The sequence below is a fragment of the Gopherus flavomarginatus genome, chromosome 23 (genome assembly GCF_025201925.1).
Source record: "Gopherus flavomarginatus isolate rGopFla2 chromosome 23, rGopFla2.mat.asm, whole genome shotgun sequence".
NCBI classification, from domain to species: Eukaryota; Metazoa; Chordata; order Testudines; family Testudinidae; genus Gopherus; species Gopherus flavomarginatus.
Genome location: NC_066639.1, coordinates 15733922 through 15849844, shown reverse-complemented (window position 1 = coordinate 15849844; position 115923 = coordinate 15733922). Strand labels below are relative to the sequence as shown.

Sequence of the window (115923 nt, the reverse complement as noted above, 5' to 3'; positions counted from 1 at the left end):
CCATGGATGGGCTCTAGGGGAGTGGGGTTGTGGTCTTTGCCCCCCACTGGACTCAGAGGGGAGGAGAGGGGGCAGAGAAACAGGAGCAGAGGATTCCTGGGTTCTCTCCCCGGCTCTGGGAGGGGAGTTGGGGGGCTGGGGAGTCGGAGCAGGGGGGACTGTGAGCCAGGACTCCTGGTTCTCTCCTGGCTCTGGGAAGGGAGTGGGAGCTGTGGTGGAGGCAGGGGGGGGCGGGGAGCCAGGAACTCCCTGGGTTCCTCTCCCCGGTCAGAGGGGTCACTTTAACTCTTTCCTCCGGGGGAATTTGTGGGTGTTTGTAAAATTGTTGACGGTAGTTTGGGAATAAATACCAAAATCATTGAAACCTGGGCCCCCCCCCCCCCCTTTGGGAAATTACGCAGTGTTATTTTGACACACGAAAATCTGCAGAATTTTAAAGTATGTGCGTCAGATTTTTGCAAATGTTTTGCCCAGACGCCTCCCGTAGTAAATTACCAGCGAAGTGCTTTCCTAGAGAGGCCCATCCACCCACGAGCGACCCTTGCAATCGACCTGAGACAGGCTCCCTGTGGGCACCCCCCAGGCATCCCCTCCCTTCTCCCCCCCCCGGCTCACCCCGGCTTGTGGACGATCCTCCCTCAGGACTCTGACGGCGTCGTCGTTGCTCATGTTCTCAAAGTTATGTCGTTCACACTGTCGGAGAGATGCGACACAAGTGAGCCGACCCCTTTCCTAGGCAGGGGAGCAGCGGAGCCCGGACCCTTGGTTCATTCCCCGGCTCTGGGAGGGGATATGGGCTGGTGGGTCAGAGCTGGGGAATGTGACCAGGACTCCTGGGTTCTCTCTCCCCGTTTCTGGGAGGGGAGTGGGGCTGGTGGGTCAGAGCAGGGGGGCTGGATCCAGGACTCCTGGGGTTCACGTCCCCGGCTCTGGGAGGGGAGTGGGGGCTGGTTGGATTGGAGCAGTGGGGCTTGGAGCCAGGACTCCTGTTCTCTCCCGCTCTGGGAGGGGAGTGTGGGCTGGTGGGTTGGAGCAGGGGGGCTGGAGCCAGGACTCCTGGGTTTCGCTCGCCGGCTCTGGGAGGGGACTGGAGGCCGAATCTCGGCCGGGCCAGGGAGGGGTCTGTGCACGCCTGGCCCACCAGAGGACCCCGCATCTCGCAGTCACCGCTGCCCCCCCCGGCTACAGGAGGATCCGAGGGGGGGGGGGGCGCCCTTCAGCAGCATGTCCCCCGTCTCAATGCGCCCGTCAGCCGCCACCAAGCCGCCCCCCCCTTCATGATGGAGCCGCTGTAGATGCCCCCGTCCACCCTCTCGTTTGCTCTGGCCCCACGTGGGATGCCGAGGAAGTTGTACACTTCCTGCAGTGGGGGGGAAAAGGAGGGGGAGGCGGGGTCATCGGGGGCTTCGCTCCTCTGGAACCTTCCTTACCCCCTCCCCCCATCTTTATCCTCTACTTGGAATCTTCCAGTCTTCCCCCCTCCGCCAACTTGATCTTCCATTCTCGTCTTTTTCCTTCTTTCCCCACCCACTTTGGAAGCTTCCACTCTATCCCCCCCCATTTGACCCCCCCCTTTTGGAATGCTTCTATGTTTCTATCCATCCCCCCCACTGCACCGCTGGTTGGTACCTTTCCATTCCCCCCCCACCAGACTAGCTTCCCTCCTCCAAATCCGTCCTCCCTCTGCAGCTCCTCCCCCACTCTCTCCCTTCCATGCCTGGACTTCCAGAGTTCTCCCCCCCGCCCCCCCACCCCAGCCTGACCCACTGCCCCCCCTGCCGCCCCCGCCCCCCTTACCCAATGTTGAGGCGTGACAGTGATGATGTTTTGAGCGACATGGTAAGAGTCGGTGACGCTGCTGAAGGGAAGACGTCCTGGAACGGAATGGGGGAGTCAGTGGGGGCAGAGGCAACGCAGCCCCCCACCCAGCTCCCTCCTCCCTTGCAGGTGCCAGGTCCCTTAACCCGCTCCGTCCAGGCGCGGGGGGCGCTGCTTACGCCGTCTCCGGTGCCGTTTGAGAGGCGGGGAGGCGCTGCTCTGCTCCGTGGAGCTGCTGAACCCTGGGGGGGGGTGAAACGGAGGTTATGCTGGGGCTGCAGGGAAAAGACAACTTAGCCTTCGGGGGGGGAGAGGGTGGGGGAGGGACCTGTGCCCCTGCCCCCTCCCCCTCGGTGGCACATTCCTCCACCCCTTCCCTCCCAGCATCCTGGAACCCCACCCTGGGTTTGGGTCCCGTCCCTGGGGCCCTCTCACCCCCAGGGGTCCCCAAGTAATTTCTGTCCCGATCGTTCTTCCCCACACTGTGGGTTACCCAGCGCCTGGATTCTCTCCACCCATGGGACCCTATTCCATGTCCCCACACCAGCAGCACCTCCCTGTCCCCAATCCACCACCACAGGTCCCCCACCACCAACGCACCCGGCTAGGTTACCGTGCCCCTGTATCCCCCCTCCACCAGGGACCCAATTCCCTTCCTCCAACCAGGGGGACCCTGCTAGTTTTACCCTGGTTCCCCCAAAACTTAGAGGGGCCTCCCATGGGGTTTGCTCTGGATTCCATCCCACCACCAGGGATACCTGTGGGTTCATGCCCTTCATTGCCACTCCCCACCCTCCACCATGCTCGGTGTCGTCATATCTGATTCGCACAGGCTGTGGTTCGATCTCGCTGGTCAGCAGGGTGGACGAGCTCTCGTACCCGGCCGGTGTCTGTTCCAGCCGTGCTGCCCCAGTTGGCCGGTGCCGCCTGCGTGCGCGGGGGACAGGGTAAGGAAGTTGAGGTTGATGATTGCACACCCTTCCCAAAGCCGGGTAAAAACTCAGGAGTCCCCTGGCCCCAGCGCTCCCTGCTTTTTTAACACATCACCACCCCTACGCCCCTCACAGAGCGTGAGAAGAACCCAGGAGTCCCTGGCTCCAGCCCCGTCCTGCTTTTACCCCCCAGCCCCTACTCCCCTCCCAGCACCGCCGGGGAGAGAACCCAGGAGTCTGGCTCCCACCCCCCTGCTCTAACCCACCCAGCCCCCCACTCTCCCCTCCCCGAGCCAGTGGAGAGAACCCAAGAGTCCCTGGCTCTCCAGCCCCCTGCTCTAACCCACCAGCCCCCACACCCCTCCCAGAGCCTGGGAGAGAACCCAGGGTCCTGGCCCCGCCCCCCCTGCCTTTTACCCACCAGCCCCCACTCCCCTCCCAGAGCCGGGGAGAGAACCCGGAGTCCTGGCTCCCAGGCCCCCCCTGCTTTTACCACCAGCCCCACTCCCCTCCCAGACCTGGGGAGAGAACCCTAGGAGTCCCAGCTTGGTTCGAGGCCTCTCTCACCACCATGCTCCGTGCTCTCCCGCGCCGGGGTGGCCTCTCCCTCCGCAGTGACACGACTGGAACTCCGTCTTCCGTCTCGTGCTCCAGGTTCTCCCGCTGCCCGAGATGTTAGGGCTGCAAAACCTACCAGTTGGTTACTGTTTGGGTCCACAGCTAGCCCCCCTCCACCCGGGGAAGAATGGTCCCTTCCACTCCCCCACCTGTGGACTCTTTCCAAAGTCTCCACCCCTTTTTAGTCCCGTGGATTCTTCCAATGTGATCCAGGTCTAGGGATTAGCAGGATTGATGCTCACCACGCCGCACCCTCAGCCTGTACTGTCAGGTGGACCCTTCCACCTCCCCCTGTTTATTTGCTAGGTGGATTCTTCCACTCAGCCCAATGCAAAGGATATTCTCTCTCCATCCCCCGGATGGAAGGTGGACTTCTTCACCCCCTCAGTACTGCAGAGCATCCAGTGCACCGATTTATATCCCCCCCAAATATACTGGCAAGTGGCCTCGTTCCATCCCACCCTGCCCATGATGAGTGTGTCCCACCCAATACTGGCAGGTGGACGCTTCCACCTTGCCCTCAGTTTTCCTCCCCAAATACTGCAGAGATGGCTCGTCATCCTCAATGCAGAGGAATTTAAAAGCCCCCCCATACTGGCCGTGAAACTCTCCATCCCCAAAGCGAAGGATAAGCCCCCCAATCTGGCGGTGGACTCTTCCATCCAATGCAGAGGATTTTAAAATCTCTCCCCCCCCAAAGTTTAAAAAAAACCAAAAAGGTGGACTCTTCCACCTTATCAGTGCTCCCCCCCTTACTGGCAATTGGATTCTTCCACCCCCAAATGCAAGGATTGCACCCACATACTGGAGGTGGACCCTCCCCACCCCCCACCGCCGTACTCACATGGAAGGAGGGGGCCGGGAGTCCCCGATACCACTAGTCCTTCCACGGGCAGCGGGGGCAGGGGGGCGTCGGGGGCGAGGGCTCGTCCTTCTCTCCGCGGGAGTCGGCACCGGCTCGGGCTGGGGGGGTCTCCGACGATACCAGCTGGAAGGGGCTGGGGGGGAGCGAGACACAAGAATGCATGAGTTGCCTTGGACTGAACCATCCCATAGCCCCTGAGCCAGAAACACCCCTCCTCCTGAAATATCTGATCTGGGCATGGGAGGGACCATAGCAGGCTTGGGCAGGCCCATTGGTTTGATCCAGGACAGCAGGCGGGATTACCCGTGGTAGGATGGCCATGAGCCTGACCTGAGATATTGGGGAGGGGCGATATGGGATGGCCTATCCAGATGGTGGGGAAGGGGCGGGAGCCCATGCTAGATGGGCCCAATGGGTCCTGATCAGTAACAGGGGTTTCTAATGCCCCAATTGCAACTTCCTGTCTGAAAGAACGACCCACAGACTGTCATAAACCCAGGAGCGACCTCTCCGTTGAAACAAGGCCGCTTCGTCATTGTCCGTCTGAAATCTCCTCTTTGACCACCCTATTAGCGAGAGAAATGGACCAGAAATTAGCGCGTCCACGTGACCGGTGCACCCTCGCCCGGAGGGGGGGGGGGGGGGTTGCGGAGAGTATGCACCACCTCTCGGGTGGGACATGGAAACCAGATTAACAGTGACATCACACACAATTTAAGGCCGGGATGGTTCGGTTGAGGATCTCATTCCAGGCCTGTGGCACTCCAAGCTAGAGAGAATTACACTCATATCATGAGTAGCGGAAATTTTAGGAGACTGAATGGAATACTCGCCTGGCTGGAAATTCAGCCCGGACCTGTTGACTTCAATCCCTACAAAGATGTTCCAGAGGATCGTTAACATTCTGAGGGCCGTGGAAAACGCCTGCCCCCTTGAACCAAGATTTACCAATGCCTGACGGGTCTGACTATTTTAATCAGCCTATATGAGTATCCCTCAAATTCCAATTGCCAAGATGGGTCAGGGTTTTTAAAGCAGGAGGAAAGAAATTTTAGAATTTCTCAATGAACTGGAACGCAAACGAGACTTAAGTTCGCGTTTTTAATTTTTTTATCCTGTAAAAGAAATTTAGCACCTCTACGGGACCAGAAATATTTTTCCAACGGCGGTTCAATTCTGTGGTCTCGTTTGACTAGTATAACGATTGTCCTTTATAATCAAATGTCTGTATTTCAGCATTTTTAGTTACCCCAAATGTACACAAGAATGTTATTTATGGAGCACTAGCTATGGATAACTATTGTGTTGATTTATACTTTAAAATCTATGCCTATATTAAGAATCCAATCCATATACATATATTATTGTGATTTATTTATAACAAAATCCATGTCTGCTTATAAAATTTAAAATTATTAGTAACCACTATTTACAGCTATGCTTGGAAAGATTAATTTTTAATCGGTAAATGTCGGTAAAATCGATTTCACCATGGATGATACTCCAAATTTACAGAAGAATGATGTCTTGAGAACTCATTCACGTTTCATTTAAGGTTATTTACTCTGTCTCTTTGACACGTGATGTTGATCATTTGCGTTTTCGCGGTTATAAATATTTAACCTCGTTGAATCTAACACTTGCTGTCATTAAATTATACGGTCCGCCTGATAATTTCCCACAACTGTGAAAGTTTACATCCATTAACGGTAATAAAACGCAGATGTAAACCCCACGACTGTGCAAATGTACAATGATAAAAAAATGGACAACAATGCTTCAATCCATAATTTAGTGGTCCCCCACACGGTGCCCGCCGGGGCGCCTATGCACGCCCCGCGTACTGGCCAGCGGACAAGCATCCGCCGAAATGCCACCGAAAAGCAGCGCATTCAAGAGGTGCCGCCGCCAAATTGCTGCTGAAAAGCCGCTCGATGCTGCCACTTCTCGGCGGCATTTCAGCGGATGCTTGTCCGCCAGCCACGGCCCTCGGCGGGCTCGTCGTCCGGCCCCGCCACCCGGAAACTCACTCGTGATACTCAGATCGACAAACCTGAAAAATGCTTCAACCACCATTTTGCACAACTGTGAACATTTAAAAGTGATCCATCTACTGCTTAATTTCACACCGCTGGGACATTCCATAGTGGTAAGCATTAAAAACGCGTCAGCCCCCTAATTTTTCACATACTGTGAAACTTTTCAATGATACAAATGGGCGGGGGGGACTCTTTAAATAAACATGGACATTATCCATCAAAATGGATTTAAAAATTTCAAATTTTGCCACACCTATTTATACTGTATTGCCGTGTAAGTATATAGCTCACCGTCATATCATATGTATGTTCCTAAACCACAAGCCGTATTGCATTATTTGTCATTTACGACCAATTTTTATGCATTCCTGTTTATTACAACAAAGCGGTGTTGGATTCAGCCCCACACCTACATTAGTTTGTCACTCAAGACAGGTAAGTTACGATTCGTTTATCAAGAGGGGCCCTAACAAATTCATGATCATTTTGGTGAGTGTCACGGTCACCGGATTTTAAAAATCATCACTGTCAGGACTGCAGCTCGTTAAATCTGAAGCATCACGGTGTGGAACCGTAGGGGTCCCGACCAAAAAGGAGTTGTGAGGAGAGCGGGGTTGCAACGTTATTGTAGGTGGATACAGTGCTGCTACTCTTCCGCCCGCGCTGTTTCTGACGGCGGCCCTGCCTTCAGAGTTGGGTGGCTGGAGAGCAGCGGCTGCTGGTTGGGAGCCAGCTGTGAGGCAGAGCCGTCACCAGCAGCACGCAGAGGCGGGCGCATTCTGGTAACGCCACCCTTAACTTCTGCACTGCTGGCCCTCGGTCAGCAGCAGCCGCCGCTCTCGGCCGCCCAGCTCTGAGGGCAGCGCAGAAGTAAAGGTGGCAATACCCCCCCGCCACAAAAATAACCGTTATGACCCCGCCGTAACTCCCTTTTGGGTCAGGCCTCCCAATTTGAGAAACGCTGGTCTCCCCCCGTGAAATCTGTACTGCACAGGGTAAAAGCAACAAAGAACCGGATTTCACAGCGGAGACCAGATTGCACGGTGTCCCAGGACGGGTTTTTCGTGGATTTGGTTTATAAATCAGAGCCGAACCTGGAGATTTATAACCCCCTGCCGCTTAGTTATGACCCCTACCGACAAGATTCATGACAATTTTGAATTTCAATTAATCTGCGCTCGATTATTTAGCCTCGACTATTTATAAGTGACCAGTTATGCCACCATCAGGACAGAGACTTCTCGCTCCCAGCTCCGCTCCCCGGATGGCATTAGCGACAAAGCCGCCCTCTGGATATCTCCCGCACCGTACCTACACGGTGAGGGGAGGATCAGTTTTTTGGTTCAAGGCCCATTTCTTGGTCAAGGAGCAGTCACGGCCCAGGCTCAGGAAAATTGAAATATAATAGTCCACATCACAACAAGGGTCAAATAAATATGCAAACAATGATGTCGGGAGTCCGTCTCAGGGCGCCGGGCGGTCCAGATTGGCCCACTCGGTGTACTGCCCGCCCCCGGATGCCGGGGTTATTCGCCGAACAGGGTGGGGTGGGAGCGGCTGATGGAGGGGCTGGGGTCCCTGGATGCCTGGGTTCCCCAAGGGGGAGGGGATGAAGGAGGAGGCGAGGGTCCCCTGGACATCTGGGTTCCCGACAAAGTGGGTGGGGTATCACCGGGGGGGGGGAAGATCAGAGAGGGAGCAGGTCTCCCAGACGCCTTGGTCCCGTGGGGGCGGTCTCCAGACGCCTGGTTCCCAAGGGTGGGGAATGGGGGGCATGTCTGTTGGATGCCTGGGTTCCATGGAGGGCTGAAGAGGGGGCGGGTGCCCTGGAAACGCCTGGGTTCCCCAGGGGGGGTGAGAAGAGGGGTCCCCGGACGCCTGGGTTCCCCGGGGGGGGGATGAGCAGCGGGCGGGGTCCCCCGGACAGCTGGGTTCCCCGGGGGGTGATGAGCAGGGGCCGGTTCCTCCGGACGCCTGGGTCCCCCGGGGGGGGGATGAGCAGGGGGCGGGGTCCCCCAGACGCCTGGGTCCCCGGGGGGGGGGATGAGCAGGGGGCGGGTCCCTCGGAACTCCTGGGTCCCCCGGGGGGGATGAGCAAGGGGGCGGGGTCCCCCGGACACCTGGGTCCCCCGGGGGGTGGATGAGCAGGGGGCGGGGTCCTCCCGGACGCCTGGGTTTCCCGTGCGGGGGATGAGCAGGGTGGCGGGTCCCCCCCCGACGCCTGGGTTCCCGGGGGGTGGGGAATGAGCAGGGGGCGGGGTCCTCGGACGCCTATGTCCCCCGGGGGGGGATGAGCAGGGGCGGGGGTCCCCCGGCGGGGGATGAGCAGGGGCGGAGTCCCCGGACGCCTGGGTCCCCCGGGGTGGGATGAGCAGGGGGCGGGTCCCCCGGACGCTGGGTCCCCCGGCGGGGTATGAGCAGGGGGCGGGGTCCCCGGACGCCTGGGTTCCCCGGACCGCCTGGGTCCCCACCGAAGTCCTGGTCCATGCTCTTGAAGAAGTACTTGGCGCCGGGCGGCTCAGCGCCGCCTTGACGTGCACCAGCGTGATGCGCTCGGCGGGCACCGGATCTTCACCAGGTAGGGGGTCTCCTCCTCGTCCAGGTGTACTCAACTTGGTTCTCGCCCGCTCCCCCCGCCGCCATAGTACGGCCCGGCCCGGCCCGGCCCAGCGCGCCTGCGCCGCCGCGGGGCCGGACGGGAACGAATCAATCCCGCGGGGGGGAGCGAGAGCGCCCTCTGTCTGGGACTGTCTCGTCTCCACGCTACGCGGGCCGCTGTTGCGCGGCTGCGTCACGGCGCTGCGTGCGTGCGACGGGGCTCCGCTCCTCCTCCTAACCGTCACGTGACGGAGAGGGCTCGACGTCTGGGCGGGGCGGGCGGAGCGGTGGGTGCGCTTCCCGCGCGCGCCCCTCCCCCATCCGCAACGTGCACGCGTAGCGCCTGACGCAGCGTGCTGGCGTCACGGGGAACGGAGGGGGGGAGCGCTGGGGAAGGGGGGAGGGGCCAGAGGGGAAGGGTGGGGGAGGGGAGTTGAGGGGCGGGGCAGAGGGGAAAGGGGGAGGGGAAGAGGGGTACAGGGGGTCAGAAGGAAAGGTGGGGGGAGGGAGTTAGAGGAGGGAAAGTGGGGGGAGGGGAGTCCAGAAGGGAAGGGCAGGGGGGTCAGGGAAAGGGGAGGGGAGTAGAGGAGAGAAAGTGGGGTGGGGGAGGGGAGTTAGAGGGGGGAGGGGAGTCAGAAGGAGAGGGCAAGGGGGGGTCAGGGAAAGGGGAGGGGAGTAGAGGAGGGAAAGTGGGGTGGGGGAGGGGAGTTAGAGGGGGGAAAGTGGGGGGAGGGGAGTTAGAGGGGGAAGGGAGGCACAAGGAGAGGGCAAGGGGGGGTCAGGGAAAGGGGAGGGGAGCAGAGGAGGGAAAGTGGGGTGGGGGAGGGGAATCAGAGCAGGAGGGGGTACCGCGGGGTCAGAGGGGGAGGGTGGGGGAGCGGAGTTAGAGGGGGAGGGGAGGCAGAGGGGGGAGGGGTGGCACAGGGGGGAAAAGGGGGACAGGAGGCAGAGCAGGAGGGGGCACCGGATGGGTCAGAGGGAAAGGGATGGGGAGGGGAGCTGAGGGGGGGAGTCAGAGCGGGAGGGGGCACCGGGGTCAGAGGGAAGGGGAGGGGAAGGCAGAGGGTCATGGGGGAATGGGAGGCAGAGGGGGATGGAAGCAGAGGGGGAAAAGGGGGAAATGAGTCAGAGCAGGAGGGGGCACGCCGGGGGGTCAGAGGGAAGGGAGGGGAGGGGAGCTGAGGGGTAGAGTCAGAGTGGGAGGGGCACGGGGGGGCTGAGGGGGAAGGGAGTTGGGGGGAAGGGGGCGGCACAGGGGAAAGAGGGGGGACAGGAGTCAGAGCAGGAGGGGGCACCGGGGGTCAGAGGGAAAGGGGAGGGGAGGGTAGCTGAGGGGTAGAGTCAGAGTGGGAGGGGCACCGCGGGGTCAGAGGGGGAAGGGAGTTGGGGGGGAGGGGGCGGCACAGGGGAAAGAGGGGGGACAGGAGTCAGAGCAGGAGGGGGTACCGGGGTCAGAGGGAAAGGGGAGGGGAGGCAGAGGGGGAGAGGGCACAGGAGGGTCAGAGGGGGAGGGGAAGCAGAGGGAGAAAAGGGGGGACAGGAGTCAGAGCGGGAGGGGGCACCGGGGGGTCAGAGGGAAAGGGGAGGGGAGGGGAGTTGAGGGGGAGAGTCAGAGCGGGAGGGGGCACCGGGGGGGTCAGAGGGGGAGGGGAGTTGGGGGGGAGGGGGCAGCACAAGGGGAAGAGGGGGGACAGGAGTCAGAGCAGGAGGGGGCACCGGGGGTCAGAGGGAAAGGGGAGGGGAGGGGAGTTGAGGGGGAAAGTCAGAGCGGGAGGGGGCACCGGGGGGTCAGAGGGGGAGGGTGGGGGAGCGGAGTTAGAGGGGGAGGGGAGTTAGGGGGGAGGGGGCGGCACAGGGGGAAGAGGGGGCACCGGGGGGTCAGAGGGAAAGGGGAGGGGAGGCAGAGGAGGGAGGCACGGGGGGGAAGGGGGAAGCAGGGGGCCAGAGGGGGAGGCAGAGGAGGAAGAGGGGAGGGGGTCAGAAGGGGGAGGCAAAGGGAGGAAGTTAGGGAGAGGGAGGCAGAGGGGTGTCAGGGGAATCAGCGAGGGCTGGGGGGTAGGGAGGGGAGAGCAAGGGGAGCATCAGAGCGATGGGGAGTCAGGTTGGAAGTGGGGGAGGGGAGACGGAAGAGGTGGGGGGGCTAGGCAGGGGAGCGGGGGGGGTGCACTGGGGAGCCGCAGAGGCTAGACAGACACGAGACTCGTGACACCCCTGCTGCTTCCCCCTCCCCAGCTGCGGGCAGAGTTGGTCTCTCCCAGGTACTCCTACCACACCCCTTGTCCCGAGGGGAAACTGAGGCAGAGAGCGGCCACGTGGCTCGTCTGAGCTCCCCTAGTGGCCTCCCCAGCAGGAGGCGCTGGGGGGGGACCCAGTACCCCCCCCACACACAGCGCCCCCTGTCCATGGGGTCCAGCCTGATACACAGGAGCTTTGTGAGCTGTGACAAGCAGGTTGGTTGGGATGTTTACAGCAGGTCCTACACAAACCTCGACGCTGCCTTTCCCTGCTCCCGCTTCCCAGTCGAGGGCTCGCGTCTGGGCGACAACCGTGGCCAAAGCCCCAGCTCCCCCACCCCCCTTTGTGAGTGCCTGGGGGGCATCTGCTTCCACCCCCCTAGGGGCAACAAGGCCCCACGACACCCCCCCCAATAGAAAAGAGGGCAGCTCCATTCTGTACAAACGCAAAAGGGTCCACGTTATTTATTTACATTTAAGCTGCAAAATATTATTAAAACAAAGGGGGGGTTGGAACTGCACCCCCCAAAAAAGAAACACAGATTAAAGAACCATCTGGAGGGGGCGGGGGGGGGCTGAGATCTGGTCTCCTTTTTCGGGGTGGGGGAGGAGACACTGCAGCTATTAGGGGCAAGCAAGGTCTGGCGCCGCCCCCCCCCCACTCTTCAATCTGCACCCGTCTATTCAGAGACCCTCTCAGAGCACCCCCCTCCACTGCTCCTCGTCCGGCGAGGGCCCCCCAACTGCCGGCAGGGCCCCCCCTCGCCACTTGGGTGGGGGGCTGGCTGAGGGCGTCTTTCGAACCAACTGGCCCAGCCTCAAAACAGGTCCCTTAGTGGGAACTTGACCAACCCCCCCCTTTTTTTGTTGATTTGCCCCCCTCCTGCACCCCACTTCTGCCACCTACTTGGGGGGGCAGGAGTAAAGTCTCCATTTGAAAAAGGAAACCGGGGTTGGGGGAGGAAGGGGAAGATTTAAAAACAAAACACACAAAATAAACCCCTCCACTTTCCTTCTATATTTACAGCCAGGAAGGGGGGCCGGGGGGGAGCACCCCCAATTCCCCGCCCCATCTGCTGGGGCTGGAAAGAGCAGCCGCTCAGTTTCACTTCCCCATCCCCATCCGCCGGGGGCGGGGGCAATGTGAGCACACAGATGTGGGGGCGAATCTCCCCTCTGCTCGGGGCGATCCGGGGGTAGGGGAGGGGGAGAGTCCAGCTGGGTTCCAGCTCGGTGGCCGTGTGGGGCCCAGTCTCTAGGGCTCCCCCCCGCCCCGGGGGGCCGGCGCGGCGGCTTTGCGGGCCCCCTCTTTGCACTTCTGGCAGTAGAAGATGTCGGGGACGTTGGTCTTTTTGATCTTGGCGCAGGAGAGGTGGATCCAGGTGCCGCACTGGTTGCACTCGATCATGGGCCGCCCGGCGAAGGGCTTCTGGCAGTAGCAGGTGATCAGGTCCCACGAGTCGTCTCCTGGGGGGCAGAGACGAGCCGGGGGTCAAGGCCTGGCGGGGGGAGAGCTCGGGGGGCATCAGAGCTCCCCTAGCCCCGCCCCTCCCACCCCCATATGCCTAGCCTAGCCCCCATCGGCATCACAGCTCCCCCTGCCCCCGGGGCATGACGAACTCCAGCCCCAGGTGTCCGTCCCACTCCCCAATGTGGCTGGCACCCCCGGCTACCGCGCAGGGACCCCTCCCCTCCACCCCTGACGTGCCACAGCCTGACACGGCCCATTACAAAGCCAGGCCGGGAGCCGGGATTCCCGGCTTCTAGCCCCAGCTCTGGGAGGGACGTGGGGCCTGGAGCATCAGGTATCATCTGCCTGATGATGGGAGGGCTGAATACACCATTTTTTTTTTTCCTTTAACTACTCAAAAGACGGCGGCGGGCTTGGATTCGGGACCCCGGGGTTCAATTCCCAGCCCTGCCGCAGACCCCTGGCACAATCCGTGCCTCAGTTTCCCCAGCCAGCATCCAGTTAAAGAGTCTGAGCTCTTCAGCTGGTCTCTCGCGACGCGAACGGCCCCAAAATTTCAAGCCATTCGCGTCGTCTTGCCCTGTCTGCCCGTCCCTGGCCGGTTCGCTTCACCCCGCGCCCATTGGCTTGTGCGGGACGAGAACTTCTACACCGTCATCGAGAGTGGGGGCTGGTGGTTAGAGCAGGGGGGGCTGGGAGCCAGGACTCCTGGGTTCTCTCCCCACCTCTGGGAGGGAAGTGGGGGCTGGTGGGTCAGAGCAGGGGGGCTGGGAGCCAGGACTCCTGGGTTCTCTGCCCGGCTCTGGGAGGGGAGTGGGGGCTGGTGGGTTAGAGCAGGGGGGCTGGGAGGCAGGACTCCTGGGTTCTCTCCCTGGCTCTGCGAGGGCAGTGGGGCTGATGGGTTAGAACGGGGGGGGCTGGGAACCAGGACTCCTGGGTTCCATTCCCAGCACCACAGGGAGCAGAGGCAGAGCAAAGTTGTGGCCAGCCACCTCCCACCCTGTCCGTCACCATGCCTTCCCCTCCCGCCGTGCCAGCACGCCCCGCAGCGCCACCCCCCGCCGGCGCCTGGCCCCACGGGAGAACAGGCCCGGAGGCCCCGGCCCCCTCACCTGACTCGACCATGATATCCTCGTCCATGACCCGCATCTCCCCCTCGCTGGAGCTGCCGTCGCCGTCCTGGCTGGTCTCCGTGCTGCCGCACTCCTTGCCCTCCCCGCCCCCCAGTTTGGGCTCCGGGAAGCCGCCCTCGGGCAGCAGCTCCTCCGGGGACGGGGCCTCCTCCTCCCCGCCCCGGCCCAGCACCGCCGCCCCCCCAGCCCCCTCCTCCTCCGAGTCCGTCTCGCTCAGGGAGGCCTTGAGCTTCTCTCGGCTTTTTTCAACTTTCGTTTCTTGCTCTTTTTGATGCGCGAGCGTTTCTCGCCCGCCGAGTCCCCCCGGCCGCGCCGGGCCGCCTCGGGGGCCGCCCCCGCCCGCCGGCAGCGCTTCTCCTTCCTCTTGTCCCCCAGCGGGCCGGCCCGGGGCGCCGGCGGCTGCCGGCTGGCCGGATCTAGGTCGAAGAGGGAGTCCTTGAGCCTCATCTTCTCCAGCAGGGAGCTGTCCGCCTTGAGCCGGCGGAAGGCCTTCTTCTTGGAGGACTTGGCCTTCTTGACGAAGGTCTCGATGGTGTGGAGGTCCGAGTGGGTCGACTCCCAGCCGTCGCTGTCCGCCACGCTCTCCGGGCGCAGGGGGGAGCTGGAGCCCGAAGGGGTCCAGTCGTTCTCCTGGGTAGGGTGGGGGGATGCAGATTAGGGAGGGGGGCGGGCAAGGAGAAGCGGAGGCCAACCTATGGCATGGTCCCTGGGCCACCCGCCTAGCATGCCGGGGGCGAGCGTTGGGCGTCTTCCCAGCATGCACTGCAGCCCGGGTCAGGGGAGGGTGTTGCCCGCTCTCCCAGAATGCAATGGGCCTCAGGCTCCGCTCTTCCCAGCATGCACCATTCGTGCAGGGCTGCCGGAAAGACTACATGTCCCACCATGCAATGCTGCTGGCAAGCCCCGCCCATGCGGACATGTCCTCTAGGCAGCCAGGCTGACGACACTACAGCTCCCACAGTCCCCTGCTCCAGCCTCTTAGCTAAATGGCTGGGCTGCAAGGCATGCTGGGACATGTAGTTTTCTGAGGCCAGAAAACAAGGCAGGGGCCTATGGAAAAGCCTATGTATCCCAGAATCCTGTTCTCTGGGGGGGGGCTCCCAGAAGGGACTGCTGGGACATGTAGTAGATCATGATAGGACTGGAAATTGGAGTGCCCCTGGCACCGACCCATTTCCCACCCCAAGCCGGCGCCCCCTAGAGGGGACAGGCCCCTGGCCCATTCCCCGCCCCCCTGAGCCAGCCAGTCCCTGCCCTGGGGCCGGGTGGGAGCTGGCGCCCCCTAGAGGGGACAGGCCCCTGCCCCATTCCCTGCCCCCCTGAGCCAGCCAGTCCCTGCCCTGGGGCTGGATGGGAGCTGGCGCCCCCTAGAGGGGACAGGCCCCTGCCCCATTGCCCTGAGCCAGCCAGTCCCTGCCCTGGGGCCGGGTGGGAGCCGGCGCCCCCTAGAGGGGACAGGCCCCTGCCCCATTCCCTGCCCCCCCGAGCCAGCCAGTCCCTGCCCTGGGGCCGGGTGGGAGCTGGTGCCCCCTAGAGGGGACAGGCCCCTGCCCCATTCCCTGCCCCCCGAGCCAGCCAGTCCCTGCCCTGGGGCCAGGTGGGAGCCGGCGCCCCCCAGAGGGGACAGGCCCCTGCCCCATTCCCTGCCCCCCTGATCCAGCCAGTCCCCGCCCTGGGGCCAGAGGGGAGCCAGCGCCCTAGAGGGGACAGGTCCATGGGGGCTAAGCGAGTCGCTCACCTCCTTGGTGGATGGGATGTAGCCAGCATAGGCCAGGACAAAGCTGCAGAATTTGTTGAAGTCCTCAATAGTTCGCCGCCGCTTCTCGGGGGGCTGAAAACAGAGACACGTTAGGGGGAATGAAGCGCTACCCCCCTGCTCTTGCGTCCCAGGGGTTAATCACACCCCGAGATGCTAGTCACACAGCAAGGCCAAGCTGGGGAGAGAACCCAGGTGGCCTGGCTCCCAACCCCCCCAAACCCTTAAACACTAGATCTTGGGAGCCAGGCCTCCTGGGTTCTCTCCCCAGCTCTGGGAGGGGAGTGGGGGCTGGTGGGTTAGAGCAGCGGGGGCTGGGAGCCAGGACTCCTGGGTTCTCCCGCCCCGCCCCCGGCTCTGGGAGGGGTCCAGTGCCCGGGGCCAGGAGAGGCTGCAGCGGCCACATGTCCAAGTGTTTGTGATGGGACGTGGTTGCAACAGAATAGACCTTCCCAACCCCCAGGGCCACCCCACCCCCACCTAGGAGCCACACCTGAATTGGGAGGGGAAGGGGCCTCAGGCAAGGAGGGGGCCTCCGTCCCCCCACCCGCATGTGGGACCCCAGTGTGGGGGGCAGGGAAGTGCCCGGACTCACCTGCGTCTCCGCTTTGAGGTTCGGGGGTGGATCTGGAAAATAAATGGGGGGGCGGGTAAGTTTGGGGGGGTTTTCACCCCTTTCCCCCGCATCGGTCTGGGGTCAGCAGCCTTCCTTCCCTGCCCCTTTCGCCCCCTCTCAGACGCCCGCCCCCAATGTCTGGGATTCTACCACCCCACAGACTTGGGGGGCTGGGCCTTTATCCCCCGCCCCCCACACACACAACCCCCGGTGTCCTCACACTCCATTCCCCCCCACCACACACACCATGCAAGACCCTGCCCCCACAGCTCTCCTGGGGACAGACCCCACTCCTCCCCCCACCCTGGGACACCCCCACCTCAGCCCCCCTCCCCGGGACAGAGACACCCCCCCTCAAGATCCCCACCCGTCTCCCCAGCCCACCCCCAGGTCGAGACCTGGCTGGGGGGGGCCGGGGCCTGCAAAGAAGATGCCCCTGGGGAGAGGAACTACCCCTCCCCCGTCCCCAGCCAGGACCTCGGGGCGTGGCCTGGCTCCCTCCCCCCCCCCCGCGCCTCCCAGCCCCCCCACCCCTTCCACTGCCAGCTCCTCCCCCCGCTCAGCTGCCCCACCCTCACCGACAACTCCTCCCCTCCCCCCTGCCACCAACCAACCCCCCTCACTGCTCCCTAGCACCCCCCAGCCCCATCTCCCTGCTTCTGTACCCCCCCTCACAGCCCTGTCTCCCTGCCTCCCCCCCCACCAGCTCCCCGGCTTTCCACCCCCACCCCGGCTCAGCTCCATGGTTAATATTCCACCAAACACCCCCCCCTCCGGCTGCCGCCAGCCTCCCCCCACCCCCAGCGGCTCCTTCCCCCCACCCTCCTCTGCCCCTTCCCCTCTGGACAGCACCCCGTAGCTCCAACCCCCCCAGCTCTGGGGCACCCTCCCCATCCCCCAATCGCCCCCCTCTCCAGCCCCCCCCTACACACACTGAGTCTCCAGCTCCTGTCTCCGCCCCCCTCCCAGCAGAGGTTTTCGCCATGGTTTCCCTCTCGTGTTCCCCCCCTTCACCCCGGTTCCTCCAGCTTCGCCTTCCTGCCCCCCCCACATGACCTCCCCCCCGCTTCAAGCACCCCCCTTCTCCTCCTGCCAGCCCCCCAGCTTCTCCCTCCCCATATTCTGGCCCCCCAGCCCCCTGCTTCTTCTAGCCTCCCCCCACTCAGCTCCCTACAGCCCCCCAATCTCCCCCCCCCACGGCGATCAGCTCTCCCGCAGCTCCTCCGAGCCCCCCAACCGCGCGATCCTGCCCCCCAACACCGGTCTGACGCCTCTCCCCGCCCCCCCCGGGTCCTACCCCCTAAGTCCCGCCGCCGCCATGCTCCCCCGAGCCCCCACCCCCCTCCACCGCTGTGCACCCCCAACACACACACACGGCGCCTCAGCTCCCCCCGGCCCCCCCCAACCCCACCTTCGCAGGGCCAGTGTCCCCCCCACCCCAGCTGGCCTCTTGCCGCCCTCCCAGCTCCGGGCTCCCCCCAACTCTGCCCCCCGCCAGATCTCCTCCAGCTCCCCCTCCCCAGGGCCAGTCTCCCCCCCACACGCTGTGCCCCCCCAATCCCCCAGCCCCCTACTGTGCCCCTTGCGCCCCCCCTCCGCTCGCCTATTGCCGCCTCCCCAGCTCCGGGCTCCCCCCAACTCTGCCCCCCGCCAGATCTCCTCCAGCTCCCCCTCCCCAGGGCCAGTCTCCCCCCCCACACGCTGTGCCCCCCCAATCAACCAGATCTCCTCCGGCTCCAGATCTCCCGGCCCCCTACTGTGCCTCTTGCGCCCCTCCCCCCTTGACGCCTCCCCAGCTCCGGGCTTCCCCCCCCACACACACTGTGCCCCCCAGATCTCCTCCAGCTCCCCCTCGCCCCCCCAGCTCCCTGCCCTCCCTCCCCAAGGCACATCTCCAGATCCCCCCCCCCCACTCCCGGCTCTCCTCTCCCCCCTCAAGCTCTCGTCTTCCCCCCACACGCTGTGCCCCCCAGATCCTCCTCTTCCGGCTCCCCTCCCCAGGGCCAGTCTCCCCCCCCCGACTGTGCCCCCCAATCCCCCAGATCTCCTGCAGCTCCCGCCCCCCCTCCCCAGGGACAGTGCCCCTCCCACTCCCCCAGGAGCTGGTCTCCCCCCCACACATACACAGCTCCCTCCCCCAGGCACAGCCCCAGATCCCCCCCACTCCCAGCTCTCCTCTCCCCCCACACGCTGTTCCCCTCCAGCTCCCCCTCTCCCGGCCCCCCTACTGCGCCCCTTGCCCCCCAGCTCCCGCCCCCCCCGGCAGATCTCCAGATCCCCCCCCCCACTCCCGGCTCTCCTCTCCCCCCTCAAGCTCCAGTCTTCCCCCCACACGCTGTGCCCCCCAGATCCTCCTCTTCCGGCCCCCCTCCCCAGGGCCAATCTCCCCCCCCCGACTGTGCCCCCCAATCCCCCAGCTCCCGCCCCCTCTCCCCAGGGCCAGTGCCCCTCCCACTCCCCCAGGAGCTGGTCTCCCCCACACAGCCCCCCCCACTCCCAGCTCCCCCCTTTCTGCCCCCCAGCTCCGCCCCCCCCGGCCCCGCTGTCCCCCCAAGTCCCCCCCGGCTGTCCCCCCCCCCCGCACCTTCTGGGCTGGGCTCCGCCATGGCCTCGCCGCCCCGCGCGGGGCTCGCACCCCGGGCCGCTCTCTCCCTCCGTCCGGTGCCGCCCGACTCCGCTCCCCGCCCCGCCCGGCCGCCCCCTTGGCTCCCCCCCTCGCCGCACCCGGCGGCCCCGCCGCCGCGCTGCACCCCGGGAGATGGAGTCCGCGGCCCCGCTTCCCCCCGCCCGCACGCGGCCGGCCCAGGACTACAACTCCCAGCAGCCACCGCGCCGCGACGGCGCGCTTGCCCCTCCGCCCCTGCCGGGCACGCCGGGAGATGGAGTCCCCCCAGCCCCGGCTCGCGGCGCGACGACCTCACTTCCGGCGTTGGGCGGGACTTCCTGCCAGGAGGGTGCTGGGAGCTGTAGTCCTGCGGAGCCATGGCGCGGGTAGAAAGCGTCTGGTGGCTCTGACTCCGCGTTGATTGGCCAGAGGCACCCTGTCACCACCAAGGAGGCCCCGCCCACCCGCTCCCTAGAGAATTGCAGAGGGGGGACGCCTGGGTTCTCTCCTCGGCTCTGGGAGGGGAGTGGGGGCTGGGAGCCAGGACTCCTGGGTTCTCTCCCTGGCTCTGGGAGGGGAGTGGGGGCTGGTGGGTTAGAGCAGGGGGGGCTGGGAGCCAGGACTCCTGGGTTCTCTCCCTGGCTCTGGGAGGGGAGTGGGGGCTGGTGGGTTAGAGCAGGGGGGGCTGGGAGCCAGGACTCCTGGGTTCTCTCCCCGGCTCTGGGAGGGGAGTGGGGGCTGGTGGGTTAGAGCAGGGGGGGCTGGGAGCCAGGACTCCTGGGTTCTCTCCCCGGCTCTGGGAGGGGAGCGGGGGCTGGTGGTTAGAGCAGGGGGGGCTGGGAGCCAGGACTCCTGGGTTCTCTCCCCGGCTCTGGGAGGGGAGTGGGGGCTGGGAGCCAGGACTCCTGGGTTCTCTCCCCGGCTCTGGGAGGGGAGTGGGGGCTGGGAGCCAGGACTCCTGGGTTCTCTCCCTGGCTCTGGGAGGGGAGTGGGGGCTGGGAGCCAGAACTCCTGGGTTCTCTCCCCGGCTCTGGGAGGGGAGCGGGGGCTGGTGGTTAGAGCAGGGGGGGGGCTGGGAGCCAGGACTCCTGGGTTCTCTCCCCGGCTCTGGGAGGGGAGTGGGAGCTGGTGGGTTAGAGTAGGGGGGCTGGGAGCCAGGACTCCTGGGTTCTCTCCCTGGCTCTGGGAGGGGAGCGGGGGCTGGTGGTTAGAGCAGGGGAGGGCTGGGAGCCAGGACTCCTGGGTTCTCTCCCCGGCTCTGGGAGGGGAGTGGGAGCTGGTGAGTTAGAGCAGGGGGGGGCTGGGAGCCAGGACTCCTGGGTTCTCTCCCTGGCAGTGGGAGCTGGTGGGTTAGAGCAGGGGGGGGCTGGGAGCCAGGACTCCTGGGTTCTCTCCCTGGCTCTGGGAGGGGAGTGGGGGCTGGTGGGTCAGAGCCAGGACTCCTGGGTTCTCTCCCTGGCTCTGGGAGGGGAGTGGGGGCTGGTGGGTCAGAGCCAGGACTCCTGGGTTCTCTCCCTGGCTCTGGGAGGGGAGTGGGGGCTGGTGGGTCAGAGCGGGGGGGCTGGGAGCCCGGACTCCTGGGTTCTCTCCCCGGCTCTGGGAGGGGAGTGGGGGCTGGTGGGTTAGAGCGGGGGGGGCTGGGAGCCAGGACTCCTGGGTTCTCTCCCCGGCTCTGGGAGGGGAGTGGGGACTGGTGGGTTAGAGCAGGGGGGCTGGGAGCCAGGACTCCTGGATTCTCTCCCCGGCTCTGGGAGGGGAGTGGGGGCTGGTGGGTCAGAGCAGGGGGGGCCGGGAGCCAGGACTCCTGGGTTCTCTCCCCAGCTCTGGGAGGGGAGTGGGGGCTGGTGGGTCAGAGCAGGGGGGTTCTCTCCCCGGCTCTGGGAGGGGAGTGGGGGCTGGGAGCCAGGACTCCTGGATTCTCTCCCCGGCTCTGGGAGGGGAGTGGGGGCTGGTGGGTCAGAGCAGGGGGGGCCGGGAGCCAGGACTCCTGGGTTCTCTCCCTAGCTCTGGGAGGGGAGTGCGGGGGCGGGAGCTGGGAGCCAGGACCCCGATGCCTAAAGGACCGACCACAGCTCTTGCCTTTGACCCCTTCCAAGTGGGGACTGTCTCTCCCTGCCCCCCATGATCTCCCCCACAGCAGCCATCAGTTGGCCACCCTCCAGCTCACCCTGGTCCCCACTCAGTGTCATCCTCCCCCCAGCTCCGGCGGAAATAACACCCCACAAGGATCAGTGTTTTCCTTCTCATTTTATTATGCCCCCCCCTTTCGCGCCCCCCCCCCGCACACACACATTACAAGCGCTGACGGGGCCCCCTGGTGGCAGCTCGGGGCCCTGCTGGGTGACACAAGGAGCCAGCAATTTGGGGGGGGGGTGGATGCCCAAGGGGGGGAGTTGGAAAAACCCTTCATGGCAGGAAATCAGAGGTTAGCCAAGGACCCAGGTAGAGCAGGGAGGGGTGGTTACATGGGGAGGATTTAATTATGCAGATGGGGGGGTGACAGGGAGGGGTGCCCCCCCCATCCTCAGCCCGGGAGAAGAAAGGCTCTTATCAAGGAGATCAACCAACAAAAGGAGAAAGTGCAGGTCCCTTCGGGGAGGAGGGCGCCCCCCGGTGGCGGGGCGGAGCGGGGCGCCTCACATGCCATAGACGCTCTCGTCACTGTAGGCGATGTACAGGAAGAAGTCTTCCTCGTGGTGCTCCTGCCGGGTGGGGAGAGAAAAAGGGGGGGTCATTACTGGGAAGGGCACCCCCTGCCCCACAGCGCCCCCTAATGCAACCCTGGGGCCAGCCCTGCCTGCTATGGGAAAGCGCCCCCTGCTGAGCCCCCTACCCCACTCCCTGCCCCAAAGCATCCCCTAGCGCCTCCCTGGGGCCAGCCTTGCCTGCCAGGGGAGAGCACCCCCTGCTGAGCCCCCCGCTCCGCTCCCTGCCCCACAGCGCCCCCTAGTGCCACTCTGGGGCCAGCACTGCCTACCAGGGGAGAGCTCCCCTTGCTGCCCCTGCCCCACAGCGCCCCCTGGCGCCCTACCTGGTACAGCTGGCCCATGGTGGCGCTGGTCGGGGGGATGACGTTGTTGACAAAGAAGAACAAAGCGTCCTCGGCCCTTAGGTGGATTCGCTTCCGGATCAGGAAGTAGAACTGTCCGACTGGGGGAGAAGAAAGGGGGAGGGTCACGATACGAGGGGGGGCGCTTCCCCAATACCCTCCCACGACCCATACACTCCACATCCCCTACTCTCCTCCCCCCTCCAAGGGCCTTTCTGGGAATCCCGCCGCCCACGGCGCTATGAGGGGGGGCTGGAGTTGGGGGGATTTCCCCCATGGGGCACACCCTGGTTTATCCAGCTGTTGGAGAGGCTACCCAGCACCCCTCCTCTGCGCCCCCAGAAAACCCCACCTGTCCCTTTAAGAGACTATCCCAAATCCTCCCCCTTCATCTGCCCACCCCCACTGAGACCACCCCCTCCATCTGCTCCCCTCATTCTACCCCAAGAACCCCCTCCCCCTATATCCAGTCACAAGCCCCTCCCACCCCGCTGGATCTGCCCCCACCCCATGACTCTCCCAGCAGCACAGCGCCCCCTGGAGGGGGACCAGCACTGACCTGTGAGGTCTGACGGGACCAGGTATTTCTTCTTGTCCAGGTCTCCTATCCGGGCTTTGGGGGCTTTCTCCACAATCACCTGCGGGGGAGGGAGGAGACATGGGGGATCAGCTGGGTGCCCCCCCCAGCACTTGGGGGGGCTCAGAGTACAGCCCCATGGGGGTGGGGGTAGGGAGGAAAAGCTCAAACCAGGGAGCAGTGGGAGGGGCTGGGATGGATCTGCCCAGCAGTCCAACCTGACCACCCCCCAAAGCACACACACGCACAGTGGTCCGAACCGACCACCCCCACATACACACACACAGTGGTCCAAACCTACCACCCCCCCAGGGAAGGTCCCGGCAGCGGAAAGGCAGGGAAAGTCCCGACAGGGGGCAGGAGGAAGGCAGGGAAGGTCCCGGCAGGGCAAGGGAGGGGGCAGGGGGAGGGCAGGGAAGGTCCCGGCAGGGGAGGGCAGGGGGCAGGAGGAAGGCAGGGAAGGTCCCGGCAGGGCAGGGGAGGGGGCAGGAGGAAGGCAGGGACGGTCCTGGCAGGGGAGGGGAGGGGGCAGGAGGAAGGCAGGGACGGTCCCGGCAGGGGAGGGCAGGGGGAAGGCAGGGACGGTCCGGCAGTGGGAGGGCAGGGGGAAGGCAGGGACGGTCCCGGCAGTGGGAGGGCAGGGGGCAGGCAGGGACGGTCCCGGCAGTGGGAGGGCAGGGGGCAGGCAGGGAAGGCAGGGAAGGTCCCGGCAGGGGAGGGCAGGGGGCAGGCAGGGAAGGTCCCAGCAGGGGAGGGCAGGGAAGGTCCCGGGAGGGGAGGGCAGGAGGAAGGCAGGGAAGGTCCCAGCAGGGGAGGGGCAGGAGGAAGGCAGGGAAGGTCCCGGCAGCGGAGGGCAGGGGGAAGGCAGGGAAGGTCCCAGCAGGGGAGGGCAGGGGGCAGGAGGAAGGCAAGGAAGGTCCCGGCAGGGGAGGGCAAGGGGCAGGCAGGGAAGGTCCCGGGAGGGGAGGGCAAGGGGCAGGAGGAAGGCAGGGATGGTCCCGGCAGGAGAGGGCAGGGGGCAGGCAGGGAAGGTCCTGGCAGGGGAGGGCAGGGGGAAGGCAGGGAAGGTCCCAGCAGGGGAGGGCAGGGGGCAGGAGGAAGGCAGGGAAGGTCCCAGCAGGGGAGGGCAGGAGGAAGGCAGGGAAGGTCCCAGCAGGGGAGGGGAGGGGAAGCAGAGAAAGTCCCGGCAGGGGGCAGGAGGAAGGCAGGGAAGGTCCCGGCAGGAGAGGGCAGGGGGCAGGCAGGGAAGGTCCCGGCAGGGGAGGGCAGGGGGCAGGGGGCAGGCAGGGAAGGCCCCGGCAGGAGAGGGCAGGGGGCAGGCAGGGAAGGCCCCGGCAGGGGAGGGCAGGGGGCAGGCAGGGAAGGCCCCGGCAGGGGAGGGCAGGGGGCAGGCAGGGAAGGCCCCGGCAGGGGAGGGCAGGGGGCAGGCAGGGAAGGCCCCGGCAGGGGAGGGCAGGGGGCAGGAGGAAGGCAAGGAAGGTCCCGGGAGGGGAGGGCAAGGGGCAGGAGGAAGGCAGGGATGGTCCCGGCAGGAGAGGGCAGGGGGCAGGCAGGGATGGTCCCGGCAGGGGAGGGCAGGGGGAAGGCAGGGAAGGTCCCGGCAGGGGAGGGCAGGGGGCAGGAGGAAGGCAGGGAAGATCCCAGTAGGGGAGGGCAGGGGGCAGGCAGGGAAGGTCCCAGCAGGGGAGGGCAGGGGGCAGGCAGGGAAGGTCCTGGCAGGGGAGGGCAGGGGGCAGGCAAGGACGGTCCCGGCAGGGGAGGGCAGGGGGCAGGAGGAAGGCAGGGAAGGTCCCAGCAGGGGAGGTCCTGGCAGGGGAAAGGCAGAGATGGTCCGGCCGGGGGCAGGAGGAAGGCAGGGACGGTCCCGGCAGGAGGCAGGAGGAAGGCAGGGACGGTCCCGGCAGGGGGGAGCGGGAGGAAGGCAAGGAACGTCCCGGTAGGGGCGGGCAGGGGGCAAGAGGAAGGCAGGGAAGGTCCCAGCAGGGGAGGGGAGGGGGAAGGCACGGAAGGTCCCGGCAGGGGAGGGCAGGGGGAAGGCAGGGACGGTCCCGGCAGGGGAGGGCAGGGGGCAGGAGGAAGGCAGGGAAGGTCCCAGCAGGGGAGGTCCCGGCAGGGGAAAGGCAGGGACGCTCCGGCAGGGGGCAGGGGGAAGGCAGGGACGGTCCCGGCGGGGGGGGGGGTATTTCTGGGGAGGAGGGGGTATCCCAGTCCGTGGGCCATATGGGGGCGGGGAAGGGGTCTCTCAGAGGGTATTTCCGGGGGGTCCCAGTCCATGGAGGAAGGCAGGGAAGGTCCCGGCAGGGGAGGGCAGGAGGAAGGCAGGGAAGGTCCCGGCAGGGGAGGGGAGGGGGAAGGCAGGGAAGGTCCCGGCAGGGGAGGGGAGGGGGCTGGAAGAAGGCAGGGAAGGTCCCGGCAGGGGAGGGCAGGGGGAAGGCAGGGAAGGTCCCGGCAGGGGAGGGCAGGGGGAAGGCACGGAAGTCCCGGCAGGGGAGGGCAGGGGGCTGGAGGAAGGCAGGGAAGGTCCCGGCAGGGGAGGGCAGGGGGAAGGCAGGGAAGGTCCCGGCAGGGGAGGGCAGGGGGAAGGCACGGAAGGTCCCGGCAGGGGAGGGCAGGGGGCAGGAGGAAGGCAGGGAAGGTCCCGGCAGGGGAGGGCAGGGGGCAGGAGGAAGGCAGGGAAGGTCCCGGCAGGGGAGGGCAGGGGGCTGGAGGAAGGCAGGGAAGGTCCCGGCAGGGGAGGGCAGGGGGAAGGCAGGGAAGGTCCCGGCAGGGGAGGGCAGGGGGAAGGCAGGGAAGGTCCCGGCAGGGGAGGGCAGGGGGCAGGAGGAAGGCAGGGAAGGTCCCAGCAGGGGAGGTCCCGGCAGGGGAAAGGCAGGGACGGTCCGGCAGGGGGCAGGAGGAAGGCAAGGAAGGTCCCGACAGGGCAGGGGAGGGGGCAGGGGGAGGGCAGGGAAGGTCCCGGCAGGGGAGGGCAGGGGGCAGGAGGAAGGCAGGGAAGGTCCCGGCAGGGGAGGGGGCAGGAGGAAGGCAGGGAAGGTCCCGGCAGGGGAGGGCAAGGGGCAGGTGGAAGGCAGGGAAGGTCCCGGCAGGGGAGGGCAAGGGGCAGGAGGAAGGCAGGGAAGGTCCCGGCAGGGGAGGGCAAGGGGGAAGGCAGGGAGGGTCCTGGCAGGGGAGGGTAGGGGGAAGGCAGGGAAGGTCCCGGCAGGGGAAAGGCAGGGACGGTCCGGCAGGGGGCAGGAGGAAGGCAGGGAAGGTCCCAGCAGGGGAGGGCAGGGGGCAGGAGGAAGGCTGAGACGGTCCCAGCAGGGGAGGGCAGGGGGCAGGAGGAAGGCTGAGACGGTCCCAGCAGGGGAAGGCAGGGGGCAGGAGGAAGGCTGAGACGGTCCCGGCAGGGGAGGGCAGGGGGCAGGAGGAAGGCAGGGGTCCGGCAGGGGGCAGGAGGAAGGCAGGGAAGGTCCCAGCAGGGGAGGGCAGGGGGCAGGCAGGGAAGGTCCCAGCAGGGGAGGGCAGGGGGCAGGAGGAAGGCTGAGACGGTCCGGCAGGGGGCAGGAGGAAGGCAGGGAAGGTCCCAGCAGGGGAGGGCAGGGGGCAGGCAGGGAAGGTCCCAGCAGGGGAGGGCAGGGGGAGGGCAGGGAAGGTCCCGGCAGGGGGAGGGCAGGGGGCAGGAGGAAGGCTGAGACGGTCCGGCAGGGGGCAGGAGGAAGGCAGGGAAGGTCCCAGCAGGGGAGGGCAGGGAAGGTCCCGGCAGGGGGAGGGCAGGGAAGGGCGGGGGGAGGGCAGGGGAGGTCCCGGCCAGGGAGGGCAGGGGGCAGGCAAGGACGGTCCCAGTAGAGGAGGGCAGGGGGCAGGAGGAAGGCAGGGACGGTCCCGGCAGGGGAGGGCAGGGGGCAGGAGGAAGGCTGAGATGGTCCCGGCAGGGGAGGGCAGGGGGCAGGAGGAAGGCAGGGAAGGTCCCGGCAGGGGGCAGGGGGAGGGCAGGGAAGGTCCCGGCAGGGGGAGGGCAGGGGGCAGGCAAGGACGGTCCCAGCAGGGGAGGGCAGGGGGCAGGAGGAAGGCAGGGACGGTGCGGCAGGGGGCAGGAGGATGGCAGGGAGAAGGCAGGGATGGTCCCGGCAACGGAGGGCAGGGGGCAGGGGGCAGGCAGGGAAGGTCCCAGCAGGGGAGGGCAGGGGGCAAGAGGAAGGCAGGGAAGGTCCAAGCAGGGGAGGGCAGGAGGAAGGCAGGGAAGGTCCCGGCAGGGGAGGGCAGGGGGAAGACAGGGAAGGTCCCGACAGGGGAGGGCAGGGGGCAGGAGGCAGGCTGGGACGGTCCCGGCCGGGGGCAGGAGGAAGGCAGAGAAGGTCCCGGCAGGGGGAGGGCAGGGAAGGCGGGGGGGGTCAAGTGGGGCAATATGCCCCGGGCCCCACAGGGGCCCCCACGAGAGTTTTTCAGGGCCCCTGGAGCAGGGTCCTTCACTCGCTCTGGGGGCCCCAGAAGACTCTCATGGGGCCTGGGCCCCCGGAGCTTCTTCTGCTCCGGGTCTTCGGCAGCAATCCAGCAATGGGGACCCCCCACCGCAGGTCTTCGGGGCACTTTGGCAGTGGGTCCCGGAGCGGAAGGACTCCCACCGCCGAAGTACCACCAAAGAGTGGGCCCCCCCACTGCTGAAAACCCCAGGCCCCCTGAATCCTCTGGGCGGCCCTGCTCTCAAAGATTATTTCTGAGGGAGGGGGGTCCCAGTCTATGGGCCACACAGGGGTGGGGGGGTCTCTCATAGGGTATTTCTGGGGAGGAGAGAGTATCCCAGTCCGTGGGCCAAATGGGGGCGGGGAAGGGGTCTCTCAGAGGGTATTTCCGGGAGGTCCCAGTCCATGGGCCACAGGGGGTCAGGTCTCTCAACGGTTATTTCCGGGGGGTCCCAGTCCATGGGCCATACAGGAGCGGGAGGGGTCTCTCACAGGGTATTTCCGGGGGGTCCCAGTCCATAGGCCATACAGGGGCGGGGGAGGTCCCAGTCCAGGGGCTATTTGGGGGGAGGTCTCTCACAGGGTATTTCAGGTGCGGTCCCCGTCCATGGTCCCTACGGGTGCGAGGCTCTCACAGGGACTTTCTGGGGGGTGGGGTCCTAGTCCATGGGGGGGTCTCTCAGAGGGCATTTCCAGGGGGTCCCACTGCATGGGCCATATTGGGGGGGGGGATCCCAGTCCATCAGCCATACAGGGGCAGGTCTCTCACAGGGCATTTCTGAGTGAGTGCCAGTCCACGGGCTGTATGGGGTGTGTGTGTCTCTCTCTCATACGGTTTTTCGGGGGTGGGGGGTCCCAGTCTATGGGCTGCCAGGGGGCAGGTCAACATAAGAACATACGAAGGGCCCTAACTGGGTCAGCCCAAAGGTCCGTCTTCCGACCGTGGCCAAGGACAGGTGCCCCAGAGGGAGTGAACCTAACAGGGAACGATCCCATGATCTCTCCCCAACCCAAGGCTGGGGACCCCGGGCCCTTACCCCGCCTGGCTAATAGCCACTAATGGGCTTCGCCTCCATGAATTTATCCAGTTCTCTCTTAAACCCTGTTCTAGGCCTGGCCTTCACCACCTCCTCCGGCGAGGAGTTCCCCAGGTCCACCGTGCGCTGTGTGACGAAGGCCTTCCTTCTCTTCCTTTGAAACCCGCTGCCCGTTAATGTCACTTGGGGGCCCCTAGTTCTTGCATTATGGGCAGAAGTGAAGAACTTTTCCTTACTCCCTTTCTCCTCACCAGTCATGACTGGATAGACCCCTCTCGCATCCCCCCTTAGTCGCCCCTTTTCCAAGCGGAAAAGTCCCAGCCTCCTGAACCTCTCCTCATGTGGGACCGGTCCCAAACCCCCTCACAGGGTATTTCTGGGGGGTCCCAGTCCATGGGCCGTACAGGGGCAGGTCTCTCATAGGGTATTTCGGGGGGGGGGTCCTAGTCCATGGACCGTACGGGGGGCGGGTCTCTCACAGGGTATTTCAGGGGGGTCCCAGACCAGAGGCCGTACAGGGGCAGGTCTCTCACAGGGTATTTCAGGGGGGTCCCAGACCACAGGCTGTACAGGGGCAGGTCTCTCATAGGGTATTTCAGGGGGGTCCCAGACCAGAGGCCGTACAGGGGCAGGTCTCTCACAGGGTATTTCAGGGGGGTCCCAGACCACAGGCCGTACAGGGGCAGGTCTCTCACAGGGTATTTCAGGGGGGTCCCAGACCACAGGCCGTACAGGGGCAGGTCTCTCACAGGGTATTTCAGGGGGGTCCCAGACCAGAGGCCGTACAGGGGCAGGTCTCTCACAGGGTATTTCAGGGGGGTCCCAGACCACGGGCCGTTCAGGGGCAGGTCTCTCATAGGGTATGACAGGGGGGTCCCAGACCAGAGGCCGTACAGGGGCAGGTCTCTCACAGGGTATTTCAGGGGGGTCCCAGACCAGAGGCCGTACAGGGGCAGGTCTCTCACAGGGTATTTCAGGGGGGTCCCAGACCACAGGACGTACAGGGGCAGGTCTCTCACAGGGTATTTCAGGGGGGTCCCAGACCACAGGCCGTACAGGGGCAGGTCTCTCACAGGGTATTTCAGGGGGGTCCCAGACCAGAGGCCGTACAGGGGCAGGTCTCTCACAGGGTATTTCAGGGGGGTCCCAGACCAGAGGCCGTACAGGGGCAGGTCTCTCATAGGGTATTTCAGGGGGGGTCCCAGACCACGGGCCGTACAGGGGCGGGTCTCTCACAGGGTATTTCAGGGGGGTCCCAGACCAGAGGCCGTACAGGGGCGGGTCTCTCACAGGGTATTTCAGGGGGGTCCCAGACCACGGGCCGTACAGGGGCGGGTCTCTCACAGGGTATTTCAGGGGGGTCCCAGACCAGAGGCCGTACAGGGGCGGGTCTCTCACAGGGTATTTCAGGGGGGTCCCAGACCAGAGGCCGTACAGGGGCGGGTCTCTCACAGGGTATTTCAGGGGGGTCCCAGACCACAGGCCGTACAGGGGCGGGTCTCTCACAGGGTATTTCAGGGGGGTCCCAGACCACGGGCCGTACAGGGGCGGGTCTCTCACAGGGTATTTCAGGGGGGTCCCAGACCAGAGGCCGTACAGGGGCGGGTCTCTCACAGGGTATTTCAGGGGGGTCCCAGACCAGAGGCCGTACAGGGGCGGGTCTCTCACAGGGTATTTCAGGGGGGTCCCAGACCAGAGGCCGTACAGGGGCGGGTCTCTCACAGGGTATTTCAGGGGGGTCCCAGACCACAGGCCGTACAGGGGCAGGTCTCTCACAGGGTATTACAGGGGGGTCCCAGACCACGAGCCGTACAGGGGCAGGTCTCTCATAGGGTATTTCGGGGGGGTCCCAGACCACGGGCCGTACAGGGGCAGGTCTCTCACAGGGTATTTCAGGGGGGTCCCAGACCACAGGCCGTACAGGGGCGGGTCTCTCACAGGGTATTTCAGGGGGGTCCCAGACCAGAGGCCGTACAGGGGCGGGTCTCTCACAGGGTATTTCAGGGGGGTACCAGACCAGAGGCCGTACAGGGGCGGGTCTCTCACAGGGTATTTCAGGGGGGTCCCAGACCACAGGCCGTACAGGGGCGGGTCTCTCACAGGGTATTTCAGGGGGGTCCCAGACCACAGGCCGTACAGGGGCAGGTCTCTCACAGGGTATTACAGGGGGGTCCCAGACCACAGGCCGTACAGGGGCGGGTCTCTCACAGGGTATTTCAGGGGGGTCCCAGACCACAGGCCGTATAGGGGCGGGTCTCTCACAGGGTATTTCAGGGGGGTCCCAGACCAGAGGCCGTACAGGGGCGGGTCTCTCACAGGGTATTTCAGGGGGGTCCCAGACCACAGGCCGTACAGGGGCGGGTCTCTCATAGGGTATTTCAGGGGGGTCCCAGACCAGAGGCCGTACAGGGGCGGGTCTCTCACAGGGTATTTCAGGGGGGTCCCAGACCACAGGCCGTACAGGGGCGGGTCTCTCACAGGGTATTTCAGGGGGGTCCCAGACCAGAGGCCGTACAGGGGGCGGGTCTCTCACAGGGTATTTCAGGGGGGTCCCAGACCACAGGCCGTACAGGGGCGGGTCTCTCACAGGGTATTACAGGGGGGTCCCAGACCAGAGGCCGTACAGGGGCAGGTCTCTCACAGGGTATTTCAGGGGGGGTCCCAGACCACAGGCCGTATAGGGGCGGGTCTCTCACAGGGTATTTCAGGGGGGTCCCAGACCAGAGGCCGTACAGGGGCGGGTCTCTCACAGGGTATTTCAGGGGGGTCCCAGACCACAGGCCGTACAGGGGCGGGTCTCTCATAGGGTATTTCAGGGGGTCCCAGACCAGAGGCCGTTCAGGGGCAGGTCTCTCACAGGGTATTTCAGGGGGGTCCCAGACCACAGGCCGTACAGGGGCAGGTCTCTCACAGGGTATTTCAGGGGGGTCCCAGACCACAGGCCGTACAGGGGCAGGTCTCTCACAGGGTATTTCAGGGGGGTCCCAGACCAGAGGCCGTACAGGGGCAGGTCTCTCACAGGGTATTTCAGGGGGGGTCCCAGACCACAGGCCGTACAGGGGCAGGTCTCTCACAGGGTATTTCAGGGGGGACCCAGACCACAGGCCGTACAGGGGCGGGTCTCTCACAGGGTATTACAGGGGGGTCCCAGACCAGAGGTCGTACAGGGGCAGGTCTCTCACAGGGTATTTCAGGGGGGTCCCAGACCACAGGCCGTACAGGGGCAGGTCTCTCACAGGTTATTTCAGGGGGGTCCCAGACCACAGGCCGTACAGGGGCGGGTCTCTCACAGGGTATTTCAGGGGGGTCCCAGACCACAGGCCGTACAGGGGCGGGTCTCTCACAGGGTATTTCAGGGGGGTCCCAGACCAGAGGCCGTACAGGGGCGGGTCTCTCATAGGATATTTCAGGGGGGTCCCAGACCACAGGCCGTACAGGGGCGGGTCTCTCACAGGGTATTTCAGGGGGGTCCCAGACCAGAGGCCGTACAGGGGCGGGTCTCTCACAGGGTATTTCAGGGGGGTCCCAGACCACAGGCCGTACAGGGGCGGGTCTCTCACAGAGTATTTCAGGGGGGTCCCAGACCACAGGCCGTACAGGGGCAGGTCTCTCACAGGGTATTTCAGGGGGGTCCCAGACCACGGGCCGTACAGGGGCAGGTCTCTCACAGGGTATTTCAGGGGGGTCCCAGACCACGGGCCGTACAGGGGCAGGTCTCTCACAGGGTATTTCAGGGGGGTCCCAGACCAGAGGCCGTACAGGGGCAGGTCTCTCATAGGGTATTTCACGGGGGTCCCAGACCAGAGGCCGTACAGGGGCAAGTCTCTCACAGGGTATTTCAGGGGGGTCCCAGACCACAGGCCGTACAGGGGCAGGTCTCTCACAGGGTATTTCAGGGGAGTCCCAGACCACAGGACGTACAGGGGCAGGTCTCTCACAGGGTATTTCAGGGGGTCCCAGACCACGGGCCGTACAGGGGCAGGTCTCTCACAGGGTATTTCAGGGGGGTCCCAGACCAGAGGCCGTACAGGGGCAGGTCTCTCACAGGGTATTTCAGGGGGGTCCCAGACCACAGGCCGTACAGGGGCAGGTCTCTCCCAGGGTATTTCAGGGGGGTCCCAGTCCACAGGCCGTACAGGGGCAGGTCTCTCATAGGGTATTTCAGGGGGTCCCAGACCACGGGCCGTACAGGGGCGGGTCTCTCACAGGGTATTTCAGGGGGGTCCCAGACCACAGGCCGTACAGGGGCAGGTCTCTCACAGGGTATTTCAGGGGGGTCCCAGACCACAGGCCGTACAGGGGCGGGTCTCTCACAGGGTATTTCAGGGGGGTCCCAGACCAGAGGCCGTACAGGGGCGGGTCTCTCACAGGGTATTTCAGGGGGGTCCCAGACCAGAGGCCGTACAGGGGCGGGTCTCTCACAGGGTATTTCAGGGGGGTCCCAGACCACAGGCCGTACAGGGGCAGGTCTCTCATAGGGTATTTCAGGGGGTCCCAGACCACAGGCCGTACAGGGGCAGGTCTCTCACAGGGTATTTCAGGGGGGTCCCAGACCACAGGCCGTTCAGGGGCAGGTCTCTCATAGGGTATTTCAGGGGGTCCCAGACCACAGGCCGTACAGGGGCAGGTCTCTCATAGGGTATTTCAGGGGGTCCCAGACCACAGGCCGTACAGGGCGGGTCTCTCACAGGGTATTTCAGGGGGGTCCCAGACCACAGGCCGTACAGGGGCAGGTCTCTCACAGGGTATTTCAGGGGGGTCCCAGACCACAGGCCGTACAGGGGCAGGTCTCTCACAGGGTATTTCAGGGGGTCCCAGACCAGAGGCCGTACAGGGGCAGGTCTCTCATAGGGTATTTCAGGGGGGTCCCAGACCACAGGCCGTACAGGGGCAGGTCTCTCATAGGGTATTTCTGGGGGGTCCCAGACCACAGGCCGTACAGGGGCAGGTCTCTCACAGGGTATTTCTGGGGGGTCCCAGACCACAGGCCGTACAGGGGCAGGTCTCTCACAGGGTATTTCAGGGGGGTCCCAGACCACAGGCCGTACAGGGGCAGGTCTCTCATAGGGTATTTCAGGGGGTCCCAGACCACAGGCCGTACAGGGGCAGGTCTCTCATAGGGTATTTCTGGGGGGTCCCAGACCACAGGCCGTACAGGGGCAGGTCTCTCACAGGGTATTTCAGGGGGGTCCCAGACCACAGGCCGTACAGGGGCAGGTCTCTCACAGGGTATTTCAGGGGGGTCCCAGACCACAGGCCGTACAGGGGCAGGTCTCTCACAGGGTATTTCAGGGGGGTCCCAGACCACAGGACGTACAGGGGCAGGTCTCTCACAGGGTATTTCAGGGGGGTCCCAGACCACGGGCCGTACAGGGGCAGGTCTCTCACAGGGTATTTCAGGGGGGTCCCAGACCAGAGGCCGTACAGGGGCAGGTCTCTCACAGGGTATTTCAGGGGGGTCCCAGACCACAGGCCGTACAGGGGCAGGTCTCTCCCAGGGTATTTCAGGGGGGTCCCAGTCCACAGGCCGTACAGGGGCAGGTCTCTCATAGGGTATTTCAGGGGGTCCCAGACCACGGGCCGTACAGGGGCGGGTCTCTCACAGGGTATTTCAGGGGGGTCCCAGACCACAGGCCGTACAGGGGCGGGTCTCTCACAGGGTATTTCAGGGGGGGTCCCAGACCACAGGCCGTACAGGGGCGGGTCTCTCACAGGGTATTTCAGGGGGGTCCCAGACCAGAGGCCGTACAGGGGCGGGTCTCTCACAGGGTATTTCAGGGGGGTCCCAGACCACAGGCCGTACAGGGGCAGGTCTCTCATAGGGTATTTCAGGGGGGTCCCAGACCACAGGCCGTACAGGGGCAGGTCTCTCACAGGGTATTTCAGGGGGGTCCCAGACCACAGGCCGTACAGGGGCGGGTCTCTCACAGGGTATTTCAGGGGGGTCCCAGACCACAGGCCGTACAGGGGCAGGTCTCTCATAGGGTATTTCAGGGGGGTCCCAGACCACAGGCCGTACAGGGGCAGGTCTCTCACAGGGTATTTCAGGGGGTCCCAGACCACAGGCCGTACAGGGGCGGGTCTCTCATAGGGTATTTCAGGGGGGGTCCCAGACCACAGGCCGTACAGGGGCAGGTCTCTCATAGGGTATTTCAGGGGGGTCCCAGACCACAGGCCGTACAGGGGCAGGTCTCTCACAGGGTATTTCAGGGGGGTCCCAGACCACAGGCCGTACAGGGGCGGGTCTCTCACAGGGTATTTCAGGGGGGGTCCCAGACCACAGGCCGTACAGGGGCGGGTCTCTCACAGGGTATTTCAGGGGGGTCCCAGACCACAGGCCGTACAGGGGCAGGTCTCTCACAGGGTATTTCAGGGGGGTCCCAGACCACAGGCCGTACAGGGGCAGGTCTCTCACAGGGTATTTCAGGGGGGTCCCAGACCACAGGCCGTACAGGGGCGGGTCTCTCACAGGGTATTTCAGGGGGGTCCCAGACCACAGGCCGTACAGGGGCAGGTCTCTCATAGGGTATTTCAGGGGGGTCCCAGACCATAGGCCGTACAGGGGCGGGTCTCTCACAGGGTATTTCAGGGGGGGTCCCAGACCACAGGCCGTACAGGGGCAGGTCTCTCACAGGGTATTTCAGGGGGGTCCCAGACCAGAGGCCGTACAGGGGCGGGTCTCTCACAGGGTATTTCAGGGGGGTCCCAGACCACAGGCCGTACAGGGGCGGGTCTCTCACAGGGTATTTCAGGGGGGTCCCAGACCAGAGGCCGTACAGGGGCAGGTCTCTCACAGGGTATTTCAGGGGGGTCCCAGACCACAGGCCGTACAGGGGCAGGTCTCTCACAGGGTATTTCAGGGGGGTCCCAGACCACAGGCCGTACAGGGGCGGGTCTCTCATAGGGTATTTCGGGGGGTCCCAGACCACAGGCCGTACAGGGGCGGGTCTCTCACAGGGTATTTCAGGGGGTCCCAGGACCAGAGGCCGTACAGGGGCAGGTCTCTCACAGGGTATTTCAGGGGGGTCCCAGACCAGAGGCCGTACAGGGGCAGGTCTCTCACAGGGTATTTCAGGGGGGTCCCAGACCACAGGCCGTACAGGGGCAGGTCTCTCACAGGGTATTTCAGGGGGGCCCAGACCACGGGCCGTACAGGGGCAGGTCTCTCACAGGGTATCTCAGGGGGGTCCCAGACCAGAGGCCGTACAGGGGCGGGTCTCTCACAGGGTATTTCAGGGGGGTCCCAGACCACGGGCCGTACAGGGGCGGGTCTCTCACAGGGTATTTCAGGGGGGTCCCAGACCACGGGCCGTACAGGGGCGGGTCTCTCACAGGGTATTTCAGGGGGGTCCCAGACCACAGGCCGTACAGGGGCAGGTCTCTCACAGGGTATTTCACCGGGGTCCCAGACCACAGGCCGTACAGGGGCAGGTCTCTCACAGGGTATTTCAGGGGGGGTCCCAGACCAGAGGACGTACAGGGGCAGGTCTCTCACAGGTTATTTCAGGGGGGTCCCAGACCACGGGCCGTAGAGGGGCAGGTCTCTCACAGGGTATTTCAGGGGGGTCCCAGACCACGGGCCGTACAGGGGCAGGTCTCTCACGGGGTATTTCAGGGGGGTCCCAGACCACGGGCCGTACAGGGGCGGGTCTCTCACAGGGTATCTCAGGGGGGTCCCAGACCAGAGGCCGTACAGGGGCAGGTCTCTCACAGGGTATTTCAGGGGGGGTCCCAGACCAGAGGACGTACAGGGGCAGGTCTCTCACAGGGTATTTCAGGGGGGTCCCAGACCACAGGCCGTACAGGGGCAGGTCTCTCACAGGGTATTTCAGGGGGGTCCCAGACCACGGGCCGTAGAGGGGCAGGTCTCTCACAGGGTATTTCAGGGGGGTCCCAGACCACAGGCCGTACAGGGGCAGGTCTCTCACAGGGTATTTCAGGGGGGTCCCAGACCACAGGCCGTACAGGGGCAGGTCTCTCACAGGGTATTTCAGGGGGGGTCCCAGACCAGAGGCCGTACAGGGGCAGGGTCTCTCACAGGGTATTTCAGGGGGGTCCCAGACCAAGGCCGTACAGGGGCAGGTCTCTCACAGGGTATTTCAGGGGGTCCCCAGACCACAGGCCGTACAGGGGCGGGTCTCTCACAGGGTATTTCAGGGGGGTCCCAGACCACGGGCCGTACAGGGGCAGGTCTCTCACAGGGTATTTCAGGGGGGTCCCAGACCACAGGCCGTACAGGGGCAGGTCTCTCACAGGGGTATTTCAGGGGGGTCCCAGACCACGAGGCCGTACAGGGGCGGGTCTCTCACAGGGTATTTCAGGGGGGTCCCAGATCACAGGCGTACAGGGCGGGTCTCTCACAGGGTATTTCAGGGGGGTCCAGACCACAGGCCGTACAGGGGCAGGTCTCTCACAGGGTATTTCAGGGGGGTCCCAGACCAGAGGCCGTACAGGGGCAGGTCTCTCACAGGGTATTTCAGGGGGGTCCCAGACCAGAGGCCGTACAGGGGCAGGTCTCTCACAGGGTATTTCAGGGGGGTCCCAGACCAGAGGCCGTACAGGGGCAGGTCTCTCACAGGGTATTTCAGGGGGGTCCCAGACCAGAGGCCGTACAGGGGCAGGTCTCTCACAGGGTATTTCAGGGGGGTCCCAGACCAGAGGCCGTACAGGGGCAGGTCTCTCATAGGGTATTTCAGGGGGGTCCCAGACCACAGGCCGTACAGGGGCGGGTCTCTCACAGGGGTATTTCAGGGGGTCCCAGACAGAGGCCGTACAGGGGCAGGTCTCTCATAGGGTATTTCAGGGGGGGTCCCAGACCACGGGCCGTACAGGGGCGGGTCTCTCACAGGGTATTTCAGGGGGGTCCCAGACCAGAGGCCGTTACAGGGGCGGGTCTCTCACAGGGTATTTCAGGGGGGGTCCCAGACCACGGGCCGCACAGGGGCAGGTCTCTCATAGGGTATTTCAGGGGGGTCCCAGACCACGGGCCGTACAGGGGCGGGTCTCTCACAGGGTATTTCAGGGGGGTCCCAGACCAGAGGCCGTACAGGGGCAGGTCTCTCATAGGGTATTTCAGGGGGGTCCCAGACCACGGGCCGTACAGGGGCAGGTCTCTCACAGGGTATTTCAGGGGGGTCCCAGACCAGAGGCCGTACAGGGGCGGGTCTCTCACAGGGTATTTCAGGGGGGTCCCAGACCACGGGCCGTACAGGGGCGGGTCTCTCACAGGGTATTTCAGGGGGGTCCCAGACCAGAGGACGTACAGGGGCAGGTCTCTCATAGGGTATTTCAGGGGGGTCCCAGACCACAGGCTGTACAGGGGCAGGTCTCTCACAGGGTATTTCAGGGGGGTCCCAGACCACGGGCCGTACAGGGGCAGGTCTCTCACAGGGTATTTCAGGGGGGTCCCAGACCACAGGCCGTACAGGGGCAGGTCTCTCATAGGGTATTTCAGGGGGGTCCCAGACCACGGGCCGTACAGGGGCAGGTCTCTCACAGGGTATTTCAGGGGGGGTCCCAGACCACAGGCCGTACAGGGGCGGGTCTCTCATAGGGTATTTCAGGGGGTCCCAGACCATAGGCCGTACAGGGGCGGGTCTCTCACAGGGTATTTCAGGGGGTCCCAGACCATAGGCCGTACAGGGGCGGGTCTCTCACAGGGTATTTCAGGGGGGTCCCAGACCAGAGGCCGTACAGGGGCAGGTCTCTCATAGGGTATTTCAGGGGGGTCCCAGACCACGGGCCGTACAGGGGCAGGTCTCTCACAGGGTATTTCAGGGGGGTCCCAGACCACAGGCCGTACAGGGGCAGGTCTCTCACAGGGTATTTCAGGGGGGGTCCCAGACCACAGGCTGTACAGGGGCAGGTCTCTCACAGGGTATTTCAGGGGGTCCCAGACCAGAGGCCATACAGGGGCAGGTCTCTCATAGGGTATTTCAGGGGGGTCCCAGACCAGAGGCCGTACAGGGGCGGGTCTCTCCCAGGGTATTTCAGGGGGGTCCCAGACCACAGGCCGTACAGGGGCGGGTCTCTCACAGGGTATTTCAGGGGGGTCCCAGACCACAGGCCGTACAGGGGCAGGTCTCTCATAGGGTATTTCAGGGGGGTCCCAGACCACAGGGCCGTACAGGGGCAGGTCTCTCACAGGGTATTTCAGGGGGGTCCCAGACCACAGGCCGTACAGGGGCGGGTCTCTCACAGGGTATTTCAGGGGGGTCCCAGACCACAGGCCGTACAGGGGCGGGTCTCTCACAGGGTATTTCAGGGGGGTCCCAGACCACAGGCCGTACAGGGGCGGGTCTCTCACAGGGTATTTCAGGGGGGGTCCCAGACCAGAGGCCGTACAGGGGCAGGTCTCTCACAGGGTATTTCAGGGGGGGTCCCAGACCAGAGGCCGTACAGGGGCAGGTCTCTCACAGGGTATTTCAGGGGGGTCCCAGACCACGGGCCGTACAGGGGCGGGTCTCTCACAGGGTATTTCAGGGGGGTCCCGGACCACGGGCCGTACAGGGGCGGGTCTCTCACAGGGTATTTCAGGGGGGTCCCAGACCACGGGCCGTACAGGGGCGGGTCTCTCACAGGGTATTTCAGGGGGGTCCCAGACCACAGGCCGTACAGGGGCGGGTCTCTCATAGGGTATTTCAGGGGGTCCCAGACCATAGGCCGTACAGGGGCGGGTCTCTCACAGGGTATTTCATGGGGGTCCCAGACCACAGAGGCCGTACAGGGGCGGGTCTCTCACAGGGTATTTCAGGGGGGGTCCCAGACCACGGGCCGTACAGGGGCAGGTCTCTCACAGGGTATCTCAGGGGGGTCCCAGACCAGAGGCCGTACAGGGGCAGGTCTCTCACAGGGTATTTCAGGGGGGTCCCAGACCACAGGCCGTACAGGGGCAGGTCTCTCACAGGGTATTTCAGGGGGGTCCCAGACCACAGGCCGTACAGGGGCGGGTCTCTCACAGGGTATTTCAGGGGGGTCCCAGACCAGCAGGCCGTACAGGGGCGGGTCTCTCACAGGGTATTTCAGGGGGGTCCCAGACCAGAGGCCGTACAGGGGCGGGTCTCTCACAGGGTATTTCAGGGGGGTCCCAGACCACAGGCCGTACAGGGGCGGGTCTCTCACAGGGTATTTCAGGGGGGTCCCAGACCACGAGGCCGTACAGGGGCGGGTCTCTCACAGGGTATTTCAGGGGGGTCCCAGACCACAGGCCGTACAGGGGCAGGTCTCTCACAGGGTATTTCAGGGGGGTCCCAGACCACAGGCCGTACAGGGGCGGGTCTCTCACAGGGTATTTCAGGGGGGTCCCAGACCAAGAGGCCGTACAGGGGCAGGTCTCTCACAGGGTATTTTCAGGGGGGTCCCAGACCACAGGCCGTACAGGGGCGGGTCTCTCACAGGGTAATTTCAGGGGGGTCCCAGACCACAGGCCGTACAGGGGCAGGTCTCTCACAGGGTATTTCAGGGGGGCCCAGACCACAGGCCGTACAGGGGCAGGTCTCTCACAGGGTATTTCAGGGGGGTCCCAGACCAGAGGCCGTACAGGGGCGGGTCTCTCACAGGGTATCTCAGGGGGGTCCCAGACCACAGGCCGTACAGGGGCAGGTCTCTCACAGGGTATTTCAGGGGGGTCCCAGACCAGAGGCCGTACAGGGGCAGGTCTCTCACAGGGTATTTCAGGGGGGTCCCAGACCACAGGCCGTACAGGGGCGGGTCTCTCCAGGGTATTTCAGGGGGGTCCCAGACCATGAGGCCGTACAGGGGCAGGTCTCTCATAGGGTAATTTCAGGGGGGTCCCAGACCACAGGCCGTACAGGGGCGGTCTCTCACAGGGTATTTCAGGGGGGTCCCAGACCACGAGTGCCGTACAGGGGCGGGTCTCTCATAGGGTATTTCAGGGGGGGTCCCAGACCACAGGCCGTACAGGGGCAGGTCTCTCACAGGGTATTTCAGGGGGGTCCCAGACCACGAGGCCGTACAGGGGCGGGTCTCTCACAGGGTATTTCAGGGGGGTCCCAGACCACAGGCCGTACAGGGGCGGGTCTCTCACAGGGTATTTCAGGGGGGTCCCAGACCACAGGCCGTACAGGGGCGGGTCTCTCACAGGGTATTTCAGGGGGGTCCCAGACCACAGGCCGTACAGGGGCGGGTCTCTCACAGGGTATTTCAGGGGGGTCCCAGACCACAGGCCGTACAGGGGCAGGTCTCTCACAGGGTATTTCAGGGGGGTCCCAGACCACAGGCCGTACAGGGGCAGGGTCTCTCACAGGGTATTTCAGGGGGGTCCCAGACCACAGGCCGTACAGGGGCAGGTCTCTCACAGGGTATTTCAGGGGGGTCCCAGACCACAGGCCGTACAGGGGCGGGTCTCTCACAGGGTATTTCAGGGGGGTCCCAGACCACAGGCCGTACAGGGGCAGGGTCTCTCACAGGGTATTTCAGGGGGGTCCCAGACCACAGGCCGTACAGGGGCGGGTCTCTCACAGGGTATTTCAGGGGGGTCCCAGACCACAGGCCGTACAGGGGCGGGTCTCTCACAGGGTATTTCAGGGGGGTCCCAGACCAGAGGCCGTACAGGGGCGGGTCTCTCACAGGGTATTTCAGGGGGGGTCCCAGACCACAGGCCGTACAGGGGCGGGTCTCTCACAGGGTATTTCAGGGGGGTCCCAGACCACAGGCCGTACAGGGGCGGGTCTCTCACAGGGTATTTCAGGGGGGTCCCAGACCACAGGCCGTACAGGGGCGGGTCTCTCACAGGGTATTTCAGGGGGGTCCCAGACCACAGGCCGTACAGGGGCAGGTCTCTCATAGGGTATTTCAGGGGGGTCCCAGACCAGAGGCCGTACAGGGGCAGGTCTCTCACAGGGTATTTCAGGGGGGGTCCCAGACCACAGGCCGTACAGGGGCAGGTCTCTCACAGGGTATTTCAGGGGGGTCCCAGACCACAGGCCGTACAGGGGCAGGTCTCTCACAGGGTATTACAGGGGGTCCCAGACCACAGGCCGTACAGGGGCAGGTCTCTCACAGGGTATTTCAGGGGGGTCCCAGACCACAGGCCGTACAGGGGCGGGTCTCTCATAGGGTATTTCGGGGGGGTCCCAGACCAGAGGCCGTACAGGGGCAGGTCTCTCATAGGGTATTTCAGGGGGGTCCCAGACCACGGGCCGTACAGGGGCGGGTCTCTCACAGGGTATTTCAGGGGGGTCCCAGACCAGAGGCCGTACAGGGGCAGGTCTCTCACAGGGTATTACAGGGGGTCCCAGACCACAGGCCGTACAGGGGCAGGTCTCTCACAGGGTATTTCAGGGGGGTCCCAGACCAGAGGCCGTACAGGGGCAGGTCTCTCACAGGGTATTTCAGGGGGGTCCCAGACCACGGGCCGTACAGGGGCAGGTCTCTCACAGGGTATTTCAGGGGGGTCCCAGACCAGAGGCCGTACAGGGGCAGGTCTCTCACAGGGTATTTCAGGGGGGTCCCAGACCACAGGCCGTACAGGGGCAGGTCTCTCACAGGGTATTTCAGGGGGGTCCCAGACCAGAGGCCGTACAGAGGGGCAGGTCTCTCATAGGGTATTTCAGGGGGGTCCCAGACCACAGGGCCGTACAGGGGCCGGTCTCTCACAGGGTATTTCAGGGGGGGTCCCAGACCACAGGCCGTACAGGGGCAGGTCTCTCACAGGGTATTTCAGGGGGGGTCCCAGACCAGAGGACGTACAGGGGCGGGTCTCTCACAGGGTATTTCAGGGGGGTCCCAGACCACAGGCCGTACAGGGGCGGGTCTCTCACAGGGTATTTCAGGGGGGTCCCAGACCAGAGGCCGTACAGGGGCGGGTCTCTCACAGGGTATTTCAGGGGGGTCCCAGACCACAGGCCGTACAGGGGCGGGTCTCTCACAGGGTATTTCAGGGGGGTCCCAGACCAGAGGCCGTACAGGGGCGGGTCTCTCACAGGGTATTTCAGGGGGGTCCCAGACCACAGGCCGTACAGGGGCAGGTCTCTCACAGGGTATTTCAGGGGGGTCCCAGACCACAGGCCGTACAGGGGCGGGTCTCTCACAGGGTATTTCAGGGGGGTCCCAGACCACAGGCCGTACAGGGGCAGGTCTCTCACAGGGTATTTCAGGGGGGTCCCAGACCACAGGCCGTACAGGGGCGGGTCTCTCATAGGGTATTTCAGGGGGTCCCAGACCATAGGCCGTACAGGGGCAGGTCTCTCACAGGGTATTTCAGGGGGGTCCCAGACCACAGGCCGTACAGGGGCAGGTCTCTCACAGGGTATTTCAGGGGGTCCCAGACCATAGGCCGTACAGGGGCGGGTCTCTCACAGGGTATTACAGGGGGGTCCCAGACCACAGGCCGTACAGGGGCAGGTCTCTCACAGGGTATTTCAGGGGGGTCCCAGACCACAGGCCGTACAGGGGCAGGTCTCTCATAGGGTATTTCAGGGGGGTCCCAGACCACAGGCCGTACAGGGGCAGGTCTCTCACAGGGTATTTCAGGGGGGTCCCAGACCACAGGCCGTACAGGGGCAGGTCTCTCACTAGGGTATTTCAGGGGGGTCCCAGACCACAGGCCGTACAGGGGCAGGTCTCTCACAGGGTATTTACAGGGGGTCCCAGACCACAGGCCGTACAGGGGCGGGTCTCTCATAGGGTATTTCAGGGGGGTCCCAGACCACAGGCCGTACAGGGGCGGGTCTCTCACAGGGTATTTCAGGGGGGTCCCAGACCAGAGGCCGTACAGGGGCAGGTCTCTCACAGGGTATTTCAGGGGGGTCCCAGACCACGGGCCGTACAGGGGCGGGTCTCTCACAGGGTATTTCAGGGGGGTCCCAGACCAGAGGCCGTACAGGGGCAGGTCTCTCACAGGGTATTCAGGGGGGTCCCAGACCACAGGCCGTACAGGGGCAGGTCTCTCACAGGGTATTTCAGGGGGGTCCCAGACCAGAGGCCGTACAGGGGCAGGTCTCTCACAGGGTATTTCAGGGGGGTCCCAGACCAGAGGCCGTACAGGGGCAGGTCTCTCACAGGGTATTTCAGGGGGGGTCCCAGACCACGGGCCGTACAGGGGCAGGTCTCTCACAGGGTATTTCAGGGGGGTCCCAGACCAGAGGCCGTACAGGGGCAGGTCTCTCACAGGGTATTTCAGGGGGGTCCCAGACCACAGGCCGTACAGGGGCAGGTCTCTCACAGGGTATTTCAGGGGGGTCCCAGACCAGAGGCCGTACAGGGGCAGGTCTCTCATAGGGTATTTCAGGGGGGTCCCAGACCACGGGCCGTACAGGGGCGGGTCTCTCACAGGGTATTTCAGGGGGGTCCCAGACCACAGGCCGTACAGGGGCGGGTCTCTCACAGGGTATTTCAGGGGGGTCCCAGACCACAGGCCGTACAGGGGCGGGTCTCTCACAGGGTATTTCAGGGGGGTCCCAGACCACAGGCCGTACAGGGGCAGGTCTCTCACAGGGTATTTCAGGGGGGTCCCAGACCACAGGCCGTACAGGGGCAGGTCTCTCATAGGGTATTTCAGGGGGGTCCCAGACCACAGGCCGTACAGGGGCAGGTCTCTCATAGGGTATTTCTGGGGGGTCCCAGACCACAGGCCGTACAGGGGCAGGTCTCTCACAGGGTATTTCAGGGGGGTCCCAGACCACAGGCCGTACAGGGGCGGGTCTCTCACAGGGTATTTCAGGGGGTCCCAGACCACAGGCCGTACAGGGGCAGGTCTCTCTCAGGGTATTTCAGGGGGGTCCCAGACCACAGGCCGTACAGGGGCAGGTCTCTCACAGGGTATTTCAGGGGGGTCCCAGACCAGAGGCCGTACAGGGGCAGGTCTCTCACAGGGTATTTCAGGGGGGTCCCAGACCAGAGGCCGTACAGGGGCAGGTCTCTCACAGGGTATTTCAGGGGGGTCCCAGACCAGAGGCCGTACAGGGGCGGGTCTCTCATAGGGTATTTCAGGGGGGTCCCAGACCACAGGCCGTACAGGGGCAGGTCTCTCACAGGGTATTTCAGGGGGGTCCCAGACCACAGGCCGTACAGGGGCGGGTCTCTCACAGGGTATTCAGGGGGGTCCCAGACCAGAGGCCGTACAGGGGCGGGTCTCTCACAGGGTATTTCAGGGGGGTCCCAGACCACAGGCCGTACAGGGGCAGGGTCTCTCACAGGGTATTTCAGGGGGGTCCCAGACCACAGGCCGTACAGGGGCGGGTCTCTCACAGGGTATTTCAGGGGGGTCCCAGACCAGAGGCCGTACAGGGGCAGGTCTCTCACAGGGTATTTCAGGGGGGTCCCAGACCAGAGGCCGTACAGGGGCAGGTCTCTCATAGGGTATTTCAGGGGGTCCCAGACCACAGGCCGTACAGGGGCAGGTCTCTCACAGGGTATTTCAGGGGGGTCCCAGACCACAGGCCGTACAGGGGCAGGTCTCTCACAGGGTATTTCGTGGGGGGCCGGGCGGACCCGGGGGGAGCGGATCCGGGGGGGCCCTGGCGGACCCGGGGGGTATTGGGGGGGGCGGGTCTCTGACGGGGTATTTCGGGGGGGGGCCGGGCGGACCCGGGGGGGGCCGGGCGGACCCGGGGGGTATGCGGGGGGCGGGTCTCTCACCGGGACGCGATCCGGGTATTTCTTGCGGATCTTCTCGCCCTCGCAGCGGCGCCGCTCGAACGGCTGCTCCTCCTTGTACAGGAACTTCATGGCTGCGCGGTGCCTGCGCCGTTAGCGTAACCGCCGCCCGCCCTGCGCCGCTGGCGTAACCGCCGCCCGCCCGCCCTGCCTCGGCTCCCTGCGCCGTTAGCGTAACCGCCGCCCGCCCTGCGCCGCTGGCGTAACCGCCGCCCGCCCGCCCTGCCTCGGCTCCCTGCGCCGTTAGCGTAACCGCCGCCCGCCCTGCGCCGCTGGCGTAACCGCCGCCCGCCCGCCCTGCCTCGGCTCCCTGCGCCGTTAGCGTAACCGCCGCCCGCCCGCCCTGCCTCAGCGCCCTGCGCCGTTAGCGTAACCGCCGCCCGCCCTGCGCCGCTGGCGTAAGGGCCGCCCGCCCGCCCTCGGCTCCTTGCGCCGTTAGCGTAACCGCCGCCCGCCCTGCGCCGCTGGCGTAACTGCCGCCCGCCCGCCCTCTCTCGGCTCCCTGCGCCGTTAGCGTAACCGCCGCCCGCCCTGCCTCGGCTCCCTGCGCCGCTGGCGTAAGCAACGGCTGTAATGCGCCGCTGGCGTAACCGCCACCCGCCCACCCTGCCTCTGCTCCCTGCGCCGCTGGCGTAACCACCGCCCGCCCGCCCTCGGCTCCCTGCGCGGCTAGCGTAGCCGCCGCCCCCCCTGCGGCGTTAGCGTAACCGCCATCCCCCCGCCCTGCCTCGGCTCCCGGCGCCGCTGGCGTAAACAACGGCCGAAACGTGCCGCTGGCGTAAAGGCCACCCGCCCTGCGTCGGCTCCCTGCGCCGTTAGCGTAAACACCAGCTGCCCTGCGCCGACGACGTAACAGCCACTGCCCTGCGTCCTCCCTGCGCCGTTAGCGTAACCGCCGCCCGTCCTGCCTCAGCTCCCTGGCGCAACCCCCGCCACCGCCTACGCCGCTAGCGTAACTGCCGGCTTCTTTACGCCCTCGCAGCTACGCCCCTGGCGTAAAAGGGCCGATCTTCCACCCACCCCCGTGTTCCGGGGCTACGGAAAGGACGTAAGTCCCGCTTCCGCCTGACTCATGCCGGACTGGGCGGGGCTACGCTAATAGCGCAGGCCAGGCCTTTCCCCACGTCGCCGGAAACCGCACAGCCGCGATTCACAGAGCCCCACGTAGCGTACGGTGCGTCAGCTGCGTGGCAGTTTGACACCAAAACAAACTGCAGGGAGGGGCGGTGGGGAGGGGGCGTGTCCACTGTGGAAGGGGGCGTGGCCATTCGGGGAGCTGACCAAGAAATCAGCTGGCGGAAGGATACGGCCAGGGTGGAAGAACACGTGTCATGTGACTGACGTCACGATGGCCGCTTGGTCACGTGCCCGGCCGGAAGAAGATCCAGCCCGGAGGAGGCTGATACTCAGAGAGGTCCCGTGACCGAGCGAGGGGAGCGGAGGGAGAGACCAATGGGAGGAAGGGGCGGGGCGGACGGGGTGCGTGGCCAATGGAGAGGGAGGAACCATGGGGACTCAAGGGGGGTACAGTGAAAAAACCAAAAGGGAAATAGGGGGCAGAATGGTGGGTGAAACCATTGGGGCAGGAGTGGGAAGAGACTAAGGGAGAGGGTGGGGGGGAACAGCCTTGGTGGGGGATGGTCCAATACAGGTGAGGGAGGAGGGCATGGGAGCCAGGACTCCTGGGTTCTCTCCCCGGCTCTGGGAGGGGAGCGGGGGCTGGTGGGTCAGAGCAGGGGGGGCTGGGAGCCAGGACTCCTGGGTTCTCTCTGCAGCTCTGGGAGGGGAGTGGGGGCTGGTGGTTAGAGCAGGGGGGCTGGGAGCCAGGCCTGCTGGGGTCTCTCCCCAGCTCTGGGAGGGGAGTGGGGGTCAGAGCAGGGGAGGTTAGGAGCCAGGACTCCTGGTTTCCATCCCTTGGCTCTGTCACCAGCCTGCTTGGGCAAGTCCCTTCCCCTCTGTGCCTCTGTTTCTTCTGTCACACTCGGTCTAGACCCATCTCTTTGGGGAACGACCCATCTACCTGCGCACACAACACCCAGCGACAGTCTACGGTATCACTTGAAAAGCCATAATCTGCTGAGTATCACCGTCCTGTTCAACTGTGCTCCCCAACGCTGCTAAGCCGTGATGAGATTTTACTGCGTCTCTGGTACTGAAACACATTGCGAGTCAGGAGAGGACTGGCCCCAGGTGTTAGACAACCAGTCGCTAGGGCAGAGTCTGGGGGTTTCCCTCAGTTGTTTGCAACTCTGAACCGTTCGTCCCACGGAACGAAACATTTCAAAAGTTTACAACTGAACGTTAACTTAATACGGCTTGGAAACGTCGCTGCGTGTTTGCCTTTTTCCTCCCCTCGTCTCTGCTGCTGGCGGACTGCCGACTTCCGGTTCCAAAGGAGGCGTGTGGTTAACCGGGCGGCTTCTTAACAGGGCCGCCGGCCGCCCGCCCTGCCTCGGCTCGCTGCGCCGCTGGCGTAACCACCGCCCACCCTGCGCCGTTAGCGTAACCACCGCCCGCCCTGCCTCAGCTCGCTGCGCCGCTGGCGTAACCACCGCCCGCCCTGCGCCGTTAGCGTAACCGCCGCCCGCCCTGCCTCAGCTCGCTGCGCCGCTGGCGTAACCACCGCCCGCCCTGCCTCTGCTCCCTGCGCCGCTGGCGTAACCACCGCCCGCCCTGCCTCGGCTCCCTGCGCCGTTACCGTAAACACCGCCCGCCCTGCGCCGTTAGCGTAACCACCGCCCGCCCTGCCTCGGCTCCCTGCGCCGTTACCGTAACCACCGCCCGCCCTGCGCCGTTAGCGTAACCACCGCCCGCCGTGCCTCGGCTCGCTGCGCCGTTAGTGTAACCACCGCCCGCCCTGCGCCGTTAGCGTAACCACCGCCCGCCCTGCCTCGGCTCCCTGCGCCGCCGGCGTAACCACCGTCCGCCCTCCGCCGTTACCGTAACCACCGCCCGCCCTGCCTCGGTTCACTGCGCCGCTGGCGTAACCACCGCCCACCCTGCGCCGTTAGCGTAACCACCGCCCGCCCTGCCTCGGCTCCCTGCGCCGTTAGCGTAACCACCGCCCGCCCTGCCTCGGCTCGCTGCGCCGTTAGCGTAACCACCGCCCGCCCTGCGCCATTAGCGTAACCACCGCCCGCCCTGCCTCGGCTCCCTGCGCCGTTAGCGTAACCACCGCCCGCCCTGCCTCGGCTCCCTGCGCCGCCGGCGTAACAACCGTCCGCCCTGCGCCGTTAGCGTAACCGCCGCCCGCCCTGCCTCGGTTCCCTGCGCCGTTAGCGTAACCACCGCCCGCCCTGCCTCGGTTCCCTGCGCCGTTAGCGTAACCACCGCCCGCCCTGCCTCGGGTCCCTGCGCCGCTGGCGTAACCACCGCCCGCCCTGCGCCGTTAGCGTAACCACCGCCCGCCCTGCCTCGGGTCCCTGCGCCGCTGGCGTAACCACCGCCCGCCCTGCGCCGCTAGCGTAACCACCGCCCGCCCTGCCTCGGCTCGCTGCGCCGCTGGCGTAAACAACGGCCGAAATGCGCCGCTGGCGTAAAGGCCACCCGCCCTGCGTCGGCTCCCTGCGCCGTTAGCGTAAACACCAGCTGCCCTGCGCCGACGGCGTAACAGGCACCCGCCCTGCGGCCTCCCTGCGCCGTTAGCGTAACCGCCGCCCGTCCTGTCTCAGCTCCCTGCGCCGCTAGCGTAACCACCGCCAGGCCTGCGCCGATGGCGTAACGGCCGACCGCCCGACCTGCGTCAGCGCTCTGCGCCGCCGACGTAAGCACCACACGTCCTGCGCCGCTGGCGTAACCGACAGCCGCCCTGCGACACTGACGTAACCGCGGCCCGAACCGCCCCTCATTTCGGGCGCCACTGGCGCAACCGCCGCCACCACCTACGCCGCTAGCGTAACTGCCGGCTTCTTTACGCCCTCGCAGCTACGCCCCTGGCGTAAAGGGGCCGATCTTCCACCCACCCCCGTGTTCCGGGGCTACGAAAAGGACGTAAGTCCCACTTCCGGCTGACTCATGCCGGACTGGGCGGGGCTACGCTAATAGCGCAGGCCAGGCCTTTCCCCACGTCGCCGGAAACCGCACAGCCGCGATTCACAGAGCCCCACGTAGCGTACGGTGCGCCAGCTGCGTGGCACTTTGACAACAAAACAAAATAGTGCGGGCGGGGGGGGAGAGACGGAGCCGCGGCTAATAAGCGGGAGGGGCCAGGACTCCAGGGAGGGGGGGTGGGGAGGGGGCGTGACCACTGTGGAAGGGGGCGTGGCCATTCGGGGAGCTGACCAAGAAATCAGCTGGCGGAAGGATACGGCCACGGCGGAGGAACACGTGTCATGTGACTGACGTCACGCAGCCAGCTTGATCACGTGCCCGTCGGGAAGACGATCCGGCCCGGAGGAGGCTGATACTCAGAGAGAGGTCCCGTGACCGAGCGAGGGGAGAGACCAATGGGAGGAAGGGGCGGGGCGGACGGGGTGCGTGGCCAATGGGGAGGGAGGAACCATGTAAGGGGACCCAAGGGGGGGGTTATTGTGGAAGAAACCAAAAAGGAAATGGGGGGCCCCGACAGGTGGGTGAAACCATTGGGGCAGCAGTGGGAAGAGACCAAGGGAGAGGGGGTGGGGGGGGAACAGCCTTGAGTGGGGGAGGGTCCAATACAGGTGAGGGGGAGGGCCTGGGAGCCAGGACGCCTGGGTTCTCTTCCCAGCTCTGGGAGGGGAGTGGGGGCTGGTGGTTCGAGCAGGGGGGCTGGGAGCCAGGACTCCTGGGTTCTCTCCCCGGCTCTGGGAGGGGAGTGGGGTCTGGTGGTTAGAGCAGGGGGGCTGGGAGCCAGGACTCCTGGGTTCTCTCCCCGGCTCTGGGAGGGGAGTGGGGTCTGGTGGTTAGAGCAGGGGGGCTGGGAGCCAGGACTCCTGGGTTCTCTCCCCTGCTCTGGGAGGGGAGTGGGGGCTGGGAGCCAGGACTCCTGGGTTCTCTCCCCCCGCTCTGGGAGGGGAGTGGGGGCTGGTGGGTTAGAGCGGGGGGACTGGGAGCCAGGACTCCTGGGTTCTCTCCCCGGCTCTGGGAGGGGAGTGGGGTCTGGTGGTTAGAGCAGGGGGGCTGGGAGTCAGGACTCCTGGGTTCTCTCCCTGGCGCTGGGAGGGGAGAAGGGTCTGGTGGTTAGAGCAGGGTGGAGGGAGCTGGGGGACCATGTATCACGCACCTCGTTGCTGCGTGGGAAGGGGTTTACCCACAAAGCAGGGGTGGGGAGGGGGAGCGCAGACTGATGAGGGGAGGGGCTCCCCAAAGAGACCCCCCCTCCACCACCGCCATAGCCTATCTCAGCCCCGCCCAACCCCCCAGGCTCTGGCTTGCCCCTTTGAGTCCCAGGTCAGCTCCACCCACAGGGAAGTGAGTCACCACCAGGATGTCGAGTACCTCAGCTGCCCTGCCCCACACCCAGAAATGCCTGGCTTGAAACAGGCTCTGAGATGCGCCCACCTCTGGGGCAGGGCGGCCGGTTATCCAGGGACCTTTTGCCCTGCACTGAGATGCAGCCACCTCTGGGGCAGGGCGGCTGGTTACACAGGAACCCCTCGCCCAGCGCTGAGATGCAGCCACCTCTGGGGCGGGGCGGCCGGTTACCCAGGGACCCCTCCCCCAGTGCTGTATTCAGCATTCGAGGAACAGTACCACCCCCCTGCCCCACACATCTGCCACGAGACGCTCCCATGAGTCACTGCAGCCTGGGGGTGGCAGGGAGCAGCAGGAAGTGCCTGAAAACAGAACCTGGCCCTGACCCCACAGTTCCCCCCGCGCCAGGAACGTACCTGCGGATTGTGTGACCTCAGAGGGGTATTTTACACTTCCAATCAAAACAGATGGGCCGTGCCTCACAGCTGCCCCTCATGCCAGCCTGGGGCCAGCCCCACCTGCCCCCTGCTGAGCCCCCCACAGCGGCCCCTGGCTAAGACACCATCTTTCAAACCCACAGCACAGCAGGACCGTAGGTGCCCCCATCTCCCCCAGAACAGGAGACTGGGAGCCAGGACGCCTGGGTTCCATCCTGCCGCAGGTGGGGCTGATGGTGCAGCAGCATCAGCTGATCCTTCCACCCAGCTTCACCCCTCACAACAGGCCCCACCCTCAATCCCTCACTCCCCTACTGGCTGAGAACTGTAGCCAACCCAGGCCTCTGGCAACTGGGGAAACTGAGGCACAGAGGCCAAGTGGGAGACACATGGGCCCTGTTGCTTATGAACCAACTGGGCCCTGACCCCAGGCAGCCTCAGGCCTCCGGTGGCGGCTGCCCCAGCGCTCACATGCCTTCCCATCACCACCCCCTCAACCCCACGCCCCTCACAGAGCCAGGGAGAGAACCCAGGAGTCCTGGCTCCCAGCCCCCCCTGCTCTAACCCACCAGCCCCCACTCCCCTCCGAGAGCCACGGAGGGAACCCAGGAGTCCTGGATCCCAGCCCCACCCCTGCTCTGACCCAGCACTCCCCTCCCAGAGCCGGGGCCAGAATCGTTCCATCTCCCTGCAAGACTCCAGCTGTTGAACATGTGGAGCGGGCTGGGGGGGGGGGTAAAAACTCTCTGAACACAGCACCGGTTCTGGCCTTGCTTAGCGGCTATAATTTCCCACCCGGGTTTTCCTTCTCCTCCCGAGTCCGAGGAAAGAACCCAACAGAGAAGGGTCGTCCCTTGGGCACAGATCCGAGACCCAACACCTCCCCCGGGCAAAAAAAAAATCCAGCGGCTCCAATCCGGGGAGAAGTGGAGGAAGAACAGAACGAAAAAGGAAACGAAAAGAAAAAACGAGGTCTTTGTACAAGGCCGGAGGAGGGGGGGGCAGAGTCTTGTAAAACCAGACCACCCCCCCCGGCCTGATCGGACACGTCCATCCGCGCGCCGTGAAGCTGCACACCCCCTTTCTTTGTCCCGCTGCCGGATAAGCTCCGCCCGCCGAGTCAGTCCCCGCCCATTCTTGGCACAGGGCCGGGTGTGGGGGGGAGTAGGTTGGCGGGGAATTGGGGGGGGGCGGGTGGCCCGCCCCCCGCTCTTCTCCAGAGTTCAGGAATCGGTGGCAGAGTCCACGTGGTGGTGATGGTGGGAGCGGTGGGATCCGGCGGAGGTCAGGGGCCAACGCCTGAAGAAAGGAGGTGCTGACGTCACCAGAGGCGGTGCTGATGGAGGTTCCGGCTCAGCACCGACCGCACGTCCGCTGTGAACCTGGGGAGGGGAAGGGAAGCGTTAGGAGGGAACCCAGGAGTCCTGGCTCCCAGCCCCCTCTCCTAATTAACCAGACCCCTTTGAGCGAGGGACCCCTAGGTACCAGCACAGAGACTGTGCAGTTTCAAAGGATCCACCTTGCTGGATCACCACCTCATAATTGACCTGGGGAACTCCTCGCCACAGGACATCGCGACCGCCAAAAATGTAACGGGATCGGGAAAATAAAGTTCCTGGAGGGTGGATCAGTCAACAGCTAGTAACCCAGGCAGGTGGAGACGCGACTCAAGAGAGGAGGGCGCCCGGCAGGGTGGTGCCGCAAGGATTCGGGGCTCGGCCCCACACCTGAGCATCCTGCTCAGTCAGCCTGGGCTCTGTGGCCTGGGTCGGGGGGTCTGTCGGATACTGAGGCATCAGGGTCCAACCCTTCTGCCTGCGACCGCCTGGATCTCCAGCTCAGAACAGTGCAGGGTTTTAAGCGGAGCCAGGGAGAGAACCCAGGAGTCCTGGCTCCCAGACCCCCTGCTCTAACCACCAGCCCCCACTTCCCTCCTGGCGCTGGGAGGGAATCCAGGAGGCCTGGCTCCCAGCCCCCCGTCCCCTCCCTAGAGAACCCCGGCGTCCTGTCCCCCAGCTCCCGGCGGGTACCTCAGGGCGTCCAGCATGGGCAGCAGGTTGAGCAGGGCCGTGTCGCTGGGGTCGCTGAACCACGACTTGATGGGGATGGCGTTGTCTAGGAGAGAGGGACAGACGGACGCCTCTTAAAGGGGCGGCGCTGGCCAACTGGGGAAGGGGAGGTGTACATCCTCCCCCCCCCCCGCAGTACCACATACCCAGATGCTGCCCCACCTCCCGTACCCCAGCAGAACCCTGGGGGGGGGCATCTCTGTGGCTCATGATCCCTCCCCATCCATTTGGGGTGAGCCACTTCTCTTCAGTCAGGACATTAGAGCAATCAGGAGGCAGCTGGGGGTTAGAGCAGGGGGGGCTGAGAGCCAGGACTCCTGGGTTCTCTCCCCAGCTCTGGGAGGGGAGTGGGGGCTGGTGGGTCAGAGCAGGGGGGCTGGGAGCCAGGACTCCTGGGTTCTCTCCCCGGCTCTGGGAGGGGAGTGGGGGCTGGTGGGTCAGAGCAGGGGGGGCTGGGAGCCAGGACTCCTGGGTTCTCTCCCCGGCTCTGGAAGGGGAGTGGGGGCTGGTGGGTTAGAGCAGGGGGGGCTGGGAGCCAGGACTCCTGGGTTCTCTCCCCGGCTCTGGGAGGCGAGTGGGGGCTGGTGGGTTACAGCAGGGGGGGCTGGGAGCTAGGACTCCTGGGTTCTGTCCCAGCCCTGGGAGGAGAGTTGGGGCTAGCAGGCGGCATGGGGGGCTGGGAGCCAGGACTCCTGCGTTCTCTCCCGGCCCCAAGAGGGGCATGGGGGCTAGGGGGTAGTGCGGGGGGCTGGCTCGTACCTGGATGGCTCCGGTAGGCGCCCGGCGAGTTGTCCAGGATGACGACACTCGACAGGTCACTGTGCACCACCGACAAATCCTTGATGTAGCTGCCCAGCTCCAAAGTGCAGTGCTGGGGAGGGGGAGAGGCGGGGGCGTGGGGGGTGAGTGGCTACTAACCCCTAGGGTGCCTGCCCCCTAGTGCCCCAGCCCACACTCCTCCCCCCACCAGGGCCATGCTGGGAGATTAGGGGGACCGGGGGGAATGCAGGGGCACCCCAGGAGCCAACCAGCAGGCAACTGGCTGCTCCCGCCCACCAGCTGAAGCCACGCCCTCTTCTCCTTAGCTCTTCTAACCAAAGCCCCGCCCCAGCTCCCTGTAAGCTCCGCCCCATCCCCTGCTCCCCGAAAGCCCTGCCCCCAGACTCCCTATGCTCTGCCCCAGCCCCTTCACCCTGCTCCCCCTAGCCCCCACTGATTTCTCTAAGCTCCACCCCCAGTCCCCCTGCTCTCCAAAGCTACGCCCCCTACCCCATCTAAGCTCCACCCCCAGTCCCCCCTCTCCAAAGCCACGCCCCCAGCTCCACCTAAGCTCCACCCCATCTCTCCTCTGCTCTCCAAAGCCACGCCCCCAGCTCCACCTAAGCTCCACCCCATCCCTCCTCTGCTCTCCAAACCCACGCCCCCAGCTCCACCTAAGCTCCACCCCATCCCTCCTCTGCTCTCCAAACCCACGCCCCCAGCTCGACCTAAGCTCCACCTCATCCCTCCTCTGCTTTCCAAAGCCACGCCCCCAGGTCCACCTAAGCTCCACCCCATCCCTCCTCTCCAAAGCCACGCCCCCAGCCACACCTAAGCTCCACCCTCAGTTCCCCCCACTCTGCTCCCCAGACCCCGCCCCTCCGTCCCCATTGTCCCTCCCCTGCCATCTCCGCACCCCCCACTCACCTGCCGGTAATACCTTCTCTTGAGGATACTCCTGTTGTTGTCCAGCTTGTCGGCCACCGCGGAGCCGTAGATCTCCATGCTGGCCGTGAACACCACCAGCTCGTACCACTGGCTCACCTGGCATGGGGCGGGGGGGGTGAGGAAATCAGGGCAGGATGGAGACCTCCACCTCCTCCCAGCGGGGGGGTGGAGGGGCAGCCAGATACCCCCATGGGCCCCCGAGAGAGCAGGCAGGATGGCAGTGTCTTTGGGCACACATGCATAGTCATGGCAGTCCAGTTCTATGGAGGGCAGGGGGTCTAGTGGTTAGAACAGTGGGGGCTGGGAGCCAGGACTCCTGGGTTCTCTTCCCAGCTCTGGGAGAGCAGTGAGGACTGGTGGGTCAGAGCAGGCGGGGCTGGGAGCCAGGACTCCTGGGTTCCATCCCTTGGCTCTGTCACCAGCCTGCTTGGGTAAGTCCCTTCCCCTCTGTGCCTCTGTTTCTTCTGTCACACTCGGTCTAGACCCATCTCTTTGGGGAACGACCCATCTACCTGCGCACACAACACCCAGCGACAGTCTACGGTATCACTTGAAAAGCCATAATCTGCTGAGTATCACCGTCCTGTTCAACTGTGCTCCCCAACGCTGCCTAAGCCGTGATGAGATTTTACTGCGTCTCTGGTACTGAAACACATTGCGAGTCAGGAGAGGACTGGCCACAGGTGTTAGACACCCAGTCGCTACGGCAGAGTCTGGGGGTTTCCCTCAGTTGTTTGCAACTCTGAACCCTTCGTCCCACGGAACGAAACATTTCAAAAGTTTACAACTGAACGTTAACTTAATATAGCTTGGAAACTTCACTGCGTGTTTGCCTTTTTCCTCCCCTCGTCTCTGCTGCTGGCGGACTGCCGACTTCCGGTTCCAAATGAGGCGTGTGGGTAACCGGGTGGCGTCTTAACAGGGCCGCCGGCCGCCCGCCCTGCCTCGGCTCGCTGCGCCGCTGGCGTAACCACCGCCCACCCTGCGCCGTTAGCGTAACCACCGCCCGCCCTGCCTCAGCTCGCTGCGCCGCTGGCGTAACCACCGCCCGCCCTGCCTCGGCTCGCTGCGCCGCTGGCGTAACCAGCGCCCGCCCTGCCTCGGCTCGCTGCGCCGCTGGCGTAACCAGCGCCCGCCCTGCCTCGGCTCGCTGCGCCGCTGGCGTAACCACCGCCCGCCCTGCGCCATTAGCGTAACCACCGCCCGCCCTGCCTCGGCTCGCTGCGCCGCTGGCGTAACCACCGCCCGCCCTGCCTCGGCTCGCTGCGCCGCTGGCGTAACCACCGCCCGCCCTGCGCCGTTAGCGTAACCACCGCCAGCCCTGCCTCTGCTCGCTGCGCCGCTGGCGTAACCACCGCCCGCCCTGCCTCTGCTCGCTTGCGCCGTTGGCGTAACCACAGCCCGCCCTGCGCCGTTAGCGTAACCACCGCCCGCCCCTGCCTCGCTCGCTGCGCCGCATGGCGTAACCACCGCCCGCCCTGCCTCGGCTCGCTGCGCCGCTGGCGTAACCACCCGCCGCCCTGCCGTGCGTAACCCCGCCACCTGCCTCTGGCTCGCTGCGCCGCTGGCGTAACCACCGCCCGCCCTGCCTCTGCTCGCTGCGCCGTTGGCGTAACCACAGCCCGCCCTGCGCCGTTAGCGTAACCACCGCCCGCCCTGCCTCGGCTCGCTGCGCCGCTGGCGTAACCACCGCCCGCCCTGCCTCGGCTCGCTGCGCCGCTGGCGTAACCACCGCCCGCCCTGCGCCGTTAGCGTAACCACCGCCAGCCCTGCCTCTGCTCGCTGCGCCGCTGGCGTAACCACCGCCCGCCCTGCCTCTGCTCGCTGCGCCGTTGGCGTAACCACAGCCCGCCCTGCGCCGTTAGCGTAACCACCGCCCGCCCTGCCTCGGCTCGCTGCGCCGTTAGCGTAACCACCGCCCGCCCTGCCTCTCCTCCCTGCGCCGCTGGCGTAACCACCGCCCGCCCTGCGCCGTTAGCGTAACCACCGCCCGCCCTGCCTCGGCTCGCTGCGCCGCTGGCGTAACCACCGCCCGCCCTGCCTCGGCTCGCTGCGCCGCTGGCGTAACCACCGCAAGCCCTGCCTCGGCTCCCTGCGCCGTTAGCATAACCACCGCCCGCCCTGCCTCGGCTCTCTGCGCCGCTGGCGTAACCACCGCCCGCCCTGCGCCGTTAGCGTAACCACCGCCCGCCCTGCCTCGGCTCGCTGCGCCGTTAGCGTAACCACCGCCCGCCCGGCCTCGGCTCCCTGCGCCGCTGGCGTAACCACCGCCCGCCCGGCCTCGGCTCCCTGCGCCGCTGGCGTAACCACCGCCCGCCCGGCCTCGGCTCCCTGCGCCGCTGGCGTAACCACCGCCCGCCCGGCCTCGGCTCCCTGCGCCGTTGGCGTAACCACCGCCCGCCGTGCCTAGGCTCGCTGCGCCGCTGGCGTAACCACCGTCCGCCCTGCGCCGTTAGCGTAACCACCGCCCGCCCTGCGCCGTTAGCGTAACCACCGCCCGCCCTGCCTCGGCTCCCTGCGCCGTTAGCGTAACCACCGCCCCCCCTGCGCCGTTAGCGTAACCACCGCCCGCCCTGCCTCGGCTCCCTGCGCCGTTAGCGTAACCACCGCCCGCCCTGCGCCGACGGCGTAACAGCCACCCGCCCTGCGGCCTCCCTGCGCCGTTAGCGTAACCGCCGCCCGTCCTGCCTCAGCTCCCTGCGCCGCTAGCGTAACCACCACCAGGCCTGCGCCGCTGGCGTAACGGCCGCCCGCCCGCCCTACTTCGACTCCCTGCACCGCTGGCGTAAGGGCCCCCAGCCCGCCCTGCGTCGGCTCCCTGCGCCGCTAGCGTAACCAGCGCCAGCCCTGCGCCGCTGGCGTAACGGCCGCCCGCCCGGCCTGTCAGCGCCCTGCGCCGCCAACGTAAGCACCACACGTCCTGCGCCGCTGGCGTAACCGACAGCCGCCCTGCGCCACCGGCGTAACCGCTGCCCGAACCGCCCCTCATTTCGGGCGGCACTGGCGCAACCGCCGCCACCACCTACGCCGCTAGCGTAACTGCCGGCTTCTTTACGCCCTCGCAGCTACGCCCCTGACGTAAAGGGGCTGATCTTCCACCCACCCCCGTGTTCCGGGGCTACGGAAAGGACGTAAGTCCCACTTCCGCCTGACTCATGCCGGACTGGGCGGGGCTACGCTAATAGCGCAGGCCAGGCCTTTCCCCACGTCGCCGGAAACCGCACAGCCGCGATTCACAGAGCCCCACGTAGCGTACGGTGCGCCAGCTGCGTGGCAGTTTGACACCAAAACAAAATAGTGCGGGCGGGGGGGGAGAGACGGAGCCGCGGCTAATAAGCGGGAGGGGCCAGGACTCCAGGGAGGGGCGGTGGGGAGGGGGCGTGACCACTGTGGGAGGGGGCGTGGCCATTCGGGGAGCTGACCAAGAAATCAGCTGGCGGAAGGATACGGCCAGGGCGGAGGTTCACGTGTCATGTGACTGACGTCACGCAGCCGGTTTGATCACGTGCCCGTCGGGAAGAAGATCCGGCCCGGAGGAGACTGATACTCAGAGAGAGGTCCCGTGACCGACCGAGGGGCGCGCAGGGAGAGACCAATGGGAGGAAGGGGCGGGGCGGACGGGCTGCGTGGCCAATGGGGAGGGAGGAACCATGTAAGGGGACCCAAGGGGGGGGTTATTGTGGAAGAAACCAAAAAGGAAATGGGGGTCCCCGACAGGTGGGTGAAACCATTGGGGCACCAGTGGGAAGAGACCAAGGGAGAAGGGGTGGGGGGGGAATAGCCTTGAGTGGGGGAGGGTCCAATACAGGTGAGGGGGAGGGCCTGGGAGCCAGGACGCCTGGGTTCTCTTCCCGGCTCTGGGAGGGGAGTGGGGGCTGGTGGTTCGAGCAGGGGGGGCTGGGAGCCAGGACTCCTGGGTTCTCTCCCCGGCTCTGGGAGGGGAGTGGAGGCTGGTGGGTTAGAGCAGGGGGGGCTGGGAGCCAGGACTCCTGGGTTCTCTCCCCGGCTCTGGGAGGGGAGTGGGGTCTGGTGGTTAGAGCAGGGGGGCTGGGAGCCAGGACTCCTGGGTTCTCTCCCTGGCGCTGGGAGGGGAGTAGGGTCTGGTGGTTAGAGCAGGGTGGAGGGAGCTGGGGGACCATGTATCACGCACCTCGTTGCTGCGTGGGAAGGGGTTTACCCACAAAGCAGGGGTGGGGAAGGGGAGCGCAGACTGATGAGGGGAGGGGCTCCCCAAAGAGACCCCCCCTCCACCACCACCATAGCCTATCTCAGCCCCGCCCAACCCCCCAGGCTCTGGCTTCCCCCTTTGAGTCCCAGGTCAGCTCCACCCACAGGGAAGTGAGTCACCACCAGGACGTCGAGTACCTGAGCTGCCCTGCCCCACACCCAGAAACGCCTGGCTTGAAAGAAGGCTCTGAGATGCGCCCACCTCTGGGGCAGGGCGGCCGGTTATCCAGGGACCTTTTGCCCTGCACTGAGATGCGCCCACCTCTGGGGCAGGGCAGCCGGTTACACAGGGACCCCTCACCCAGCGCTGAGATGTGCCCCCCTCTGGGGCAGGGAGGCTGGTTACACAGGGGCCCCTCACCCAGCGCTGAGATGCGCCCATCTGGGGCAGGGCGGCTGGTTACACAGGAACCCCTCGCCCAGCGCTGAGATGCGCCCACCTCTGGGGCGGGGCGGCCGGTTACCCAGAGACCCCTCCCCCAGTGCTGTATTCAGCATTCGAGGAACAGTACCACCCCCCTGCCCCACACATCTGCCACGAGACGCTCCCATGAGTCACTGCAGCCTGGGGGTGGCAGGGAGCAGCAGGAAGTGCCTGAAAACAGAACCTGGCCCTGACCCCACAGTTCCCCCCGCGCCAGGAACGTACCTGCGGATTGTGTGACCTCAGAGGGGTATTTTACACTTCCAATCAAAACAGCTGTGCCATGCCCCACAGCTGCCCCTGATGCCAGCCTGGGGCCAGCCCCACCTGCCCCCTACTGAGCCCCCCACAGCACCTCCTGGCTAAGACACCATCTGTCAAACCCACAGCACAGCAGGTGCCCCCATCTCCCCCAGAATAGGAGACTAGGAGCCAGGACGCCTGGGTTCCATCCTGCTGCAGGTGGGGCTGATGGTGCAGCAGCATCAGCTGATCCTTCCACCCAGCCCCACCCTCAATCCCTCACTCCCTTACTGGCTGAGAACTGTAGCTAACCCAGGCCTCTGGCAACTGGGGAAACTGAGGCACAGAGGCCAAGTAGGAGACACATGGGCCCTGTCCCTTGTGAACCAACTGGGCCCTGACCCCACCCAGACTCAGGCCTCTGGTGGCGGCTGCCCCAGCGCTCACGTGCCTTCCCATCACCACCCCCTCAACCCCACGCCCCTCACAGAACCAGGGAGGGAACCCAGGAGTCCTGGCTCCCAACCCCCCCTGCTCTAACCCACCAGCCCCCACTCCCCTCCGAGAGCCACGGAGGGAACCCAGGAGTCCTGGATCCCAGCCCCACCCCTGCTCTGACCCAGCACACCCCTCCCAGAGCCGGGGCCAGAATCGTTCCATCTCCCTGCGCAAGACTCCAGCTGTTGAACATGTGGAGCGGGCTGGAGGGGGGGGGGTAAAAACTCTCCAAACACGGCACCGGTTCTGGCCTTGCTTAGCGGCTATAATTTCCCACCCGGGTTTTCCTTCTCCTCCCGAGTCCGAGGAAAGAACCCAACAGAGAAGGGTCGTCCCTTGGGCACAGATCCGAGACCCAACACCTCCCCCGGGCAAAAAAAAAATCCAGCGGCTCCAACCCGGGGAGAAGTGGAGGGAAGAACAGAACGAAAAAGGAAACGAGAAGAAAAAACGAGGTCTTTGTACAAGGCCGGAGGAGAGGGGGGGCAGAGTCTTGTAAAACCAGACCACCCTCCCCGGCCTGATCGGACACGTCCATCCGCGCGCCGTGAAGCTGCACACCCCCTTTCTTTGTCCCGCTGCCGGATAAGCTCCGCCCGCCGAGTCAGTCCCCGCCCATTCTTGGCACAGGGCCGGGTGTGGGGGGGAGTAGGTTGGCGGGGAATTGGGGGGGGGCGGGTGACCCGCCCCCCGCTCTTCTCCAGAGTTCAGGAATCGGTGGCAGAGTCCACGTGGTGGTGATGGTGGCAGAGGTGGGATCCGGCGGAGGTCAGGGGCCAACGCCTGAAGAAAGGAGGTGCTGACGTCACCAGAGGCGGTGCTGATGGAGGTTCCGGCTCAGCACCGACCGCACGTCCGCTGTGAACCTGGGGAGGGGAAGGGAAGCGTTAGGAAGGAACCCAGGAGTCCTGGCTCCCAGCCCCCTCTCCTAATTAACCAGACCCCTTTGAGCGAGGGACCCCTAGGTACCAGCACAGAGCACAGGGACTGTGCAGTTTCAAAGGATCCACCTTGCTGGATCACCACCTAATAATTGACCTGGGGAACTCCTCGCCACAGGACATCGCGACCGCCAAAAATGTAACGGGACCGGGAAAATAAAGTTCCTGGAGGGTGGATCCGTAAACAGCTAGTAACCCAGGCAGGTGGAGACGTGACTCCAGAGAGGAGGGCGCCCGGCAGGCTGGTGCCGCAAGGATTCGGGGCTCGGCCCCACACCTGAGCATCTTGCTCAGTCAGCCTGGTCTCTGAGGCGTGGGTCGGGGGGTCTGTCGGATACTGAGGCATCAGGGTCCAACCCTTCTGCCTGCGACCGCCTGGATCTCCAGCTCAGAACAGTGCGGGGTTTTAAGCGGAGCCAGGGAGAGAACCCAGGAGTCCTGGCTCCCAGACCCCCTGCTCTGACCCACCAGCCCCCACTCCCCTCCCAGAGCCGGGGAGAGAACCCAGGCGTCGTGGCTCCCAGCTCCCCCTGCTCTGACCCACCAGCCCCCACTCCCCTCCCAGAGCCGGGGAGAGAACCCAGGAGTCCTGGCTACCAGCCCCCATGCTCTAACCCACCAGCCCCCACTCCCCTCCCAGAGCCGGGGAGAGAACCCAGGTGTCCTGGCTCCCAGCCCCCCGTGCTCTAACCCACCAGCCCCCACTTCCCTCCTGGCGCTGGGAGGGAATCCAGGAGGCCTGGCTCCCAGCCCCCCGTCCCCTCCCTAGAGAACCCCGGCGTCCTGGCCCCCAGCCCCCGGCGGGTACCTCAGGGCGTCCAGCATGGGCAGCAGGTTGAGCAGGGCCGTGTCGCTGGGGTCGCTGAACCACGACTTGATGGGGATGGCGTTGTCTAGGAGAGAGGGACAGACGGACGCCTCTTAAAGGGGCGGCGCTGGCCAACTGGGGAAGGGGAGGTGTACATCCTCCTCCCCCCCCCCGCAGTACCACATACCCAGATGCTGCCCCACCTCCCGTACCCCAGCAGAACCCTGGGGGGGGGCATCTCTGTGGCTCATGATCCCTCCCCATCCATTTGGGGTGAGCCACTTCTCTTCAGTCAGGACATTAGAGCAATCAGGAGGCAGCTGGGGGTTAGAGCAGGGGGGGCTGAGAGCCAGGACTCCTGGGTTCTCTCCCCAGCTCTGGGAGGGGAGTGGGGGCTGGTGGGTCAGAGCAGGGGGGACTGGGAGCCAGGACTCCTGGGTTCTCTCCCCGGCTCTGGGAGGGGAGTGGGGGCTGGTGGGTCAGAGCAGGGGGGGCTGGGAGCCAGGACTCCTGGGTTCTCTCCCCGGCTCTGGAAGGGGAGTGGGGGCTGGTGGGTTAGAGCAGGGGGGGCTGGGAGCCAGGACTCCTGGGTTCTCTCCCCGGCTCTGGGAGGCGAGTGGGGGCTGGTGGGTTACAGCAGGGGGGGCTGGGAGCTAGGACTCCTGGGTTCTGTCCCAGCCCTGGGAGGAGAGTTGGGGCTAGCAGGCGGCATGGGGGGCTGGGAGCCAGGACTCCTGCGTTCTCTCCCGGCCCCAAAAGGGGAATGGGGGTTAGGGGGTAGTGCGGGGGGCTGGCTCGTACCTGGATGGCTCCGGTAGGCGCCCGGCGAGTTGTCCAGGATGACGACACTCGACAGGTCACTGTGCACCACCGACAAATCCTTGATGTAGCTGCCCAGCTCCAAAGTGCAGTGCTGGGGAGGGGGAGAGGCGGGGGCGTGGGGGGTGAGTGGCTACTAACCCCTAGGGTGCCCCCCCCAGTGCCCCAGCCCACACTCCTCCCCCCACCAGGGCCATGCTGGGAGATTAGGGGGACGGGGGGGAATGCAGGGGCACCCCAGGAGCCAACCAGCAGGCAACTGGCTGCTCCCGCCCACCAGCTGAAGCCACGCCCTCTTCTCCTTAGCTCTTCTAACCAAAGCCCCGCCCCAGCTCCCTGTAAGCTCCGCCCCATCCCCTGCTCCCCGAAAGCCCTGCCCCCAGACTCCCTATGCTCTGCCCCAGCCCCTTCACCCTGCTCCCCCAGCCCCCATTGATTTCTCTAAGCTCCACCCCCAGTCCCCCTGCTCTCCAAAGCCACGCCCCCACCCCATCTAAGCTCCACCCCCAGTCCCCCCTCTCCAAAGCCACGCCCCCAGCTCCACCTAAGCTCCACCCCATCCCTCCTCTGCTCTCCAAAGCCACGCCCCCAGCTCCACCTAAGCTCCACCCCATCCCTCCTCTGCTCCAAAGCCACGCCCCCAGGTCCAACTAAGCTCCACCCCACCCCTCCTCTGCTCTCCAAAGCCACGCCCCCAGGTCCACCTAAGCTCCACCCCATCCCTCCTCTGCTCTCCAAAGCCACGCCCCCAGCCACACCTAAGCTCCACCCTCAGTTCCCCCCACTCTGCTCCCCAGACCCCGCCCCTCCGTCCCCATCGTCCCTCCCCTGCCATCTCCGCACCCCCCACTCACCTGCCGGTAATACCTTCTCTTGAGGATACTCCTGTTGTTGTCCAGCTTGTCGGCCACCGCGGAGCCGTAGATCTCCATGCTGGCCGTGAACACCACCAGCTCGTACCACTGGCTCACCTGGCATGGGGCGGGGGGGGGGGAGGAAATCAGGGCAGGATGGAGACCTCCACCTCCTCCCAGCGGGGGGGTGGAGGGGCAGCCAGATAGATACCCCCATGGGCCCCCAAGAGAGCAGGCAGGATGGCAGTGTCTTTGGGCACACATGCATAGTCATGGCAGTCCAGTTCTATGGAGGGCAGAGGGTCTAGTGGTTAGAACAGTGGGGGCTGGGAGCCAGGACTCCTGGGTTCTCTTCCCAGCTCTGGGAGAGCAGTGAGGACTGGTGGGTCAGAGCAGGCGGGGCTGGGAGCCAGGACTCCTGGGTTCTCTCCCTGGCTCTGAGAAGGGAGTAGGGGCTGGTGGGTTAGAGCAGGGGGGGCTGGGAGCCAGGACTCCTGGGTTCTCTCCCTGGCTCTGAGAAGGGAGTGGGCTTGTGGGTTAGAGCAGGGGGGCTGGGAGCCAGGACTCCTGGGTTCTCTCCCTGGCTCTGAGAAGGGAGTAGGGGCTGGTGGGTTAGAGCAGGGGGGGCTGGGAGCCAGGACTCCTGGGTTCTCTCCCTGGCTCTGAGAAGGGAATAGGGGCTGGTGGGTTAGAGCAGGGGAGGTTAGGAGCCAGGACTCCTGGGTTCCATCCCTTGGCTCTGTCACCAGCCTGCTTGGGTAAGTCCCTTCCCCTCTGTGCCTCTGTTTCTTCTGTCACACTCGGTCTAGACCGATCTCTTTGGGGAACGACCCATCTACCTGCGCACACAACACCCAGCGACAGTCTACGGTATCACCTGAAAAGCCATAATCTGCTGACTATCACCGTCCTGTTCAACTGTGCTCCCCAACGCTGCTAAGCCGTGATGAGATTTTACTGCGTCTCTGGTACTGAAACACATGGCGAGTCAAGAGAGGACTGGCCACAGGTGTTAGACAACCAGTCGCTAGGGCAGAGTCTGGGGGTTTCCCTCAGTTGTTTGCAACTCTGAACCCTTCGTCCCACGGAACGAAACATTTCAAAAGTTTACAACTGAACGTTAACTTAATACGGCTTGGAAACTTCACTGCGTGTTTGCCTTTTTCCTCCCCTCATCTCTGCTGCTGGCGGATTGCCTACTTCCGGTTCCAAATGAGGCGTGTGGTTAACCGGGCGGCTTCTCGCTCGGGGGTTCGTAGCTCTGTACTAAGACCTGCCGTGTCTGGGGAGGTGAGAAAAGCTGTTTCCTTGAAATCTTCCTGAGCGTCGGTAACGTTTAGGGTTTCAAATGCGTGTTTGAATTTGTGACCCACGCCCATCCTTTATGCTGAAAAAAAATCAACCTCTCTCCAGCTAATAAGCTTGGATAGTTGTTTTCTCCTTGACGGGATGACATTTGAACAGCCAGACTGGGTCGGACCAAAGATCCATCCAGCCCAGTGTCCCATCATCCGACAGGGGCCAATGCCGGGGAAGAAACAGAACAGGGAACCATCGAGGGATCCATCCGCTGTCGCCCATTGCCAGCTTTTGGCACAACAGAGGCTAGGGACACCCTCCCCACCCATCCTGGCTAATAGCCATTGATGGACCTATGTGACAAAGTGGGAATGTTCTTAAAGTTTTCTCTCAGTGTTGGTTGGGTGCCTCAGTTTCCCCTATGCAGTTCTCGAGTGTCTAGGGGTGTATGATCGTTGCAGAGCCCTACAGGGCCAGTGCGATCCAGTCTGCACAAAGAATGGCCGACGCCCTGTCTCCTGATGGCCTGGGCTCCTCCCCTGCAAAGGTGCCAACTGAAGGTGTTGGAGAACAAAGAGGTCTGGTGGCCTCCTGGCCTGGGCCAGAGGAGGGGCTGGAGAGTTTCAGTTTGGAGCTGGCTGGGGAAATGGAGGGGAGGCCAGACAGACCTCCTGGCCTCCCCTGGCTCCCCAAGATGGACCTGACGGACGGGGGTCCTGCTGTCTGTACCCTCAAGACCTGTCTTGGACTGTGTTCCTGACGTCTAAATAAACCTTCTGTTTCACCGCCTGCCTGAGTGTCACGTCGCAGGAAGCCGGGGGTGCACAGCCTTGTCTCCCGCAAACTCCGTGACAACCTGTCCTCCGTGAATGTATCTAGTTCTCTTTTGAACGCTGTTCTCATCTTGGCCTTCACAACATCCAGTGGCGAGGAGTTCCCCAAGTTGACCGTGCGCTGTGTGAAGAAATACTCCCCTTTGTTCGTTTTCAATCAGCCAATTTCATTTGGCGACCCCAAGTTCTTGTCTTATCAGCAATACCTAACGCTTCCTTCTTTATTTTCACCACACCTGTCACAATTTTATCAACCTCTCTCATATCCCCCCTTCGCCGTCTCTTTTCCAAACTGGAAAGTCCCAGTCTGATTAATCTCTCCTCACACCCAGACCCCTAATCATTTCCGTTGCCCCTTTTCTGAACCTTTTCCAATCTTCTCGGAGATGGGGCGGCCACAGCGGCACGCGGCATTCAAGACGTGGGCGTCCCATGGATTTACAGAGAAGCAATGTGACACGCCAATTAAGGAGCTGGACAGAACAAGAGGCATCTCTCTGGGGATGGAGAATTTGCAGGGGCGTAGTTCACGCGTGGCTAGGAGAGCATTCGGCAAGGAGCTGGGGGTGAGTTTGCACCCTGAGGGCCGGGAGCGAATGAGCTGGACGTGGCATGTTCCCACCACAGAGCCGAAAGAGGCAACCTGGGCTAGAGAATTACGGGGAAACATGCCCCCGTCCCCAATCTCAGGGCGGACCTCTGTACATAAGTACCGCCCCCATCTCGCTTTGAGGGCGGGAGCGGGGGGCGGTCCGCCTGGCTCCAATCACAACCAACTCCCTCTCTGTCAGAGAAGCTTGAGCACAGGAGCACTTTTGCTGCGGAGGGGAAACTGAGGCACGGTGTATTTAAAAACACAGAAGATGCCCTAATAGATCAAACCAACGGTCTGTCTAGCCCCATATCCTGTCCCAGCGCTTCAAGGGGAGCGTACACAAAGGGCAACTGGAGCAATTCCCTCCTATCCCTTGGCTAACGGCTACTAGAAGTCTCCCGGCTCTAGGAGGGGGGTGGGGGCTGGTGGTCAGAGCTCTGGGGGTTGGGAGCCACAACTCCTGGGTTCTCTCCCCAGCTCTGGGAGGGAAGTGGGGGCTGGTGGGTTAGAGCAGGGGGGGGCCGGGAGCCAGGACTCTGGGGTTCTCTCCCCGGCTCTGGGAGGGCAGTGGGGGCTGGTGGGTTAGAGCGGGGGGGAGGGGGCCGGTAGCCAGGACTCCTGGGTTCTCTCCCTGGCTCTGTAGTCAAGTGGGTTGGGAGGGGAGGGAGTCAGCAGCAGAGCCGGGAACTGAGTCAAGCGTCTACAGCGGGGTGTGGCGCCAGCCGAATTTCATTGGGGGGTTGTGGAGAATAGTAGGGTGGCTGGGGAGCAGATGGGGGGTATCCCCTGCATGGTCCAGGCCGAGGTGGGTTTGGATACAGGACCCCAGCCCCGGAAGAAAACAGAACACGATGGGGGGGGGGGGGGGCACTTACCACTTCTAGGAAAAAATCCACGTGCGGCCTCTTATGTACAAAAAAGCGGACGGGGTGTTTGTCTATCACAACCTGGAGACCAGAGAGGAGATGGGTAAAGCAGGGGGCTGGACACCCCCCCCCCCCCACTGCCCCTCTCGGCCAGAGTTACCCCTAGAGGGGACAGGCCCCTGCCCCATTCCCTGCCCCCCTGAGCCAGCCAGTCCCCGCCCTGGGGCCAGGTGGGAGCCAGCGCCCCCTAGAGGGGACAGGCCCCTGCCCCATTCCCCAACCCCGTGAGCCAGCCGGTCCCCGCCCTGGGGCCAGATGGCAGCTGGCACCCCCTAGAGGGGAACGGCCCTAGATAGCGTATAATCCCCACACGAAGGCAGGTCCCCTTGTCTCGGTCCTCTCCCCATGGGGCGCTAAGCTGGTGAAGGATGTGGCCGAGGCGGGGCGATGAGTGTAGGACCTACTCAATTTACCTGGAGGTTGCAGAGTTCTGGAAGGCAGAAACCCCCACACACCAACACAGAGCCATCTCCCCCCCACACCCAGATCTCCCCCCTCCCGTCCATTCAATCCTCGGTGCCCAGCCCCCATCTCACCTTGAGGATGAAGTCGGGAGGGGTCCCGGGCCGCACCGTGGGGCGCATCACCCCATCGTGGTGGGAGTGGATCAACGTCTCGTCCAGGTCCAGCACCAGGACCTTCCGCTTCACCTGGTCTGGGGGGACGGGGAGCCGTAAGACGCAGCCCCCCAAACCCCTGCCCCCACCCTAATCCAAGTCAGCCCTAAGTAACCAGCATCCAGCCCCACACCCCGCATGCTGCCCCATGGCAGGGACCCCCCGTCGGACCTCCCTGCTGTATCGTTTAAATGTAACCTTCACCCCTCTGCTGCACCTGGGGAGACACCCCCTCTTAATCTGGGGAGTCCATTCTGCTCCCAGCTCTGGGAAGGGAGCAGGGTCGAGTGGTTAGAGTGGGGGGGCTGGGAGCCGAGAGAGGGGGATACTTACTGAGCCGGTTGCGTGCGGCCGGGGAGAGAGGGAGCACGTCATAGCGCACCGTCTGGTACTGGATCACCTGCCGTGAGAGCAGAGGACGGGCTGTCATAGCCGGGAGGAGAGCCTGGCTCTGTCCCCCCCTTCACCCCCCCACACAGGGGCATCTCTCTCTAATGACCTCTGTCCAGTGGGCCTCCCAGAAGCTTCATGTGTTGACCCCCCCCTTCTACTTGAGAGACCCCCCACTTATCTCTCCATATTTTCCCTTCTTCCATTCATTCCACATGCTCTGTGTCCTGCCATGCCAGGTGCTCAATGTGACCCCCCCCTACACACACACACACACACACCCCATAATGGGTTAGAGTGGGGGGCTGGGAGCTAGGACTCCTGGGTTCTCTCCCCAGCTCTGGGAGACGAGTGGGGTCTGGCGGTTAGAGCAGGGGGGGCTGGGATCCAGGACTCCTGGGTTCTCTGCCCGGCTCTGGGATGGGAGTGGGGGCTGATGGTCAGAGCAGGGAGGGCTGGAAGCCAGGACTCCTGGGTTCTCTCTCCTGGCTCCGGGAGAGGAGCGGGGGCTGGTGGGTTAGAGCAGGGGGGGCTGGGAGCCAGGACTCCTGGGTTCTCTCCCTGGCTCTGGGAGGGGAGCAGGGGCTGGTGGGTTAGAGCAGTGGGGGCTGGGAGCCAGGACTCCTGGGTTGACTCGCCAACCCTGACAGAGCACCTCAGTTTCCCCACCTGTGAGACTGGGTAACTAATCTGGTCCAGGGAGACCGAGAGGGCAGGGAACACCCCCCACCGTGTAAAAACCCAGCCCCAGCCTTGTCCCCGAGCCCAGCCAAAGCCGAGGGCAACACAAGCGACTGAAAAACATTCACCCACTCCCGACGGAGAGCAGCCGTTCCCCTGCCGGCCACCCCTGCCTTTCCCGTTAAAAACCCACCCCTCGGATGACACGGTTCCCCTGAGGTTTGGGTCGAACTCAAGGGGATTTTTAAGATCCACGCCTCAATCAGGAACCCAACAGCCCTGAAAGTGAAACTGATCAGAAACTGACGAAGGAGAGCAGGGCCTGGCTGGCCATGGGGATTGCAACAGGCCCTCCTGCCCCCTCAGCTCAGGTGAGGAAGCGGGCGGAAGAGGAGGGCACCGGGGCCAGGGGAGACCCTGGTTCTGTTCCCCTCCCTGTCAAAAAAGGGCGACCACATTTTCTGCCAGCAGGAGTCCGGACTCCTGGGTCCTATCCAGATTCATTCCTGTCTTCTTATATCCCCCATTGTGTCTATGCTTCTGCACTGCTCTAAACACCTGAGATGGAACCCAGGAGTCCTGCCTCCCACCCCCCTCCCGTTCTAACCACCAGCCCCCACTCCCCTCCGTGAGCTGGGAGAGAACCCAGGAGTCCTGGCTCCCAGCCCCCCCTGCTCTAACCCCCAGCCCCCACTCCCCTCCCAGAGCCGGGGAGAGAACCCAGGAGTCCTGGCTCCCAGCGCCCCTGCTCTGACCCACCAGATACGACCCCCCCCACCATGCCTTTTTAACCCCCTGCCGTATCACATGCCATGGCACCTGCCTGCACTGGAGAAGCCCGGATTAGATTTGCCACAGGCCAAACCCCTGCTTCACACCTCCCCCTACTCTATTTTAACCACCCACCTGCTTCCCGGTCTCAAATCGTGCCAGGGTCACGGGCCCCCGGCACCTGTCGTCCCTTGGCAAGGGCACGGATCCCGTGCCACCCGGGCTGTGACTGCCAGGCCAGCCGCCAGGGCCTCCTCCCAGGATCAGCTTCCCAGCCAGTTCACCCCGGTTGATCCGATCCGGCGAGGCCCGAGGCCACGGGGAAAGGCGGCCGGGGAGGGGGGTGGGGGAGTGTCCAAAGGACGCCCCCCCGCCCACAGCACAATCCCAGCCCAGCCCCCCTCGGATTGGGCTCCGATGCCAGGCTGGGGGGAATGCTAGGGCTTGCTCGCCCCCCCCGTCTCGCTCCGGCAACTGACCCACCAGGAGCACCCGCAGAGATTGTGGGCTGGCCCAGGGGCCTTTCCCCTCTAGGGGGCGCCAGCTCGGATCAACAACGGGCAGAGATGGGGGTCCCCCCCCCAGCGCCCGGCCCAGAGGGGTTCCCCGATTGATCTGCGTAGCTTCCCGGGCACCACGAGGGAGCCCACGCTGCACGACCCCGCCGGAGATACCACCCCCCAGGATGCTCTGCGAGCCTAGTGCATTGTGGGAGAGCGCGGCTGTCTGAGGCGCGCACACCTGGGGAATCATGGGAAGGCACTAGAGGGTTAGCCGCTTGGGGGAACACAACAATTCCCGGCCAAGCCAGCCCCGGGAGTGAGGGGGACGGGATTAAAATCAGCCCCTAACCTGTGCCTGGCCCACCCCAAGATGAGGATCAGCAGCCAGGCCCTCGCACCCACCGGGCCGGCCCTGGGCACAAGGCACGGGCACCAGCTTGCCCATCATCTGCCCAGAGCAGGCGTCTGGGGTTGGCGCCGGGCAGTATTTTAAGCATATTAACCCTTCCACTGGCAGGTGTCCCAAGACAGAAGACAAAAGCAGGAAAAGGCTTAGGTATGCCACCCCGTCCCGAGGACGGGGCCCGGACGCCTGGGTCCCAACTCCCCGTCCCGGGGACGGGGCCTGGACGCCTGGGTCATAACTCCCCGTCCCAGGGACGGGGCCTGGACGCCTGGGTCCCCTTCATACCTTACACCACCCCAGGCCGTGCCAGGACGCCTGGGTCCCATCCCATCACACACACCCCAGATGGTGCCAGGACCCCATCCCATCACACGCACCCCAGATGGAGCCAGGACGCCTGGGTCCCAACTCCCCACTCACCCCTAGACGGCCCCAGGATACCTGGGTCCCAACCTGACCTAACCCCACCCGCCCAGATGGAGCCAGGACGCCTGGGTCTCATCAGCCCAACGCTGGGAACCAAGAACCACCCAATGGCCCGTGGCAGAGGCCAGACGGACACGGGAGTTTAGCCCCACGATCTATGGGGCGGTGAATTTGATTGGCCACGTGGGCTGGGTCGGAGCCAGCACCCCCTGGGGGGAGAAAGGCCTCGCGCCCCATTCCCCACCCCTAGGAAGAACTCAGGGCCCCACTGAGCCGGGCGCTGCACCCACAGTCAGCAGAGAAACGTAGACAGACTCTCACCTCCGTAACGCTGCGGATACCACACAAGCAACACGGCACTGCTAGGCTAAGAGACAGCGTGGCCAAAGGGGGGGTCAGGACGCCTGGGTTCTGTTCTCAGCACCCTGGGCGACCTCGGGCACAGCCCCATTCAGTGCCTCAGTTTCCCCACCCCCAAGGATCCCTCCCGCCTTTGGAAAGCGCCATGAGATCTACGGCCAAAACGCACTAGGGGCTATTCCACTGTCTCCTAAATCCACAAGAAACTGACCCTGGTATCTGAGGGTCTCCCGATCTGAGGTAGGTCGCCTATTTTACGGACAGACTCTCTAAGCCTCGGTTTCCCTAAAGGCCTGAACCTCAGCCTTGTCGGTCCTAGGCCAAAACGCTAACCACTGAGATTGGGGCCTCAGCCCACTCTGGCTGATTTCGGGGGGGCCCCTCCAGTATTCCCGGTGCCACACTCAGCTTCCCCCGCCCAAGATCAGGTGATCTTCACCAGTAGCTGCCCCAAGGAACTTCTGATCTAACGGACAAGGAGTATTTATCCCCAGTTTCAAGATGGGGAAACTGAGGCACGGCAAAGCCATTTTCCCAAGATGCCACAGGGAGGCAAATGAGCTGGATCCAGGTGCCCCAGAATCCAGATCCTTTCAAAGGTTCCTTTCCAGGATTATAAGGGGATGCTCTGATCCCCTCTGGGGTCTTCCACCCGGGGCTTCGAAAGTCAGGGTGAAAATACTCAACACACAGAACGGCCGAGTAAATTTCTCGCCCCTTTAAACTTGGCAGAATTTGACAGAGACTGGAGAGGTTGGTACACTTCATTATTTGTGTTTAACTGTAGGGACAGAGGGGCTAGTGGTTAGAATGACCGGGGGGGGACTCCTGGGTTCTCTCCCCAGCTCTGGGAGGGAAGTGGGGGCTGGGAGCCAGGACTCCTGGGTTCTCTTCCCGGCTCTGGGAGGGGAGTGGGGGCTAATGGATTAGAGCGGGGGAGACTGGGAGTCAGAACTCCGGGATTCTAGCCCTGATGGCCTCCCAAGTCCCTTGCCGATCTGTGACTCAGTTTCCCCGTCTGACAAAGGGGAATGATCCTGATCTACCTCCCAGGGGGTTGCGGAACGAGGTTTTCACCACCCTCTGAGGCAGGGAAGTTACAAGTACATTTCACGGTCAGTTCCCCTCCCCCTAAGCCCAGAAACTACCCGCTTTTGTGGTGAGTCAACACACCAAAAGCCACCGGGGGGGGTTTTCAACCGGCTTTATGGGCTGTCGGATCTTTGCACCAATCAACGACCCGGACGTCGCCTGCCTCCAAACGCACCAGGCCCCCTCGAGTGGCTCCAAGCAGCCGGGTTAAACACCGGTTTCCAGAATAGATTTGGGGTGGCAGGCCCCCTTTCAACCTGTTCACCCCAGGGTCCCCCAGGACTTAGGGGCAGCAGGTAGCTTCCCCCCTCCCAGCCCCACCCTGACACACACTCATTCACCAGGCAGCTAAAGACACTCAGCCAACATAATGATCCCCCCTCCCAGCTGCTCCCCCAGTCGCTGTCCAAGGCCCCAGTCCTTCATGCCCCACTGCTCTCCTCATCCCAGTTCTAGGGGACAGACGTCCCCCAGATGCCCCCCAAGACTGCTCCAAGGGACCAGTCACCCCCAGAACCCCCTTGCCTATCTCCCCTCTTACCTCCACCTGCCCTGGGGTGCCAGCCGCCCAAGCCCCCCTGTACCTTGGCTACGTATTTAATCCCCTGTGCCCCTGCCCTTGGGTGATTTTTTACGTCCCCCAAGTCCCTGTTCCATTGCCCCAGATGAGCACCCAGATACTCCCATGCTAGCCCCCTAGTTGCCAGCCCAGATCCTGCCCAGACGCTCCCACCAGATCCCCCAGCTGTCCCCAAATCCCCCCAGCATCTCCCACAATCAAACCTGTTGCCCTCCCAGTCTCCCTGGACTCCCCCCCGTCAGCCTTCCAAATCCTCTCCAGCCCCCCACACACACACACCAGCACCCCGATCTCCCCAAGTCACCCTCCAGACAACCCACCCATGGTCTTCCCAGCTCTCCCTGCACCCCAGCCCCACAGAAACTCCCACAATCAGCCCCAAGTGTCCTCCTAATCCCCCCAGATCCCCCTAGCGAGGCCCCTAGTTGCCTTCCCTGTACCCCCAGGTACCCCTAACAGGCCCCAAGATCCCCTACGCCAGCTCCCCACTTCCCCCCTCCAGTTCCCTCCAACCCAGTTCCCCAAGTGCCCTCCGGGTCCTGCTCCCCAGTTCCCCCCAGGTCCCCCCCCCAAGTCCCGCTGACCCATTACCTCCCAGGCCCTGCTCTCTAGTTGCCCCCTGGGTCCCCCCCCACAAGCCCAACCCCAGCCCATCTATCCTGTTGCCTCCTAGCCTCTGCTCCCTGGGTCTCTCCCCCCCCAAGGCCTCACACCCCAGCTCCCTCGGCCCCAATCCCCCCTCAGCCCCAGATCCCTGGGTCTCTCCCTCTCCAAGGTCTCACACCCCAGCTCCCCCGGCCCAGATCCCCCCTCAGCCCCAGATCCCTGGGTCTCTCTCCCCCAAGGCCTCACACCCCAGCTCTCCCGGCCCCGATCCCCCCTCAGCCCCAGATCCCTGGGTCTCTCCCCCGCAAGGCCTCACACCCCAGCTCCCCCGGTCCCGATCCCCCCTCAGCCCCAGATCCCTGGGTCTCTTCCCCCCCAGGGCCTCACACCCCAGCTCCCCCGGCCCCGATCCCCGGGTCTCTCCCCCCACAAGGCCTCACACCCCAGCTCCCCCGGTCTCAATCCCCCCTCAGTCCCAGATCCCTGGGTCTCTCCCCCCCAAAGCCTCACACCCCAGCTCCCCCGGCCCCAATCCCCCCTCAGCCCCAGATCCCTGGGTCTCTCCCCCTCCAAGGCCTCACACTCCAGCTCCCCTGGCCCCGATCCCCTCTCAGCCCCAGATCCCTGGGTCTCTCCCCCCTCCAAGGCCTCACACCCCGGCTCCCCCGGCCCCGATCCCCCCTCAGCCCCAGATCCCTGGGTCTCTCCCCCTCCAAGGCCTCACACCCCAGCTCCCCCGGCCCCGATCCCCCCTCAGCCCCCGATCCCTGGGTCTCTCCCCCTCCAAGGCCTCACACCCCAGCTCCCCCGGTCCCGATCCCCCCTCAGCCCCAGATCCCTAGGTCTCTCCCCCCCCAAGGCCTCACACCCCAGCTCCCCCGGTCCCGATCCCCCCTCAGCCCCAGATCCCTGGGTCTCTCCCCCTCCAAGGTCTCACACCCCAGCTCCCCCGGCCCCGATCCCCCCTCAGCCCCAGATCCCTGGGTCTCTCGCCCCCCAAGGCCTCACACCCCAGCTCCCTCGGCCCCAATCCCCCCTCAGCCCCAGATCCCTGGGTCTCTCCCTCTCCAAGGTCTCACACCCCAGCTCCCCCGGCCCAGATCCCCCCTCAGCCCCAGATCCCTGGGTCTCTCTCCCCCAAGGCCTCACACCCCAGCTCTCCCGGCCCCGATCCCCCCTCAGCCCCAGATCCCTGGGTCTCTCCCCCGCAAGGCCTCACACCCCAGCTCCCCCGGTCCCGATCCCCCCTCAGCCCCAGATCCCTGGGTCTCTCCCCCTCCAAGGTCTCACACCCCAGCTCCCCCGGCCCCGATCCCCCCTCAGCCCCAGATCCCTGGATCTCTCCCCCCAAGGCCTCACACCCCAGCTCCCCCGGCCCCGATCCCCCCTCAGCCCCAGATCCCTGGATCTCTCCCCCCCAAGGCCTCACACCTCAACTCCCCCGGTCCCGATCCCCCCTCAGCCCCAGATCCCTGGGTCTCTCCCCCTCCAAGGCCTCACACCCCAGCTCCCCCAGCCCCGATCCCCGGGTCTCTCCCCACACAAGGCCTCACACCCCAGCTCCCCCGGCCCCGATCCCCCCTCAGCCCCAGATCCCTGGGTCTCTCCCCCCCAAGGCCTCACACCCCAGCTCCCCCGGCCCCGATCCCCCCTCAGCCCCAGATCCCTGGGTCTCTCCCCCCCCAAGGACTCACACCCCAACTCCCCCGGTCCCGATCCCCCCTCAGCCCCAGATCCCTGGGTCTCTCCCCTCTCCAAGGCCTCACACCCCAGCTCCCCCGGCCCCGATCCCCCCTCAGCCCCAGATCCCTGGGTCTCTCCCCCCCAAGGCCTCACACCCCAGCTCCCCCGGCCCCGATCCCCCCTCAGCCCCAGATCCCTGGGTCTCTCCCCCCCCCAAGGCCTCACACCCCAGCTCCCCCGGTCCCGATCCCCCCTCAGCCCCAGATCCCCGGCTCTCTCCCCCCAAGGTCTCACACCCCAGCTCCCCCGGTCCCGATCCCCCCTCAGCCCCAGATCCCTGGGTCTCTCCCCCCCAAGGCCTCACACCCCAGCTCCCCCGGTCCCGATCCCCCCTCAGCCCCAGATCCCCGGCTCTCTCCCCCCAAGGTCTCACACCCCAGCTCCCCCGGTCCCGATCCCCCCTCAGCCCCAGATCCCTGGGTCTCTCCCCCCCAAGGCCTCACACCCCAGCTCCCCCGGTCCCGATCCCCCCTCAGCCCCAGATCCCCGGGTCTCTCCCCCTCCAAGGCCTCACACCCCAGCTCCCCCGGCCCCGATCCCCCCTCAGCCCCAGATCCCTGGATCTCTCCCCCCCAAGGCCTCACACCCCAGCTCCCCCGGCCCCGATCCCCCCTCAGCCCCAGATCCCTGGATCTCTCCCCCCCAAGGCCTCACACCCCAGCTCCCCCGGCCCCGATCCCCCCTCAGCCCCAGATCCCTGGGTCTCTCTCCCTCCAAGGCCTCACACCTCAGCTCCCCCGGCCCCGATCCCCCCTCAGCCCCAGATCCCTGGATCTCTCCCCCCCAAGGCCTCACACCCCAGCTCCCCCGGCCCCGATCCCCCCTCAGCCCCAGATCCCTGGATCTCTCCCCCCCAAGGCCTCACACCCCAGCTTCCTCCGGCCCCGATCCCCCCTCAGCCCCAGATCCCCGGGTCTCTCGCCCCCCAAGGCCTCACACCCCAGCTCCCCCGGCCCCGATCCCCCCTCAGCCCCAGATCCCTGGGTCTCTCCCCCGCCAAGGCCTCACACCTCAGCTCCCCCGGCCCCGATCCCCCCTCAGCCCCAGATCCCTGGGTCTCTCCCCCTCCAAGGCCTCACACCCCAGCTCCCCCGGCCCCGATCCCCCCTCAGCCCCAGATCCCTGGGTCTCCCCCCCCCAAAGGCCTCACACCCCAGCTCCTCCGGCCCCGATCCCCCCTCAGACCCAGATCCCTGGATCTCTCCCCCGCCAAGGCCTCACACCTCAGCTCCCCCGGCCCCGATCCCCCCTCAGCCCCAGATCCCCGGGTCTCCCCCCCCTCAAGGCCTCACACCCCAGCTCCCTCGGCCCTCCCAACCCACGATCCCCCCTCAGCCCCAGATCCCTGGGTCTCTCCCCACCCCAAGGCCTCACACCCCAGCTCCCCCGGCCCCGATCCCCCCTCAGCCCCAGATCCCTGGGTCTCTCCCCCTCCAAGGCCTCACACCCCAGCTCCTCCGGCCCCGATCCCCCCTCAGCCCCAGATCCCTGGGTCTGTCCCCCGCAAGACCTCACACCCCAGCTCCCCCGGCCCCGATCCCCTCTCAGCCCCAGATCCCTGGGTCTCTCCCCCCCCAAGGCCTCACACCCCAGCTCCCCCGGCCCCGATCCCCCCTCCGCCCCAGCTCCCTGGGTCTCTCCCCCCCCAAGGCCTCACACCCCAGCTCCCCCGGCCCCGATCCCCCCTCAGCCCCAGATCCCTGGGTCTCCCCTCCCCAAGGCCTCACACCCCAGCTCCCGATCCCCCCTCAGCCCCAGATCCCTGGGTCTCCCCCCCCAAGGCCTCACACCCCAGGTCCCGTGGCCCCGATCCCCCCTCAGCCCCAGATCCCTGGGTCTCTCCCCCCGCAAGGCCTCACACCCCAGCTCCCCCGGCCCCAATCCCCCCTCAGCCCCAGATCCCTGGGTCTCTCTCCCCCTCCAAGGCCTCACACCCCAGCTCCCCCGGCCCCGATCCCCCCTCAGCCCCAGATCCCTGGGTCTCTCCCCCCCCCCCAAGGCCTCACACCCCAGCTCCCCCGGCCCCGATCCCCCCTCAGCCCCAGATCCCTGGGTCTCTCCCCCTCCAAGGCCTCACACCCCAGCTCCCCCGGCCCCGATCCCCCCTCAGCCCCAGATCCCTGGGTCTCTCCCCCTCCAAGGCCTCACACCCCAGCTCCCCCGGCCCCGATCCCCCCTCAGCCCCCGATCCCTGGGTCTCCCCCCCCCAAGGCCTCACATCCCAGCTCCCCCGGCCCCGATCCCCCCTCAGCCCCAGATCCCTGGGTCTCTCCCCCCCAAGGCCTCACACCCCAGCTCCCCCGGCCCCGATCCCCCCTCAGCCCCAGATCCCTGGGTCTCTCCCCCCCCCAAGGCCTCACACCCCAGCTCCCCCGGTCCCGATCCCCCCTCAGCCCCAGATCCCCGGCTCTCTCCCCCCAAGGTCTCACACCCCAGCTCCCCCGGTCCCGATCCCCCCTCAGCCCCAGATCCCTGGGTCTCTCCCCCCCAAGGCCTCACACCCCAGCTCCCCCGGTCCCGATCCCCCCTCAGCCCCAGATCCCCGGCTCTCTCCCCCCAAGGTCTCACACCCCAGCTCCCCCGGTCCCGATCCCCCCTCAGCCCCAGATCCCTGGGTCTCTCCCCCCCAAGGCCTCACACCCCAGCTCCCCCGGTCCCGATCCCCCCTCAGCCCCAGATCCCGGGTCTCTCCCCCTCCAAGGCCTCACACCCCAGCTCCCCCGGCCCCGATCCCCCCTCAGCCCCAGATCCCTGGATCTCTCCCCCCCAAGGCCTCACACCCCAGCTCCCCCGGCCCCGATCCCCCCTCAGCCCCAGATCCCTGGATCTCTCCCCCCCAAGGCCTCACACCCCAGCTCCCCCGGCCCCGATCCCCCCTCAGCCCCAGATCCCTGGGTCTCTCTCCCTCCAAGGCCTCACACCTCAGCTCCCCCGGCCCCGATCCCCCCTCAGCCCCAGATCCCTGGATCTCTCCCCCCCAAGGCCTCACACCCCCGCTCCCCCGGCCCCGATCCCCCCTCAGCCCCAGATCCCTGGGTCTCTCCCCCCACAAGGCCTCACACCCCAGCTCCCCCGGCCCCGATCCCCCCTCAGCCCCAGATCCCTGGGTCTCCCCTCCCCAAGGCCTCACACCCCAGCTCCCGATCCCCCCTCAGCCCCAGATCCCTGGGTCTCCCCCCCCCAAGGCCTCACACCCCAGGTCCCGTGGCCCCGATCCCCCCTCAGCCCCAGATCCCTGGGTCTCTCCCCCCGCAAGGCCTCACACCCCAGCTCCCCCGGCCCCAATCCCCCCTCAGCCCCAGATCCCTGGGTCTCTCTCCCCCTCCAAGGCCTCACACCCCAGCTCCCCCGGCCCCGATCCCCCCTCAGCCCCAGATCCCTGGGTCTCTCCCCCCCCCCAAGGCCTCACACCCCAGCTCCCCCGGCCCCGATCCCCCCTCAGCCCCAGATCCCTGGGTCTCTCCCCCTCCAAGGCCTCACACCCCAGCTCCCCCGGCCCCGATCCCCCCTCAGCCCCAGATCCCTGGGTCTCTCCCCCTCCAAGGCCTCACACCCCAGCTCCCCCGGCCCCGATCCCCCCTCAGCCCCCGATCCCTGGGTCTCCCCCCCCCAAGGCCTCACACCCCAGCTCCCCCGGCCCCGATCCCCCCTCAGCCCCAGATCCCTGGGTCTCTCCCCCCCAAGGCCTCACACCCCAGCTCCCCCGGCCCCGATCCCCCCTCAGCCCCAGATCCCTGGGTCTCTCCCCCCCCCAAGGCCTCACACCCCAGCTCCCCCGGTCCCGATCCCCCCTCAGCCCCAGATCCCCGGCTCTCTCCCCCCAAGGTCTCACACCCCAGCTCCCCCGGTCCCGATCCCCCCTCAGCCCCAGATCCCTGGGTCTCTCCCCCCCAAGGCCTCACACCCCAGCTCCCCCGGTCCCGATCCCCCCTCAGCCCCAGATCCCCGGCTCTCTCCCCCCAAGGTCTCACACCCCAGCTCCCCCGGTCCCGATCCCCCCTCAGCCCCAGATCCCTGGGTCTCTCCCCCCCAAGGCCTCACACCCCAGCTCCCCCGGTCCCGATCCCCCCTCAGCCCCAGATCCCCGGGTCTCTCCCCCCTCCAAGGCCTCACACCCCAGCTCCCCCGGCCCCGATCCCCCCTCAGCCCCAGATCCCTGGATCTCTCCCCCCCAAGGCCTCACACCCCAGCTCCCCCGGCCCCGATCCCCCCTCAGCCCCAGATCCCTGGATCTCTCCCCCCCAAGGCCTCACACCCCAGCTCCCCCGGCCCCGATCCCCCCTCAGCCCCAGATCCCTGGGTCTCTCTCCCTCCAAGGCCTCACACCTCAGCTCCCCCGGCCCCGATCCCCCCTCAGCCCCAGATCCCTGGATCTCTCCCCCCCAAGGCCTCACACCCCAGCTCCCCCGGCCCCGATCCCCCCTCAGCCCCAGATCCCTGGGTCTCTCCCCCCACAAGGCCTCACACCCCAGCTCCCCCGGCCCCGATCCCCCCTCAGCCCCAGATCCCTGGATCTCTCCCCCCCAAAGGCCTCACACCCCAGCTCTCCCGGCCCCGATCCCCCCTCAGCCCCAGATCCCTGGGTCTCTCCCCCTCCAAGGCCTCACACCCCAGCTCCCCCGGCCCCGATCCCCCCTCAGCCCCAGATCCCTGGGTCTCTCCCCCCCCAAGGCCTCACACCCCAGCTCCCCCGGCCCCGATCCCCTCTCAGCCCCAGATCCCTGGGTCTCTCCCCACAAGGCCTCACACCCCAGCTCCCCCGGCCCCGATCCCCCCTCAGCCCCAGATCCCTGGCTCTCTCCCCACAAGGCCTCACACCCCAGCTCCCCCGGCCCCGATCCCCCCTCAGCCCCAGATCCCTTGGTCTCTCCCCCCCCAAGGCCTCACACCCCAGCTCCCCCGGCCCCGATCCCCCCTCAGCCCCAGATCCCTGGGTCTCTCCCCCCCTCCCAAGGCCTCACACCCCAGCTCCCCCGGTCCCGATCCCCCCTCAGCCCCAGATCCCTGGGTCTCTCCCCCCCCAAGGCCTCACCCCCCAGCTCCCCCGGCCCCGATCCCCCCTCAGCCCCAGATCCCTGCGTCTCTCCCCCTCCAAGGCCTCACACCCCAGCTCCCCCGGCCCCGATCCCCCCTCAGCCCCAGATCCCTGGGTCTCTCCCCCCCAAGGCCTCACACCCCAGCTCCCCCGGTCCCGATCCCCCCTCAGCCCCAGATCCCTGGGTCTCTCCCCCCCAAGGCCTCACACCCCAGCTCCCCCGGCCCCGATCCCCCCTCAGCCCCAGATCCCCGGGTCTCTCGCCCCCCAAGGCCTCACACCCCAGCTCCGCCGGTCCCGATCCCCCCTCAGCCCCAGATCCCTGGGTCTCTCCCCCCCCTCCCAAGGCCTCACACCCCAGCTCCCCCGGTCCCGATCCCCCCTCAGCCCCAGATCCCCGGGTCTCTCCCCCTCCAAGGCCTCAAACCCCAGCTCCCCGGGCCCCGATCCCCCCTCAGCCCCAGATCCCTGGGTCTCTCCCCCTCCAAGGCCTCACACCCCAGCTCCCCCGGTCCCGATCCCCCCTCAGCCCCAGATCCCTGGGTCTCCCCCCCCCAAGGCCTCACACCCCAGCTCCCCCGGCGCCGATCCCCCCTCAGCCCCAGATCCCTGGGTCTCTCCCCCCCAAGGCCTCACACCCCAGCTCCCCCGGCCCCGATCCCTCCTCAGCCCCAGATCCCTGGGTCTCTCCCCCCCAAGGCCTCACACCCCAGCTCCCCCGGCCCCGATCCCCCCTCAGCCCCAGATCCCTGGCTCTCTCCCCCGCAAAGCCTCACACCCCAGCTCCCCTGGCCCCGATCCCCCCTCAGCCCGCGATCCCTGTGTCTCTCCCCCCCAAGGCCTCACACCCCAGCTCCCCCGGCCCCGATCCCCCCTCAGCCCCAGATCCCTGGGTCTCTCCCCCTCCAAGGCCTCACACCCCAGCTCCCCCGGCCCCGATCCCCCCTCAGCCCCAGATCCCCGGGTCTCTCCCCCCCCAAGGCCTCACACCCCAGCTCCCCCGGCCCCGATCCCCCCTCAGCCCTAGATCCCTGGGTCTCTCCCCCTCCAAGGCCTCACACCCCAGCTCCCCCGGCCCCGATCCCCCCTCAGCCCCCGATCCCTGGGTCTCTCCCCTCCAAGGCCTCACACCCCAGCTCCTCCGGCCCCGATCCCCCCTCAGCGCCAGATCCCTGGGTCTCTCCCCCTCCAAGGCCTCACACCCCAGCTCCCCCGGCCCCGATCCCCCCTCAGCCCCAGATCCCTGGGTCTCTCCCCCCCCAAGGCCTCACACCCCAACTCCCCCGGCCCCGATCCCTGGGTCTCTCCCCCTCCAAGGCCTCACACCCCAGCTCCCCCGGCCCCGATCCCCCCTCAGCCCCAGATCCCCGGGTCTCTCCCCCTCCAAGGCCTCACACCCCAGCTCCCCCGGCCCCGATCCCCCCTCAGCCCCAGATCCCTGGGTCTCTCCCCCTCCAAGGCCTCACACCCCAGCTCCCCCGGCCCCAATCCCCCCTCAGCCCCAGATCCCTGGGTCTCTCCCCCCCCAAGGCCTCACACCCCAGCTCCCCCGGCCCCGATCCCCCCTCAGCCCCAGATCCCTGGGTCTCTCCCCCTCCAAGGCCTCACACCCCAGCTCCCCCGGCCCCGATCCCCCCTCAGCCCCAGATCCCTGGGTCTCCCCCCCCCGCAAGGCCTCACACCCCAGCTCCCCCGGCCCCGATCCCCCCTCAGCCCCAGATCCCTGGGTCTCTCCCCCTCCAAGGCCTCACACCCCAGCTCCCCCGGTCCCGATCCCCCCTCAGCCCCAGATCCCTGGGTCTCTCCCCCTCCAAGGCCTCACACCCCAGCTCCCCATGCCCCGATCCCCCCTCAGCCCCAGATCCCTGGGTCTCTCCCCGTCCAAGGCCTCAAACACCAGCTCCCCCGGCCCCGATCCCCCCTCAGCCCCAGATCCCTGGGTCTCTCCCCCCAAGGCCTCACACCCCAGCTCCCCCGGCCCCGATCCCCCCTCAGCCCCAGATCCCTGGGTCTCTCCCCTTCCAAGGCCTCACACCCAGCTCCCCCGGCCCCGATCCCCCCTCAGCCCCAGATCCCTGGGTCTCTCCCCCCAAGGCCTCACACCCCAGCTCCCCCGGCCCCGATCCCCCCTCAGCCCCAGATCCCTGGGTCTCTCCCCCCCCAAGGCCTCACACCCCAGCTCCCCCGGCCCCGATCCCCCCTCAGCCCCAGATCCCTGGGTCTCTCCCCCTCCAAGGCCTCACACCCCAGCTCCCCCGGTCCCGATCCCCCCTCAGCCCCAGATCCCTGGGTCTCTCTCCCCCAAGGCCTCACACCCCAGCTCCCCCGGCCCCGATCCCCCCTCAGCCCCAGATCCCTGGGTCTCTCCCCCTCCAAGGCCTCACACCCCAGCTCCCCCGGTCCCGATCCCCCCTCAGCCCCAGATCCCTGGGTCTCTCTCCCCCAAGGCCTCACACCCCAGCTCCCCCGGCCCCGATCCCCCCTCAGCCCCAGATCCCTGGGTCTCTCCCCCCCCAAGGCCTCACACCCCAGCTCCCCCGGCCCCGATCCCCCCTCAGCCCCAGATCCCTGGGTCTCTCCCCCTCCAAGGCCTCACACCCCAGCTCCCCCGGTCCCGATCCCCCCTCAGCCCCAGATCCCTGGGTCTCTCCCCCCCAAGGCCTCACACCCCAGCTCCCCCGGTCCCGATCCCCCCTCAGCCCCAGATCCCTGGGTCTCTCTCCCCCAAGGCCTCACACCCCAGCTCCCCCGGTCCCGATCCCCCCTCAGCCCCAGATCCCTGGGTCTCTCCCCCCCCAAGGCCTCACACCCCAGCTCCCCTGGTCCCGATCCCCCCTCAGCCCCAGATCCCCGGGTCTCTCCCCCCTCAAGGCCTCACACCCCAGCTCCCCCGGCCCCGATCCCCCCTCAGCCCCAGATCCCCGGGTCTCTCCCCCGCAAGGCTTCACACCCCAGCTCCCCCGGCCCCAATCCCCCCTCAGCCCCAGATCCCTGGGTCTCTCCCCCCCAAGGCCTCACACCCCAGCTCCCCCGGCCCCGATCCCCCCTCAGCCCCAGATCCCTGGGTCTCTCCCCTCCAAGGCCTCACACCCCAGCTCCCCCGGCCCCGATCCCCTCTCAGCCCCAGATCCCTGGGTCTCTCCCCCTCCAAGGCCTCACACCCCAGCTCCCCCGGCCCCGATCCCCCCTCAGCCCCAGATCCCTGGGTCTCTCCCCTCCAAGGCCTCACACCCCAGCTCCCCCGGTCCCGATCCCCCCTCAGCCCCAGATCCCTGGGTCTCTCCCCCCCAAGGCCTCACACCCCAGCTCCCCCGGCCCCAATCCCCCCTCAGCCCCAGATCCCTGGGTCTCTCCCCCCCCAAGGCCTCACACCCCAGCTCCCCCGGCCCCGATCCCCCCTCAGCCCCAGATCCCTGGGTCTCTCCCCCCCCAAGGCCTCACACCCCAGCTCCCCCGGTCCCGATCCCCCCTCAGCCCCAGATCCCTGGGTCTCTCCCCCCCCAAGGCCTCACACCCCAGCTCCCCCGGCCCCAATCCCCCCTCAGCCCCAGATCCCTGGATCTCTCCCCCCCAAGGCCTCACACCCCAGCTCCCCCGGCCCCGATCCCCCCTCAGCCCCAGATCCCTGGGTCTCTCTCCCTCCAAGGCCTCACACTCCAGCTCCCCCGGTCCCGATCCCCCCTCAGCCCCAGATCCCTGGGTCTCTCCCCCCCCAAGGCCTCACACCCCGGCCCCGATCCCCGGGTCTCCCCCCCCGCCGGCACTCACGGTGCGGACCTGCCGCCGCAGCAGGTAGAGCAGGAAGCTCCAGAGCTTGGTGGCGAAGGCCAGGAAGCTGCGCAGGCCGAGCAGACACTGGGTCCGCATCATCCCGGCCCCGGCCCCGGCCCCGCCGCCGCCCCCCGCCCGGCCCAGCTCCGCCAGCTTCGCGCCCGGGCCGGGCCGCGGGAGGGGGAGGGGCCCGATCCGGGGGGGAGGGGCCGAGCTGGGGGAGCCCCCGGGGGGCGGGGTCTGGGTGGCGGGGGGGGGGGGGTCGGTCTCGCGCCTGGGCTCCGCTCGGGCTCAGCGGCCACCGCCGCCGCCGCCGGCGGGTTCGTTTCCGGTCCTACCACTTCCGGGTCAGGGGTCGCGGCGGCGCCGGCGCTGGGAGAGGAGTGCCTCGAGCGGTTGCGCATGCGCCAAGCTGGGCCGGCGCGAGCGGTCCGCAAGAGAGCGGGGAAGAGGGCAGGGGGAGCGGCCTGAGAGGCGGGTGGGCGGGGTCTGGGGAAAGGGGCGGGGCTTAAAGGGAGAGCAGCGACTGGATGCTGGAGGGTGAAGTGGGCGGGGCCAGAGGAAAGGGGGTGGGGCCAGAAAGGGCAGTTGAGACTGGCCAAAAAAAAAAAGGCCTGGAGGGGAGGGACTGGGGGGGGGGCAATGGGCGGGACCATTGGAAAGGGGCGTGGCCTGTGGGAAGAAGTGGGCGAGGCTGGGGAAAAGGGGCGTGGCCAGAGACAGCTGTTAGGGCAGGGCTTGACACAAGGGGAGGTGGGGTCACAGGGAGGGGCCAGGACAGTGGGTGGAGCCATCAGAAAGGGGCGTGGCCTGGAGCCGGGCAAAGTGGGAGGAGCCTTAAATAGAGGGTGGGGCCAGCTACCACAGTTGGGAATGGCAAAAGGGGCGGGGCTTGAGGGGGACCAGTGGGGGGGGCATCAGAAAGAGACAGGGTCACAGGGAGGGGCCACAGCACAGAGACAGTAGGTGGAAGCACTGAAAGAGGGCGTGGTCAAAGGAGAGAGTGGGTGGGGCCATAAAAAGGGGTGGGGCCAGAGAGTCAGTGGAACCATCAGAAAGGGGTGTGGTCAAGAGAGTCAGTAGAGGGGGCCAGTGAAAAGGGGAGGGGCCAGAGACAGTAGTGGGACCAGCCAAAGGAGCTGGGGCTTGATGGGGCAAGTGGGTGGGGCCATCAGAAAGGGATGTGGTCAAGGGAGTGGGTGGGGCCAGAGAAAAGGGGTGGGGCTAGACAATAGGTGGAACCATTAGAAAGGGGTGTGATTGACTCAGTGGGTGGGGCCAGAGAAAAGGGGTGGGGCCAAGTGGGTGGGGCCATCAGAAAGGGATGTGGTGACAGGAGTGGGTGGAGCCAGAGAAAAGGGGTGGGGCCATCAGAAAGAGGCGGAGTCAGAGGGAAGCCAGGGCAAGGGGCCAGGAGAGAGCGGGTAGGACACGCAGAAAGAGGCAAACAAGAGATATTGGACTTGGAAAAGGGTCAGAAAAGGGCAACACAAATGATTCGGGGTCTGGAACGGCTGCCGTGTGAGGAGGGATTAATGAGACTGGGACTTTTCGGCTTGGAAAAGAGGCGAACTATGAAATCATGACTGGGGTGGAGAAAGTAAATCGGGACAGGTTCTTTACACCTCACAGTACAAGAACAAGGGGCCACCAAATGACATGACCAGGCAGCAGTGTTTGAAAACCAACACAAGGAAGGATTTTTTTTTCCCACACAATGCACGGTCAACCTGGGGAACTCCTCACCGTGGGATGCTGTGAAGGCCAAGACGAGAACAGGGTTCAAAAACAGAACTAGATACATTCAGGGAGGACGGGTCCCGCCGTGGCTATTAGCCAGGATGGGCACGGAGGGTGGCCCCAGCCTCGGTTTGCCAGATGCTGGAAATGGGCGACAGAGGATGGATCCCTTGGCGATTCCCTGTTCTGGTCATTCCCTCTGGGGCACCTGGCATTGGTGACTGGCAGAAGACAGGACAGTGGGATGGATGAACCTATCGTCTGACCCCGTGTGGCCGTTCTTATGTAAGGGGCAGGGAAAGTAGGTAGCTCCATGACATGGCCTGAGGGAGGACAGTGGCCAGGGACAGGGCATGAGAAGTGGGCGGAGCCTTGGAAAAGGGGCTGGGCCAGATCCAAGGGGCGAGCGCACAGGGCCACAGCAGGTGAGCTCAGGGAGCTGGGGTGGGGGCCAGGCCGCCACCCGCCCGCGCTGTGCCACCCAGATGGTCCCCCCCACCAAGCCACAGGCAACACAAGCCCCCACCCCAGCATCTGGTCCCTGAAGATCAGCAGGCCACCCCCAGCCCGCCGGCTTCCCCTGCACCAGACACAAAGCACCCCACACGGGTCTCCGGGGAAACCGAGGCTACGTTTATTGATGGAAGCAACCAGATCCGAGCCAGCACGGTTCCCAGGACTGACTGCCGATGCCGGCCGGCCGACCGAATAAACTAGCCAAGGAGTGCCCTGCCCTTCACCCCCTTCCTTGCCCCACCGCCCCCACGTTCGAGACTCATCCAACCACAGCAGGGCGTGTGGGCCAGATGGGAGCTGGCAGCCCCTACCCCACATGGCCTTCCTTCGGGGACGGTTAAGTAAGCCAGTGCCCCCTCTGCGGCTGCCCCCCCCCCCCACGGTCTGCCCATTGGCTGCTCCCACCCCTAGTTACAGTAGTGGAAAGATTCTGGGGTACAAGCCCCATAGTGCACTGAGGACAGATGGAGTGTGACTGGGCTGGATTGGGTTTGCCCTCTGTCAGGGACAGAAGGGGATCCCCCTAAAGTGCTGGGGGTAGAGGCCACGCCCCCGCTCCCTCGCCACTCTTTGCTACCAAGAAACTCAACCCAGTGGTGGAGATGGGGGTAGAACCCAGGCGTCCTGGCTCCCAGCCTCACCTGCTCTAACCCCCCAGCCCCTACTCCCCTCCTAGGGCCAGGGAGAGAACCCAGGAGTCCTGGCTCCCAGCCCCCACTGCTCTAACCCTCCAGCCCCTACTCCCCTCCCAGAGCCAGGGAGAGAACCCAGGAGTCCTGGCCCCCAGCCCCACTTGCTCTAACCCACCAGCCCCTACTCCCCTCCCACTGATTCTCCTCTCCCTCCACCAGTGTCGCTCCATCCACCATGCACCGCTATTAACGTGCTTCAGTTTAATTTCACCCCTAAACGAGGTTTATACCAACAGGGGGACAACACTGGGGTCCGGCAGAGGTGGCAGCAGTGGGAGTTGTTGGGTGTTTTGGTAGGACCTACTACATAAAGGGAAGCGGCTAGTTTTAAAAGCGTGGGGGCCTCTCTGGACTGAAGAGGGATGAGTCCTACCGCTACAAATTGAGAGGGGAGTTCCAATCCAGCCCCATGGCAAGGACTGGCTGGCTCAGGGGGGCAGGGGCCTGTCCCCTCTAGGGGGTGCCAGCTCCCACCCAGCCCCAGGGCAGGGACTGGCTGGCTCAAGGGGCAGGGAATGGGGCAGGGGCCTGTCCCCTCTAGGGGGAGCCAGCTCCCACCCAGCCCCAGGGCAGGGACTGGCTGGCTCGGGGGGGCGGGAATGGGGCAGAGGCCTGTCCCCTCTAGGGGGCGCTGGCTCCCACCCAGCCCCAGGGCAGGGACTGGCTGGCTCAGGGGGGCGGGAATGGGGCAGGCGCCTGTCCCCTCTAGGGGGCGCCGGCTCCCACCCGGCCCCAGGGCGGGGACTGGCTGGCTCAGGGGGGCAGGGAATGGGGCAGGGGCCTGTGCCCTCTAGGGGGCGCTGGTGCCCATGCACCCTTCCTTTATGGAAGTCTATTCCCATGCCATGGCAGGGGGGTGGTAGGGACAGTGGTGGGGGGATGGCAGGGTGCAGTGGGGAGGGAGAACAAGGCTCAGCCCCCCCTTCTCACTGGACAGATACCAACCCCATCAAAAGCCCACTGACCCCATTCCCGGCCACAGACACCGCCCTGGGCGGGGGCACGCAGCCATGCTCCTGGGCAGCTCCCCACACAGTGGTGCCGGGGTCGGGCTCTGTCACAGATCCTGCTGAAGGTCCCACCGGGAGGCACAGATCCAGGAGTCCATTTGGGGGCAGGGGGAGCCCCACCCACCCCCCACTCAGTTTTCACACGTCCAGGTCGTCGTCCGGATCCTCTTCGTCCAGGTCGTCCGCGGCGTCTGGTTCGTAGTAGATCTTCCCGCCACTGGTCGAGGCCTCCAACAGAGATGACTTCCTACCACAGGGAGGGATTTGGGGGGGTCAGCTCCCACGGAAATAGAGATCGGAGGGTGGGGGGCAGAGGAGGGATGGCAGGGGGGCAGGATGGGTATTGGGAGGATTCAGAGGCAGGGCAGAGAGACCCAGGAGGGTTGGGGGGAGGGTAGAGGCCAGGGTAATTTGGTGGGTATCTGGGGCAGAAAGGAGGTGGGGGCAAGAGGTGTCCAGAGGTGCAGAGCAGAGGCAGGGGGCATCTGCCCTGAGCGGGGGTGCCAAGCAGAGGGAGGGGGCGTCCAGGGGGCATCTCCCCTGGGGGAGGGTGCAGAGCAGAGGGAGTTAATAGGGTATCCCCCCACGGGGGTGCAAAGCAGAGGTGGGGGGCATCCAGGGGGCGTTTCCCCTGGGGGAGGGTGCAGAGCAGAGGGAGTTGATGGCGCATCCCCCCGCAGGGGTGCCAAGCAGAGGTGGGGGGCGTCTCCCCGGGGGAGGTGCCGAGGGGAGGCGGGGGGCATGCACCCCACTCACTTTTGGGCGCTGAAGTGGAAGGGCAGTGGCATCCCGTCCCGGGCCTGGCGCTCCGTGTCCGACAGCCGCAGATTAAAGGTCAGGTTGGCAGCAGGGTCCACCTGGCGTGGGCGGGGGGGGAGATGCCCGTCACACACACTGCTGGGGGGCAGGGTGTCTGCTCCCCCCAGTATGAGTCACCCCACGGGATCACCTCCCTCCATGGGGGGACAGCTTGGCTAGAGGGGGCCACAGTGGAGATAGGGGTTCTCTGCAGAGCCCCCCCTGCCCCCAGACAGCCCCCTCAAGCCTACCCCTCAATCAGTGCCCTCAATAACCCCAACATCCCCCCATCCCCTGCCCCATAAACCCCCACTACCCTGTCCCTGAACCAGCACATCCAGATCCCTCCCATCCCCAACCAGCACCCCCAGGACCTCCAAATCCTCCAATTCCCCCGAGACCCTCCCCAAATCAGCACCCCCAGCTGGTGCCCCTGGGAGGTCCAGTTCCCCCCGACTCTCTGCTGCCCCCCCACAGATCCCTGAACCCACCCAGCCCCTCAGATCTCTGCTAACTCCCACGCCCCTCACCTGTGAGATCCTCCATCCCACCCCCCTAACCTGCCCCCCAAGAACCCCCCACACTACACCCCCGCAGAGCTGGGATTTCGAAAAGAGCAGAGTTCAGGGTGCTCCGGTGTCCAGATACCTGTGGATCCCCCCACCCCACTGCTGTGTAACCGGGGACCCCCAGCTCCATAAGGATAGGGAGGGGGGGTCATACCGTGGAGTGGGGGTCGGCGTCCTCATCTCGGGTCACACTCCCTGTGGGCTCCCCAAGGGCTTTTGGGGTGAAGCCGGCCAGGACGGTGAAATATTCCTCCTGGGGGGGATAGGAAGAGGATGAGACAGAACCAATCCCCTCAGATTGGCACCCGCTGCCCCCCACAGCTGGCCCCCAGCCTCAAAGGGGGGCTGTCGCCCCTTCCATACAACTCCCTTGCCCCCTGCCCATCTAGTTGGTAAGATACCCCGACCCGTCCAAGACCCCCCTCCCCTCCATAACCTCCCCACTGTCCTCTCATCTGGGGGGTCACTGCCCCCCAATATCCACCCCTCACTGCCCTGCCCTCCCCTCCCCCCGACACACTCCCCAATCTGGGCATCTCCGCCTGCCTTCCCCCACCTTTGTGAGGACCTTCCCGGTCCCCTTACGCTGCAGCATGGAGGCCAGACGGGGGGCGTCCTCCCCACTCCCCATGCCCTCTGGGGCCGGCCTCACCCCCACCACGGCTCGGGCCAGGGAGCGGAGGGTCTCCACCAGGCCCGGGGGGTGCAGGTCTTCGTGCAGCAAGGCCAGGATCCTCGTCACCCGCAGGCCTGAACGGGGAGGGAAGGGAGAGGTCAGACACCCCCACACCACCCAGAGCTGGGAGAGAACCCAGGAGTCCTGGCTCCCAGCCCCTCTGCTCTAAACCACCAGCCCCCACTCCCCTCCCAGAGTCAGGGAGAGAACCCAGGAGTCCTGGCTCCCAACCCCCACTGCTCTAACCCACCAGCCCCCACTCCCCTCCCAGAGCCAGGGAGAGAACCCAGGAGTCCTGGCTCCCAGCCCCCCTGCTCTAACCCACCAGCCCCCACTCTCCTCCCAGAGCTGGGGAGAGAACCCAGGAGTCCTGGCTCCCAGCCCCCGCTCCCCTCCCCGAGCCGGGGAGAGAACCCAGGAGTCCTGGCTCCCAGCCCCCCTGCTCTAACCCACCAGCCCCCACTCCCCTCCCAGAGCCAGAGAGAGAACCCAGGAGTCCTGGCTCCCAACCCCCACTGCTCTAACCCACCAGCCCCCACTCCCCTCCCAGAGCCGGGGAAAGAACCCAGGAGTCCTGGCTCCCAGCCCCTCTGCTCTGACCCACCAGCCCCCACCCCCCTCCCAGAGCCGGAGAAAGAACCCAGGAGTCCTGGCTCCCAGCCCCCCTGCTCTAACCCACCAGCCCCCACTGCCCTCCCAGAGCCGGGGAAAGAACCCAGGAGTCCTGGCTCCCAGCACCCCCAGGGAGTCCACACCTGCGCTGGCAGCAGCCCTCGGGATCTGTCCCAGCGTCTGGCAGACGGCAGGCAGAGGCTGGCGCAGCAGAAGCCAGCTGAGCGAGTCCAGGACGACGGTGGCAGGTCCCGCAGGTCCCCGGGCCAGGCGTCCCGTCACCCCCAGCGCTGTGAACTCCTCCGCCCCGAAGCCCCCGGCCTCCCCGGTCCAGTGCAGGGGGTCTGTGAAGCCATCCTGATATAGCAACCTGGTGAGGGAGGGGTCAAGGGTCAAGCCAGAGGGTTCGCTGTGGGAGGGGGCAGCTGCCCCTGTGTAACTGACACGCCGCTGCCTGAGTCTGCCGAGAGCCTAAGCCCGTTGTGTCAAGAGCAGACAGCTACCCTGTGCCTCTGGCCCCACTTATTGGGGAAAGAGGGATGTTGACTTGGGGGGCAGGACTCACCGCACGGTCACGTCAGGGTCAAAGCCGGCCAGGAACTCTTCCTCGGGGATTTCGAAGCCGAAAACGTGGACGGATTCCCCCCTGGAAGCACAAAGGGGAGACAAGACAGGGATGAGCCACGAGCGTAGGGGAGCTGCAGGCCACAAGGGGGTGCTGGGGATCAAGGGGGCAATTATGGGTTGGGGGGGGAGGACCCAGCAGCACCCCTCCTCCACCAGGAGACAGCAGGCCGTGTGCCAGCAGGGGGTGTGCATCTCTCAGCCACCCCACAGTTGGCGGGGGGCAATGGGGCTGCTAGGGGGGGCCACTGCACCCACCTGTGCGCCGAAGCTGCCACAAAGGTCTTGAGCAGGCTGTGGCCCTCGCACTCAGCGGTGTCTGCGGGGAAAGGCCCCCGGGCCGGTGAGATGGGGATCACCTCCCCCTCATTGGGAAATACATAGACCCCCCCACCCCTTCCAGCTCCCCACAAGCCTCCCCTACCCCGCAGCTCTCCCTGCTCCTCCCACCCCCCGGCCCTGCCAGGTTCCCCTCCACTTCCTCCAGCTCTCTCCCTGGCTGCCCGTCCCCCGGGATCCCCCCATTGCTCCCCTTGTCCCCCCAGGCCACCACATTGCTTCCTCCTCCTCTCTGGATCCCCCGCTCTCCCAGGCTCCTCCTCCCCCCCCCCCAGCTCCCAGGCTTTCCCTCCCTCTGGCTCCCCCTCCCCACCACTTCCTCACTCCCCCAGGCTGCCCCTCCCCCCATGGATCCCCCCAGCGCCCTCTCCCCTCCAGCTCCCCCATTGCTTCTTCCTTCCCCCTAGAGCCTCCTCCTCCAGGGCTCCCCCCCAAGGCTCACTCCATTGCGTCCTCTCCCCCCAGGTCTCTCCACTCCCAGGTTTCCCCTCCCTCCCCAGCTCCCCCCATTTCTTCCTCCTCCTGTCTAGATGCCCCCCGCTCCCAGGCTCCCCCTCCCGCCAGCTTCCTCTGCCCCCTCCCCCCATTGCTCCTCCTCCCTCCCCAGCTCCCCCTCCCTCCTCAGTTCCCCCATTGCTCCCCCCATCGTTCCTCCTCTCTCCCCAGCTCCCCCATTGCTCCCCTCATTGCTCCTCCTCCCTCCCCAGCTCCCCCTCCCCCATTGCTCCTTCTCCCTCCCCAGCTCCCCCTCCATCCTCAGTTCCCACATTGCTCCCCCCAGCTCCCCCCATCGCTCCTCCTCCCTCCCCAGCTGCCCCATTGCTCCCCCTCCCTCCCCAGCTCCCCCATTGCTCCCCTTCCCTCCCCAGCTCCCCCCATTGCTCCCCCATTGCTCCTCCTCTCTCCTCAGTTCCCCCCTCCTCAGTTCCCCCACTGCTCCCCCCAGCTCCCACCATTGCTCCTCCTCCCTCCCCAGCTCCCCCTCCCCCAGCTTCCTCTGCCCCCTCCCCAGCTCCTCCCCCCTCCCCAGCTCCCCCTCCCTCCTCAGTTCCCCCATTGCTCCCACAGCTCCCACCATTGCTCCTCCTCCCTCCCCAGCTCCCCCTCCCCCAGCTTCCTCTGCCCCCTCCCCAGCTCCCCCTATTGCTCCTCCTCCCTCCCCAGCTCCCCCTCCCCCATTGCTCCTCCTCCCTCCCCAGCTCCCCCTCCCCCAGCTTCCTCTGTGCCCTCCCCAGCTCCCCCTCCCCCCATTGCTTCTCCCCCCTCCCCCAGCTTCCTCTGCCCCCTCCCCCTCCCCCCATTGCTCCTCCTCCCTCCCCAGCTCCCCCTCCCCCAGCTTCCTCTGCCCCCTCCCCAGCTCCCCCTCCCCCCATTGCTCCTCCCCCCTCCCCAGCTTCTCCTCCCTCCTCAGTTCCCCCATTGCTCCCACAGCTCCCCCCATTGCTCCTCCTCCCTCCCCAGCTCCCCCTCCCTCAGCTTCCTCTGCCCCCTCCCCAGGTCCCCCTCCCTCCTCAGTTCCTCCCCCTCCTCCCATTGCTCCTCCCCCCTCCCCAGCTCCCCCTCCCTCCTCAGTTCCCACATTGCTCCCCCTCCCTCCCCAGATCCCCCTCCCTCAGCTTCCTCTGCCCCCTCCCCAGCTCCTCCTCCCTCCTCAGTTCCCCCACTGCTCCCCTCATCGCTCCCCCTCCCTCCCCAGTTCCCACATTGCTCCCCCTCCCTCCCCAGCTCCCCCATCGCTCCCCCTCCCTCCCCAGCTCCCCCTCCCCCCATCGCTCCCCCATCGCTCCCCCTCCCTCCCCAGCTCCCCCCTCACCCTGAATGAGGACGAGCCCCCCCGTTGCCCCAGCCACCAACTCGCCCAGCATCCCACTCCCTCCTCCCCCGCCCCTCTGCGCCGGCGCCTCCCTATGACCTCACCGTACAGCGACAGTCCCTCCGCACGGAGCGGGAGGCCCTCCCCTGGGCGGCGCCATGTTGGGACGTAGGCGACCCACCCGCTGCCTGCTCAATAAAAATGGGGGAAGGGGCGGCAACAGCGGTTTTAGGCGGCCCCTCATGACACCTTTGGGGTGGGGGAGGGACGAGGTCCTTTCCAGTCGTTTTAGGGCTTCATTGGGGAAGGTGTTTTTCAGGCACTGAGTTAGCCACCTCAACTGCCTCTTGGCCAAACTTCTGCCAACAGGGAGGGATTTGGGGGTCAGATTAAGAGACCCTTGAAGCCCCATTGGCTGCACTGAGGGCTGGGCTCTGACCAAGGCACCCAGTCCCTGGTGCCATCCCAAAGGGGCAAGAGTCCCCCCCACCATCGCCTCACAGCAACTTATAGGCCCACACCCCAAGATGGTGCCCATAAAAACAGTCCCACCTCGAGGACCCCTCTCCATCCCAATCCTGCGCTACCTCCTCCTAGCCAATCCGGCGCCCTCAACCTGGTCAAATCTCCCACTTCCCCCGGCCTTGTCTCCACCTTCACAGCCCCCATACAAGAACAGCCCTACTGGATCAGACCAAAGATCCGTCTAGCCCAGTGTCCTGTCTTCTAACAGCAACCAATGCCACGTGCCCCAGAGGGAACGAACAGAATAGTGAATCATTAAGTGATCAATCCCCTGTCGCCCATTCCCAACGTCTGGTAAACAGAGGCTACAGCTACCATCCCTGCCCAGCCTGGCTAATAGCCATTGATGGACCCATCCTCTGTGAACTTATCGAGTTCTTTGTTGACCCCTCTTATAATCTTGGCCTTCACAACATCCTCTGGCAAGGAGTTCCACAGGTTGACTTGGCCTTGTGTGAAGAAAAGACAATGTGATGCACTCGCAAAAGAGGGTGTATTAACAGGCATGTCATACGCAAGACACGAGAGGCAGGTGTTCCGCTCTGCTCTGCCCTGGGTGAGGCCTCAACTGGAGTATAATATCCAGTTCTGTGCCCCGTCCTTTCAGAAAGATGGGGCCAAACTCGAGAGAGAGGCCAGGAGCAGACCAACAGAAATGAAAACCCGACCCGTGAGGGGAGGTGGTGGTGGAATTCCCCATCATCAGAGGTTGTTCCCGTGACACCCTTTGAGGTCCGCTGGCTGACGGCACTATTAAACTCAACTATCAACCCAACCCATGGAAGGGTAGTCAAAATAGACCCATGCCCTTCCAGAAGGTCCAGGAACAGGCTTAAAAATAAAAAAAGTTAGCGATTTCCCCACCCCAGCCATGCCAGAGGACCCCTCCCCATTCTCCATTGAGCCACAGTCACCAGAACCCAAAATCTGCCATTTATTGCTTGGCTATAAAAAATTGACTCTAAAACAAGTCAGACGGCAACGTTGCTGCATCTCTGACGTGCCAGGAGGGCTCCTCCGGCGAGGAAGAGAACGGAGACAGCCGCAGCTAACCCAGTCAGCACCAAAGCCACCCAGCGATCCTTCATGGCCCCTGTGGGGAAGAGACCAGAGAGTTAGAATTGGCACCCAGAGCTTGCGTAGAGTTGATGGGACCATTGGATCATCCCATCTGACTTCCTGGCTAGCACAGAGCGAAAGGCACTGGCTTTTCTCCCCTGTATTGAACTGACGCAACTTCCGGTCTGGATTGGAAGATATTTAATACCTAACATCGCATTCACTAATGAGACTTCACCTCCAGTCGCTCGTTGGTCAACGGTCTCAACCATCCATCAACCACATGTCACATGCCTTTCCGTGCTCCCCCCAGAACTACCTCATTCTCCTTCTCCATGCTTCCTTCAGAACAGGGAATCATCAAGCGATCCATCCCTTGTGGCCCATTCCCAGCTTCTGGAGAGCAGAGGCTGGGGACACCATCCCTGCCCATCCTGGCTAATAGCCATTGATGGACCTGTCCTCCATGAACTTCTCTAGTTCTTTTTTGAACCCTGTTCTAGTCTTGGCCTTCACAACATCCTCTGGCGAGGAGTTCCACAGGTTGACTGTGCGCTGTGTGAAGAAATACGTCCTTTCGTTTGTTTTCAACCTGCTGCCTATTCCTTTCATTTGCCAACCCCTAGTTCTTGGGTTATGAGAAGGAGTAAACAACACTTCCTTAATTACTTTCTTCACACCCATCATGATTTTATAGACCTCTCTCAAATCCCCCCTTTAATTGTCACTTTTCCAAGCTGAAAAGTCCCAGTCTTATTAATCTCTCCCCATTTAGCAGCCAGTCCAGACCTCTCATCATTTTTTCACCCTTTTCTGCACCTTTTCCAATAGATCTTTTTTGCGATGGGGCAACCACATCCTGTATTGTGCTGTCGTTTCTCGCCTTCTCCGGAGATAAACTCTTTGGAACGTAGGGCTGGGAGGTGTCTTGAGAGGATATCTGGTTCATCCTCCTGCACTCAGGCAGGGGCAAGTATACCTATACCATCCCTGAGAGTGGTTTTTAAATCAAACGGGGGGCCTGGTCCACCTATGGGCTACAGTATTTCCTGATCACTGTAAATCACTGGATTCCCCCCCTACCTTTAGCGGTCATCTTCATCACCTCCACCCAGTCCCCGGACCTTGGAGCTGCCTCACGGCTCAGCGAAGGGCCTGCTGTCGCATCCGCCTCCTCTTCTACCTCAGAGGAATTGCCTGGGGGGGGGGATTTCAAAGGATAAGCCTCATTTGCACTGGAGATAGTAGGCTGGAAGGCAGGGATTGCTTTAATCGATAGTTGAGTGCAGACCTGGTTAAAAGTTAATGGATTGAGCCATTTTCCGTCAGGCTGACTAGAAGGAGCAATTAAGCCCCTTTAGGCAGTAGAAGCCACCACCCAAGGCACCCAAGCAGGTTAAGCCGCACGTCACAGTTCCCACCACTGATCTGGTCCCACTTTCACCTCAGGGCCCGAGCCGTCACCTTTGCGCAAGCTGTGCAATTCACTTTGAGACCTGGGATTTACGCTGAACTTTGCTGCCATTGTCCAAGGGACCACGACAGGGTGAACCAGCCACCAGCCAGCTCCAGGACAGCAAAAAGTGGATTCAAAATACATGCCCTGTCCCGCTACTATAAACAGGATGCAAGCCGCAACCGCTGATCTGGAGCGACAGGGGTCCCTGCCCACCCTCGAGAGAGGTGGGCAAGGGACTGGACTCGATGACCTCTCAAGGTCCCTTCCAGTCCTAGAATCTATGAATCTAGGGGACAGGTTAGCGAGCCTCAATGGGTGCTGTTAAAGAGTCCGAGAAGCAGGATCAGAGGCACAATTGGTGGATGTTTTTGCTAATCAGCAAGTATATTGTGGGGGGGGGGGGCGGAATTCAAGCTATTCACCAAAATAGGAGTCATGTCTGTGGGGAGGAGACATTGACGGAGTCTGGGTACCTTTGTCGCAATCCTCTTTATGCACAAAGTCCTGTTTCACTGAGCAGAAGAGAAATCAAAACCAGCAAGAGGCAATTTATGGGCTTGTAATTCCAAGCCTCTTTCCAGATAGCACTCTGCCCCAAAAAATCTAGCAAGGTCTTTTTCTTCAGGCTCACACAGACCAGCACATCCACCTCTGCCCGCATGTGCCGTTGTTTGGGTGGGGCCTGCTAGTGTTTCCACTATCAGATTCCCCAAGAAAGCTTAATTGTTCCTTACATATTTCTCCAAAGAAGAACATAAGAACGCCCATAGTAGTCAGACCAAAGGTCCGTCCAGCTAAGTGTCCTGTCATCTGATAGCAGCCAATGCCAGGTGCCCCAGAGAGAATGAGCAGAACTGGGAATCACCAAGTGATCCATCCCCCGTCTCCCATTCCCAGCTTCTGGCAAACAGAGGCCAGGGACACCCTTCCTGCCCATCCTGTCTATCCTCCTATCTAGTTCTTTTTTCAACCCTGTGAAGACCAAGACTAGAACAACATCCTCTGGCAAGGAGTTCCATGGGTTAACGGTGCATAGTGTTGAAAAAAATACTTCCTTTTGTTAGTTTTAAACCTGCTGCCCTCTGTCATATTCCCCCCACCCCCAGTCATCTCCTTTCCAAGCTGAAAAGTCAATCTTATTAATCCCTCCTCATACGGAAGCCGTTCCAGACCCAGAATCATTTCTGTTCTCCTTTTCTGAACCTTTTCCAATTCCAATCAATCTTTTTTTGAGATGGGGCGACCACATCTGCACGCAGTTTTCAGGATGTGGGCGTACCATGGGTTTATAGAGAAGTAGGGTGATATTTAGGCGTTTGTCCCACATCCTGATCGATCTTTGGTCCGGACGCAATTTCGCTCCACCTGCAGCACTCCCCCACCTCCCAAGTGTCCCGATATTTTCTCCCTCTCATCTAGTCACCCTACAGAGAGGCAATAGGATATTTTCTGTCTTATCATCTCTCCCTTTCTGAATGATTCCCACCATTCTGTTCGCTTTTTTCACCACTGCACCTGGAGCGGATGTTTTCAGAGAACTACCCACAAGGATGCCAAGATCTCAAAGGTTGGGGTGTCCCCCCCCTCAGTTTTATGGAGGTTTCACTCAACCCATGGACTTTGGAACCTACCTGGCCGTGAAGGAAGATGCCGCTTGCGTTGGATTCTCCTGGATCGACCTCTGAACGCCCCACGATTCCTGTCCTTGCAGGATTTGCCGCTGGCCCCAAAGCCTTTTCCCAGAGGCGAGCTGCTAGAAAGAAGAGGAGGATGACCGCCAGCCCCAGGCATCGCGTTCAGCTACTCACGCCGTCACTGGGGAAGGGTTAAGATTTGGGGGACAGAGGAAGGGGACACACAGGAGGCCTGGAACCGCATATGGAAGATGCCGGGTCAGGACTCCAGGAAAAAATCAAGCAGGTGGATTCCTGGTCCAGCCCCTAATCAGCTGCTCTGAGACTTTGCCAATTGGCCTGCGGGGCAGAGTCTCCCACTAGGGCCGATCACCCTTGCTGCCCCAGGTTCGAGACCTGCTCATGACTGAGTCTATGAACTGAAACTATGCGTCAGCTCCTCGTCTATCCGGCTTTCTAAACTCCTCACAACTCCGCCAGGCCCAAAACGTTCGGGAAAGAAACCCGAGATTCCCCCGAGGCGTCACATGTGTCTTTCACAGCTATTACCTTGTTTCTGGCCTGCCCAGGGGCCACCCAAATAAAGCCAGGCAGAGGTTTCCACCCTGCCAAGCAGAGATCAAACAGAAAATGGTCCCGTAACCCAATGGCTGGCCAAATTCAGACAGGAAAGAAAGGTGCAAATTTTTAATCCGAGTTCACCTTTCGGACAACTTACCAAGGGTTTCAGGGACACTTCTCCATCACTGGCAGATTTTAGCTCAAGCATGGAGGTGTTTTTCTAAAAGGAATTAATTCAAGGATGCTGTCTTGGTGTGTGTGGTATCCAGGGAGGTCAGGTTATTTGCCATCGCCAATTGCACTTCTAAGTGCCTTGAAGTTCAGGTACCAATTGATCAAAGGGCCTCCGGATCGTCCCCAGAAAGAGAGACACTTGATCTCCGTTTCACGAACCGGACGCTCATCAAGGCCTCGTTTCCTGTCTGAACGTCTCCGGCTTTCACTCGATCTCACCTTGCCTTTGCGGGCCCGATGAAGAAGCCCTCCGGCTATCTCGTTTCCCCTCTCCAAGCCAAAGGCAATTCTAGACGGCGATCGAGTTACCTCTTGTCCTGCTTTTCCACTAGCTAAAGAGATTGAACGTCCACAGTCTATTAAAAATAACAGACCTACTTGTGGCACCTGAGAAACTAACAAATTTCTTTGAGCATACGCTTCTGCGGGCTACAGTCCACTTCATCTGATGCGTAGCCTGGAACATAATGGAACCCCCCCTGTTGCCCATCCCCTGACCACCCCCCAAAAACCTCCACCCCATCCACCCACCTCATCCTCCCTGACTGCCCCCCAGGTCTCCCCGCTCCCCGCCCCCTTACCAGCAGCAGTGGTGTGGCTGCAGGGGATGGACTCGGGGGCTGGGAGCTCAGGGGCCGGGAAGGATGGTCCTGCAGGCCGGATGTGACCCACGGGCCGTACTTTGCCCACATCTGATTTAAAACAAAGAAAAGGAAGTATTTCTCCTGCCCTCAGGCGGTTGAAATCACACACACACACACACACACACCGTATTCAGCCTAAAATAAAAGTGTGTCGAACGAAGGTGTTTTCTACAATGGGCATCCAGGCCTTGATGTAAAGCCATCACGGACTAGAAAACCCGCCGCTTCCCTTGCGAGTGGGGCTAAAGCCGCCTCCTTCCGAACTTCAATGCGTCTGGTTTCACGACCGCCCTGGTTCTTGTTCAACCTTTTGCCATGAGTTTCGGGAGGCCGTCCGGGCCGGCTGGGGAGGAGGAGCCAACAGAAGCCACAAGGGTGCATTTCTCCCTAGACTAAACACTCGCTCGCATGCAAGAAGCGATCTAAATCGAGCCTCTTTGGGGCAACAGGAGGAGGACACGGTGTTCTAGTAGCCGGCTCACTGAGGCCGGTTAAAATCCCCTCCCTACTCTCCTTGTGATACAGAAAAGGAAAAGAGGACACCAAAATATTCACAGACTCAGAGATTCCCAGGCTAGAAGGGACTCAGAGGCCCCGCCCTTCCCTCAGAGGCCCAGCCCCGTCACTCGCCGTTCCCATAAAAAGTGATGTTATGGGGCTATGCTCCCCTGGTCCCTATTCTGACCCCGCCCCGCGATTGTGACCATCTAATCCAGTGGTTCTCAAAGGGGTACAGTCGTCTGGCAAGGTTGAGTGCCTCTGCTTTAGTCTGAGAACTGCCTTGAAATAATTCCTTTTAGAAAACCATCCCGTCTCGATTGAATCCACCTCAACCCTGGGTAAATCAGGTTAATTACACTCATGGTTAACATCTTGCACCTTATTACCGGGCTGAATTCATCTAGCTTCCAGCTGTTGGCGCGGTCGGAGCGCTGGGCAGGTGGTGTGGTCCCAGCTTAGAGAGGACGGGCGGCGTAGCGTGGCCCCAGCCCAGGGGGGGTCTTGTGCGCATTGCAGCCCCCCAGCCAGCCTGCCTCAGCCTCTCGGCCAGAGAAGGCAACAGGAGGCAGGCGTGGGGGTGGAGCGTGAGCGGGCCCATGCCAGGCTGTTTGGGGAGGCACAGCCTTCCCCTGCCTAATATACCCGTCCATCCCTCCCCCCGAGCTGTCTCTTTGTGACAGTAACTCAGGTGAGCTCCTTGAGACTCTCACTGTCAAGTGTCCTAATCCTTCTCATGGCTCTTCTCTGACCCCTCTCCAGTTTTATCACCATCTTCTCCCAGCAGTGGTTGCACCAGGGCTGAAGCCAGAGGACAAATAACTGCTCTGCACCTTCTCCGGGTCCCTCTGTTGCTCCATCCCCAGCATCGTTCAACCCTAGCCTCTCCCTTGATCAGATCCACACCCTCACGTTTATCCGAGCTCCCACCGTGACACCCAACTCTTTTTCAGAGCCCCGGCATCTGAGGATAGGGTTCCCCATGCTGTAAGCTTGGCCTGCCCTGCCACGCCAGCACAGACATCCAGAAAATGCCTAGATCCCATTTCTACCACCGATACCTCTCTGGGAGAGAAAGGGCCTTCTTGGATCCTAGATTTCTACACGTACATTTAGCTTTAGTAAAAAGCTAGCCAAGCGGTGTCCCATCCTGTGCATTATTTACTGCTTTCCTCCCATTTGCAAGGGGTCACTCTCGAACTATCAGACAATTTATCAGAAAATGCTGGGATCCCACTACTGCCACCAGTACCTCTCTGGGAGAGAAAGGGCCTTCTTGGATCCTAGATGTCTACACGTACATTTAGCTCTAGTAAAAAACTAGCTGAGCAGTGTCCCATCCTGTGCAATATTTACCACTCCCCCCCATTTGCCAGGGGTCACCCGCAAACTTTATCAGATGACACCAAAGCATCTATTGAAATCAATGGGAGTTAGGCATCTGAAACACCTTTGAGGCTCATTGATTTCTCCTCCAGTGGGAAGCTGACCTGGAGGCCCCTCCCACCATCACCGTCTGCCACCGATTGGCTGCTGTCACGTCATGCAGGGATCCCCCTATGGGAGAACGAGTTCTAGGATGGGGATTCCCTTTAGAGACTCACCTGGGGTAGCAACACTCAATACGGACCACACCTGGGCTGGCTCTAATGGCAGGTAGGTGGCTGTAAGAGAGTGTGGTGGTATAGACCAAGAAATCCAGCATCCCCTGGAAGGAATTGGGCATTGGAATTAATCCAGAGTTGTTCCCTGCCCCAGCTGTCCAAGAAGCTACTGAGATTGGCTGCGTAGCCTGGGCTGGATTAAGGTCCCAAGCTCATGGAGGTATCTCAGGTGGCATTTAAAAAAAACATTAGGCATGTGTCTAGGTCATGCGGGGAAGGAGCTGTCCTGAGTGTAACTGACTCAGCAACCCTGCCTGAGTCTGCATAGAGCCTGAATCGATTGCTCAGATGACACGTGGGAAGGGATGGAAAGACCTGCCCCATGAGTCTCTATGGGGTGTTAACTTCCTGACCCACTGCTTTGGAGGGGGAGTGAATGCACGACACCTGCGTTGCCACGCCAGCAAAGACACCCAGACACTGGGATCCCACTTCTGCCACCAATACCTGTCTGAGAGAGAAGGAGCCGCCAGTTACACCAAAGTGGGAGGCAGAGCAACAACCCAGGAGTAGAACCATCCAATAATTTGCTTTGTCAGAATCAAAACATTTCATGGGAAAAACAAACAGTGGCAATGAATCATTTAGACTAATTTGGTTTAGGCTCCATTATCTTGAATATCTATTTGGTAGACCATCTCTAGTATTTAGATATTCAAATTAATTGAAATATTTATATAAAAATCAGCCGTAGATTTTCATCAGTAAACCATAAACATCAATTCCATCATGCACACACACAAGGCAGCGAAAAAAAGATTTCCATCTACTCCAGTAGACAAAGCACGGACGTTACGAACAACAGAGTTACGAACAGACTGGTCAACCACCCACCTTGTTTGGAACTGGAAGTAGGCAATCAGGAATTTTTTGGTTAAAAGCAGCGGTTTGTGTCCGCATAATAAAATTTCAAAGCCATATTAAGTCCATAAAAGGTTGTTACAAGGAAGCGGGAGGTAAATGTTCTCCTTAACGTCCGAGGATAGGACGAGAAGCAAGGGGCTTAAATTGCAGCCAGAGCGGTTTAGGTTGGACATTAGGAAAAACATCCTGCCAGGGTGGTTAAGCACTGGAATCAATTGCTCAGGCAGGTTGTGAGATCTCCATCACTGGAAATTTTAGAGAGCAGCTGTTTTAATCTGTCCCTCGAGCTCCCGCTGGGGCTTGCCCCGCTCCAGTGCTCCAGCCCGGGGACAGGGTTGGGGGCCGCTCCATGTGGCTCACAGAAGCAGTGGCATGGCCCCCTTTGGCTCCTACGCGGAGGGGCAGCCAGCAGGCTCCATGCTGCCCCCCTCCCGCAGCTCCCATTGGCTGGGAACCACAGTCAGTGGGAGCTGCAGGGCCAGTGCCTGCGGACGGGGCAGTGCGCAGAAGTAAGCCCCACCCTAAGCCTCCCCCTGCGCCCCAGCCCTGATCCCGTTCCACCCTCCAAACCCCTGGAGAAGAGCGAGGGGGGGATTTGATAGCAGCCTTCGGCTACCTGAAGGGGGTTCCAGAGAGGATGGAGCTCGGCTGTTCTCAGTGGTGGCAGGTGACAGAACAAGGGCCTTAAAAACTTCTCAGGAGGAGATTCCACCACCTCCCTAGGGAACCCATTCTAGTGCTTCACCACCCTCCTAGTGAAATAGTGTTTCCTAATATCCACCCTAGACCTCCCCCCCGCAACTTGAGACCATTGCTCAAAAGGACGTATTTCTTTACACAACGCACAGTCAACCTGGGAAACTCCTCGCCAGAGGACGTTGTGATGGCCGAGACTAGAAAAAGAACTAGGTAAGTTCATGGAGGACGGGGCCAGCAGTGGCTATTAGCCAGGCTGGGCAGGGAGGGTGCCCCTAGCCTCTGTTTGCCAGAAGCTAGGAATGGACGACAGGGGATGGGTCACTTGAGGATTCCTTGCTCGGTTCATGCCCTCTGGGGCACCTGGCACTGGCCACTGTCCGAAGACAGGACACTGGGTAGATGATCTGACCCAGTAGGGCCATTCTTATGTTCTTCAACAGGGCAGGGGCCAAAGGACAGCACGATTCAGAAGGACCAAAAGATGATGGAGATGCACCACCAGGAGAGCCTGGAAGTTCTTGAGAACGTGCTCCAGAACCCATAGGTGGGGGCTCAGGGAAGCCAAACTTACCTTCGAACCGGCCCCACGTTGAGCCAGATCTACCGCGAGGAGGAGGACCGCGCCGTAGGGACACAGCAGGCCACGATCCCGCCGCACCATTGCCTCCAGCCAGGCGGCTTGGCGTTGGACTCTCCCCGGTGACAGGAGGCCCCTGAGAGGGACCCAGGGAAGGGAGCAAACAGGGGCCTGAGTGGGAGCTGGCGTCGCTCCTGGCAAAGGCCAGGCAGAGGAACAGGACAACGCAAACATCACCCAGACCAGCAACAGACAGAGGCCACCCCCCATCTTGCCTCTCTGCTGCAAACAAGAGGGGCTAGTGCTCTGGATCCTCTTATACCCAGGTGCGTTCCCACCTGGCTCCGGTAATTCACAGCTCAGGGCGGGTTGAACCCGGGACCAATCAGAGGCAGGAAGGAGGCACAGGTGCAGCTGTAGGGGGCAACCCAGAGCAGCTGGAGACACGGGTGAGGGCTTGGGAGTTATGGGCTAAACTCACAGGGTGGGGGCTGGGAGCCAGGACTCCTGGGTTCTCTTCCCGGCTCTGGGAGGGGAGTGGGGGCTGGTGGATGGGGGCAGGGAGCCAGGACTCCTGGGTTCTCTTCCCAGCTCTGGGAGGGGAGTGGGGGCTGGTGGGTCAGAGCAAAGGCTGGTGCTGGGAGCCAGGACTCCTGGGTTCTCTCCCCCTGGCTCTGGGAGGGGAGTGGGGGCTGGTGGGTCAGAGCAGGGGGGTCTGGGAGCCAGGACTCCTGGGTTCTCTCCCCAGCTTTGGGAGGGGAGTGGGGGCTGGTGGATTAGAGCGGGGGCAGGGAGCCCGGACTCCTGGGTTCTCTCCCTGGCTCTGGGAGGGGAGTAGGGGGTAGCGATTGGAGGGGGGGCTGGGAGCCAGGACTCCTTGTCCCTATAGACTCTTGCAGGAACTGCCTAACTGTATCTTTTCAGCATGTGGTGGGATGGGGGTGAGGGGAACCTGATTGCACTCGGTGAGGGGGGAGGTGTCTCTAGTCTGCACCACGAGGACCCCAATCTTTCAGGGGGGTCTGTCCAGTATGTGGCACATTGTGGCCTCCCGCTGTGGTTGGATGTGTGTGAATGGGGTGGGGGCACATCTCCCTGAAGGCAGGGACCCATGGACCACCTGGCCTGACAGGGTTCCCCCAAAAAACTCATTGTCTCCCCTGAAAACAGCTGCCCCTTCCTCCTCACTTTGTCACTCAGAGATGACCCCCCAACCTGAGATAGGGTCAGTTTTGTTCTGTGCCTAGAAATTCCCCCTGGAATGAAATGTAGCTTCTGGGGGGAAGGGAGGGACCCTACCAAGCCCCCCTGATGGGAATAGTATGGAGAATTGGTGGGGGGGGGGTAGGAATAGGCCCAGCTTTGGACCAAAGCCCCCCCCCCCCAAACACCTTATTTTTTTACTGCATTTATAGTCTATTTCTCCTCTTTGCTGCTTGCATGATTCCTCCCCGGCCATAAGACAGTAAATTCCCCTGTTGCGACTAACAACCCAAACAGCCCCCCCAGTCTGGCACCTGCCAAGCCAGCCCAGGCACCTGGCACGGGGAGGGGACATGGTAACTGGAGGGGCAGGGAGAAGGCCGGGAGAGAATGAGGGACCCCCTAAAGTAGAGAGGATGAGGGAGCGGAAGATGGGCAATGGGCCTGGTGCTGAGATGCAGCCACCTCTGGGGCGGGGCAGCCAGTTACCCAGGGACCCCCTGCCTGGTGCTGAGATGTGGCCACCTCTAGGGTGGGGCAGCCGCTTACATAGGGATGTGGAGCAGGGCAGATTTGACCTAGGGATGTTGCAGGCAGGTTACATGGGGGATGAGAAGGAATCTCCCTATGCTGTAACCTGAGCCAGAAGGGGGGTTGGGAGAATTCACACCTGCCTGGAAGACAGAACAAAGGGAACGGGGGCAGAGGGGAGGGGGAAGAAAGCTGTTGGAGGGATGTGTGGTTTCACTTTGGGCTGGGTGGTGCGATGCAGGGAACCCCAAGATGGGGTCTAAGCTCCCTGAACCCTCAGAAGGACTTGATTGAGGGGTCCTGGTTGTGCCTACGAGCTCTGCTGTAGGCTGAGTTCCTGTTGTCCAATAAACCTTCTGTCTTACTGGCTTGAGAGTCACCGAGTCCCCAGGAAGAGGGGTGCAGGGCCTGACTCCCCCACACTCCGTGACAGACCTCTCGCTCGCTGCTGAGATGCGCCCACCTCTGGGGCAGGGGGGCTAGTTACCCAGGGACCCCTCACCCAGTCCTGAGATGCGCCCACCTCTGGGGCTGGTCAGCTGGTTACCCAGGGACCCCTCGCCCGGCACCAAGATGCAGCCACCTCTGGGGTGGGGCAGCAGGTTTGTTACCCAGGGACCCCTCCCCTGGGTGCTGAGATGCAGACACCACCTTTTCTGGAGGAGGCAGTGTGCACGCACCCTGAGCTCTTCCTTTGGGGAACCCTGCCCCACTCCTAGAGGGCACCCCCAAAGACAGATCTCTCCAGTAGGAGGCACCGCACACCATTTCCAAAACACAATTTTTAATTTCTGTACAAAACAGGACAAAGACCACACGAATCCCAGCCGCGCACAGATCATTCGTTAAAAACCCCAACGAGCGGGAGTGCTTTTAAATAAAGACATTGGCCATTCCCCCACCACCCCAATTAAACTCCCCCACGGGCCTCCTCCCTTTGCAATAAAAATAAAAAAATAAAATACAATTCCACCATAGCGATTATGGGGCGAGATTCTTAAGGGGGGGAATTTTAAGGGCAGATCGCAAGATTTCAGGGTGGGGATCTCCCCCTTCAGAGACAGATCAGTTCAGCTATATGGGGGTTTAACCCCGGCTAAAAAGGTAGAAAAACCTTTGAGCTGATTTCTCCAACGCCTGGCAGAATACACACGCCCCATAAGAAATCCTTTATACAGGTATATCCTGTTTTGGGGTGCTCTTAAAAAAACCCTCCCCCGCTTATAAAATGAAAACCCACCCTCTTCCCCCCAATCAACTACACTGAAGAGAATTTAGGGGTACCCCCTTACTCAGTTAACCCTCCCACAAGCACATGGCACCTCCAAAAATCCTCCCTATACCCCCAAAACATGGGAAAGTTGAAACCAAATCTCAATGGGCATGGATGCTTTTAAAAACATCCCTATGGAGTTCAGGATCACCCCGATATTCCTAAGTGGGGGTACCCCCCAATGCAAGGAGTTAACCCCTTTGCAGGTGCCGGGATATTGACGGCAGAAAGGGGTACGGGCTGGAGAGCTTGCATCCGATCAGGGTGCTAGACATATTCCTTGCTGGTGGGGGTCCGGGAAGTGGCTTTGCTCTTGGGGTACTGCTGGCTGTACCCTGATTTCCCAGGGCAGGAGCAGGACAGGAGACCCCCGCCCAGCAGCACCAGGGCAGACCCAGCCCAGCCGATGAAGATCGCCGATCCAAATTCATACCTGGGGAGGGAAGGGGAGACTGATCAGCTGTGGGCCCGCCCCTTTCACCCCATAGCCCCGCCCTGTTCTGGTGAGCCCCACCCCTTTCCCCCATAGCCCTGCCTCGAGTCAGGAAATCTTCAGATGCAGCCACCTCTGGGGCGGGGTAGCTGGTTATATATACACAGTTAAACAGTCCATTGAGGCAAGGGGAGAGCACCCCTCGCTGAGCCCCCCACCCCGCTCCCTGCCCCACAGCACCCGCTAGCGCCAGCCCTGCCTGGCAGGGGAGAGCGCCCCCTGCTGAGCCCCCTATCCCCCTCCCTGCCCCACAGCACCCCCTAGGGCCACACATGGGAGAAGCCCCCAACTCACTTGGCGTTCATAGGTACCGTGACGTTGTAGAAATCTTGTACAATCTGGTTTCCGTACCAGGAACAGGCGATCAGCGCCGCTAAACCTGGGGAGGAGAGAAACACGGGCTTTGAAATGCACCCGGCGCCTTCTTGCAAATGTGGAAGTGGGACACAGGGCCTGTCCCCTCTAGGGAGCACTGGGTCCCACCCAGCCCCAGGGCGGGGACTGGCTGGCTCAGGGTGTGGGGGGGGAATGGGGCAGGGGCCTGTCCCCTCTAGCGGGTGCTGTCTCCCAGCTGATTTCATGCATGAAATGAATTGCCCAGGTCTCAGCCAGTCGCCCCAGCAGTGAGGGCCTGGAACAAGGGCTCCCACCCACTCCAGGCCTGGGTACGTAGAGGAACCCAGCGGCAACCCACCCGCCAGCCCCTTCCTCGACTCACCTCCCACCACAAAGATGAGGCCGCCGGTCATGGCGATGCGCGCCTTCTGCACCTTGTCGTCCCCCCCGCAGCGGGTGCATTTCATGCCCATGGAGGCAACGCCAATGCCGATGATGCCCATCACGATGGAGACCACCATGAGCGCCCGCGTGGCCTGGAGAGCAGCTATCGGGGGGTGAGAGAAATTGGGTGAGGCAGCTGAGTAGAACCCAGGAGTCCTGGCTCTCAGCCCCCACCCTGCTCTAACCACCAGCCACCACTCCCCTCCCAAGCTGGGCAGAGAACCCAGGAATCCTGGCTCCCAGCCCCTCTGTTCTAACCCACCAGCCCACAGCCCCCTCCCAGAGCTGGAGAGCAAACCCAGGAGTCCTGGCTCCCAGCACCCCCAGCTCTAACCACTCGACCCCACTGTCCTCTCAGATGGGGAGAGAAGCCAGGCATCAGTAACAGGTTAGAAGGGTAGGAAGAAATGGTCAGTGTTCACCGTGGGGTGCCCGGGGCATTGCAGTGGGACGAGGGCGTCCTTATCGACAGGGTGCCCCGGGAGGTGGCAAATTTGCACAGACAAAATTCCTTGGGCTAGTTTCGCCCGAGGCAGATGACGGGATCTCACCCAAGGGCAGAGGAAACCCAGTGCTGATCAGTGCCAAGTGACGCACCCGGGACAACATCATCCCAACCGTACCTATAAAATCTCGGGATCTAAATTGGCCGTTACGACTCGAGAGAGATCTTGGAGTGGAGGGCTTCAGAGAACTACCCCCCATGTGCAGCGGCATCAGAAAAATATTGGGGACTGTCCCGCAAGGGATAGACAACTCCTGTTGTCTATTCACGTCGACCATTCAGATTGTCAAGGGATAGAAAATATCACGTTGCCCCTAGATAAATCCATGGGATGCCCACATCTTGAAGATGCGCAGATGTGGTCGCCCCGTCTCCGAATGGAGATCTGCTGGGTTCAGCAAAGGTTCAGAAAAGGGCAAACGAACATGATTCGGGGTCTGGAGCGGCTTCCGTGCGAGGACGTTTCAGCTTTGAGAAGAGACGGTGAAGCCGGGACTTGATACGGGTCTAGAAAATCGTGACGGGTGTGGAGAAAGGCAATGAGGAAGCGGTATTTCTTCCTCACCCGAGAACTAGGGGTCGGCAAATGAAATGAATAGGCAGCAGTTTCCGTACAAAAGAAAGGAAGTATTTCCTCACGCAACGCACGGCCCATCTGTGGAACTCCTCGCTAGGGGATGTGGCGGAGGCCAAACGTAAAACTGGCTTTCACAACGAATTGGAGACGTTGCTGGAGGACCGGTCCACCAATGGGGGTTAGCTAAGAAGGGCCAGGGGGCAACCCAGTGCTCTGGGGGTCCCTAAACCTCCAGGTGGCAGATGCTGGGATCGGATGCTGATTGCTAATCCCTCTGAACCACTGTCAGAAGACAGGACACTGGGCTAGAGGGACCATTGATTTAACACTTAAGAGTCCAGGCTCCCAGCCCCACCCTTCCCCTCCCAGAGCCAGGGAGAGAACCCAGGAGTCCTGGCTCCCAGCCCGCCCTGCTCTAACCCACCAGCCCCCACTCTCCATATAAATCTAAGGTACTTTGGAAACCATTTGTCACCCTTGTAGCCTAAAGCTACAGATGCTTTGGGTTAATTACAACCTTGGTAGAGAGCATCTCATTCCAGCTTCTTTACATTTGCCCTGGGGAGGGAAATCTAGGATCAAAGCAGAGTGGCGGCTGGGAGCCAGGACTCCTGGGTTCTCTCCCCAGCTCTGGGAGGGGAGTGGGAGCTGGTGGGTCAAAGCAGGTGGGGCTGGGAACCAGGACTCCTGGGTTCTCTCCCCAGCTCTGGGAGGGGAGTGGGGGCTGGTGGGTTAGAGGGAGGGGGCTGGGACTCAGGACTCCTTGATTCCATCCCTGGTTCTGCCCCTCTCTGCCTCAGTTTTCCCAGTTATAAAACAAGTGGGGGCAGGGTCATCCCCAGCTGTTCTGTGCCTGCAAGGCTAAATTCTCCATTTGCCGTGTCACCTGGGGGCAGGGGGAGGCCGAGCAGGAGACTTTGCCCCCATGGTGCCCAGTGCATTAATTTAAAAACAAACACCCCAGCACCTGCTTCCCACCAGCCACTGATGCCTTCCCCCACCCCTGCCCAGCCCCAGGGTGAGTCAACTAGTTTGCTCTCAATTCCCTGTCCCCAGCCGGCCCCACCCTCTGTGCTCTCCCCAGAGACAGGTGAAACCACCAGAGCCAAGGAGTTTCAGTGAAACTGACAGAGACAAATCTCTCTGGGAGGGGAGTGGGGGCTGGTGGGTCAGAGCAGGGGGGCCTGGGAGCCAGGACTCCTGGGTTCTCTCCCCGGCTCTGGGAGGGGAGTGGGGGCTGGTGGGTCAGAGCAGGGGGCTGGGAGCCAGGACTCCTGGGTTCTCTCCCCGGCTCTGGGAGGGGAGTGGGGGCTGGGAGCCAGGACTCCTGGGTTCTGTCCCCAGCTCCGGGAGGGGAGTGACCTGAGTTTCAATAACCACCCTCAGGCTGCCGACACATCCAGTTTCTCCAGTCCAGGAGCAGTTTGAAATAACCTGGGTGTGGTGTTTACCTTCCAGGCATTACTACCCTGGCAAAGGCCACTAAGCTCCCATGTCAGCCCCCACCCCGCCATCCTCTGCGCCCCAAGACACAGCCCTGCCCCCAGTTCTATTCAACCCCGAAACCTCAGCTATTCACACAGCATTAGATAACCTCCCCCCTCACTGTGCCCCCAGACTCTAATCCACCAGCCCCCACTCCTCTCCCAGAGCCGGGGAGAACCCAGGAGTCCTGGCTCCCAGCCCCCCTGCTCTAACCCACCAGTCCCCACTCCTCTCCCAGAGCTGGGGAGAACCCAGGAGTCCTGGCTCCCAGTCCCCCTGCTCTAACCCACCAGTCCCCACTCCTCTCCCAGAGCTGGGGAGAACCCAGGAGTCCGGGCTCCCACTTTCTGGTCCTATTTTGCACTCAGATGTTGAGCAAGGTTTTCTCAAGGAGGAGGACGAGCAGCACCTGAGGATGAAGGGCAGATGAGGCCTGGTAGGGCACCCGGGGCTGCCATCCTGGCAGGCCATGGCCCTGTGACCCCTGTGGTTGCGATTAGGTTTCCTATCGTGGGCTGGATGAAGGGAGTTTATTTTCCCAAATAACACAACCCGATAAGATTAAGAGGCCTGGATTGTTATGCAGAACTGTTTATAATAAACTCCCTGCCCAGAGCCAGAGAGAGAACCCAGGAGTCCTGGCTCCCAGCACCCCCTGCTCTAGCCACCAGCTCCCACTCCCCTCCCAGAGCCGGGGAGAGAACCCAGGAGTCCTGGCTCCCAGCCCCCCCTGCTCTGACCCACCAGCCCCCACTCCCCTCCCAGAGCCAGGGAGAGAACCCAGGAGTCCTGCCACACTCCTAGCCTCCAACCACTGGGCCCCACTTCCTCTTTGTGTGGCTTGCCCCATAACCAGGGCGTGTGCGCTCAGGCGAGTCTGAAAACTTTTTTGCTGCATTTTCTGTGGGCCACTTTTCTTGTCTAGTTCCAGAGGGGAAAGAAGTGTGGGTGGTGGGGGGAGTGAATGAATAAGAGGATGGGGCCCTCCCCAAAGCTCCTGGACCCCAGACACCCCCCCACACTCCAGGGGACTGTTTTCCCTGTGGGGTGGGACTTTGATCTCCGGAAATTTAATCAGCGGAAGAAGGCAGCCCCCCCCCCGCCCCTTACAGGTGCAGGCAGAGTCCACCTGTGTGGGTGTGGGGGGGGGGGTGGAGGCCCAGGAAGGGAGTGGGGGGAAATCCATTCATGTCGCCCTTTGTCCTGGGTCTCAGCCGCAGGGCGAGGCCCCAGGAGTGACCCAACCGGTTCTGGGGGGGGGGGGGGAGGAAGAAAGAGAGAAAGAAAGACAGGAATGAACCAGTGGAAAGAAAGGAAGAGAGGAGGGTGGACTGGGGAGAGGGTGTATCTACAATCGCAGGACAGCTGGGGGTGCAGGGGGGGTTCCCCTTTAATTCACACCTCACCAATGGAAGGGGAAGGGAGGTCTTTAAAAAGAGCTCTCAACTCCCCCAATTTAAAGAGGCTTTGCAATCCCACTGGGGGGTCTCTGTCCACCCCCCTACCCCCACATTTAAAGGGGTGTTAACATCTCACTAGACGGGGGGGGAGATATTGGGGTGAATTTAACAGCCAACCCCCAGGGAAATACCTGGGTGGGGGGAGATTGTACAGGCGGATCGAAATGAGAGCGCCTGGGAGGGGGGAAGTGGGGAGCAGAGGGGGCGCGCGTGGGGCGGGAAGGGGGGTTCTGAGCCGGGGGGAGCAGAGGGGGTGCGGGCGGGGGAAGGGGGACCCCCAGAGCAGGGGGAGGATGAAAAGGGGGTCACTGATCCGAGGGAGCAGAGGGGGCAGAGGGGGCGTGGGCGGGGAAGGGCCCCCCCAGAACCGGGGGAGCAGAGGGGGCGCCCGCGGGGGGAAGAACGGGAGCCCCAGAACTGGAGCAGGGCGGCGGGGGCGAGAAACCAGCGAGTGTTTATAAAGGTGAGTAGGGTTTATCAGCTAAATTGGGCAAATATTGACTCTAGGAAGGGGGGGGGAAGGAAGAAAGCGCTGGAAAGGGGGGGACCGCTCCCCACGAACGGGCAGGGAGGGGGATCAGAAGTCACTGGAGTGCCCCCTCCCATTGCAGCGGGGTTCCCCCTCCCCCAGGCCCCCCCACATCCCCCACGCCCCCCCCCACTCACAGCTGAGGTTGAGGATGGAGTCGTAGGCTTTGCACTGGATCTGCCCCGTGCTCTGCCAGGCGCAGGACATCCACAGCCCCTGGTAGACCGCCACGGACGTGATGATGTTGTCCCCCGCGTAGGACGACATGCGCCACTGAGGCAGGATGGTGGCCGCGATCAGCGCCACCCAGCCCAGCAGGGCCAGCACGAAACCCAGCAGCTGCAGCCCGGAGTTGGCCATGGCGAGCCACCCAGGAGAGAGAGAGAAAAACAAACAAACACGCGTGGATCCGGAAACACGCGTGGATTAGGGCACGCGATGCAACCCCCCCCAAAAAAAGCTGGAGCTGGGAGGCGGCAGAGCAAAACGCGCGTGGATCCGGGGAGCGCGGTCCCCCAAACAAAACGCGCGTGGATCCGGGAGTGGGGTGCGACCCAAACAAAAGACTGGGGGGAAGGGAGGGTCCGTGGAGAAAACGCGCAGCCAGCTACAAATCCTCTCGCTCTCTGCCCGCTACCTGGCCAGGTAAATGGCTCACCTGTTTTTATGCCCTGGGCGGGGAGGGGGAGGGGTCAGGCCCGGGGCGGGGAGGGGACATGCCTCAGGTGTGGGGGAGGGGAAGTTTCATGACATCACCCTGGGGCCATGGGGACGGAAGGAGAGACATTAGGGGCGGTAAGACCAGGGCGGGGCAGGTTCCGGCTGGGGGGAGGGGCGGTCAACCCCGCTGCCCCCCCCCACGCGTGCCTGAGCAGAACCCCCTTCCCCTCACCGCCCCCCCGAACTGAGCAAATTCCTCCTCCTCCTCCAATGCCTTCCCCACTTCCAATTCCCCCCACGCCCCAGCCTCCCACCGTGACTCAGTTTCCCCACCTATATAATGGCTAGAAGGGGGCGGTGTCACTGCGTATCTGGGCAGTGCCTGGTATCATGGGGAGGGGTGTCCGATTGCGGGGGGGTCCGTGCTAGCTCTGGCTGTTTGCACGTCGGGAACAGGATGTTGTGGGGGGGCGGATCTCTGGGTTCTCCATCAGTCCACGCCCCATAACGGTGCAGTGGGGAAATGCCTGGGGCTGGGAGCAGCAGGTGCCTGAATAGACTGTGGGGGGGTTCCCCCTTGCCCACCCCACAGGTTTTGTGGGGGGGAGGAGTGGGGAGGAAGGGCAGGAGGTGAGTGGGGCAGGCAGGGGGGAGGGGGAAGGGTTAGTGTGGGGAGGGCAAGGAGTGAAGGGGGAGAAGGGGGGAAGGGTGAGTGGCAGGGAGGGGGCGGAGGAAGGGCAGGCGAGAGTGGGGGGAGTGGGAGGGCAGAGGAGAGTGGGGGGAAGGGCAGGGGCAGGGGGAGGGCGGGGGAAGTGGGGGGGAGGGCGGGGGGAAGTGGGGGGGAGGCAGGGGGAAGCATGTGTCACTGTGTGTGACTCAGGATAGCAAGTGAAATAGAAACTCCACACACCGGTTCCCCCGTGTTCCTGCCCCACATCCTGCCCCAGGGAATCCACCCCAGAGACCTGCCTTGTGCTCCACACCTTGCCCCCACAGGATCCCCCCCTCTGCCCTATACCCTGCTCCCACAGGATCCCCCCCTCTGCTCCACACCCTGCCCGCACAGGATCCCCCCCTCTCTGCCCCACACCTTGCCCCACAGGATCCTCCCCCACCCCACATTCAGCACGATGGAATACCCCCTCTGCCCCACATTATGACCCATTGTACCCACACACTGCCCTCCCCTCTGCACCACGTCCTGCCCTATGAATTACCCCCCTTCGGTGCTCTGCCCCACACCCTGCCCCTTGGGACCCTCCCCAGTGCCCTCTTCTCTCTGCTACATGCCCTGTCCCACAGGTGCTCCCCTGCTGTACCCCCTGCCCCATGGCATCCCCCCAAGTGCCCTCCTCTCTGCCCCAAACCTAGCCCCATCCCTTTTCCCTGCCCCATGGCATCCGCCCGGTGCTCTCCTATGTGCCCCAGACCCCACCCCTTAGGATCACTCCACCCCACAGCACCCCCCATATGCCCCATCCCATAGCAATCCCCCTCCCCCCATGCATTCCCCTCTGCCCCACACCACACTCCTCCCCTCCCTGCTCATTGCCCTCATCCCACTGAGACAGAGAGTGGCTGATTCATGGGGGCAGGTCTCCCCAGAGATGGGCAGGGACCCAGAGAGTGAATCTCCTCCCCCCACACCCCATCATGGGGGGCCGGAGGGGTGCTGGGGGGAGGGGTCAGTGTGTGTGTGTGTATGCAGGTGTTGATTCTGTGTGTGTGTGTGTGCGCGCAGGTGTTGACGTATGTGTGAGAGAGAGATATGCCCCCTGCTGGAGAGGATCTCTGTGGGTGGGTGGGTGTTGACCTGTGTGTGTGTGTGTGTACACAGGTGCAGGTGTTGATGTGTGTGTGTGTGTCTGTGTGCGCGTGCAGCTGTTGACATGTGTGTGCATGTGTGCGTGTGTGTGTGTGCAGGTGTTGATGTGTGTGTGCATGCGCGCACGCACGTGCAGGTGTTGACGTGTGTGTGTGTGTGCAGGTGTTGATGTGTGCATGTGTGTGCAGCTGTTGACGCATATGTGTGTGTGCGTGCGCGTGCATGGGTGCAGGTGTTGATGCTGTGGTGTGTGCGTGCGTGCAGGTGTTGACCTGTGTGTGTGTGTGTGTGTGTGTGTGCAGGTGTTGATGTGTGTGTGTGTGTGTGTACACAGGTGCAGGTGTTGATGATGATGTGTGTGTGTGTGTGCGTGCATGCAGGTGTTGTGTGTGTGTGTGTGTGTGCAGGTGTTGACGCATGTGTGTGTGCGTGTGCATGCAGGTGTTGACCTGTGTGTGTGTGTGTGTGCGCGTGTGTGAGTGCAGGGGTGCAGGTGTCGATGTTGATGTGTGTCTGTGTGTGCACGCAGGTGTTGACGTTTGTGTGTGTGTGCAGGTGTTGACCTGTGCGTGTGTGTGTGCAGGTGTTGATGCATGTGTGTTTGTGTGTGGGTGTGTGGGTGGGTGGGTGTTGATGTGTGTGTGTGCATGCGTGCACACAGGTGTTGACCTGTGTGTGTGTGTGCAGGTGTTGATGTGTGTGTGCGCACGTGTGTGTGTGCAGGTGTTGACCTGTGTGTGTACCCGGCTCATTGGGACAGCCAGTAACACCCCCTCCTGCAGCCTGTGACCCCTTCATCACCCGCCTCCTCCTCTCCCAGTACCTGGATGAGCCCCCCACGCCCTGAACCCCGGCCCCACCGGGTCCTGAGCTCAGCCCCCCAGGGCCTCCCTCAGCCCGGGAGCCACCGCTGGGCCCTGCACCCCAACATGCTGTGAGGGCAACACATGTCACCTGGCTGGGGGAGGCATGGGGAGGGACAGATAGATAGATAGAGGGGGTGTCTGGGGATAGATAGATAGATAGATAGATAGATAGATAGAGGGGTGCATGGGGATAGATAGATAGATAGAGGGGTGGATGGAGATAGATAGAGGGGGTGTCTGGGGATAGATATATAAATAGATAGATTAGATAGATGGGGTGGATGGAGAAAGATAGATAGATACAGGGGTGGAGGGGGATAGATAGATAGAAAGATAGAGGGGGTGGATGGGGATGGACAGATAGATAGAGGGGGTGTCTGGGGACAAATAGATAGATAGATAGATGGGTGGATGGGGAGGGACAGATAGATAGAGGAGTGGATGGGGATAGATAGAGGGAGTGGATGGAG

The 115923-nt window shown here is 63.9% G+C and overlaps 5 protein-coding genes across 15 annotated transcripts; all 5 read right to left on the bottom strand.

Moving 5' to 3' along the window:
- Positions 1 to 11553: 11553 nt before the first annotated feature.
- PHF23 (PHD finger protein 23) lies at positions 11554 to 19064 on the bottom strand. The gene is given in 6 exon segments (XM_050933609.1): positions 11554 to 12571; positions 13688 to 13924; positions 13927 to 14338; positions 15447 to 15539; positions 16060 to 16091; positions 18665 to 19064. Coding segments are annotated over 6 exon segments (1386 nt in total). The 3' UTR covers positions 11554 to 12359.
- A 1849-nt stretch (positions 19065 to 20913) lies between these two features.
- Positions 20914 to 56761, bottom strand: GABARAP (GABA type A receptor-associated protein). 2 transcript variants are annotated; one of them, XM_050933373.1, is made up of 5 exons: positions 56738 to 56761; positions 44390 to 44492; positions 22294 to 22372; positions 21717 to 21835; positions 20914 to 21387 (listed from the first exon to the last, which is right to left on the bottom strand). In XM_050933373.1, exons 2-5 carry the CDS (start codon positions 44477 to 44479, stop codon positions 21322 to 21324), a joined length of 354 nt encoding a protein of 117 aa, XP_050789330.1. In that variant the 5' UTR covers positions 44480 to 44492; positions 56738 to 56761; the 3' UTR covers positions 20914 to 21321. The 2 variants fall into 2 exon arrangements, with proteins under 2 accessions (XP_050789330.1, XP_050789329.1); XM_050933372.1 differs by lacking the exon at positions 56738 to 56761 and having other exon boundaries at positions 44390 to 44517.
- On the bottom strand, positions 50996 to 83799 carry CTDNEP1 (CTD nuclear envelope phosphatase 1). 9 transcript variants are annotated; one of them, XM_050933340.1, is made up of 8 exons: positions 83457 to 83799; positions 67429 to 67495; positions 67015 to 67133; positions 66428 to 66499; positions 62826 to 62942; positions 61954 to 62065; positions 61153 to 61237; positions 50996 to 51617 (listed from the first exon to the last, which is right to left on the bottom strand). In XM_050933340.1, exons 1-8 carry the CDS (start codon positions 83556 to 83558, stop codon positions 51557 to 51559), a joined length of 735 nt encoding a protein of 244 aa, XP_050789297.1. In that variant the 5' UTR covers positions 83559 to 83799; the 3' UTR covers positions 50996 to 51556. The 9 variants fall into 9 exon arrangements, with proteins under 9 accessions (XP_050789297.1, XP_050789295.1, XP_050789296.1 ...); XM_050933338.1 differs by lacking the exon at positions 61153 to 61237 and adding an exon at positions 52266 to 52350; XM_050933339.1 differs by lacking the exons at positions 61153 to 61237; positions 61954 to 62065 and adding exons at positions 52266 to 52350; positions 53064 to 53175.
- Positions 83800 to 87051: 3252 nt separating this feature from the next.
- ELP5 (elongator acetyltransferase complex subunit 5) lies at positions 87052 to 92927 on the bottom strand. Of its 2 annotated transcripts, XM_050933320.1 has the most exons (8): positions 92849 to 92927; positions 90955 to 91015; positions 90638 to 90718; positions 90216 to 90442; positions 89341 to 89534; positions 88939 to 89037; positions 88174 to 88274; positions 87458 to 87664 (listed from the first exon to the last, which is right to left on the bottom strand). In XM_050933320.1, exons 1-8 carry the CDS (start codon positions 92898 to 92900, stop codon positions 87556 to 87558), a joined length of 924 nt encoding a protein of 307 aa, XP_050789277.1. In that variant the 5' UTR covers positions 92901 to 92927; the 3' UTR covers positions 87458 to 87555. The 2 variants fall into 2 exon arrangements, with proteins under 2 accessions (XP_050789276.1, XP_050789277.1); XM_050933319.1 differs by lacking the exon at positions 88174 to 88274 and having other exon boundaries at positions 87052 to 87664.
- A 12625-nt stretch (positions 92928 to 105552) lies between these two features.
- CLDN7 (claudin 7) lies at positions 105553 to 112746 on the bottom strand. Its single transcript, XM_050933350.1, has 4 exons — positions 112240 to 112746; positions 107485 to 107649; positions 107061 to 107145; positions 105553 to 106706 (listed from the first exon to the last, which is right to left on the bottom strand). Exons 1-4 carry the CDS (start codon positions 112460 to 112462, stop codon positions 106541 to 106543), a joined length of 639 nt encoding a protein of 212 aa, XP_050789307.1. The 5' UTR covers positions 112463 to 112746; the 3' UTR covers positions 105553 to 106540.
- Between the last annotated feature and the right edge of the window lie 3177 nt (positions 112747 to 115923).

Excerpts from the sequence above, each read along its gene's own strand:
- GABARAP (XM_050933373.1), bottom strand. The coding sequence starts at position 44,479 with ATGAAGTTCCTGTACAAGGAGGAGCAGCCGTTCGAGCGGCGCCGCTGC. Across the intron at positions 22,373-44,389 it reads AATACCCGGATCGCGTCCCG|GTGATTGTGGAGAAAGCCCC; the intron begins GTGAGAGACCCG and ends CCTCCCCCGCAG. Across the intron at positions 21,836-22,293 it reads GGTCCCGTCAGACCTCACAG|TCGGACAGTTCTACTTCCTG; the intron begins GTCAGTGCTGGT and ends CTTCTCCCCCAG.
- CTDNEP1 (XM_050933340.1), bottom strand. The coding sequence starts at position 83,558 with ATGATGCGGACCCAGTGTCTGCTCGGCCTGCGCAGCTTCCTGGCCTTC. Across the intron at positions 66,500-67,014 it reads CTCCCGACTTCATCCTCAAG|GTTGTGATAGACAAACACCC; the intron begins GTGAGATGGGGG and ends TCTGGTCTCCAG. Across the intron at positions 62,943-66,427 it reads TGGATTTTTTCCTAGAAGTG|GTGAGCCAGTGGTACGAGCT; the intron begins GTAAGTGCCCCC and ends GCCCCATGCCAG.
- ELP5 (XM_050933319.1), bottom strand. The coding sequence starts at position 92,900 with ATGCTGGGCGAGTTGGTGGCTGGGGCAACGGGGGGGCTCGTCCTCATT. Across the intron at positions 90,719-90,954 it reads GTGGCAGCTTCGGCGCACAG|GGGGGAATCCGTCCACGTTT; the intron begins GTGGGTGCAGTG and ends TTGTGCTTCCAG. Across the intron at positions 89,535-90,215 it reads GAGGGCTGCTGCCAGCGCAG|GCCTGCGGGTGACGAGGATC; the intron begins GTGTGGACTCCC and ends CTCCCCGTTCAG.
- CLDN7 (XM_050933350.1), bottom strand. The coding sequence starts at position 112,462 with ATGGCCAACTCCGGGCTGCAGCTGCTGGGTTTCGTGCTGGCCCTGCTG. Across the intron at positions 107,146-107,484 it reads CCTCATCTTTGTGGTGGGAG|GTTTAGCGGCGCTGATCGCC; the intron begins GTGAGTCGAGGA and ends TCTCCTCCCCAG. Across the intron at positions 106,707-107,060 it reads ACGGTACCTATGAACGCCAA|GTATGAATTTGGATCGGCGA; the intron begins GTGAGTTGGGGG and ends TTCCCTCCCCAG.